Source organism: Stegodyphus dumicola, chromosome 1, assembly GCF_044657685.1.
Source record: "Stegodyphus dumicola isolate Sdum_Otavi_A_Nest chromosome 1, ASM4465768v1".
Taxonomy (NCBI): domain Eukaryota; kingdom Metazoa; phylum Arthropoda; class Arachnida; order Araneae; family Eresidae; genus Stegodyphus; species Stegodyphus dumicola.
Genome location: NC_140768.1, coordinates 152,206,174 through 152,350,352, shown reverse-complemented (window position 1 = coordinate 152,350,352; position 144,179 = coordinate 152,206,174). Strand labels below are relative to the sequence as shown.

At 31.8% G+C, this 144,179-nt stretch overlaps 1 protein-coding gene across 3 annotated transcripts; it reads left to right on the top strand.

Annotated features, from left to right (window-relative positions):
• The first annotated feature begins 23,715 nt into the window (after positions 1–23,715).
• On the top strand, positions 23,716–139,566 carry LOC118203681 (uncharacterized). Of its 3 annotated transcripts, XM_085822169.1 has the most exons (17): positions 23,716–24,124; positions 47,743–47,919; positions 50,060–50,149; positions 51,935–52,013; positions 54,531–54,622; positions 57,365–57,581; positions 61,034–61,413; positions 65,638–65,701; positions 77,087–77,400; positions 80,176–80,242; positions 81,313–81,609; positions 84,323–84,813; positions 88,649–88,951; positions 96,558–96,617; positions 97,941–98,026; positions 100,127–100,278; positions 138,373–139,566. In XM_085822169.1, exons 2-17 carry the CDS (start codon positions 47,806–47,808, stop codon positions 138,465–138,467), a joined length of 2,901 nt encoding a protein of 966 aa, XP_085678295.1. In that variant the 5' UTR covers positions 23,716–24,124; positions 47,743–47,805; the 3' UTR covers positions 138,468–139,566. The 3 variants fall into 3 exon arrangements, with proteins under 3 accessions (XP_085678295.1, XP_085678288.1, XP_085678285.1); XM_085822162.1 differs by lacking the exon at positions 88,649–88,951 and having other exon boundaries at positions 23,790–24,124; positions 138,373–139,558; XM_085822159.1 differs by lacking the exons at positions 23,716–24,124; positions 88,649–88,951 and adding an exon at positions 24,404–24,516 and having other exon boundaries at positions 138,373–139,558.
• Positions 139,567–144,179: the final 4,613 nt, after the last annotated feature.

Here is a 144,179-nt window from a genome sequence, read left to right as displayed (position 1 = left end):
AGCTTGAGGAAAATGCACACGGACTGTAGTTACAAATCTTGCACCTAACACTGCTGCCATAAGCTCGAGTCTTGGTAAAGATAATTTTTTCAGGGGAGCCACTCTGCTCTTGGCTATCACTAAACTTGTTCCACAATATTTTAAGCTACGGAATTTCCCGTACACTGCTGCTCCGTAAGCACTTTGAGATGAATCACAAAAACAATGTAGTTCTAGTGTTTCAGGTGTTTCATCAACATCACGAAAATACCACCGAGGTATTTGGATATTAGGTAGATCACATAGTTGCCTATACCATTTGTTCCACTTGTCTTGCAATTCTGGTGGGATAATTTCATCCCAATCAACACCTTTCAGCCATAAATCCTGAAACAGAACTTTTGCTTGAATAACATATGGAGCAAGAAACCCAATAGGATCGAAGATTTTTGAAGCAGCTTTTAAAACACGTTTTGTTTGGTCATTTGACTGGATGAAATCAATAACGTCTTTAGCATTAAAACAGAAGATATCCTTAATTGTATCCCATTGAAGTCCAAGAATCTTTGAGGGGGAATCACAGTCAGGCAATTTAAAGCTAACGAAGTTGTCACTTGATTTATACTGGTTTTTTACTGTATCCGAATTAGAATTCCATTTGGTCAAAGTCATTGATGCCTTTTTCATTATATCATTGGCTTCATGATATATCTGTATAGCTTCCTCCTCCGTATCTGATCCACAAATAAAATCGTCAACATACATGAAGTTTTCTAACATTTCTACAGTTCTGGGATGGATGTCTTCAAATTTCTTTATATGATGCTTAATGCAAGCGCTCAGCAAAAATGGACTTGATTTTGCTCCAAAAATTACACGACACATCCGATAAACTTGAATTCTCGGATTGCTCAAACTTGAATTCTCATCAATCCACAAAAATCGCATTGAATCCCAATCTTCAGGTGCAACAGAAATTTGTAGAAACGCTTTCTCAATATCTGACGTAAATGCAATTCGATGAAGTCGAAAATTTATTAAAACTTTCAAAAGTTCAGGAAGAAGATTTGGTCCTTGTAGTAAATTATCATTTAGAGATTCATGATTTTTTTCCTTTGAAGATGCATCATAAACAATGCGAAGTTTCGTAGAATTATGATCTTCACGGATGACAGCACGGTGAGGTATGTAGTAAGTTCGTCTCCCAGATGGAGTACCAAGATCGACCTTTTCTATGATTTCTTCCTTAAGCTGATAGTCAATCACTTGTTTATATTGCGCATAAAAGTTCAAGTTTGATTTAAATTGTTCGATCAGCTTTAAAAATCGTCTTTCAGCATTCTTAAAATTGTCTCTTAAAGTCACATTCTGATCTTTCCATGGAAGTCTAACTTCGTATCTATCACCCTTTTGTGTAATCGAGTTGTTAAATATTTGCATGGCCATTTCATTTTGTTCTTCGTCAGAAATATTTTTAATTCCTAGATTTTTAATTCCTTAGATTCAAAATCCCAAAACGATTCGACGCTTTTTAGAAGTTTCTCTTCTACACTTAAGTTCAAACACGCATCATGGATTTCAAAGTCTGATGAAGAAAATCTGCCTTGTATAGACCACCCAAACAAGGTTTTCATCGCTACGGCATTTCTGTTTATCCATTTTATATCTTCGCTTGCTATTTTCCACATAATGTCCGCGCCGATTAAAACGGAAATATGATTCATTCCATCGGCGCCGCCGCAGTCTGTCAAAGTGACGCCGAATGCTTGGAGTTTGGATTTGATTTTTACATCTGGTACTCGTATATCGGCATTTGTTATGACTGGTACTTCAATGACTTCTAGATTTATGAATTTTTCAGGGTCATTAATATTTCGGAGCGTAAGTTCAACTTTCTTTCGACGCCAATATTTCCCGTTCTTTTCACCGAAGGTATGTAGATTTAAAACAGTTTCTCCTTTCACTGGTAACTGTAATTTTCTTGATAAATCTTCGCGAATTGCAGAGATTTGGCTACCGCCGTCAAGAAGACATCTCACAATACAGTTCTTATTTCTGCCCTCAGCCACAGCATACACCGTTTGAAGCATAATATTAGATCCAGTTTTGGCAGAAGAATTTTGAACAATTTCCGCGGATGTTTCGGTTTCCTTATTTTTTTGCACTGGAGACAGCTGATGCGGGATTCACACACACGGCACTTTTTTCAGGAAAACTGTTTGTTCTTACAGTTGATAGCTAAATGTTTACATCCAAAACACATAAAACATTTTCCTGTACGTTTCAAAATGTTGCGTTTCTCATCAGCGTTCACCTCAGTACATTTATATTTCGTATGATCTTTTTTGTCACAAAATATACATTTGTATCCAATTGTTGATAAAGCTGAAGCAATCGGAACTTTCGGTTTATAATTAGGATAAACTTTCGTGCGTTGTTCATTTTGACGAAAGTATGGTTTCTGATTCGTTTTCGCAGAGTTCATTAAACTTGCAGCTTCTCGACAGTTAACTTCCTTTTTTAAGAATTCGATAAGTTCCTTTATATTAAATCCTGCTTCCATATTTCGACTTCGATTAAATCCAAAATTTAATTCCTCTGGAAATTTCTGCAAAATGATAGGACAGAGAATATTTCCATAACTTCCAGAAGTAACGTTTAACGATTCTAAACTTCGAATGTTGACTTCGCATTCATCGTACAGCTTACGCAGTGCTTTAACATTTGAAATGTTTCCCACTGGTTCAAGGGATAATAATTTATTCATATGCGAAGTGATAACAACATCTTGTCTTCCAAAACGTTCTTTCAATATTTCTACTGCGGAATCATAATTCTGGTCACTTAAAGCGAAACCGGAAATGGCAGCTAAAGCATTACCTCCAAGTAAGGATTTTAGGTACGCAAATTTTTCATTTTTTCTCAATCCACTATGATTGTGAATTGTATTTTCGAACTGGTTCCAGAAGTCCAACCATTTACACGAATCTCCGTAATAAGTTCCGATTTGCAGACGTGGCAACTTCACTGTTTTCGCTTCAACTGGAAGTGCAACATTAGCCGTTTCGTTCTGATGAACTGTTCTAGAAGATTCCGAATTCTTCTTCAAAAATCGTTGCATTCTTCCTCTCCATATAACAGTTTTATCCTGGTATTCTTGACTTAAGGTAACTTCATTTTCAATCTCCTCCGAAGTTACTTTCGTTTCTATTTCTGAATCTAAACTTTTCAGTTCATTGATTTTCTCAATTAACTGTTCATATAAATCCTCGATTATCTCAATTTTCTCATTTAGCGGAATATTATTTGCTAAATTTGATTCGACTTTGCTTATCAGTTTCGTAGTTAATTGTCTTACAATCGATCGTTTCTTTTTCAAATTTTCAAGAACGCCCTCCATTTTCGAAATATTCAGTCTGTCGATTTTCTGGTTCGTAATAATCCCGGTTTGCAGGCACCATAAACAAAATATGTGTAAATCTCTAATAAATCAGACTGGATCGCAGTTAAAGTAATAAACAGAGGAGCGTTCTTCCACACAACATTTATTCACGAACACCAAAGACGAACTGATACATATACATAATTGACATCACAGTTTCTTTTTACAAACAAACACTACCGCCATCTATTGGCGATCTATGGATACACAATCCTAAACTTAACAGATAGAAAATATGTTATCGTCATCAACGGCTATGATAAAAGTTTTTTACACTTAAGATTTTGGATTATGATAAAGCACACAGGACCTATTTGTCTAAGGGAAAGGAAGTCTTCAGGGTAGATTTTTTGGCGGGAAACAAACTGTTAATTAACAATTGTACTTATGAAAAACCCCTAAATCTCCCATGCAGCCGCTAGAATTTACCGGTGCTCAGCTATCTTACCGCTTGGAGACTAGTTGGCTTTCTGAAATTAACGCAATATCTATCTGAATTTGAATATTTGCATAAAAAACGAGCAAAATAAAATGACACATTGTAAATAGTACATTTTACTGAAATCAAACTTTCTTTGAAAAAGAAAAATTAATTGTAAGGAATAAGATGGATGCATGGTGGGCAATAACAGCGCTGATCCTATGTTTCGTATAGGAAATCATTTTCTTCGTGTTATCGTATAACGGAAAATATCCACAGATTCAATTTTACAGTTTTTAAGAAGTCATGTGTTATCTGCTTTAAGAGAACACCTTCGTGGGCAATTTTCTAAATAAAATTGGCTTGAATTCACGTTACGCATCGGGAAAATCATAAAGACCACAAGCAGCTAAACTGTTCGGTTGCCAACAACAAACTATTATAAATAGTTTGTTGTTATATATATATAAAGCAATATTATTCACTCAACTATAGTGAACTTAAACTAATGTTTGTATATTATTAGTAGTATTAAAATAACGAAAATATTTATTCTAATAAAAATTTTTGTTATATCCTCCCTAGTAAGGTATTTCCTTTGGTTGGAGATTTGTCAACAATAAATGCTATGTTCAAACAAGATATTTATTTAGAGCATAATGCTTCAAAAATGTATGCTGGGATCCCTAGAAAAAAAATATCCCCGGAAAATATATCTCCGAAAAAGTATTTAATTATTCATATTCTTATGATTAATTATTAAATAATTAATAATTTTTATAATTATTAAATGAAATTCTTATTTATAATTTACCAAATGTACAGCAACACTCTTTCTTTACAAAAATACCATATTGAAAAATTATATTGTAAGCTAATACGTAACAACATTGCTTTGTTTAATTAAGATACAATAACAAGCCGAACAAACATTAAATTGGAAGTCAAACAACAAAAATCAGCGTTATATTTTCAAATTTTCACAATCTAATTTTCATTATATCTTATCTCGTTCATTTGCGCTTTTGCAGCTGAAGATGATGGTTCGGTAAAACCATCGAAACTAGTCCTGTGAAAATTTGAAAATATAACGCTGATTTTTGTTCTTTGACTTCCAAATTAATTGCTTTGTTTGTTATTAATATGTCTCATCTTTCCTATTTCAGATAAAATTTACTAGTGTTTCTTGGACAGGAAAGCAAGAATTTTTAATTTGAATCAATAAATTTATGATACACTGAAAACGGTTTCAAGTTATAATTCCCTTTCTGAATATCTTGAATGTATATGAAAAAGTAAAATGCAAATTGAATATTAATATTATCACCCTTAAAAAACACCCAAATGTTTCGTTTATTACTCTCTTAAAACAACGTAATAATTAAGGAAAAAAGAAATTATTTAAAATAATTATTAGTTGCATGCAGCTGAAGAATATAGGAAAATGCTGAAGGTTTTAAAGATTTTTAATTAATGACAAAAATACAGAAAATCGGAAATAATACGAAATGTTTCAGCAATATCTCAGAAGGAATGAAAGTTGCACCAGATATTTGTCAGAATATAATTATAGTGATAGCAGTTTAATCAGGCTGTATTGAAATTCCGGTGATAATCAGTGACATACAGATTTAGGTTACTTAGGTTAAAAATGCGTAATAATTTAAAATTTAACCGGGTAAATTTTAAAACCAATTTATTTGAAAACTAGCAGCTTCGCTGCGAGCCTTCGTCTGGCTTTTAAATGTACCGGAAAAATGGCTGAAGGGAACTCCAAACGTTAAATTTAAATACTGCGTAAGATTTTACTCTGCAGAACAACTTCATAAAAAAAAGTTATTACGTATAACAAAAATACAATGAAATAAGCAATATCCCTTAATACAAATATTAATTATCCTAATAAATAAATTAACCAAATTCCATTTGCAAAATCTTAAGAACTCAAATGGTATTAAGGAAGTTAAGAACTTTGTTTCCTAAAAAAATCAGTCAAAACTTTTCAATATCTTAAAAACAGTGAAATGAGCAATTAATAAAATAAAGGAATGCAAAAAACAAAAAATTCTGAAAAGCAAAGTATAATTAATGATATTTTATCTTATGTTTTCAAGGGAAAAAATTGCAGTGAAATAAGCTATATCTCTTAATACAAATATTAATTATCCTAATTAAAAAATTAACCAACTTTCCGTAGAAGAACAAAAATCATGCAAAACTTTTCAATATCTTATAAACACTGAAATAAGCAAAAAATAACATGAAAGCAACTCAAAAAACATAAAATTCCGCGTAGAATTTTACTCCACAGAACAACTTTATCAAAAAAAAAACATCAATAAAAATATATTATATTTATATAAAAATGACAATGAAATATGCCAATCTCTTAAAAACAGTGACATAAGAAATACGATGAAAAATTGTTGCCAAACCCATATTTCTAAAAGAATGAAACTATTCAAAATGATGCGATTTCATCAAAAATCTATCAACAACAATAAGACAGGAAAATTGTTGCCAAAATCACATTTCTAAAGATGTGAGATGTGAGAACTGTACTCGGATGCTTCATTTAAAAAAATCTTTTAAAAATACAAAATATTATCATTTTTCCAAAATTCTTTTTGTAAAAGCATTCGCAAGGATAAAAGTTTAACGTGTCCAAAAATCAAAGAAAAATAAACTGTACATTTTTAAAAATAAACTTTTTTAGAAAAAATCCCATTGAAAAAGTGTTAAGTTCCCTTTGTTCAATAAATTCGTATTTAATCGATTTATTGAAACACGAAATTTATTTAAAGTTCGTAAAATAGCTAAGTGCCTACGTTTCATGACGATGTGGAAATGGAGTGTGTAGAGTAAAATCTCGCTTTCCTATAGCCCATTATGTTTCAAAATGACACGATTTCGTCACAAAACATGAAATAAAAAAAATTCGAATTCGAATTTCGAAAAAATCGCTTCGAAGTGCACTGGCTCTTGTGTAGATGTACCTATGTACCAAATTTCGTAGCCGTGGGTCTATTAGCTTACGCGCAGTGCGAACGAAAGGCACACACACAGACAGACTCTTTCTTTTATTATATGTAGAGAAGATATGTAGAGATAAGATTGTTTAAGGGAAGAAAACTTTTACGTTTCGCAGCTGTACCCTGCGGCTTTAAGACGGTCATCACGGAGAGTCTAGCCTTTTGCAATTCTCTTGAGAGCTCACATAGATGCGAACAATATATAGCAATCAATCTCACTTAGCGGAATCATTGAAGTAAAATTCTGGGAGGGATGGGAAATAACAAAAGAACTGCTTGACAATTTTCAGAGGTTTAGGGTTATTTTCGCGACATTTTACGGGAAGTTCGATCCAAAACTAGCGACAGTTTTAAAGGGATTCGCAGAAAATCACTAGACAGGCTAAGGGTTAAATTAATATTTAATTTCTTCAAAATACCTTAAAAATACAGAATATATTTATCTTACTATAAAGAAAAAGCAAAATCATTTATAATTTAGATCATACTATCCAGTTTTTAACATTGGCACCAACTAACAGATTTGGCGACAATACATCATAATCAACACATAGAATGTTACTTTAAATCTACAATCGTACAGTATAATTAAAGAATAATAAAAAAGAATATCACTTTCCTACGTGCTGTTTACAAAAATAACAATTTTACAATCAGTATAAACTATTCGTGATAGTAAATAGAACAATAACATCACAAACAATATTAGCAATATTTTACTGCACAAACACACACATTCCATAATTGATTTTGTGTTTAAAAAATCAGATGATCATCAATAAGTGGCAGTTAAATGAAAACATACATTTTGAAAAATTACGAAGAGTAATTTTTCTAACATTCTATGGAAAAATACCAAGCTGAACTCAAATCACAAATACACGCTCCTGGGCTGGGAATCGATTGAGCTCGACAAGAATTAATTATCCATTTTCTTCGTCTTTCTTTATTTCTTGGAAAACGAAATATCCTTATGCTATTTTTAGAATGACTGGAACAATTTGGTGCAGCACATCCACCCGTGTTTCTCAAAATTAGGTCGGAATCAATCAACAAATATGTCAACATAATAATGTTGATCCAATGGCAGATAGCAACAAGTGTGCTTTGTTGGCTACAAAATGGACTGAGTCAGCTCCCTTTTATAGAAGCCCCTTTATAGTGTTGGACTATACATCAACACTCTGTGATGATGTAGGCATCAAAACCTTGATTTATGTACACCACCGTATCTTTCCACACAGTTCCTTGCTACTGCATGCTTTTAGTTATAATTTTCTTCTATATATGAAGGGGGATTTATATGTATGGTGTCAAAAGCCAAAGTTCCAACTGATAACATTTATCACTTGAAATACTAAAAAATAAATATATGGAAATAAAAATTCCTTGTACAGTTGGAGAAATCTAATATCTGATTTCAAAAAGAAAAACAAAATTGTCACCCATTACATTGCAAAATCATTTTAACTCATTAATCCGAAAGAAAAAATGTATAATTTTTAAGTACAACAATTTGATAAATGGAAGATAGAAGTCTATAAAAGAATTGTCTTTTATCTGCATTTATTGAGAACACACAATTTTTTAACTTGCATGTGTATCTAAATGCATATAAATTAGGTACATTTCATGTTTAATAAAATTTAGTAATCTATTTCTTTCACATTCCACCAATATTTTAATTACTACTTACTGAGAAAAAAAGGGTATGGATAAATACTACTAAAGAACTAAAAATGAAATCATACTTAGTATAATATACTGTATAAAGCACATAAAAAATTATATTTATTTATTATTTCTATAACCAGATATAAATAATCCATCTATAATTTGAAAGAATAATATTATAACAATAATATCAAATACATTCTAAATGCAGACAAAATTAATCAAAACATGCTACAGACTGAAAAATTGGTACTCTGTTATCGGGACTGGATTAAGGAATGTGAATAAACTTATTTCTCTTAAAGGTTATTTTTCATCGACGGACCAGCTTCACTGCTTCGTTTTTAATTATTTTATTTATAAAAACATCATATACAAATATTTACAGTGAAGCAAATACAATTTAATTGTGAGCTTCGGTTACAAGTAATTGCTCACGTCAGACCGGTTAGATTTCTTTTTTCAGTCTGTTGCCTCAATCGTAGGAGGCGATAATTTGGCGAGATTCGTTGGCGTAAAATGCGCCAACATTCCGCCCGGCCTTGCTATGTTCACATGCAAGAACTTAACATAAATTTAATTATGAAATACCAGTATTAATGTTTCAGTTATTCATGTAAACAAGTATAAAATATGTATAAAAATATAAAATAAGTGAACAAAACGTGAATACAAAATTATTGAGAAAAACAATTTTCAATATAATTACTAACAACTGAGTAACATAATTCACAACTTGCTAAACTTCAATAGGCAATACAGCTATTTTATTAATTGTCCTTTTAAAGTCCCCTGTTTTGGTACGAACTTTTACAACACGGACTTTTCCATCAGAACCGTGGTACAATGATGTTATTCGCCCTAAAAGCCAATTGTTAATTGGCAGAAAATCTTCTTTAATCAAAACCATTTGGCCGATTATCAGATCATTTTTTTCAACCATCCATTTTGATCTAGATTGTAAAGTATTCAAGTAATCAGACTTCCATCTTTTCCAAATAAGTTGTATAGTTTTTGTAGTTTTTTGCCAACGACTTAAGCGGTTTTCCTTTAAATCCGTTAAAAACGGCTCAGAAATTGCTGTTATAGGTCGCCCTATCAAGAAATGACCTGGCGTCAGAACTTCGAAACTTTCTGAATCACTAGAAAGAGGAGTAAGCGGTCGCGAATTTAATATTCCTTCTATCTGAATGACAATCGTTTCGAATTCTTGGTAAGTGAAATGAAAATTGCCAATCGTACGTTTAAGATGGTACTTCACCGATTTTATCCCAGCTTCCCAAAGTCCACCGAAGTGAGGCGATTTGGGTGGAATAAAATTCCAATCTATATTTTCTTGAGAAAAATGATTAGCTAATTCTTTGTCTGGGAAATTAATGAGCTTATAAAATTTTTCAATTTTGAATTCGCTCCAACAAAGTTAGTAGCATTGTCAGTATAAATTTTGAAACATTTGGCACGTCTACTTGTAAAGCGTTTAAGTGTTGCAATTAAAGCATAGGAAGTCAAATCTATTAATGTTTCAAGATGGATGGATTTTGTTGCGAAACATATAAAAATACAAATATACAATTTATTCAGAATACCTTTACGTTGATTTTTAAATTTCACTAAATAAGGGCCACATAAATCAATACCTGTAATAGAAAATGGAGCTGAAACATTGTAGGGTTTATATTTATTTTAACTAACATTTATTTTAAGTTTAAACTATCTTTCCTGTCAAGCCTTACTTTCCCCTGGAACTGCCAATGCCAGAATATGTAAATTTGAGTAGAACGCGCAAGCATTCAAATTATCAGCGGAAGTAGTATGATTTAAATAGAAGGAAACAAGTTCGGTGAGAGAGAGTTATTCTTACTTCGCGAGCGCGGAGGTAGAAATCGAGAATTAAAGAACCCCGCGTTGCGGCCTATGTGCTTGGCGGGAAGTAGTTGCAATTGTTCCAGTGAGCTTCAAGTCTGCTGAATTAGCTGCGGTATTTGTAAAACGCGGTGAGTTAGTTATTTTAGAGAGCCTCGTAGTTAGAATCTTGTCTTTATTTTCTTTTCAGGTTATTATTTTATTTTGACTGCCTAGTTGGCAAAGTTTGTAAGCGTCAAGAGGACGCAATTGTAAATTAGTACGTTGAATAAAAAGGGACTTAAACCCTTTATAAGACTCTGTGGTTTATACAAGCTTTCACAGTCACCTCTTGGTTGCGTGCTAGTTAGAGGCGCGCAACGTTATATTGGCGCCCGAACACTTATCGAACTGAAATGGCCGAAAATTGGATGGAAGCCGCTGGACAACACCAAGAAATGACAACGCAGTTAGAAGGATTTGGATACCTGGTCCAGACTTTGAGAGCATCAATCAAGCCAAACGTCTATTTCGACGGAAAAAATTCGGTGTCCGTATTTTTAGAAGGTATAGAAAACCACTTTTAGCTCTATCCTGTGCCTGAAAGACAAAAAGTTGCTATTGCCACATCAGCACTAAGAGGACAGGCCGCGCTATGGTGGAAAAATATAGGCAAATTTCTTCTAGGTGAATTTGGAAGCCCGACGCATACATTTGAAAATTTCAAAAAATCGTTAGTAAAGTCCTTCCCCATAGTGAAAGATCGCGCACGGCTGGAAGCCGAGCTATATAGTTTCTATCAACGGGATACAGCACAATTGACGGACTTTATTTTACGAAAAATCAAGCTAACGGATATGTTGTATGGGAAAAAACCCGATGCGGAGATAATTGAAATAATATTACCAAGATTGTTACCCGCTGTCCAAGACTACTTTGAAATTAGAAACCCAACCACATTGCAGGAACTTTTCGAATTGGCGGTGAAGTTTCAAAATCGCAGAATCGCGGAAAGAGCGAGAGGGGAAACATATTCTCAAAGTACCAGAAGGAAGGAGGAAACAAGAAATGGAAATCGCTCATATGGGGGAAAGAACTATCAAGCTAACGCATCGAAACTTGAAGGGCAAGGCCCAAAAAGAAAATTTGAAAATAAGCATCCGCGTACCCAGAAGACACAGATTGAAAGGAAAGCTTTAAACGACTAGAGGGGCCTGTGAAAGGGAGGGTCCAGACCCCGGAAGTTTTAGAAAAACCCTCAAATAGACATCTAAATACAGTCATCGTAAAAAACTCACAGCTACCAATTATACAAGTCCTGGTTGGCGATGTACCAGTAGAAGCCCTCATCGATACAGGGGCAGAAGGAAATTTCATGAGTGAAAAGTTCTTCAAAAAGAATTTTTATAGGATACGACTCTTTAAAACCAGAAATACGGAAATTATAGCGGCGCAAGGAAAAACATGTCACTGCATCGGGAAAGTATCATTAAACATAGAGGTAAAAGAGGAAAATCTCAAAGTATTAATTTTTGTGGTGAAACACCTCCAACACTCTCTTATTTTAGGTATGGACTTTTTAAGGGCCGCGAGGACCAAATTAAATTTTCAAGATAGTTCCGTGGTGCTGGAGATGGACCAGAGGTGGTGGAACCGGTGGAGACACCTGAATTGGACCTTAGCCATTTGAATGACCAGGAAAGTAAAGCAATACAGCAAGTGGTGAGTAATTTTTCTCATTTGTTTTCAGAAAAACCGGGAAACTGTCAGATCGTGACTCACAAGATTCAATTAAATGCCGAAAAACCTTGTAGGACTAAACCTTACCGCTATGACAAACAAAAAGACGTAATCATCGAAGAACATATTCAGGAGATGTTAAAGAATAAAATAATAACGTCCATAAATAGTGAATACGCGAGTCCAGTCGTACTATGTAGGAAAAAGAACGAGTTTCCTCCTTCGGATAAAAGGGCTTGGAGGTTTGCTATCGATTATAGAAAACTAAATAGCGTAACTAAATTCCCAGTTTACCCTTTGCCGGTTATAGACGAGATCATTAGACAGATCAAATCGACGAGATATATGTCTACTTTGGACTTAACGTCTGGCTACTATCAAATAGCTATGAGACCCGAAGATATACATAAAACCGCGTTTATAACAAAATCGGGCACTTATGCATTTTTACGCATGCCTTTTGGGTTGTGTGGGGCCCCATCAACATTCCAGAGAACTATGGACATTGTTCTAAAGCCTGTTCTAGGAAAATCAACTTTAATTTATCTAGATGATATAATTATAACGAGTAATACGTTGGAACAACACGTTAATGACCTCGAACAAGTTTTTAAATTATTAAAAGAGGCCGGTCTTACAATTAACGCCTCAAAATGCAAGTTCGCAACTAAAGAACTTAAATATCTCGGTTATAAAATTTCGCAAAAGGGTATAGAAACGCAAGATTCAAAAATAAAAGCTATTAAGAATTTCCCACCGCCCAACACCGCCAAGAAACTTTCGTCTTTCCTTGGACTATGTTCTTACTATCGATCTTTCATAAAAGATTTCGCTAATATTGTTGAACCACTCTTAGTAATCAAAAGAAAAAAGAGTAAATTTACGTGGACAGCGGAAGCTAACACGGCTTTTGAAAGATTAAAAGAAGCGCTTATTAATGCCCCTGTTTTAAAATTCCCTGAGGGGGACGAAAACCTGGAAATTGCGGCAGATGCATCAGACTATGCGGTGGGCGCGGTTCTTATGCAAAATAACCATCCGCTGGCATTTTTTAGTAAAACATTGAATCAAACACAAAGGAATTATACAGCTACAGAAAGAGAAACATTAGCCGTATTAATGGCTGTACACAAATTTCGAGTTTATTTCGGCAAATCGCCAGTAACAGTCTTTTCGGATCATGCGGCTGTTGGTAGACTTTACTCGGGAAAAAACCTAACGCCCAGGTTAATAAGATGGGCTTTAAAACTCCAAGAATATAATATCACAATAAAATATAAACCGGGTAAGGAAAACAATGTAGCTGACGCACTTTCTCGTATAAAACTGGACGATGAAGGTAATGAACTTAAATGCGCTGTGTTGACTTCAAAATTTTAGATTCTAGAAATACGGTTATTACTGAACTGAAAGCTGATCCTGAATTTGGAAATATCTATGCTTATTTGAAAGACCCCGAAGGCTTTGAGCATACAGATATCGATGCGATAAGAAATAGAGCAAAAAACTATGAAATAATAGATAATTTATTATTCTATACGAAAACAACGTACGAAAATCTTGAGTATAAGCCAGTCATCCCAGCCTCGCTTCGATTAAGCATTTTGAAGGAGTTGCACGAAAAAAAAAAACAGCGGGCCACCTCGGGGTCAGAAAGACTTTAAAAAGGGTACGCGAGGCGGTATATTTCCCGCAATTATACAAAATAGTAACGGCGTATGTCAGGTCCTGCAATCAATGTCAGTTAATAAATGATATTAATTACAGCCCGGCCGGGTACTTAAATAGCATTCGCGCTACATTTCCGAATGAAATTTTAGGCATAGATCTCCTTGGTCCCTTCCCCCAGAGCGAGTTAAATAAAAATCGTTTTCTTTTAGTAATAGTAGATCATTTTTCAAAATGGATAGAAATTGTTCCACTTAAACGCGCGTCAGCCAAAACAGTCGCAGATGCATTCTTACACAGATACATTTTAAAATACGGTGCACCGATAAAAGTCATTAGCGATAACGGAAAACAATTCATTAGTCAAATATTTGAAAACATATGCAATGGACTTGATATACGCCATATCAAAATGGTTCCGTATAGACCACAGGCTAACATAGCAGAAAGAGTTAATAAAAACATTGTAAAAATAATTCGCAGTTACGTTAGCACACATCACAAGCGCTGGGATGGCTACATAAATAAATTAGCTTATGCTTTAAGAACGGCACATCATGATACTACGGGAAAAACTCCAGCAGAATTATTTTTAGGCAGAAAGTTAATTACGCCTTTAGATAAATTATTCTTTGTGCAACAAAGAGAGCAGGAATTTAGACAAAAGGACGTGCAAAAACTAATTGATCAGGCGCTTAAAACCTCGGATACGGCAAGAAATAGGCAGAAAATTTATTATGATAAAAAACGCCGTGAAGCAGATTTTAAAGTTGGGGATAAAGTATTGAAACGGAAATTTTCTTTATCAAGTGCCCCAGACAATTTTATGGCAAAGCTAGCTCCAAAGTTTGAAGGCCCCTATGTAATTCAGGAAATCAAAGGAGTAGTCTTATATCTTAAAAACGAGAGAGGGGAAATCTGTAAAGCAAGTCCCGACCAGGTGAAAAAATACTATAATCCCAATGATTTTGAAATCCTTAAAAGTTTCTTGCAGGACTCAAGTCTAAACGAAATAGAAAGGCCAGAGACTGCAACAACTATTCCACCACCCAAGAAACGGAGAACTGAAGAGAGACCTAGCACTTCTACAACCCGGACATCGGTATCAAAGAGAAAAAAGGATTTTCAAACTCCGGCGTTTAAGAAAAACAAAAATACGGATGAACCGGGTAAAGAAACCGTGGTAAAGACGAAAACACCACCTACAAAAGATGGCAGGAGAAATTACACATCGAGGAGAACGCGCACACGGCCACAGAGTCAGGTGCCAGCAAGGCCGCCGTTCCGGAAACTGAAACGCCAACAGGAGGCACAAAAATACGACGAACAGAAGAAATTCAAGAAGGACTCCAGACCGGAGGACGTCAAGACCAGCCGTCCCAGGCAGAAACGCAAAGGACAACAACCAGACGATTACTCCGTCAAGAGGCCAGCATGTAGAGGACGCAAAAGAAAGATCAACGGGGACGACACGCGGAGCTCAACAAGGAGAAGATTGACATCCATGACACCTCTAACTTGGGATCAATTTTGTCAAAAACGGATGACGGAGTTTCAAGCATCGAAAACTCAAAGATAAGTTAAAACCTTCTATAAATTTTTTTTCTCTTTTGTTCCGAAATGTTATGCATAAGTACGAAGTTCTATGTTTTGACGAAAGTCAATATGTCTCGGTTGAGACTTAGTTTTGTTTTACTTTATTTAGCTAAGGCAAAAGTATCATTTTCTTTAAGTGTAAAAGCTAAAAATAAGCATTTTCTGTTGGTCGAAAGACTAATTCTGTTATGTTAAAGCCAAAATTTGGCCGAAGATAAAAATAACTTCGTATTCTTGTATTAATAAGAATTTTACTTTCAGTGCCGCCAGCTTGGCGAAGAATGAGTAAAGTAAAAATTTATTTTCTCTTATTCATTTTTATGGTAAATTGTAAAAAGCATATGTATTAAACTTTTGTAAATGTATGTAAATACTTGCATGTTATGTAAAAGTAGAATTTAGTCTAGAAGCATAAAATTGTAGATGCTAAAAGTGAATGCTTAAAAGCAATGAAGTCAAAATTTAAGTATTAAACTGTAAAGTCATGCTTTAGAGCGAAAGCCTGCATGTTTAAAGATGAATGAGGGGGAAGCTAGAATGAATGTGTTTTGTAGGGTTCTCCACCTACATTTGAATTTTTAAGACTGTTAAAGTAGCTCATTGAGTTGTAGAATGTCGAGTAAGGTGTGTCTATTTGGTTGTTGAATTCTAACAAATCATGGTGGTTAGGGGAAGTGTTGTAAGACTAAAACACGAATATTCCCGTTTGACACCACACATGGTGGAGAGCTAGGGTAAAGTTAAATTGATGCTTGAAAAATTGAATGAATGTGAAGTAAGTAATAACTAAGAAAAACGAATCGTTAAAAACAAAAATTTATTGTGTCAAGAAAGTGTAAATTATAATGTATGTAGAAAGATACTGATACTTATTCCTTCCAGATGCTGGAAGGAAAGACCAAGATTGATTGATGAAGTCCAGGAAAAGTTGCTGTAAGAAGAAAGCTTTGCAAAGACTAACAGAATTTTAATTGTTACATAAGATTTTTTTTTGTGTAAACGAGGCTTTCGCCAGTTAGTTCAGAATTAGATAAACTTACAACAGGTCGTTTGTAGGACCTGCTTCCAAGTTTTCCAAATTCTGGCAGCGGCAAATGTAGGGTTTATATTTATTTTAACTAACATTTATTTTAAGTTTAAACTATCTTTCCTGTCAAGCCTTACTTTTCCCTGGAACTGCCAATGCCAGAATATGTAAATTTGAGTAGAACGCGCAAGCATTCAAATTATCAGCGGAAGTAGTATGATTTAAATAGAAGGAAACAAGTTCGGTGAGAGAGAGTTATTCTTACTTCGCGAGCGCGGAGGTAGAAATCGAGAATTAAAGAACCCCGCGTTGCGGCCTATGTGCTTGGCGGGAAGTAGTTGCAATTGTTCCAGTGAGCTTCAAGTCTGCTGAATTAGCTGCGGTATTTGTAAAACGCGGTGAGTTAGTTATTTTAGAGAGCCTCGTAGTTAGAATCTTGTCTTTATTTTCTTTTCAGGTTATTATTTTATTTTGACTGCCTAGTTGGCAAAGTTTGTAAGCGTCAAGAGGACGCAATTGTAAATTAGTACGTTGAATAAAAAGGGACTTAAACCCTTTATAAGACTCTGTGGTTTATACAAGCTTTCACAGTCACCTCTTGGTTGCGTGCTAGTTAGAGGCGCGCAACGTTATAACATTAACTCCTTCATTAGGCAAATTACCCATAATTTGTGAAGAAAGAGTGGGCTTACATTTAAAGCACGTTACACATTGATGTACTGTTTTACGTGCGAGACTACGGCCACCTAAAGGCCAAAATTTCAAGTGCACTGCATTTAGCAGACCTTGTGGTCCAACATGAAATAATTTCCTGTGTAAACTTTCAAAATAAATTTTACTTAATCTTGAACCCTTAGGTAAAATAGGAGGATGTCTTTGAGAATATGGCACTGAAGCATTCTTCAGCCTTCCTCCTACACGTACTATTCCTTTGTCATCAAAAAACGGAAATAAATTCGAAATATTACTTGGCAGTTTCTTTCCTTCAAAGAGAACTCGTTGTTCATGCTTAATCAACACTTCTTCGGCTTCTCTTACCTCCTCCACTGACAGTGGTCCTGTGTTTTTTACCTTATTCCTGCAATTGAAAATAAACCTGAAAATATAAGACAAAGCATGGTTAATTTTATAATAATTGTTTGAAAGTTCTAAGAGGTCGTCCACAATAAAATGTTGAGAGCTGTCATTTAGCAGGGCTGTCTCTTTACAAGTCTCATCTTCAAAAGGAATTTTCCTTTCTCGCCGCAAAGTTTCTTTTTCGACTTGTTCGATGGTTTCAATCTCAGGAATAAATGGTTGCAAGTTCTTGAAACTGTCAGGCTGCATCAAGAATTCTGGACCTGTCCACCATCTAGAATCTGTCACCAAGGAATCAGCATTCATTCCACGTGAGAGAAGATCGGCAGGATTTTCTTTACCTGCACAGTGATGCCAAGAATTGGGATCTGTCAAGCTAGTGATTTCGTTCACTCGGTTTGCCACAAATTGCTTCCATCGGGTTTTTGTACCCTTTATCCAAAAAAGTGCAATCTTGGAATCTGTCCAATGGTATTCAACAGAAGATCTTTTCAGATTCACGATTCTCTTTACCTTAGAACTAAGACGAGTTGCAACTAGAGCACCCAATAGTTCTAATCTTGGTAAGGTTACACCGTTTAATGGAGCCACACGACTTTTTGAAGTTAGGAGTTTCACAGATATTCCACTGAGTGTCTTCACCTTCAAATATATGGCAGCGCCATATGCCTTTTTACTTGCGTCGCAAAAACTGTGTATTTCAACAGTATCTTCCTTTGATGCAGAATCATTAACCAACCTAGGTATTTTCAAATTTTCTAAGTGATGAAGTTCAGCACACCACTTCTTCCATTCCTTTTCAATTTCTTTTGGTAAAGGTTCATCCCACTGCATTTTTCCATTCCAGAGATCTTGGATGAGGCATTTAACTCGAATGGTGAAAGGCGAAATTAATCCTAAAGGATCAAATATCTTCCCTATTGCTTGAAGTAAGAAGCGTTTCGTATTTTTGTCCATAGAAAGAAATTCCAAAAGATTTTTAGTATCCATAGTTAAATAATCTTCGTGCGTCTTCCAAGAAAGTCCCAAGATTTTAGTTTGGTGTGCGCCCAAGCTGAGAGTAGCGTCTGCAGGATAGGTATCGATTTCTTCATTCTTCCATTGCTCATTAATTCAGCATTATTGCTAATCCACTTCCTGAGGACTATTCCAGCCTCTTCCATAATTTTCTTGGCATTTTTAGATACTTCAAGTGCTTCTTCAAAATCCTCGCTTCCAGAAATGAGATCATCTACATAAAAACACTGGTCTAAAATTTCAACTGTTTCGGGAAAATCTTCCTTGTATTTTTTAATATGATGTCTAATAGTAGCTGCTAACAGGAATGGGCTCGAACTGACCCCGAAATTTACTCGATTGAAACGGTAAATCTGTAAATTGGGCCTTTTATCAACACTTGGATCATCACTACTCCAAAGAAAACGAACTGCATCCTTATGTTCATCAGAGAGGCATATCTGCAGAAAAGCGTGTTTAACATCTGAACAAAATGCAATTTTGTTCAATCTGAAATTAATTAGTAAATCCAAAAGATTTGGATTTAAGTTAAGCCCTGGCCACAAGCAGTCATTTAAAGAAAGTTCATTATTTTGATGACTACCCGCATCAAAGACGATCCTAGGTTTCGACGTTAAACTACTTTCTTTCCGCACAGCCTGATGAGGCAAATAATATATAGGCTTGTTTAAAGCATTTTTTTTTGTATCAGGATTTACGATGCTGATTATGCCTTCTTTTAAATAATCACAAATAATTTCACGGTATTGTTGATGTAACTCAGGATCATGACTACATCTTCTCCACAAATTCTGAAAACGCTGCCGCGCCAAGGAATAATTATCAGATAATTCTTCATAATGTTTCCTAAAAGGTAGTTGTACTACATAACGTGCATTTTAAAATTCAACGGTGTCATAAAAAATTTCCATTTTTGCCTGATCCTTTTCATGCAAAACTGGATCATCACGAATACTAAGTCCCTCTAAATCAAAGAAAAGTTTTAAAGTATTTTGAAGAGAGTCATTTTGCACAAGAAAACAATGTCCCTGATAAGAAGGTTGTATTTCGTTAAGCTTCCCGCATGCGATCCATCCGAATTCAGACTCTTTAAAAAATAAATCATCATTTATTTTATACGTATTATTTTTCAAAACCTTAAAAAATAAATCAGCACTTATATGGGCATGTACCTCTGAAGCTTCATAAAATGATTTATCAGCTAAATTTAAAAATTGTGGAATTTCTACTTTCGAAATATCTAACGTAGTACACGGAGTTAGTCCTGTTATCTTATTTACAATCAAGAATTCAACTGGTTCATTAAAGGTACATTCTTCATTTGAAATAAATGTATTCACTTTCCATTTAATATTTTGAATTGATCCATTAAGACCTGTAACAGGCATTTTAATTTTCTCCCTTTTTATTCCTAAGCATTCACTTATTTTATCTGTAAGAACACATATATTAGATGCGCTGTCTAAAATCGCACGGATTTTTATTCTTCGATTATTGGCGTCACGGACATAAATCTCTGCAGTAGACAAAAGTACACTTTTTCTTTTTTGTTTATTCTTGTTACTTAAAACACTCAACGCTTTCAATTCTGAGTCACCTTTTCCAGCGGCTGCATCGAGCTCACTTTTGTTTTGTCTAAGTGGCGTCACCGAGCGACAAGGAGTCTTCGAATGACCTTCATTATCCATGCATATTAATTTATTGTGTTTTTCCCCGCAAGCGCATTTAAATTTCGAGAGACACTGACTTTTCTTATGATTTTGCTTTAGACATAATTCACAGAATTTATGTGAACGAATTAATTTTAATCTTTCATGAACACTTAACTTTAAGAATGTATCGCAAAGGAAAATAGGATGAAAGCTCCTACACACAACACAGTTTTTATTTTTATTTACATTTGTCAAAAGAACCTTCGATTTATGGGAAGGAGTGGAATTCTTGTTTATATTAACCCTACTCAAGGTGTAATATTTCTTTTTATAGATAACAAAACTGATTCACGCTGTTCCAAAAATCTAATAAACTCGTCAAATGTTGGAACTACTTTCGATTTGTGAGATAATTCAAAATTTTTTATAGATTCTTTATCTAGTTTTTGAAGAAGCATATTTATTAGAAAAACATCACATAACTTGTTCTGTTCATATTTTAATACTTTCAAAGCGCGTAAATTCTTTTGTATACAATCAATCATACTTCTGATATCTTTCGCATTTTCGGATTGAATCTTTTCAAAATTTAAAATATTCTGCACATGAATGTCAACAATCAGACGTTCATTATCATAGCGAGATTCTAAAGCATTGTACAAAGATTCAAAATTATCAAAGTTACTACCTAAATGCTTAGCATCATTAGTAAGACAAGATCTTAGATAATACAATTTCTGTGAATGACTCAGCTGAACATTATTTGTAATTAAATCATCAAATTGAGTTTTAAATGAACTAAATTCTTCATATTTTTCTGAAAATTCAGGCAAAACTAACACTGGGATTTTAGTTTTGATTTGAATATTTTCATCTACATTACTTTCAGTAACATTTACTGTTTTTGCAGAATTTATTGTAAGAATTAATGAGAATTTCAATTCTTACCTCCAATTTTTCCAGACGATCATCACATTGGTTTAAGTCGTCATCAATTTTGGTCAGATCATTATCTTTCATTTCACTTTGTGCGTAGCACGCACTTCGTAGTTCATCAACTTTCTTTTGAAGAGCTTGAATGTTTTTTAGTTTAACTTTAAGTTCAACTAAGTCCACATCATTATTTTCAGTTTGCACAAAAGTTTCGAATCTAGTTATTTTCCCCTTTAGGGATGCTTTGCTTTTCATTAATATATCCATACCGCTGAAGTAGGCTCCAGGGTCGACGGAGCCAGAATGTATATATGTATGCATGTATGTATGTGTCTATATGCGTACACATATACATAGGTATGTACATATAATATACATATACACTCATTTCTGAATCCAGTTCCGATTACAGAAGAGTACCGAAAAATCTTATTTCAGGATTACAAGAATTGAGGAAGTATTGATAACTGACGTTCATTTCTTCCCCTATCCCTGAAAAATACTTAATTGCGCTTCATTTAATTTCTCAGAGTACAAATATGTTTGACAAAATGTGCTTATTTCCTTCCTTAAATAATTGTATTATAAAAGTTTGGGCACATATCTATAAGCCAATAGTTTGTCCCTCCCTGCATTGCCAAGAAGTTATGAACTGCACTGTCTCCATATGAACGTGTCATGAACACACGAACATTTTGCATTTATTGCCAAGATCTTCATATTATAATCAGAAACCTGCAAAATATAACTGTCGTACATAAAGATCTTATCTAAAGGCTTAAACAAGAATAAAGGAACTATATGCTATCAATAACAGGAAATATAATGTTTATCAGGATTATAGAAATACATATGTTTGATAACTTTTAAATGCTTTGAAACTTATTAGCTAAATGATAAAAATCTACTTAATATGAAATAATATTCTACAATGTAAAATTATTGAGGAGTGTTAATTAAAATCCTTGGGTTTACTAAGAAAATAAATTACATAAGCATTATACAAATCTATTTCAAATTTATGGATACATGTTTATAACATTATGAAAGCTGAGTTATTATTCAAAACTAATCCTACTTCAGAAAATTCTCAATACACAGTTTTATAGTTTTACATATATGTAACAATTATGAGTACAATCTCATAAAATTAACATAACCTTCTCATTTGTGGTGTCCAAAATCAAGATCCAAAAGAGATTAAAATGACCTACTGACACCCACTAATTGTTTTTATAAACTGTATTAATCTATCACATGAGAAACTTGCAATATTTTCACATGATGCTTCTAAAATAGCATAATAATATACTGGGAAAGTAAAATGGAGAAAAGAATACTCTTTTTTCTAACAATTTCATAACAACACATCCTTCATAAGAAGAAACAGGGTATTTTACATCAATAGATAAAAAATTACAATCCCTTTTCACATGAATTTTTAAGCACTATAATTAGATAAAATATTAACAGATGACTTCAAGAATAATATCAAAATCTAAAATCCCAACAAACACCGTAATTCGTTTTTAAATAATACTGCAAATGAATCCAACTAGTTATCTTTTTTCAGATCCTGATTTTTGACAACAAAACACAAATGAGAATGTTATGCACCAAAGATGTAATTTATTATGAAAACCAGAGGGAAATTTAACTAACATATTCTTCTCTGTTTACTCTTATATAATTCGGAACTTAATTCTAATTGAATTTTTCGAATGTTTCAGATGATACATAAAAATTATTAAGCAGAAAATTATTCGTTAAGTATAGACGAATTCATAAAACATGTTTCTACAACTGAAATTGACCAGAAAAGCAGAAATCACGACACATGTAGAATATATAAACATAAATTATAGAATAATTGATTAAGTTATTTATAATTTTAGACTGAAATTTCAACAATTCAAATAAATAAGTAACTTACTTTTAGCTCAGGCGGCAATCCAGTAAAATGTAAGAGTCTTCGAACAAAAGCTGTTAGTACAGAACGGAATACAACTGTTTATTTTCTCTAAATAACTTTATAAACTGCTTAACAGATAATGCAAACGTATCCAGTATGCTTCGGAACATTATTCTTTGAAATGAATTACGATGATGTATTCAATTTAAAAGATACATCGCTAAACATTCATCGGACGCCATTACTTTTCGATCGCAAGATTTTTAAACGGTTGTATAAAAGCAGCCGAAAACCAGACGATCGCTACGCCCCACGAAATGGTTTCGATCGGTGCTGGAGGATTGCAAATTGTCGCTCCGCACGAAAAACCCGTCATATGTGACGTCACTCTCATATCGAGATCTCGTCGCACGCAACGAGAATACGGCCCCTGTTCTCGTTCAATCGTTAGTAGCAGTCGAACGAGAAGGAGTCGCTTGCTACGTCACTCTCATATCGAGATCTCGTCGCACGGTAGGAGGATACGGCCTACAGTTAAGATCTAGAACAACCTCTAGGTATTCGTTTTCTGTTCTGACCTTGATTCACAGATTTTTGTAGTTTCCACTTCAGATCGTAAGATTTTTTTCCAGTATATGTGTAAGCTCCTAATCGTCTGCAGGTAATGGGCAAACAAGTGTGGCGCACTTTGTTGCATTGATACTATTTATTGAAATATCTATTTTTCAGTGGGTAAATGCTTTTAAATTTGATAACGATGGCATTTTGAGGAAAAAATGGATAATTGCGAGGAAACAAATATGCAACCCATTCTTGCTGAAAATTTCGTCGACACTGAAAGAATAAATTATTAAACGTGTGTTTGACTCATATTTTTGATTATTTTACTTTTAAGCAAAAACTCTTTAACATTTCTTTAAAAATTAATCAAAACAAGTGATGATGCTCTTTTTTCTGACAGAGAAACTAGTTTGGTCGCGCGATCTTCACGCCTACCTGTATGCGTCATACCCGGCACTTTATTGTAGTTGCATTCCAAATATATAATAATAGTCTCGCTTATAACCATAAAATGCAAGTTATTTTTATTAGACGTAGGGGATTCTATGAAAGTAAGTATTTAGTGAATCTTTTTATAATTTCTATGTCTTTTCGCAATGGCATAAAATAACGTTCTCAAATTCGTACCTTGATTAAAGTTATTTGATTTGAATACATCTTTTGTGTTCTTTCTTCTCAGATCATTTTATGAATAAAAATAATGAACGTACCATATTTGGGAATACATTGTCTGGCATATGGTATGTTTATACCCGTTTTAAGAGATACAAATGAGATTTCGTAAATATGTCAGTTTAGTTTCATTATCTGATTGAACAGATATGACTGTAACTGTATTAAAATTCTATACTCGTCCTAAACTGTTAACTAAGAATAATTATATATTATTAATGTTGCGATTTGATTGTTAACATGAATTTAGTATAAGAAACGTTCATCAAATGTAAGTTATATACTGTATGTAACATAATCATTACTTGTTGCGGTGCTTTTGATTTTGACAGTAAATAATTCACATTTTATTTTGATTTGTCATTCGTGTTCTAATAATATGTAATTTTTGATTCCATTCTTAGATTTAAATAAGAATTCAGGCCTTGAACTTAGTGTTATTTTTTTAAAAGAAAAATATTCCAATAGAGATTATTTGCATGGAAATGAAAGACCATTTAAAGTGCATACGAAAAATGCGAATGGAATTTTTCATGAATATGTAGATTTGCTTTGTCATGTGGTTATTGTGCTTATAAAATATGAATCGACTTTTTAGGATTTTTTTATTTTTACATTAGGATGCTAAAAATTTTATATCGGGTAAAAATTACAAATGTCATGAAATTCAGCTGTTGAGAGATTTTATTTAGTAATAAAATTTTGCCGTAAGAAAAGAATAAAACTAAAATTTCATGATTCAGTTTGATGAATTTTAAGCACGTAAGAATTCATGAAGTAGAATAATTAAAACTAGGTGATTTAAGTTTTTTTTATATCCATAACTTGTATCTCATGCTTAATTAACTAAATAAATAGTAATTGGTTCTTTCAAATTTATACCACATATTTTGCAAGATTTTCCGTGTTTTCAAGATCGACTGGATATACGATAAGGTATTTTACTTTTAGATATTTAGTGCATATGAAGATATGTTGACTTTTATGTTTGAAATGCAATTTATTTTATTGAAAGTGCAGAATCACCCACTGCTTGGCGCACTTTTCAGAATTGCACATACTCGGTATCCATGTACACATCGACCTATTTTCACTTAAAAAGTAAAAGAAAATTGACAAAAATCCAATTGTTTTTACCCTTGTAAAAAGCGGCAAACAAATAAGTGGACGATTCTGCACTTCACCGAGAATTTTCATAGAAAAGGCATCATTCATTATAGAAAATTATGTTTGAACAACCAATAAGATGAAATTATGCTTTAGTGATAACTCGGTAGCGAAATAGCGATGCAGGCATCCATTCGGTTATGTTTAGCAATTTTTATATAAATTATAATAATGATCTAAAATAGTTATTTACTCTTATGCTTCCATTCAGTCATGTTTACCCTTTTTTTATATAAATTATAATAATAATAAAATATTATATGAAATTAACTTTTCATCTAAATTAAATCATCAATCTTAGTTATTTACTATTATACTTCCTTTCTTGTGTTAAGGTTGCCATAATTATTTTTGGCAGCACTGGCATCAACAGTAGTTTGGCGATTTTTTACGGCCCTCAAAATCGAATAGTATCGAACGTCTATATATATACTATATCCTATGTGTGTATATACACTATATACATAGTATATATTATGTATAACTATATTGTTTCAAAAGAATAAATTGAATTTAAATAAAAATTTAATTAATTCTTTGCGCCATTGCTGCAAGGAATGAAATTTAAATTTAAACAAATTAAAATTTTAACAAACATGTATATGCGTAAGAAAGCAAATTTAAAGTTAAAATAATTAAAAAATGTGCAAACATATAAAAGATTTAATTTTCGAACTAATCTACAATATCATTTAAATTGAGATAGTATCAGCAAATCAAGTGCATCCATTTACTACTCATCGTATATGTCCCGTTTTTACTGCTCATCATAAAGTCGCGAAATCCCGTGTGCACCGGATACTAGGATTAAATCAAACTTTGTAACTGAACGAGAAATTATGTCTGTTTATAGAATTAAAAGAAAGTATTAGCACAAAAAACAAAGCAACTTAAACAACTTACATTGATAGAAATGTTTACTAAAGTAAAAAAATAAATATTAAGTTTTTTTTTTTGTAAATTTTGATACCCTTTAGATCATAATTGCTCTTTATTTCATAAATTATGGTTTCATATTTTTAATTGTATAATTTCTGCATGCCATCTTACCAGATTTAAATTGATGATGTATAATCTGGAAAAAACCCTAATCCGGAATTGCCAAAGTCCCGACGAGTCCAGATTACGAACTTTGTACTGTATTAATTAGCATTTATTATGAAATGGAAAAGCTGGCATTTCTTATTTCTAAGAAACAGTATAGCTTTGGCAAGATCTTCTTTGTTGGAGGGCATAGATCCGATTTGATAAACTTCAGAGCTGAGAAGAGTCTTTCCACACTAACTTAAGTAGGAGGAAGAGCTGTTACTGTTAGGGCTACTTCTTTTAACTTTTCAGGATAGACTTTTTATAAGTTCTAAAAGAGGTGTCTTTTGCTAGCGCAATCATATCTCTCTATTTCTTCAAAGGCCATGTGGAAATCGTATTTGTATTTTTTCATTTTTATATCTCTTGGTTCTTTATTTTCATTCGCTTTGCCTTAGCCTTTTCAATATTATCCAAAAATATTTCTCAAAAGGAGGATGACAGAGACTCAATTAAAATGTTCGAATTCTCCAATTGTTCTGAGAATAATTTCATTCTTAATGAAATTTCACGGATAGCTTTCTTTGCCTTTTTAATTTGTTTGTCATCCAAAAATGTTCACTGTTTCGGATCTACATGTATTGAACCCAGCAAGATCTCATTGTTTAGCAAACTAGTTTCTATTTTCTTCATTGAAGAAATGATTCCTTCTGTAATAAACCCTCCATTTCAGAAAGAACAAACATCCAATTTTTCCATTCGTGCCGCCTGTCAATTCTTCAGATTGCAGCTTTTTTGTGGCTATATACGGTGTAGAAAGAAGAGTTTCCAATTTTGGAAGATCATTCCACAGTCTTTCCGTTAGTGAAACGTTAGGGTTATCTACATCTTCTAAAAAAGTTCTTAATTCTAACAACCTCTTTATCATCAAATATGTACTTCCTTGTTGCATTGCATGATCAATAATTGCTCCTTTTCCTGCTCACTTCCTAAGAGTGGCATCAATTTTGGGAGTTCTTGCTGCTATTGCTGCTTACGTAAATTTACCAGTGAAATTTGGAACTGAATGAATCAGTTTATGTTTAATTCATTCAGTTCCAAATTCATTCATTCATTCCATTTTATTGGCAAATATCACATCCATTCCATTCATTCATTCCATTTTATTGGCAAATATCACATCCATCTTCCTCCTTTATATTTATTTATTAATATGTCAATAAAATAGAAAATAACTATTTATTAATGTATAAGTCCATAAATAAAAATAATAACTCAGCTTGTCATTAATTTTTTTTTCAATTCATTTTAATTTCATTTCAAATTTAAACTGTCCCAGAAAAATTGGAGTCGGAGTCAACTGGTTTTTAGTGACTCCAGCTCCTACTCCTTTTACCCCAAAATCTGCCCGACTCCGACTCCACAGACCTGATTTTTATTATCATCATATAAGAAATATTGTGTGTGCCTAAAAAAAAAAAAAAAAAAAAAAAAAAAAAAAACTGTTTTAGCTTTAATCCATGATTAATTTTAGCGTGCATTACCATTATTCATAATATAAAATACACAGTACTTACATATTAAAGCAACCACCTTAGAAGAAATAGACACATTTTCAGAATGTATCAAACTCTGTCAACCATTCTTCTGGCATCCATGCTCATAACAGTCCTTCAGTGTCACCTATTGTGTATGTATTCTTTTTTGTTGTATTCCAAATTCCAACGGTTTTTATAAAAGAAAGTGGTATTTTTTTGTTTTAGTTTTAAAATAAGAGCTTGTGGAATTTGTCAGCAAACTGCAATAAAATTTCTGCTAGAATACTGATTTTTTCAAAAAATTTTCTAAAAGAAACAATGAGAAAAGTGTTTCCTCAATAGCCACTGTTACCAAAGGTTACACAGAGCCGACTCTCCATAATTCTATGATTTTATTTAAGTGAAAACAGATTGCTGTGTACTTTAGAAGTATAGCACGAAAAAAAAAATTACACAAAGATTTGAAAAAGAGGGTAAAATGTTTTATTTTTTAATGTACAGGTAACCGTCGTATAATACGGTAGATAGGTTCTGTGTTGTGTGAAACTGTGTTGTACGAGACCCAGAACCAGTATAAAAAGGGCGTTAATGTTTCGAAAACTTAACTAAAAACAAATTTTGTTTTAAAATTGTACGTAAACAACTTAATTTTTATTAAAAATATATATGTAATTACAACACAAAACAAAAAAATATTACATGTTTTAATTTAATGCAACTTTAGTTTAATACATTTCTTCATTGTGTTGTCATTGGTCAATATAATCAACAGAGAACGTTTTTTTCGGTGAAATGAGATCGCTTTTACTTTCAGAATTTCTTTCTTCATTTAAAGTTCTGCCATTTTCTTCCCTCTTTAAAAAATCTGTAATTTTACTTTGTTTCCTAGTTTTTACTGGGTCATTTTAAATTTCTCGATATAGAGCTAGACAGTTTTGCAGCTCCCTTTTAAATTTTCAGCTTATTTCAGCGGAAGGGTCTACACTCAAGAAAATAACATAGGCCTTCTTTTAATTTTTTTAATGTTAAATAGTTAACTTCACAATCTTCATCAGTGGTAGTGAACGTCATCAATAGTCATTTTCATAAAAACCTTCACCTCCAATTGATTTAGCAAGTTCTAATATGCCACCAATTTCATTTTCTGACAATTCACGTGCATTTTCTGTTTTAACTGAAGAGGGCCATATCTTCTGACATGCATTTAATGTTGATGCTTTCAGTTCTTTCAGCAACAAAGATACGATGTCGATTCAGTTCTTGATCGAAAATGTCTTCCAAGCTTCCATTACATTAACTGATTTTGAATCGGTTACTTCTAAAATCTGCTGTAATTCTCTTCTTATGTAATATGTTTTAAAAGTATAAATAATGCCTCGATCCAATGGTTGGAGTAACGAAGCAGTGTTAGGTGGTAGGAACAGCATTTTGACATTGGGATGATTCAAATCTTGTGGGTGACATGGAGCATTATCTAATAGTAATAAGCACCTTGAAGCTCAAATTTTTCTGCCTTAAATAATGTTCCATGTCTGGCACAAAACAATTTAAAGACCAATTTTTAAATATATTCCCAGCTACTCAAGCTGTTGGATTTGCTTTCCAATATGCTGGTAAGGTTGTTTTATTCCTTTAAGCACACGAAGATTTAAAGATCTATAAATTAACAAGGGTTTTGTCATAAAGTCCAAAGTCATACTGCACAAAAGTAGCGGTAGACAGCCCAGTTTTGTTGGCATCGAAAACTTGAACTGCTGTGTATCCTTGTTCTAAATTATTTTGAAATTTTCCAGGAAACGTCCTAGCAGCTTCTTAATCAACCGATGCTGATTCTCCTTGAATTGTTATGCTATGAATTGTAAAACACTTTTTGAAATTTTCGAACCAACCTTTACTTACCAGAAAATCTGGGTTGACAGAGGGTTCTTAATGGTCTTTGAGGTGCTTGAAAATATTGAGTGCTTATTGTTTAATGATATTATATTTTGATTGTCTCAAGCACAACCCTGGTTGGCAGTCTGCCAAAACACATAGACTCGTCCAAAAGGAGTGGTATTACTTCCTGCGACGTGAAAGGTCTTCTCTTCTCCGGAAAGAGCTATGCTGGAGGGAAAGAAAGTCCCCATCCTTCCACCTTATTTTGAGAATAATTCAGTCTGAATGGCACATGCGTGTTTGCACTCATGGTCGTGGATGAGGCGGTTGAACTATACCATCCAATGAAATTCTTTTTTGACAGCTGTCATCAATCCAAATGCTGAGTGCCTTTTCCATCTTCTCAATGACTGGCACCCCCCGGGGACGAACTTCATGTTTTGCGAATGTCGATGATCCTGCAGCAACTGCACTTCTTACTTCTTTTTAATTTTTCTTAATAGTCCGTACTGTTTCTTCATTTCAGTTAAAATTTTTTCCAAATCTGAGAAGCCTTTTTTTCTTTTAAAAGACGTTCCAAGATTTGTATCTGTACTTCTAAAGAAATTAATTTCTTTTAAACGTTGTATTTTTATCTTGATCAGACATGTTCAGGGAGCTGAAACGTAATGTATTAGAGATGAAAAAATTATTCTTTAACACACTATGGCTTGATGCAAACTGCCGACCAGCAGCGTGAGACACTTTTGTTTACAGGCCATGGAGATGAGGATTCGAATTTCTGAAGCCGAACGTGCAAGTTACGCATTTTAGAGCATTTATTGTGACCTAACGTTGTTTTCCTTCTGCAATAGTGAGATTTCTTCATTGTTATCTTGGGACATTTGTTCATACGGGTCATCTGAGGACATTTGTTCTTTTATGGGTACCGAATCTTGGAAGACAACTGGCAGAACTTACGAAACAAAGATTCTTATGTGTTAAATGACTATATGAATGCTTTGCTCAATATGGAAAAACTTCGTGCGGAGTTCGTTAAATTTCTTCTTAGGCAACACCACTAAAAATTCTTTTCATATTTTCATTCATGTAGTGGTTTATTTAAAATGTAAATGTAGTATCAATTAGACTTGCAGCATAGGTATTAGGATCAACATGTGTACTTTTTTATCCATTATGCTGAAATTTGACTGAGGGACATAATTAGTTGGTGATTGGAAATAACTGTTTAAATAGGAAATAGCATGTCATAGCATTCTTTTTATTTCATAAATGCCAGTCATGATGTGAAAGATTGGCAAGCCAAGTAAAATTGAGTGCATGAAAACTAATACTAATTAATGTAAGTTTCATTTTAACAGAAATCGTACTAATCTTGTATTATTATCCACCCAACTCTTTCACAAAGCTGCTAATCGTAAGCAACTAACTTTCACCAACCTAACACAAGAAAAATGACAGCAGGCTGAAAATTACCTAAAACCTCAAACAATTAATAAAATTGAAAATGCAAGAAACATCCATAACTGTAAAAAGTGTAAAACTGTAAAAATTACTTAAAACAAATTTCCATAATGAAACATTCAAAATTTCAGTAACAAATTAACTAAATTAAAATGACCCATAATAAAACACTAACACCCATTATAAAGCACATAACTTTCTGATTTTTGAGTCATCTGTCTGTGCACAGCAATCTGTTTTAACTTAAAAACATCGAAGATCTGCAGAATTCTCGCTTAGTGGGCAAAACACCATATTTCTGAAAAATGCAATACTTTCCCTTTCAACAACAGATGCACTGTGGCATTATGATTGTTACAAGAAAAAAAACTTACTCTGCACACTAATCACAACAAACAGAAACCAAAGACATGACCCTCAAATTTCAAAACTGTGCGACTAACTATTGCCACTGCCAAGATAGATAGTGGTATTATGTGCACACGTAGCCATCAGAGAGTTGCCAGAGGAATATGTGGCAGTCTGCAGAGGAACAGTGATTTATTGCTTGCTATTGTGGGTGCTTTTGATGTTTCAAGCAGGGATTTTGTGTGTGGCAATAACCATAGGTCAGAATCCGAAGTGTGGTATGACAGACTGTGATAGCTTAGGTATAGCTCCTGAAGCCATGACATGGGAATGGACTACTAGTGCAAAAGAGTTTGTGCACTAAATTCAAGAATTCCAATTTTTCTCAAATTTGTGAGTGTTGAGTAGCTGCACAGAAGCTGCATAGCTGAGGTGATGACACTATGCTGTGCTGATATGCCGACTCTATGTAAGGATCGGTTTGAAATTTGTTTTAGGTTGCGTGTTACTCACTGCATATAGAACTAAAAACAAGTTTATTATAAATGAAGAGAAGCTCTATTATTAATACAATAATGGCAATTAATAATTAATATTGAATGCGTGGGTAAGATAAGAATTTTAGGTTATTATTCTCATTTTGTGAGGATCTTGTGAGCAGCAATATCGAGAGTTTAAAAGCATTCTGAATTCTTGCTGTGTCTAAAACAGTTTACAGACTGAATTAATCTCATCCTCTTAATTTTTAGTTGCATTATTTGTTCTCTTATTTGCTATAATTCAAAAGGCATCGGAGGAGAAACCGGATCATTGATTTGTACCCTTCTTGAAACTGAGAGGCTTTGGTGACAGACACATTGCTAAATCCCTCGACCCTGGCCATAAAGTTATGATTCTTGAAATGTCAAAGGGAGCCATTAAATGAATGAATTATTGCTTCTGCAATGCCACAGCCTGTCATCTCGCATCTCGTAACAACTGAAACACTTTGACCTGTGGGAGACTGCACTCGGGAATTTCTTATTTTCGTGTGGAATGCCACAAATATACATTTTTGTAAAATTCTGGGTTGCATGCTTTGGTGACATACTGCTTTGTCAGGTGATTCTTATCAAGGTTGTCAAATAATGGGATAGTACCGTAGTTGTCAATCTCCATCAGTAAACTTTTTTTGGGGGGGGAGGGAATAGAGATTCGTGACTCTCGTCTTGGTGCGAGATCAACTTTTGCATTATCATTCATTCTGTAGTTAGAGGGATTCCATTTAAAAGCTATTTTATTTTGCACTGAAAGCAGATTAACATTTATTTAAAGCTCCTCTGTGGTTTTGATATAATTCCTGTTATTATTGGTGTGTATATAAATTTACATTGTACTGTAACACATTAGATTCAGTCTGAGTTATATTAATAACATTTCTTGAAATGAAAGGAAATGAAAATGCAATTCTGTAAGTTACTATCTAACAGAAATAGGACTAGTTTGGACAGAGGTGGCTGTGATTGAGAGAGCATTCTCAAAATTTTACTAAAGAAAAGTATTTCTTACTTGTGTATCAGTTCCCACATTTCTTGAAAAATATAAGTAATGCTTAATTTAGCTGTTGAAACACTACTGATTATTTGCATCTAAACCATAAATTTTCAATAAAAGATTGATGAGGCAACATGCTGTCTCCCAAAAGTATATATGTGGAAACCCGGCTGTGTGTGGAGTACATGTGTGTTTGAGTATACATGGATTTGTATTTTTGCAATTCAACTGCCATTTTTTCTGATTAATATTTTTTTCATCGAGTGCATTTGTTTTTGTCATAGTGAATTGTAATGGAACTGCAGAGTTTTGGTTGTGTTTTTATATTGTGGCGTGCGTATAGGTTCGTTATGAATTGAATGCACAAGTCTGATAAAAAATAAATAAATTTAATATTGCCACAACAAATAAAACAAAAATTCTTAAATTTCCTCAGATATTCATACAATATCCCAATTCCTCACCACTGGTAGTTCGGTCCGAGGTTCGAATCCCGCGAACGGGCTGGCTGCATGGGCATTTTTGTGGTTTTCGCATGTGTAACGTGTATACGAGCCAGTTTCCCTTAGAAAGTTCTCCATGAAGGCATCCCTCCCCTTAGGCAGATAGCCCTAGTGTGCTTTGCCATAATTAAATAAACCAAACCAAACCCAATTCCTCACAGTAGTTATCTTTTAAACTACTAAAAATGCTCAACAGAACTAATTCAAAATAGAGAAACATATACAAAGTTAATCCGATTTCACCGCATATTTGCTACAATAAACAACAGCAGTTTTCTAAACAAAACTGAGCTGAGGTGTTCTTTTTCTGGCTTTTATAGATTTTTTAAATCGGCCACACGAAATTGTTCTAGCAATTTCTTGAAATGAAAAAGAGATATTTATTTATTAAATGTTCAATGCACATGCTCTTGTATTTTTAATTTTCCAGCTTAGCTTTCTCTTAATATTTGTCATGTGCTGCACTGCACGGGGAATAAAAAAATTTATAATTCTACTAATATTAGCTATTTAAATACCAAATCCATAACAATATTTTCCGTACACATTAAAATTTCAACTGTTATTGAACAATATTGATTAGGATTGTGGCTGGTGCATGATACCAAGTCTGCGCAACTCTCTGATTTTTTTTTTTTTTTAATAACTAAAACAGGTTGCTGTGCTTATGGGAAGAACAATAGCATAAAACCTCAAGAAGTGGATCTATCTTCTGGGATAAAAGAAGAATGTAAAAAAAGTTAATGGCACTGAATGCATTGTTGAAAGTGACATGAAGATACTCAATCAAATGTTTTTCTCCACAGTTGCGAAAGAATTGTGCAACTTTTCATAGGAGATGTGGATAATCGGAAAGTAGCAAAATTACTCTGAGTTCTTTATTTTTGTTTCATGAAGCATGCACAGTGCTTAGTCTTCTTTAAAATCTTAGTCTTCTTTAAAATGCATAACATTTTCCCCCAAAATCAGTATAAATCAAAGACTGAATTTTGTTGAATTTTTTTCCTTCACATGTTTGTTAAGTTTCCATCTTCTCACCTAATATAAATTCTGTAGTTATATTGAAATACTATAATGGCTTACAAAATTATATAAATTTCACAATCGCATTAGATGTATTTTCAAAACTTTGCTAATTGCAAGTGGATCTAATAATAGATATTGGTTGATTTATGAAAGGTTTATGAATAATTATTAAAAAAAGCAAATAAAATTTGGGAAATTCTTTAGTTTCAAAGTGGCAAGGATGGGGTAAGGGTGACATCTATCTCTAGGCACAGCATCCAGGGGCGCCAAATTGATGTTATGAAATTTTAGAATGAAATGTTTTTTCCCATTCTTGGTACACAGAAATGGGTGCAAAATCTTTAGTTGTCTCCGGGCTCTGAACACCCTTGCTACGGCTGTGCTTTCTACAGAACAGTAAGCAATAGATTTATTTTAAGGTTATGTGATCCTACCTTAAAGTAAAGTATGTATTAAAGCACATGATATGGTCAGCTAAAATGTGGCTGACAAAACACTAACAAACTGGAACAATTATCTGCGGCAAGTTTATACTCAGAGTGTTCTAAACAGAGCTTTCAGTAAAAGTGAAGGACCTAACAAAATAGTAGAAATCAATGAAAGTATCTGTACAAAGTGGCTTGAATATTAATTGTTCATTAGATAAAGAGGCGATTGTCTAATCAAATTACCAACTGTTCTTCAGTATGAATTGAAATTGAATTTTTCTTGTTTAATATCTCAAGAAGATGAGGCAATGTCATCGTTGTACTTAGAAGCTTCAAGTCCAATAATATATTTACCACTGTTGGATATCTACCACCTGCTATTATTAGGTGAAATCCTAAGATACAAGATATGGATGTAGGTCTTCTATTGATATTTGTTATGAAATGTTGTTGTTATGAGGGGAAGGTGAAAAGTTCTCAGCCTGACCAAGAAATGGCATTCCAATCAGCAAAAAATTATGTTTCCTGCCTGGGTGCAGGTGTCATTAGTTCGTATGATAAGTTTCAACTTGTTCTCTCAAGTAGTTTGTTCACATGAATTTTCGCAGTAGATGTCTTGCATGTTTTTTGTTAAAATGGATGAACTTTAATATTGTGCAGTCATAAAATTCTTTGTTTTGGATGGATTAAGCCCTAAGGAAATTCATCCGAAGTTGGTAAAAGTTTACGGGGACTCTGCTCCTTCCATGTCAACTGTTAAAAAGTGGGCAGCTGAATTTAAACGTGGTCACACATCCTTCGAAGATGATCCGTGTGAAGACCGGCCAAAAACAGCAACCACAACGAAAGCCATAGAAAAAGTGCATGATATCGAGTTGGACGATAGGCGAGTGAAGGTGTGTGAGATAGCTGAAGCTGTGGTGATACTGGAAGAAAGGGCGATAAACATCTTGAATAAACAATTAACCCTTTAACTGTCAAGTTATTTTGATGATTTGGGTACACAAATTGTCAATTTTTTTTTATTGCAAAAATCAAATGTTTAGTACAAAATAAAATAAACTTAAGTAGTTAAAAATTGATATTTTGAAGTACATGGGTAAAATTTTTAAAGTTTTGTAGCCACTGCATATTTGCTTGAGGTGGCTGCCACTCAACATGGCAGTTGTAAAGTTCGCTTCTAGTGGAGCATTATTTTCTAAAAATGAAAAAAATAAATTATTTTCTAAAAAATAAATAAATGAAAAAAAAAAAAAATAAAAGCACATTATGCACTGTCTTGTAGGCTCATGTTTCGCAGGAGTAGGAGGAATATGGGATATAAAATGTCGTTCAGTAAGACGGGCAGGGTTATCTATTGTAGGTGGTCTGCCAACATTCTTTTGTCCATTTTTGTCCAAGCTGCATCATCATATTTATGTAAAAGCTCTTCTACAACTTGGATTCTAAATTCTAAAAATGTAATACATTTCCCAACTACATTTTTATAGAGCAAATATGAGTTCCAGAGTACCTTGTCTAGTAAATGTAAAAATATCTTTTTATAATATTTTTTCTGACGTTTTCGGATTGTTGGATGAAAGGATATTTCCTGATCACAGCGATCTACACCACCCATAGTTAGACTGTCATAAATAGTCAGAAACAATCTTCGGCTTGAGTATATCTTCAATTTTTTTTATTTTTGAGGCTGACCATGGAAGTATCATGAATACTGCTCATCAAACACACATCCTTCATCTTCGGTTGAAGAATCTAAATCATTTATATAACATTTTGTTATGTATTAATCGTTTTATTTTTTTTAAGCTTAATTTGTTTTGCTTATTTCAGTTTTGATTTGTAATTGAAAGTTTAATTTTTTTTTTTTTTTTTTTTGTTGTTGTTGTTGTTGTTTAAAGTTGGTTGTAAGTTTAAACTGTAACTTTTGGTAAACTTTAATTTTGGTTAGGTTGCTTTAAAAGTTCTGAGTTGAAGTTGTTTAATTTTAATTTGAGTTTAGGGACTTAAGATTTTTGGTTTTTGTATTTTGTTGATTTGACCCTTAAGGTTGTTTAACTTTAATTTTATTTTAAAACCTTGTTGCTGCACTTTTGGTGTGTTATTTTTTTTTTTCTTAACCTTAAGTAACTTAATTGGTATTCCTCTTTCTTTTAAAGTTAAACGAATACATACTTTTTGACTGGCAGTAGAAGAAAAAAAAAAAAAAAAAAAAAAAAAAAAATGATTGTATTTGTATTTCAATTTGGATAATGTGTTTATACTTTAATTGTGGCTGAGGAAACAATTATTACAGTACTGACATTTTTATTATGAATTATAAGGTTGTGTAATTAGTAGCTTCATTTTTTTTAAATTTCCCAAAGTCATTTTATATTAACTTGGTTCAGAGATTTTCACCCCTTGCCCTCGGCTTGGATTTCTTTCTTGGTAACTCTTATCAGCGGTTTGGCTGCACCCCAAAATTCCTTCTCCCAAAGCGATACACCACATATGGGGGGGCAAAGTTGGATGGATTTACCATATGTTCTTTCACGAAAAGTGGACCCTGTTTTGCTGGACAAGCAAGCATGGAGATGTTCTACAGCATACTTATGGTGGGGGAAAATATCTGTTGAGTTAGAAGATCTGCATTATTGACTGGGACCCTGGAGCAAGGCTAGTTTCTTCCCCCCTGTTTCCATCTGCAGTTTTGATGACACATTGGTGTGGCCTTGGAAGTTGAATGATGGAATAGCGAGAAACGGCTCGTTTGGTAGTCGGGAAACCCCTTCCCGTGAAGATTCCTAGCGTTGGGTTGCTGGTTTTGGCTTCCTGCTGATCAACATCTACGCCAAGTTTTCAAAAAACGCACCAGCTATTAAAGCGGCTGCGCAGTGTTTTTCAAGGGGAGACGGAGAAAAGAAATTTCATGAGAACCTTCGAAGCGCAAGAAAAAAAAAAAAAAAAAGTCAACTTTGCCGTGCAGCTTGGAGGGCAGCCGCATCGTAGACGTAGCAAGGTAAATAACCTGCACCGAAGAGAGGCTTCTACATCTATAATTCTTGCGAAATTACGCTTTGATAGATGGGCCTGTGGAGGGAAGACCTGTGTCCTACAGGTTGGAAGCAGCAATAGGAGGGAAGCCTGGCCTCCGAAACAATAGCCTTTGTTAAATTTTATCAACTTTTTTTTCTATTAACAGATAATTTTTCAAGTTTTCCATGACACCAAATTGTTCGCCGTCGCCATTCGCCTGCATCAAGTAATCTAACAAAAAATTGTATGATGGATCCCAAATCCGGAACTGTGAAAAGTATATATTTATATATGTTAAAGAAGGATATGCTATCCTTTTCTGTTGTTTCCTCAGATATTTAAATGACCGGTCACCACCAATTTAAAATGTAACTGTACTTTTACTAGTATATCCTTAAAATAAACGTTAGTTTGATTTTATTTAACCTGTTTGTAATTATTGTAATTAACTCTTTACACTGGACCTTAAACTAAAATTTTTTTTTTTTTTTTTTGCCTATACACAACGCAATTTTGAAATTTAGATTTGTTTGCATATTTTGTTTTTATGTTACACTATGATAACTACTCTTATACAGTTTTGTGATTGATACAATATTGGCTGAAATGTTCTGTTATGTTACATATACGCACAGTTACCTACCTCATAATCAAGTATGAACTTTTACACTAGTTATTTCACAGTAATGATGTTCAGTAGTAATTATTAAGTATGAATTTCTATGCTAAAATTATATAACAATTTCAAAGAACTGGACACCATTTTACAACTAAAAGATCCTGTGCAATTTGAACCAAAGAACTTATAACCTCTAACCTTTGAAATCTTCAGTAAAGTGCTGTCATCTATTGAATTGAGCTCACATTAACTTTTCTCAAGATACAGTCGGATTTGACAAAGAGATGAAACCGAAATAAACGTCTCCCGATATATATTCGGGTATAACAATACAATGCACTCAAAGAAAAAAAAAAAAAAAAATTACCCTGAGTAATACTCGGGCGTGACATTTTCGAACACCAGTGCTGTGCTTGAGATTATCTCGGGCATGACAGTTAAAAGGTTAAGGATACAAAAGTTCTGTCCAAGATGGCTGCCGCATTTGCTGAATCCCGATCAAAAACAGATGCGCAAACAATTTTTGCAGCAATCTGTGGACCAATTCAACAGGGATCAAACCGATTTTGTGCAGTGATTTGTCACATTGGTTGTGACATGGATCCATCACTACACACCAGAAATGAAATAACAGTCCAAGCAGTGGATGGAAGGCAGTGGTTCGGCGCCAAAGGAAGTCAATCGCATCTGCTGGAAAGGTCATGGCCAGTATGTTTTGGTTTGCGAAAGGGATCCTATTAATTGATTACCTTGCAAAAGGGAAAAATTGCAGGTGAATATTACGCTAACCTTCTTGACCAGCTAGATTCCTAAATTTGCGAGAAAAGGCCCGATTTGAAGAAAAAAATAATCTTTCACCAGGACAATGCACCTGTGTACAAGGGTGCATTGCCGCTGGGAAAACTGTGGGATTTGGGGTACGATTAGCTCAGCCATCCTCTTTATTTTGATTGGCACTCTCAAACTTCCATCTGTTCCCAGACTTGAAGAAATTTGTTTCTGGGAAGCACTTCGCATCCAATGAAGAAGTTGAGAGGGTCATAGATGAATATTTTCAAAACCTTCCAGACTCCCACTTCCGAGAAGGGATACTGATGTTGAAGAAATGCTGGACCAAATGTGTTGAAGTCAAGGGAGATTATGTAGAAAAATAAAATCATTTTTTAACTGAAAGTTGCAGTCTTTGGTTGTCAGGCCGAGAACTTTTTACCTTACCCTTATACCAATCTCATTTGTCTGATAGTGGTCAGCACAAGACCACACTCATCGTGGCAAGGACTCAAATGTGCCTGCCATAGGCAAGGGCATTGATCACCATGCTATGAATGATGTATACTACGAAAACACATTTAAAGCCGCTAAACAAATTTTAGTTGAAGAGAATATAAAAATAATTTAGTAATGAGAAATTCATTTAAATTAAATTCTGTATATGACTGCATTAGGTTTATTTAGTTATGAAAAAGTACAATAGTGTTTTCTGCTTGTGGAGAGGACTTTCTTTGTTGAGGTTCTCATTTAAAAATCATAGATGTCCAACATGTACTTTATTATAATAAAACCTTATCATTTATGGCAAATATTTTAAGGGAAATTGACAGTGTTCATGTTATGCATAGAGAAAACATGCAAAAATGAAAACATGCTTATGAAACTATCATGTTCAAACTCCTGGAAACTAAATCCTGGATGAACTGCTGGTGCTTCACCACTTTAATCTCTTGGCTGTTTTCAGCCACATATGTGCAAGCCAGGATTTAAAGTTGTGGTATTTGCTGGTACAACTTGCTGATTATCCACGTTTCCATCCAAAAAGTTGCCAATGAATTTATTCTCAATTTTTTTTGAACTTAATATGTGAAAAGCAAACAGCAATTTTGAAAATTGTAGCACATTAAAGGTTCCATAAAACAGCAATGAATCAATACAATTTGAAAAGTAAGAAACTTCCATAATACAACACTTTTGTAAAGAAACCTTTACACTTTTTTTTTTTTTTTTTTTGTTTTTGTTTTCCCCATATATATAAGTTATCTGTAATGTATCTAGTTTAGATACATTACAGTTAGATCTGTTTTAACTTAAAAAAAAATCAAAGATTTGCATGAATTTGGCATTGTGCTATTATTCTTGCCCTGTACACACTGATCAATTTTCACTTAAAAACAAATCAAAGAATTCCACAAATTAACATTAGCACATAAATTTTATTCCATAAAATTTGGTAATTTACAAATTACAACTTCATGGAATGTGAAATTTTGCATTCTCTACTTTTGGGCAAAATGTTAAATTTCTGAAGAAATGCAACCATTTGTTTCTCATCTGGCAAACTCCATAGTCATTATGTGATTTGTACCAAAAAAAGTACACTCTACAACAAAACGAATATGAATATTCTTAAAATTTGAAGGTGGAAATCTATGCTTGTCTGCTGCATGTGCACACATACTTGGATTGCCAACTAAATGTATTTTCACAATGTCATGTGTTGCTTATTTTGGTGTTATAGCATGTTGGCTCATCAGTACTTTTCAGTGGGCTGCACATTACCAGAGAATATCATTTGATTTATTGAGTTATGATTTATTCAGTTTATTATATTTTACACATATGTATATACAGTGGTGACCAAAATTGTGAACACTTTTGGAAATTTTTGTGTTTTTGAACTTTATATGCTTATAGAAAATGTTACGTTTCGCAAAATGCAAACTTGTATATATCATTTTAAAGCGAATTTATTACTGAATTCAATACAAAACACAAAATTCAATTATTTGCAATACAAAAAAAGTTATATGTACTTTAATATAAATAAAAAACACAGTTATGAAGTGGTTTGTAATGTCTAGCTTTCCTGGCCAATCACTGTTCTTATTTTGAGAACCAATCAAATGTTAGTAACTGCCAGTAGAAGCTGACATTATGTTTACACTTGAAACAATTCATTATTTTACTTTGTTCTGTAGAAGGAGAACCTGTTTCTTATACATTGCAATTACAAGTAGAAATTTTTGTAAAAAATTTTAATATTTAGTCAAGAAGCAATGACATCAAATAAAAGAGTAAATTGGACACCTAGAAAGAGATGTAATATTATTGTGTTACGAGAAAGTGGTCTTTCCTATGCTGAAATTGCGAGACGGGTGGTTCAGTGACTACATCTGGAGTCCGAAAGTTTTGTTTACGATATCAGGAGACAAATTCAATAAAAAAACAAAGAAGGAAAAGACCAAAAAAGGTGCACCACATCTATTGATGTCACAAGAATAAAAAGACTGTCTCCAAGATAGAAAAATGTCATCAGTGGCCATCAGAAGGGATCTGAATGATGCTGGTGTTTCTGTCAGTTCAAGAACAATCAGGAGAAGATTAACAGATGTTGGACTGAGAGGTAGAATTCCACGAAAAAAGCCTTATCTTAATTTTCAGCAACGAAAAAAAAAAAAAAAGACTACAGTAGGCAAAGGAACACATTAATTGGACAGATGATCAGTGGTCACAAGTTATATGGAGTGATGAAACTAAGATATCAGTATTCGGTAGTGATGGGCGAAAATATGTAAGACATAGAATAGGAGAAGAGCTACATCCTGACTGCATTCAAGCAGCTGTGAAGAACCCAGTTAGTGTTATGATTTGGTCATACATGTCAGCAGATGGTATTGGTCGCCTTCATGTCATCGATGGGACACTGAATGCCAGAAAATAAATTGACGCTATTCTAGAACCAAAACTTGTACCTTCCATCAGAGATCTCTTTCCCAACAATGCTTCGTTTATTTTTTGGCAGGATTCTGCTGCTTGCCACACGGCCTGCCCGAATGAGGTGCCCATCAAATAAAAGAGAACTAATTGAGGCTATAATTGTTTCCTGGCATCATGTAATAATGAACGAAGAGCTTAAAACTTTTGTCAGCTCAATGAAATGTCGATGTGAAGCTGTAATCAAAAATAAAGGGTACCCTACTAAGTACTGATAACTCACTGCAATCATCACTATCTAATGTACAGGGTGTCCATAAAAGAATGTCCGAGTTTCAATGGTATATTACAAGAGTTTATTTTATACTAAATATAACAAGTCATACATGAAATTGAAGGATAACTAACATTTTTTTTCCTATAAGTGCTCAATGTATGCGCCTTTAGTGATACGGCACACATCCAAACGAAAATGCAATTCTTCCCATACTGTCTGCAGCTAGTCCGGAGTAATGGAAGCAACAGCCTGTGGAATTCTACCTTTCAAGGTTGGTAAATTGTGGGGTAGGAGTGGAACGTAGACCCGATCTTTTACGAAGCCCTAAAGGAAGAAATCACAAGGCATGATGTCAGGTGAACGAGGCGGCCAGGGTAACAAAACTCTGTTGTCTGGACCGTGACGCCCAATCCAACGGTCAGGGACTTCGAAGTTTAACCAATCTCGCACAAAGAGACTCCAATGAGGAGGGGCTCCATCTTGTTGCCAAATAAAGTTTGCAGGTTCACTTTCTACTAATTAGGGAAAGAGCCATTGTTGTAGCATATCCAGATAAGAAACCCCTATTACTGTAGCTTTAGTGAAAAAAAATGGTCCGTATTCTTGTCGTGAAACAGCACAGAAAACGTTTATTTTTGGAGAATCTCTTTCATGTTGTACAATTTGATGAGGATTTTCTGAACCCCATATACGAACGTTATGGGTATTTACCTTCCCACTTGTATGAAACGTCGACTCATCACTGAACACCACATGATGCAGAAAGTCATTGTGCCGTTGAAGAACTTCACATGCAAAGCGAAATTGTACTGTCCAATCATTTGGCTTTAATTGCTGTACCAACTGTAATTGGTATCGACGCAAGTGTAAATTTTTTAAAAAATCGTCCAGACTGTCGTCTTTGGCAACTGTAGTTCATGACTTGCTTTCCAAACGGATTTCTGCGGACTACGATGGAAAGATTCTTCGACATGTTCCACATTCTCTACAGAAACTTTGAGTCTTCCCGGGCTTTTACCTTTACAAAGACATTCGGTCGTTTTGAATTGTCGATACCATCGGCGGATATTTCTGTCACATGGGGGATCACATTTAAACTTTAATCGGAATGCACGTTGAATGGTAATTACCGAATTACTGTTAGCAAATTGTAGAACACAAAACACTTTACGCTCAGAAGTCGCCATTTTGAACAGATGATGCTGCAACTGTGAAAACGATGTAGCAGTACAAGCGCATGCGCTTATCTGAAACTGTTGGAGTTGTTCTTTATTCATTACCTTCAACCACAACTGTCGAATGATTACAGCTGATACTATTACAATTTGAAACTCGGACATTCTTTTACGGTCACCCTGTATATCGATAACTATCATTGTTTAACTTTTTTTGTATTGCAAATAATTTAATTTTGTGTTTTGTATTGAATTCAGTAATAAATTCTCTTTAAAATGATATATACAAGTTTGCATTTTGTGAAATGTAATGTTTTCTATAAGCATACAAAGTTCAAAAACATAAAAATTTCCTTAATTTTGGCCACCGCTGTATACTTATGTAAAGAATATACAGTCAAAAGTCATTAATCCGGTCTCGTCGGGACTTCGGTGATTCCGGATTATCGATTTTTCTGGATTATAGATCATCAGTTTAAATCTGGTAAGATGGCATGCAGAAATAATAAAATTAAAAATATGAAACCATAATTTATGAAATAACAATTATGATCTAAAGGATATCAAAGTTTACAAAAAGAAAAAGATTAATATTTATTTGTTTACTTTATTAAACATTTCTTTCAATGTAAGTTGTTTAATTTGCTTCGTTTCATGTGATAATACTTTCTCTTTAATTCTATTAAAAAGACATAATTTCTTGTCTAGTTATAAAGTTCCGCTGTTTCAATTCTTATAATTGCTGTGTCGAGAATACCGACTAATTTGTCAATAGAAATTTTTTCGTTTTCAATGACCTTTGAGTCACTTTCTTCACTATTGGAAGCGAATTATAATGACAAGGAACTTGATTTAAATCATATCAAAACCGAGTACATCGAGATGAAATACTACATTTAGTAAAGAATTATAAGCCAAATAAAATAAAAAAGTCTGCCCTGAAGATAAGAATAGTGCTGACAGATCAACTTCCAATTCATTGCGTGCCATGTCGTTTCCCTCCCCCCGCAGAGCAGCGTAAAAGTGATAAACATATTTCGGAGTGATTAGATAATAAAAAGATATGCCTTTATCCATTTTTTGCAGCAATTCCACTTTCTGTTTAATGGACTTCGAAACATACTTTCGCTTTGTAGATCCTTTACATATTAATAAATATATATCAGAAATTCTATTTGACATAATCGGAAGTTCAAGCTTACTTTTATAAAATTGCTCTAACAGTCTGCAAAAAATAATAAGCCGGATCCAATTCGAAGATTAAGTAACAACGCAATCTTCAACATTAACTGAAATAGATAATTAGATAATTTTAGCTTATACCATCTGTTGTACATTAAACGCACATGCATAAACGTATTATGCGCACATGTATATTCGCAGCCGTAAAGGTCTTACGCTCACGCGTAAATGCCTATGTGCATGCGTGGACGCGACGCATGCGCAGAAAGTTTTTAGCTTTAAGGTCCGGATTATAGATCATTCCGGATTATGGGTGTCCGAATTAACGACTTTTGACTGTATAAAATAAAACTTGAATTTTAGTTGGTGCATTCCAGTTATCTGTATTGGTACCAGAGAACTGTTAAAAAGTGTTGATGAGGCAATGCACCGTTTTGCCAAAAAGTATTTATGGGGAAACTCGCAGTGTTGTCAAAAGGTATTGATGTGACAACGTAGGTGTATGTGTTGCGTCCGCTCCCCCAGAGAGCTTTCTGTATCTCCATACATACTCACTAATGTGACTGCAGAGTGTGTCTGCTTACATAGAGCATAATTTAATTTGCTTAAAAACATGATACACCTCTTTTTCCTTTTTCACTTTAGAATTTTGGCATTGAGCTTGTGAAATTCTCTGATTTTTTTAAAGTGAAAACAGATCACCATGGGGAGAAAACAGTGACACACACACACACACAAAAAAAAAAAAAAAAAACAATAAAAGTGTCTTGTATGAAAAAGGAAAAATTCAAAAAAATAAGTAGCGCAGGATGCATCATTGAAATAGAGAAAAGTTATTTAAACACATTTCTCGCCAAGGCTACCAGTGAGTTCTCGACATTTCAGTGCGGTGTGGATGATTCTAAGGTATCCTTTAATCTGTAACAACTCCTTAAGTGTTCTATGTAATTTGGTTATTTCTTCTTTCTGTCCTAAAAATAGTAACATGCGTATAATAAATCTGTTTTAGCTATGCAATTTCAAAATTCTTGTCATATGATTATCATTGAGTAAGATGGCTAGCCCAAAAAACTGTTTTTATTATTTTTTATGTGTTAATTTTATTTATTAAATATCATATTCTTCACACTTATGCCATATAAACTTCAGTTCAGCACCGAAATTACAAAATATTAAAAAACAGCATATCTTTAGAATTTCTAATAGACAATCTTGCATGCTGGAGATAAACATGTTTTATTTTATATAGTGTTGTCACTGCTTTCTTTTATAACACTGAGTTTGTTGATAAAAAATTCTTGAAGTTTTACAAAATGTGAAATACGAAATTCAGAATTCAAATTTGGTCATTTAGGTGCACATGTTCAGTTGGATAGCTCTAGGTATCATTGTTTTCTTGCAGTACAAGGAACATCCATCCATACATGCATGCAAATTCTTTATTATTTAAGTTCTTTAAAAATAATACAGAGCAATAATATGTGATGGGAGCAGTTTGGAAAGGGATTCAACATTTATAGCAAACTGATGCCAAATCCAATTTCAAGACAGCTCCATTTGTGCTAAAAAAATATTAACTCAGCCACAACTGAAACTTTCTGTTCGGTAATTATCTTTCATTGTTAACATCTATGGCATTACTAAAAAAAAAAAAAAAAAAAAAGGAGAAGGATTAAAAGTCAATTGGATGGAACATGTGCTTTGTAAGTCAATTGGATGGATGTGCTTTGTATCTCCATCATTAATATCTAAATTATTACATACATATGTGTCTCTTACAGATAAGTATAGATTATTATTATCCACTAAAGTTAATAGTGATAGTTAATTTCTTATAGTTCAAATTTAAGAAATGCTATAAAATATTTTAAACTAATTTCAGTGCAATGTGAAGAATATTCCAAGATCTGTTTCATGCTTTCTGTAAAAATAGTCTACACCTTCAGAAAGTTTTTTTGTAAACTCTTTGAAGTATTTTTTGAAAGTCTATAATGTTCACTGTCGTTTCTAAAATGCCTTTTAGTGTTTGGATTTTGTTTGTTTTTCCAGTTTTAAAAACAAATATAGTGAAGAAGATTGTTCTTATTTGATGTCATTTTTTGATTATGTATTTGTAACCATTCAATCTCCCCTCCCCCGATTTATTATCATGGAAAAACTGACAGAACAAGTATTAATTTTCCTCTTAAAAGCAGACTTTTTATTTATTTATTTTTTTTCCTCCCTATGTAGCATGAGAAGGATATATCCTTCCCATTTTTTCTAAATAAAGACCTTCAATGAACTTTAACAACAAACACATCATAAAATAATAATAAGGAATACAGACTTATAGTTGGAGTTGAATTATACATTTTTCTGCTGTAGTGTCCTCAGAGTTTCAAATGTTGAGGAGCGGAAAGTTTCTCTGACTAAGTCCAGTGCTAAAATGTGGGGATAAAGGTTATATAATTTTGATTGGTCTGCTGTATAATTATTTTAGTTTAGTGAATTTAATATTAGTTGGCGATTTTATGTTGCAGATTTTTTTTGTCTAATTATATTTTAATTTCAGCACTTGCAATCAAAAGTTTGCTTTAAAATTAAATTAAATTTTCTTTCTTCCCTCAGCTTTAGGATCAATGTCTGTGAAGCTTTTCTGACAGCTGGAAAAAGAAGACTTTGTCCATACTCATGAGTACAAAAGGAAATGACTCATGGGTGCTGGTTGGCAAAGATGGACGCACTCATGATTTATCACATGGTATGATATTTATTGGTAGAGAAGAATGTGACATAGTTCTTCAGGTATATTATTCTTTTTCTTCATATTCTGTTATCTTTCTCTATTATTGTTAATGCTGGAATTAGTTTTTGTTTAAAAGGAAAAAAAATAAAAAATAAAAAAATAATCCATATATTTAATCGGCCTTTTAATTTGCAAAATCATGCTTTAGAAAATCACAATTGAGCTAAAAGTTTTAGTACAAGGTAAATGGTAATGAGTGCATTGAAAAATAGTTTAAAAGTCATACCATGCATTTTTGGTGTCATATGAGCTCATTTTAGCTTCTTTCCTACCTTTAGTTCAAAATAATCAGGAACAGCTGTAAGAAATATTCTTTTATGTAAAGAAAAAATCCTTGAAAAACCTGTTGTATGGGAAGAACATGATCTGCAATGATTTTTTTTTTTCTTTTCATGAATAAGTTTATCAATTTCTACAATTTTGCTGCTTCCAGCAACATTTATGATGAGATAATGAAGAATTGCATATACATCTCTTATGCAGTTATTCATATCCGCCATTGTGTTTAGATTCATTTGAAGTAAGCTTTGATTCACAAAACTCTGTTATACTAACTTCTGAAGTCAAAAGTAAATGAATCGGACAAAAGGAACATGTGATCCAGCAAACTATGCTTTTATTCAAATACCCCCCCCCCAGTATGAATGAAGGTTACATCATTTGAACATAATTTTTCTTTGTGAAGAATATCGCTTTCTTGAAGAAACGTGATAGCTGCTATTTCATCTCTTTACTAATCCAAAGTAGCTGTGAAATCCATTGCTGTTAAAAAAAAAAAAAAATGTAATTATGCAAATGTTAGTGTTTAATTGATCTAAGACAACTGAGTGTGAAAAAGACAGTTATCACCAGTAAAAGTGCCAAAATTTGCAACACCTTATATTTGCACCAACTTATGCTGAATGCATACCCAAAAATAATACCAACAATGGCGGAAAAAAGTGCCCAATAATATAGCTGTAAAGGTACCAGCTTTCCTCAGTATATGGAACTAAAGTCTGTGAAAACTTTCCTGATCCAAAAAGGTATTAAACAAAAAATAATTAACATTTTCATTTATAAAGAAAGCTGCCCAACCAGTATAGTGGTTAGTGTCACTGACTGCCGTGCCAAAGGGCTCGGGCTCGAATCCCGGAAGGCATAAATGTTTGTAAATGTATAGTGTCGGTACTCTAAATATGCAGTGAGCCAAAAGTCCTATTGTGCGGTTTGGTGGAAGGGGAGAGGGATGGGTGAATTTCATCAATAGTAAAAGGAATGAAGCATGAATAGTGTGCACAAATATGTAGAAAGTAAGAAAGGTATTTGTATTTTATTTTATTAACTTCATAATGCTAGAAATGAAAATCTTTGAAAACATTTTATATTTTTATTATTATTGCTACTGTAATTGGTATCTCAAAGAATTCATGAAGGAAATAGTGCTGTTAAATGATTACTTGAATTTCTTGCTGCAGTTTGCTCAGAATTGATTGTTTGGTACTTTCTGATTACCAGAAACTTAATTTTCTGATTTTTCTCTCCCTAGAATATTTTGCCAACTTTATGAAATGGTGAAAAATGTTTTTTAACACCCTTTGTACTTTATCAGTACTGTTTTATTAATGACAATAAAAATATTTTATAAGAAACAAAAAAAAAAAAAAAAAAAAAATTATGATGGGAAAACAAAATTTTGTATAGCCAATATTTACATTTATTTTTGCAGCTTGTAGATACTGTTCAGCTATGAGTTTCAGGCAAATTTTTACAATGTTAAATGTGTAATAATGTATTTAGAAATGCAGTTTTTAACTGTTAATAGCATAAATTCAGTATTAGTACCCTTGATGAATTATGATTGAATTTAAATTTCCAAACAAATAAAACATTTCTTTATAATTGTTCTTACTAAAATTGTTCAAATGATAGTTGTGTAAATTTTTGACAACAGCTTCCAAAAAGACTACAAGAAATCTAATTTTGCAAGGAACAATTTCATACTGAAACTGAGGTTGAGGACAATTCAAAGTACTATTTATTTATTTTAATATATAATCTTGCTACATATTATGTTTTTATTTATTTATTTTAATATATAATCTTGCTACATATTATGTTTTTATGTGGAGAATAATTAAAATGCTCTATATTTTTCAGGCGGCTAGTGCAGACAAACGGCATGCAGTGCTGTGCTACAACAATGGCGAACAGAAATTTCATATTAAAGATTTAAATAGTCTTACAGGGGTAAGTATGCTTTCTCTTTCCTAATTTTCTTAATTTTTTAAATAATGATTCAAAAAAATACACTGCATATTACTGTGCATGTAAGTTACTGTTTACTCTTATTTATTAAATCATTGAAAGTGAGAACACCTTGTTATAACTGGAAAATAGTTTTATTTTTCTTCAAGGTGCATTTGTCAGGTATCAGGCACCTCTACTTTTAAATAACATTTTGTGCCAAATGCGCCAAACCGAATGCTTCCTAGCTCCATTTGTTTGGGCCGCCCACTTTGTTTAAAGTTTGACAGCTTCTTAATAGAGCTCAGTTGGATAGGATTTTTTTTTTTTTTTTTTTTTTTTGAAATGAAATGATGATTACTCAAAAAGTTGCACGTAGAATTTAAGGAAACTGAACCGTAGAATATAACACATAGTATGGTATAATATTACATTAAAAAAAAATTACAAGACAATTATGGTGTTATAGAAATTAACATATGTATAAAATGAACAAATTAAATGTGTCAGGAAGTGTGGTGAAGTTCTAAAGAGGAGGACTGAGAGCAACTATACATCTTCCTTAAAGCATCCCAAACATGTTTGATAGGATTCATGTCTGGTGATCGAGCTGGCCACTCCATGTGCTGAATTGTTTGCTGCTGAAGATAATCATCTACGATGTGAGCCCTGTGCAATCTAGTTGTCCTGTAGCAGGAAGTTGTCACCTATTACCTTGGCATTAAGGGCATACATAAGCATCAAGGATATCATCTCTGTAGGCCTGAGCATTCACGGTTTCATGTGGGAAGATACGAAGGTTTGCACGTTCAGCCAAAGAAACACCACCCCAAGCACAGGCACTGTCTCCTCCATATGCATCTCTTTCATTAATGTTTGATGAATGATAACTGTTCCATGCTCTCTTCAATTCAAGTAACGTCTACCCTTGCTTTGGTGGATAAATCTGAACTTACCCATAAGGAGAACAAACCTCTTCTGATCAGCCGTCCGGTGGATATATTGATGTGCCCACCTCAAACGTTTCCTTCTCTGGTGTGATGTGAGCAGCACACAAATGGCTGGCTGCCTCGAGTCAGACCTCCTTCGTGAAGCCTTCTATGCTCAGTTGATGTGGACACCAACCTTCTGGTGGCTGCATCAAGGGAGGATCTGAGTTGAGTCGGAGATGCAGTTCTGCTCCTTTGTGCACATAAAAACAAATATGTCAGCACTCATCATAGCAATTAATCGTCCTTGGCTGAACCTCTTCGATGCCGAATATGGTTAGAAATTGTTGTCAAAGTATCTGAACTGCAGAAGGACTCGCATTTAGGCATCTGGCAATTCCTGTCTGACTCTGTCTTGCCACTAGTTTCCCAGTAGCTCTTTATTGCAGTTACTTTGGGTAAATGATGCCTGGAGGTCATTTTAACAAATTACCGATCCCAAATTTCTTATCTCGGTATCACAGCAAAATTTATAGGCTTTCTCTCAAACATGCGATGTTATTCTCCTTGTAAGTGACACATTGGAATTGCAACGCCACTAATTTGCATACTGCAGTTTTACTCAACAGCTCTTATTTGACAACATATTCAAATTTTATACGTATTGGCATATTTTTGGAGGAGTTATTGCTGTTTTAGTGATTTTTCTCAATTTTTAGAAACCAGTATATTAAGCATATTTTTAATTTATAAATGTTCATTGTATTGGAAACATTTGCATGCCATGAATATTGCTATCTGTAATAATGTCAAATTTGCATTTCAAATAACTTGTATGTGTTTTATTTATATTTTTCAGACATATGTAAATGGAATTAGGATTCCTGAACAGACATATATGAAGTTAAAGCGTCTAGATTGTATTAGATTTGGTTATGATATCCTTTATAAATATTTTTTCATTAAAATGTTTTCTTCTGAAAGTTTTTATTAAATTATTACAATAAAGTTCTGTTGTATAATTTTTGTGTATGTGGATTTGTGCTTGTATATAAAAAGACTGGAAAAAGTGGGTTATAATTCTTACTTTTAGTTTGAAGTAGTTCTTCCTTAATTCTTTTTATTTTGGTTATTTTCCTTTCCTCTCCTGAAAATAGTAATTCTTTATAATAAATCTCTCTAAATTATATAGTTTCAAAATTAATCCTCGTCATGTGCCAACTGTAATTAACCAAACAAAGTAACACTGAACCAAAACTGAATCAGCTTTATCCAGGCCTTCAAGGTATAATCTGTGCATTTGTTCTCTAGCTCTTTCTTCTGCTGACTTGCTGTTGCCATTTTTCTTATTTAACTACAAATGTGTTGTAAAAATTTGTTAAGGCATGGGTGCATGAGTTGCATAAGTGTAGCTATGGGTGTAAAGAAACATAAACAATTGCCATGGTTACTGATATATTCCAATGCCTCTGCATTCATTTGCAATTGAAAAAGTTATTATATTGTCATTAAAATTTTATATAAATGTATGTAATGGAATACAAAATTTTGAGGATTGTACCCACCATTGGTTTTGCAACCATGTAGCTGAAGTTTCATTGTCTGAAGTATTCCCGTAATCTCTGCTGTCTGTCCATTCAAACTCCATTTATCTTAAAGAGCCTGAGATATGGCAAAATAAAAATAGGTTCTTTGCTATGATGATGCCTCTGGGCAGAGATGCCTGTAAATCAGAAGTTTTTTTGTACAGAAATAATAATAAAACGCTTCCACATCCTATTTTGTCACCTGACTTATCCGTCTGCTATTTTTACTGGTGCTTAAAATATTAATACAACCACTTTGGGACTGTTTGTTGATTTTTTACTGATGGAGATACTGATGGAAAGGTAAAAGTTACTTTGAGTGCAAGTTGGCAGTTTTCGTAAATTTTTTAAAAAGATTCTCAAGCTATTGATATTTACCGCAAGTCGGCAAAACGTTGTCAGCCCGTCAAAAGAAAGTACACTGTAATATTTTAAAATACAAGTTTTAGATATTAAATAAGTATTATATCATACATAAAAAAAAATAATAAAACAAATGCATTGTTTTTTGCAAAATCCTATAATTTTTTTTTGCATTTTTCTTCTTCTTGTGCACTTGATCTGTTTTTGCTGTAAAAAAATAAGTAAGAGCATTGCACAAACTTGGCATCGCTCACAACTTTGCACAAACTTGGCCTTGCATATTAGCTATGTATTAAACTGATCTCATCATTATTCTCTTTAGTGATTTCGCACAAAATACTCTATCCTGCAGAAATTTTACCACATTTTCTTCCATTGCTGGGAAATACCACAGGTTTATATTTTAAATTTGAAGGCGAGAAATATGATTGAACTATAATAAATTGTTAAAACTTGGAATATTACAAAAGGAATGCATTAAAAATAATGATATTGCTTAAGTGAAGGAATGATTTGAGTACTGTTGTCTGAAGAATGATTGTGTGCATGGTGCCAGTTTGGCACATTCAGGAAATTTGGCAACTTTTGTAAGGTTGTTGATAATACATAAATACTTTTTTCCATTGAAACAAAATATTATGCAATTCTGATTTGATGGAGCAAATGAAGTGAAAGCAGCATTTAAAGAGACATTACAGATGGTTGAAAAAGTTGGTAAAGCAATGCTTGCAGAAACTATATGAGTGCTTGCAAAAGGATATCATGTCACAAGGGGATTGCTTTGCAGGTAGACATCAATATTTAAATTATTCCCCATTAGGAATTGAAAGTACCTGAACTTTCAGAGTCCTAGTCTTCCTAGTCTTTTCCACATGTAAATGGATTGGATTATTAAATTATGGCAAAGCACACGAGAGCTATCTGCCTAAAGGGAGCGATGCCTTCGTGAAGGACTTTCTAAGGGAAACTGGCTCATATACACGTTACACATGGGGAAAACCATGAAAACACCCATGCAGCCAGCCCCACATATAAATGAAAGCAATCAAAGCAGCAATATAAGATTTTTAAGTTGCTTTGTAATTTAGATTTTTAAAGTTTATTTTTAACAGCATATCTACTTTCTAACATAATTTTAAGGATAATTTTTCCATTATAATAGTTAACAAGAAATTTCTAATGCTAAGTATATTATATACTTAGGTAAAGAATAATAGTTTGCTTTAATGATTTGCTGTTAAAATTTCCTAGTTTACATGATAAACTATTTATAGAGCAGTTATACCAAAATTACACTTGTCAGACTTTTAGGAATGTATAAAATTGTTGGTTATTGGTAATAAAGAATTTAAAAAATTCTATTTGAGTGAATTAGGGTTTTGAGGTAACTAAGGGAATGTTGTTGTTGTTTATTATTTTAACAGAACATCTGAATATTTTTTATTTAGATTTTTTTTTTTTAAATTTCATTTTATGTGGAGTTTATTTTTTTCCTTTACAAAGTACGACCAGATGTTTTTTATTTAGAAAAGAGCTCAAGTGCCACTTCTCCTTCTAATGAAGAAAAATCAATATCGCCAAAAAATGATATTGAAAAGGTATCAATTTTAATGTTTAATAACTTTTAAAATTGTAAATTACTTTAGTTGAGCTTTAATTTGATTTAATGAATCAGTGTGTCAACAAAACGTCTCATTAAATCTTTGCATTTTTTTTTTTTACATTTCTCCTTGGTCGTTTATATTTGTAATTATGTATGAGTACATTTTCATTATTATTAAAAAATTAGTTAATTCTTCAGTTACATATCATAAACATGTAAGTTAGGTTTTTTTTTTTTTTTTTTATTATTATTAAGAAAGTTAGTGTTTTGCTATACTCGTATTTCTCGCATTGCAAAAATACAAACTCGCATCAGTTTTCTAGTGTTAAATAGTCATCTAATTATGAGGTATACTGTGAATTTTTCCCTTCCTAATTGACATGAAATTTATGTATTCATTGTTCTGCATCATTGCTTGAGGTGTCCAAATATAGAGACAGAAAATAATTTTTATTTTATTTGTAAGAAATTTCTGAGTATCATTAATGTGGTGACAAGAAAATGTTAGTATTATAGTAACTGTTATTCTCAGCAGCTGTAATGTATTGAATCCCATTTTATAATGTTTAGTTTTCATGCAACAACTATTTTTACCATCATTTGCTTGCTTTTTTAAAATCACCTTTGCCATTTTAACACTGTGGTTACTGATTTTTAGATTTTGAAAAAAAAAAAAAAAAAATTGATACCAAAAACTAAAATTGCGTATAAAGTCATTCCATTTTTTACTTACGTGTACAAAGTAAAGGAAGTATTGTAACCGCGAAACATTCCGTGAAACATATTTCAACAAAAATATCCATTTTGGCCGCTATCGAATGCGATTTAATGATGTTTTAGCATGACATGTGTGCATAAGGACAAAATAAAAGACCCAAATGAATTATAAAACTGATTAAAAATGGATTCAGAAGAGATTTTTTCATGGTGTCTGTACATACATACTTATATATGTACGTATCTTACATAACTCTAAAACGAGTTGCCTCAGAATGTTGAAATTTTGTATGTAAGACTGCTATAACATGTAGTAGTGCACCTCCCTTTTTGATTGCAATGAGCCTCAAACAGTACAAAGTCCGTAATCCGGACGTCCATTATCCGGAATGTTCTATAATCCGGACCTCAAAGCCACAAACTTTTTTTTTTTCGTATGCTTGACGCATGCACATTTAATGCATAACGGAAGGTATAAGCTAGGCTAAAATTATCTTTACTGATTCTAAGGCATTTCAGTTCATGTTGCAGATTGCGCTGTTCCTTAATTTTCTAATTGGATCGAGCTTATTGTTTTTTGCAGACTGTTAGAGCAATTTTATAAAAATTAAGCGTGAACTTTCGATTATGTCGAAAAGAGTTTCCAACTCCAGGGCTGCCTAAGGATCTACGAAGCGAAACCATGTTTCGATGTCCATTAAACAAAAAGTGGAATTGCTGCAAAAAATGGATAAAGGCATATCCGTCTCAAAATTATGCGAGGAGATTAGAAAGTCGGCTGTATATGACATAAGAAAAAAGGAACATTTTGAATTTTTTGTGGAAGCATCCTAACCTCTTTGCGCCGACTGTCACGATTCAGATGTATGTAATCCGTATGCACTGACTGAAAGAGCATAAAGCATTTTAGGTATTTATTGCACTTGTACTGCATTAAATTACTACCTAAAATTTGTTGTGCAATATGAAAACAGGATAGTAATGATTCGGGTTTTCTCAAAACATAAATAGTAGAATTTGTAAACTGTGCACATATTTCTGCCACAGCATGTGCAATAGCATATGTTTAAAAAACATGCTACTTGGGTATATTTTGGTTATGTTTTCAGAATATTTGATTGAAATTTAAAAATTAGGCGCCAAAAAAAAGTTATTTTGGTATAGATTATGAATAAAACTCTTAAGTTTTCAAAGCAATCAAGCATAAATTAACTTTTCTTCAAAAGCTACCCCCTCAAAAAAAAAAAAAAAAAAAAAAAAAAAAAGTTTTTATCTTCTGAAGAATAGGTATCTGTTTCTGATCATTCCCAAAATTGATAAAATTTATTTAAAATCATGGCAAAATAAGGTTGTCTTTTTTTCTTCCCACGGCCCAAATTTTAAATTTTGCTTTAGCATTCTTCTCTTTCATTTGATTGTACTGAAATTTTAAAAGTTCTGAACAGAAAAATGAAACTACTTGCAACTTAGAGCAACTTGTAAAAGGACGACTGAATTTCCCAAATGTGTTCTTATTGTCCATTTGCTTTTCTAGTACTTCCTTACTTGTCCCCTGGATTATTAATATCTCCATAGATCTAATTAGTATCCAGCAATAGGCAATAACGTCCATGCTGGGAAACTGTGCTATAAGTGATTAAGCAACAAATAAGAACAAATCTAAAGGCATGTTCACCATTCATTCTATACAATATTTTTTTCTGTGTTTTAAAAAAGTATCTTGCAGATAAATTGTGCTGACTGCTAATTTAACTGCTAGTAAAAGTTCTTGCGTTTAATTTCATTTCTCTATAATTTTAAAATGTATTTATTGAGACATTGAAAAGCTGTTCAGCTTTCTATCTAGAATAAGTATGATATATTTTCTTTAACTGTATTATATTATTTTTCATATTATCAACAACCATTTTTATTTTCTATATTGCATATTGTATGTGGCACCATTATCTGTGAATCATAAATCATTAAATGTTATAGTGCTGATAATCAAACATAACTGTATTTACTTTTTCTTCCATAGAAAACATTAGAAGAAGAGTTGAAAGCTAAAAAATCAAACCTGAAGTTTGAGGAGGCTTCTAACAAAAACAATAAAAACATTCATGGTTGTGAATTACCAGCTTTGACAAGGGAGGATAATCCGCCTGATACTTTATCATTAAACCTTAGTAATATTAGGCAGCAGGACAAAGAATGGGATTGGATTGGTCAAGATGGTGCACTTTCTGATAGTCCTGGTAACTTTTCATTGTATATCAATTAAAATCAGCTCGTCAAAAGCCTTCTTTAAAGTTTATCTTTAACTTGTCAATTACCTTTCAAATTTGGATTGAAATTTAATTTATTTTAAGAGTTTGAACTTAAAAATCAAATTGTAAAAGTTTCTTGAAGGGAAACAGAGAAATGTGTGTTTTATTTAGATAATAACATTTGATTACTTTGAAAGAATACCGGCTTTCCAACTTTTATCTTATGCCTTATGGTGACTATTTGATTGTGGAATATTTTTTGCAGGAGGGAGGATCTTAAAAATGTGTTAGAAAGTTTTTTTATTTCATTTTTTCTAATATTAAAACATCAATCTTTAAGGGAAAATTGTGATTTTTATTTCAGTATAAAGCAGAAGTGTTAAAAATTGTGACAATTTTTAATAAATTATGATAATGTGTGAGTAAATCTAAAGTAAACTTTCTAGATGTACTGTTTAATATCAAATGTACCTATATATATATATATATACACACACACACATATTAGTTCATCTGAAAGTTTTGCAATTTATATATATATGATCAATACAAATCAAACAGTACAATAACATAAAATTTCTTTGAATCACATAGGCACTATTTTGTTCTATGGCTTGCTTTCTCACTGGCAGCCAGAAAATTCATTTTTTTAAAACAAAGTTATTAGGTTTATTCATAAAGTATCAAGGTGCTGTTTCGCAGCCTCCAAAGAAGTTTAACTCCAGGCCATTACAGAACTTTGAAGTGCCCTGAAGAGACAAAAATCCGATGAAACTCGAAGTATAATGAATGTAGAGCATGGCATAAAATATCCCATCCATACTTAATAAATCTTTGACATTCACCAAAATGTGAGCATTGTCATTAATGGAAGACAATATGTCGATGATTGGTCAGTTCTGGACACATTACATCAATTTCTGATTTTAAAACTGCTATTTGGGAATAGTACTTTCCAACATATTATCTGATTTCGTTATATTTCATAATGTATAATTCCTTTGTAGTCTCACTAAGTAGTAGCATTACTTTGTTGTGATGCAGACCTTTAGTGATGTTACTAACGGAAGTTCTTTTGCCATACACTGTGACCCTTTTTTGTAAACCTTATTTTCCAGTATTCACTTGTCATCTCCAGTAATGAAAAATTTCAAAAAAAGGAGCTTCTTTATTGTTTTTTCAACAAAGAATTACATGTCAAAACTCAATCAATCATATTTTGCTGTTAAATTGGAATTTGCTGTATATGGTACAGCTTACATACATATTCTTCTTCAAATTACATCATAATATTCTTCAAATGATTCTACAACATACAGTACATAATCTTCTTCAAATGATTATGTACTGTATGTTGTAGAATATGTAGTCTATCTGACAAGTCATAAACTGCATAAGATGGATTTTCAGTGACAGCTTCTTTTAATAGGTCCTTGTTTATAGAAAATGATCCTTAAACTTCTCAAGCTACTTTTGAATTGTCTCTTCAGAAACAGCACTTTGTCAATATGCAGCACAAATTTTATGAACAGTTTGACTAGTATTTTTTCCATTTTTAAAATAAAAGAGAATAATATGATGAACTTCTGAGTTCCTCCATTCTTATCAGTAAAATAAAAAATAATAATAATAAAAAAAAAAAAATCTGATATTTACACCACATGACTTCTTTGTATGAAATATTAAATTATATGCATTTTTTCTTGCATTTCATTTAAACTTATTGGATTGAATTAAATGTACTTCGCCGACAGCGCATAAACCACAAGAGAATAAATGCATTCTTTAAAATTCACTCTAGTATTTGTTTACCATAGCGACACTCTGGCGCTAGATTCACTTAGTATTATATTTCGTTCATATTATAACTCGTAATGCACAAAATTTATATCATTTAAAGAAAAGAATTATCTAATCGTTGCCACATGTTCTATTCAAATACTATAATAAAGCTAGAATGATGTATAAAAGAAATTAAACAAAAAAGAAACAGTTTTTCACAGACGATTAAGTATTTCTCATGCAATTAATTCAGCTCTCACTTCGCGAGAAGGCAAAAATACATAAAAACTCAAAATATCTATATTAAAAATTACGCAGTAAATCTTAAACACTTATTTCCTCGAAAAAAATTCCAGAAAGGATTAAGCATGATTTAATTGGCAATAATAAATGAAGGCGTTATCTTTGTTGTTGCGAAGCTAAGTTTCTCTAGATTGGCAACAAATCCACTAGTCTGCTGTTTCAAATGTAAACAATCAATGGCCGCCATAAAATAAAAACTTAGTGGCACTTAAACAATTTTAAAATTGTTTATAATTCTAAAAATATTGCATACAGATTTACTAAAGACATAAAAACCTTAACTGGAAGATAAAAACAACATAAGTGAATCATTTTTAAAGCAAAAAATGTACAATTTACAAACATATAAGAGTAAAGAAACTAAGATCACTGAGCCGGGTAACAGAGTGGATATATATATAAATTAATTTTTTTAAAACGTGTTGAACTTTTTGGAGCAGCAGCTCTTGGTAACTTTTAGGCGAGCTTACTACAATTTTTATATTAATATATTTATATATGTTTGGTGCGGCCGATTGCAACCAAAATACGAGGTGCACATCTACATGTTATAGCAGTCCTATATACAAAATTTCAACGTTCTGAGGTTACTCGTTTTTGAGTTATGCGAGATACGTTCGTACGTACATATGTTCGTACAGACGCCACGAAAACTTCTCTTCAGAATTAATTTTAAAGCAGTTTTATAATTTTTTTGGAGGAAACGAGTCTTTTATTCTGTCCTTACGTACAGATATCACGCAAAAACATCGTTAAATTGCATTCGATAGCGGTCAAAATGGATATTTTCGTTGAAATGTGCTGCCTGAAACTTTTCGCGATTACAATACTTCCTTTTTATTTCGTGCAAGGAAGTAATTATGCTGCAGTACTGCTAGAATTTTGCAGTATGAGCAGAAAATATATTTAGACACCTGCTTTGATCAAGGTCTTTCCTTATTTGTAAAAAATAAATAACTAGAAGGAAACATGCATCAATTTGAAAAACCACAGAACTTTCTAGATGACCCCATATATAAAAAGTGAATTTTTTTTTCTTTCATTGAAAACAATCTGAAGAGTGTTTTTCAAAATCAGTAAGAAAAATATCAAATGAAAAAGCATCCTTTTATGTAATCTTGCCAAAAAATTTTATTAATTGTGAAGGTTTTACTGAAGACACAAAAAATTTAGTGTTTCAAGTAATATAATTCTAATTTTCATTTTAAAAGAATTTATTTTTTAATTAATTTATCATCTACCAGTTTATGAAAATTGTAGTGAAAATTATAGTAGTAGTTAAGAAAATTACTTTATTCCTCTTTGTCTAATGTAACTGCTCATTAAAATAAAATCATTCAAATTTTGAAATCTAGATTATAGTCAAAGGAGCGAAACTTCTTCATGTTCTGCTCCTCCTAACTATGGTACTACTACAGGAGAGGATCGTGATACTGGTTCAGCTCATTCATCTCCTGCTGCTACAGCATTTACTATAGCATTTGAAACTGAAGCAAGCACACCCAGGAAGAAGCTTGGGATAAGGGACAGCATTAGTAAATTTGCACCTAATAAAATAGATTCAGAAAGTCGAGTATCTTTTCAAAAAAGTAACAAAACAGAAGCAAGTCCAGCACCCTTCCAGAAGAGTAATAAGGCAGATACTGGCCCTGTGTCTTATCAGAAGAGCAGCAAAACAGATCCCAGTGCAGCACCTTATCAGAAGAGCAGCAAAACTGAGCCTAGCCCAAAAAAGGTAAGTTTTAATTATGCCTTTTACTTGAACAATTAGAAGAATACAGTAAAACCTAAGTTCACAAACTTAATTTGTTTCTTAAGATCATTCATAAACTGAAGCACTAGTCCTCATAAGAATTAATGTAAAATGGAGTAATTTTTTTCATGGGTCACAGATGATTGATTATTTAAACTTTACAATAGTACTTTGTGCACAAGTTCATAACCCAAAATCGATGTAAATTGTTAAATGTAAAAAGAGAGTACAAAGGAGATGGTACAAGTGGATACTAAAGAGGAAGATGTTATTCTTTGGACGGGGAATTTTATTTCCATGGAAGCATAAGATAATTAATTGTCTTTAGAAAATGTCTGTTATCGTTGTCTCTAAGTATCACGTGACTCTGCTGAGACTCACTTGGCCTCTGTTTCACTCAAAATTTCTTCAATATGATTAGTTGTTTTAAAATTTTTCTAAAGTGACACATGGCATTGTCACTGAAAATGCTTATTCTATAAACTTGCTATTACTTTATCTGGGTCATATTATAACGTGAAAACTTTGCATCTTACCCAGTTTTGCAGATTATAGAACTAGATCAGTTTTCTTTCTGTCTTTTCTTCTATAAACATTTCTTCCACAGTTGCCTTCTGTTGTTGCTTCTGAAGCTGTTGTAATTCTTTCTTCTTTAGCTCATTTTTTATGGATCTCTAATAATTTCAAGTCTTTGTTTTTAATTTCCTAGCCTTAGGTTTTGCCTAGAGATACAATTTAATAGATAACAAAAAATGTCATAAGTGTGAAAGTGCTCAAAGTGTGTGCCTGCAATTCATTCTGGCTATAATTTCCTGCAGACCAAAGTTATGCTCTGTAAGTTACTTGCTGCCGAGCTTCATTAATAGGAGTTAAGCAATGAAAAATATTAAAATGGTGTTTCTAGGAGGCTCTGAATTTTAGTTATGTTCTAAGGTTAATCCTAAGTTTTTAACAGTTATCTTTAGTTAAAGCTATTTTCTCATCCCTCCTAATTTCAGTTTACAATTTCCTACCGGAATGTGTGTTTAGAATTGCAGTTAATGCAAATGAGTAAGAGTGGTATTTAAGTCAAAGTTCCACTGACTTTGTTAGAGAACCTCAGAGTTTCTGACTAGTGCGCGTTCGCCTTTTGGCTATGTTTCCCTCTAAGCTATTACTACGCTCGGCCGTATTTCAGACCCTTGATAGCTTGCCAGCTTATTCGATATTACTCATTTGCATTAAACTACTTTTGATAGCTTTGGCTATATCTTTTTAATGCTTAATTAAAAAGATATAGCCAAAGCTTAAAAAGATATAGCCAAAGCTTAAAAAGATATAGCCAAAGCTATCAAAAGTAGGCGGATTAGTTAAGTTTTATTTCTTATTACCTTAAGTTGAGTTCAAACCCAAGGGGAGGCTTTGCTGTACGCTCTGAGAAAGGAGCCGACTATTTAATTCATATTTTGAGAAATAAAGGGTAGTTAACCCTTCTTGAGTTTACGTTTCTGTTCCTGAACAAAAGTGATTATTAACTGTTCATGAGGTTCCTATACATTTAGCTGTTAGCTAAAAGTGTGAAACCCCACAATGTTATATAGGTTACCTTAAATCACCTTTGGAAATCATATGTTGCCAAATTGAGTGTTCATAACTCATTCTTCATCCAAGATGCTTTTGTTATTCAGATAATTTTTTCATGAAGAGAGGAATTTGTGATCTGAGGTTCTACTGTAAATGCATTGCAGAGAAAAGGTTTAAAAAATATATTAAAATAATATTTTTCTATTAGAGAGCCTGCGCAGAGCATGTAAAGGGTAATTATTGCTGTAAATACATGCATGTGTAAAGTTTGATGCAGATCAGGAAGTTCACATGAAGATTTCTTTTGTGTATGAGTAACATGTAAAAGATGCTGAAACAATTTTTGAAGTTCAGAGTTGCCAACTCTCCCGATTTAGGCTGGAGACCCCCGATTTTTGACCGCTCTCCCGCCAACCCGATTTACAATATATTTCTCCCGACTTTTTCTTATTCTTAAAATTTCTCACGATTTTTATGGAACTTGGCTTAATTACTTTGTTATATGAACAAACAAAAAAAAAAAGTGGATTTGGACGTCTGAAAGCAATTGAATTTTCTCTAGATTATATCTAAAACAAAAACTTGCGAATTAGATAACTTCTGCTTTGTGAGTGAGAGCATATACGTATCCAGAAACTTCGTTCTCCAGTTCTCCAATGGGCATCGTGCTCCACCTGCGTGTCATCTGGCATATATTAGCCAATGAGGACAAAGCAAGCTGTTATTTGGATGTTCTTTAGTTACTTCTTCTCATTTTGTCCTGAGTTGTGTGAGTACACGTGAATTCAGGAAAGAGTTTTAGAAATTATAATCTTTTGTTATGTCTGTGAGAAAGGTGAAATACTCATGTACGTTTCAAAAATCATACACAGTTGACTTTCCTTCCATTATTTTCTCAAGGAAATGTGATAAATTTGCGATGTGTACCGCCTGTCGTTGCGATTTTTCGATTTCGCATGGTGCAGGGGCGGATGTTCTAAAAAATGTGCATACACAAAAACACAAGGACAACAGGAGTTGTTTTGAAAAAAACGAAAAATTAAATTTTTCTTCGGAAACAAAGGACCAAAAAGTTATTAATGCAGAATATCTGTTCTCTGCCTTTTTACTGGAGCACAACCTGCCACTGAATGCATCGGATCACGCTGCAGTTTTATTTAGAAAAATGTTTCCGATAGTGAAATCTATAAGAAATTCTCAAGAATCAAAACAGGTGCAATTGTTAAAGAACTGGATTTTAAAAATAAATCTTCAGTTATTGATTGCATTAAAACAGCTCCGTTCTGCCTCTCTACGGAAGCAATAATACCGATTCAAAACTGTATCCAATTGTTGTTTCTTTTTTTAATCCAGAGTCTTTAGAAATTGAGTGCAGTTTACTTTCTGTCCCCACTTTAGAAGGACATTTGACAGGTTTTAATATAGCACAGCTAATTATTAAAACTTTAAAAGAAAATGCAGTTCCTCTGGATAATTGCTTAGCACTTGGTGCCGATAATGCACCAGTATTGGTAGGCTTGAAAACTGGTGTTGCAGGCATCTTGAGAAAGGAAAATTCAGATTTGCAAATTATGAGGTGCACCTGTCACCTCTTAAATTTAGCAGCTGAAAAAGGGGCAGCTTCTTTACCAATAAATGCGGATGAACACATTGTTGATATTTATTATTATCTTGAAAGGAGTTATAAAAGGAAGGAAAAATTGAAACAGTTCCAACAGCTGCATAACAGCAGTTTACAATTAGAAAACTTGGATGAAGTTATAAAATCAGCTAGGACTGACACCCAGTGGAGTTTAATTGGAAAACTGAAAGATGCTGATGGAATTTTAAAATATAGTGAACTGTCTAGAATTATGTTGGCCATCTTGACAGTTCCCCATAGTAATGCAGAGTGTGAGAGGATTTTCAGTGTTGTTGGAAAATGAGGATTAAATTTTGATCTAATATTAGTGATGACAAATCAGAAAAACTTTTATTAACGAAAGCAGGCCTAAGTGGCAATTGCTAGGAACAAAATTATGAAATTTCTTTCTTAAAGAAAGCAAAATCTGCCACTGTTTATAACATTTGTACAAAAACTGATTAAAGTTTTTTTTTTTTTTTTTTTTTTTTTTTTTTACGATGCAAGTAATAAAAATATTTTTTATGTGTATGTGTTGCTTGCATTTAAGAATTAGTTACTATTTAAAGTTAATTCATTATCAAAAACTATATTTTCATCATTTAAAAAGTCTTTTTAACATTGTGAAAAATCTCCTGATTTCTTAAAAAAATCTCCCGATTTTTGAGTGTCATAGGTTGGCAAGTATGGAAGTTATTTTAATGAACTATGTATATGTATATATATAGCAAAGAAATATAATTAAAATATAATAAATTTTGTTTCAAAATTTCAAGGCTTGCGAATCCAAATAATATATTGTTTAATAGTTAATACTGAATATTTATTTTATTGCTTTTGTAGGACAAATTAAATTACATGTAGTGCTTTTGAAATTATGTCTCAAAAATACAAAAATTAATTAACATTGCTATCTTAAAACAATACATTTTAACAGTCTGTGAGTACTTGTTATTATAAGAAACTGATTTTCTTTTGAAGGTTTTTTATATTATTTAACTTTAAATTTTATTACTTTCCAGTTACCACTGCCAGATAAGGGTAAAACAAAATCAAAACCTGAATTTGGATGTGGTGATATCAAAGGTATAAAATATTTGGCCCTCTTTTATTATTATTCTTTAATTTTAATAAAGTTTTGTTTGTACTTCAAGACTTTTCAAGATTTGCTAGTTATTTTAAAATTTGGTCTTTAAATGTTTATATAACACTCCTTTATTTGTGACTAGCAGCTTCGCTGCCAGCCTTTGTCTGGCTTTTAAATGTACCATAAAAATGGCTGAAGGAAACACCAAACGTTAAATTTAAAAACTGCATAGAATTTTACTCTGCAGAAAAACTTCATAAAAAAAAGTTATTACGTATAACAAAATTACACTGAAATAAGCAATATCCCTTAATACAAATATTAATTATCCTAATAAATAAATTAATCAACTTCCCTTTCCAAAATCATAAGAACTCAAATGGTATAAAGGAGGTTAAGAAATTTGTTTCCTAAAAAAATCACTCAAAAGTTTTCAGTATCTTAAAAACAGTGAAATGAGCAATAAATAACATAAAAGAATACAAAAAATAAAAAATTCTGAAAAGCAAAGAATAATTAATGATATTTTATCTTATATTTGCAAGAGAAAAAAATTAGGCGCTACTTTGGTAGACGGTTGCATGGATTTTTGGCGATTTACAATGGCGCGGTTTTTACAGTCATCAGCCATCTTGAAAAATCCTGTTTTTATGTATTTTACGCATATGGTAAAGTATTAGAAACTTTACAAAAATAAATATCGTTAAAAATAATGGATTAATTTTTTGTTGGAAACGTTGTTTTTTAAGATGGCTCGCAAATATAAATAAATACATTTACTAAGAGTATAAAATGCTAAAGTATGGTTAAATTATTACTTTCATATAATAGAATAAAAACATTAAGCCAACATTTAATTGGATTAAAATATTACTTAAATTGAATATCGAATTAAAAACATCATACCAGCGTTTAAAGGAATTAAAATATTACTTAAATACTTTAAAATAAGTTTTATAGGATTTAATTATTTAACATTAAAACGTATGTGGCAATAAATATCTCATGAATTTTTGAAAACATTGTATTAACTTTTTAATAAAAGTTGAAGTATACAATTATAAAGTAAAAGAAAATTATGTACTTACATTTTTTTAAAGTATTTTATCTGTCGTATATTGATAAGTACCACACACACACAAGTTCTTTAAACGATCTTCATCTGTGATCCACATCTCTCGCACTTCATTGAAGAAGCAATTTGCGAGGTTTTCTCCAAAAATTTAAAATAAATTTCCTCTGACGCTATTAACAATTTTTAAATAAATCTTCGTTTAGGAAAGCCAGGTTGGCCAAAAAAAAGGTCTCAAAGGGCAATTTCTTTATTCCAATACCAATAATTCTTGGTAATTACCAATAACAACATTCATCTTCGAAACGGACATATCCATTCTATTTGAAATCTGAGGAATTCGAAGAGATGACTAATAAAATTTTAAAATGGCGTGGTGATGCACAAATATTCAGTAACCAATCAGGGAGCTGATTGCATCACGCATAGAATTAAAATTATTTAAATAATCATTCATAATAAAATCATTTAAAAAAATGCAAAATTAAATTGTATTTTAATATTTAACAGCCATAAATAATGTTTAAAACATTAGATTAAATTTATAGATATTAGTAAAACCAATTACTTTTTAAATAAGGTGACGTCATTGATTACATCATCCACAACATAAAATTATATAAAATATTACAAACAAAAAAATTTTTATTTCAAATAAAAATGCAAAATTAAATTGATTTTTAACATTTAGAAGCCATAAATAATATTTAAAACATGGAATTTATGCATAATAAAATGCATTATTTTTAAAATAAAATGACAACAGAGTATCGGTTACCAGAAATAACTTATCCAGCAATGGGCTTACCATAAGTCCTATTACTTGCCAAAAGAAAAATCGCCAAAATCTGTGCAACCGTCTATCAAAGTAGCCCAAAAATTACAATGAAATAAGCTATATCCCTTAATACAAATATTAATTATTCTAATTAAAAAAATTAACCAACTTTCCGTTGAAGAAAAAAAATCATCCAAAACTTTTCAATATCTTACAAACAGTGAAATAAGCAAAAAATAACATAAAAGAAACTCAAAAAACAAAAAATTCCACGCACAATTTTACTCTGCAGAACAACTTTATAAAAAACGACAATGAAATATGCCAATCTCTTAAAAACAGTGACATAAAAAGTACGATGAAAAATTGTTGCCAAACCCATATTTCTAAAAGAATGAAACTATTCAAAATGATGCGATTTCATCAAAAATTATCAACAACAGTAAGAAAGGAAAATTGTTGCCAAAATCACATTTTTAAAGATGTAAGATGTGCGAAGTGTACTTGGAAGCGTCATTTAAAAAATTTTTTAAAAATACAAAATATTATCATTTTCCCAAAATTCTTTTTGTAAAAGCAATCACAAGGATGAAAGTTTAATGTGTCCAAAAATCAAAGAAAAATAAACTGTACATTTTTAAACGTAAACTTTTTTAGAAAAAATCCTGTTGAAAAGGTGTTTGTTAAATAAATTCGTATTTAATCGATTTATTGAAACACAAAATTTATTTTAAGTTCGTAAAATAGCTAAGTGCCTACATTTCATGCCGATGTGAAAATGGAGTGCAAAGAGTAAAATCTCGCTTTCCTATAGCCCATTATGTCTCAAAATGACGCACTTTCATCACAAAACATAAAATAAAAAAATTCTAATTCGAATTTCGAAAAAATCGCTTCGAGGTGCACTGGCTCTTGTCTATATGCACCTGTGTACCAAATTTCATAGCCGTGAGTCTATTAGCTTACGCGCAGCGCTAATGAAAGACACACACAGACAGACTCTTTGTTTTACTATATGTAGAGGTTAAAAATGCTAGTAAAAATATAGCAGTTTCATGTATATTTAAAAAATTTCCATTTTGGAAACATGGGCAGTAAAATACAATGATAAAATTTTACATATTAGCATTTACATATTGGCATTTGAATTTCTTATTATCTTAATTTCATGACTGAAATTGGTGAAGAGTTAGAATTCTTTAACAGAATTATTTTTAAATCTTGAAGCTATATATTACAAACATTGATAAATTATTTCTGACTATTCAGTACAGTAATTTGTAAATTAATATGTAATCTCAAGATATGGTATATATGTATATACTATACAAGGTGTGGCTATTAATTTCCAGGACTGCTCTAATAACACCAGAACAGATGATGTGAAAAACATAACCTTTTAATATGTTTCGAAGTAATCCCCATCTGCCGTAATACACTTCTGTGCTCGGCTGAATAAGTTGTGGAAACGACTTTTAAAGTTTTCTTTCGGAAAGTTCATCAATGTTGACGTCAAGTTGCATAACAACGCCCGCCCCCACATTGCGTTCCCAGTGAAGAGGTTTTTGGTCAAGCATGAAGTCGTGGACCTGCATCTTCTGCCATACTCTCCTGACTTGGCCCCAGCAGACATATTTTTGTTTCCCAAACTAAAAACTGTGATCAAAGGAACACGCTTTGTGCATGATGAAGACATCAAGAAGAATGTGACGTCGACATTGAAGAGCCTTCTGAAAGAGGACTTTAAAAGTTGTTTCCACAACTTATACAGCCGAGCACAGAAGTGTATTACAGCAGATGGGGATTACTTCGAAACATATTAAAAGGTTATGTTTTTCATACCATCTGTTCTGGTGTTATTAGAGCAGTCCTGGAAATTAATAGCCACACTTTGCATTTTAATTTGAACTGTCTGACAAGCTTTGTAGTTAATTTGTTTTAATTGCATTCAATGGAAGTAATTTGTGATAAATTGGGGAAAATTATTTAAATTGTTGGTAAAAGAAATAATTATCAGCAGATTGAAATTTGTATAGGGCAAAGAAATACTAGTACCTTCCAGTATAAACTTTATTATTATTTCGTACCATACGATGATTTATATTGAGTCTCACATGTTAAAAACTTCTAAATCAAATTGATAATCCATTATGTATGATTTTCAAGATCTTAAACAAACTATCCATTTTACCTCAAAAAGTTTTCTGAAAAATTTTAGTTAAAAATAAGTTTGTGAAAACGTATGAACAATTTGATTTTAAGGACAATTTCTGTATGGTATCAGCACCAAACCTGCTATATCAGAAATTCTTATTCGAAAAGTCAAGTTTTGTAGAGGTGAGTTGCCTAACATCATTCTGAGCTTGTCTAGCTCTTTATTTAGTGAATTAGCTACCCTTTTATTATTTCTTATGTAGTTTTATTATTTAAAAATTTCTTATAATTCTTTTTATCTATGGCAGTTTGGATAAAATAGTATTTAAAATTTAAATAAATGCCAAATTTGAAAATAGTTATACAAACTATTCAAAACTGATTTATTTAGTCGATCACATTCTACAAATTTAGTTACAAGATTACAAGAAAAGTAGTTAGTATCATACTTAAATGTATATAATCTATAGTTATAGATTACACTGTATGCTTTACATATAGGTTTTATCATTGCTACAGTCATATATCATTTAAATAAGTATTAAACATTTTTTTTTGGGGGGGGGGAGGTGGATTGTCTCTTCTTATTTTTAATGAAACTTTGCTTTCAAAAACCATTTGATAAATGATTTGATTAGTTCATAGTGAAGATTATGATCTATTAAATAAGTTGTTGACTCTGATAACTGAAGACCTGTAATAATCATAATAAATAGAGGTCATTGTCATCAATTTATAACTTCTGAAACAACATTTATAACTTGTGTTCAAAAACAATGTTTTTTTAAATTAATTAATTTTTTTAAGGGGGGGGCAAAAAGAAACAGAAGAAAAGTTTTTTCCCCTTTTCAGAAAATATAAAAAATTTATAATATTTTTAAATACTTATGTTATGAATTTTTTATATATGTAAGTAAGTTTAGTGAAATTATATGTGAAAGTGTAGTATTATTTATTGTATAATGAACCTTGAAGTGCTTGAAAGAGATGAAGCTGTTCAGGGAAAATAACATTACAGGGACAAGTGTATTCAATATTGAAGTAAATGGCTGTCTAACTAAATTGGCAAAATATTGCCAGGTTGGTGATGTTTTTACCGACTAATTTTTGTCACCAGATTTGGCTTAAAATAAAAAAAAGTTTGCAAACTTAGTGATCATTTGATGACATTTTGATCCAGTCCCTGTATAATTGTGATTGATCCCTGTATGTAACTGTGACCACATCCAGCCCTTATCTGTAACTTTACCATATCCAGCTCTTATATATAACTTTACCATATCCAGTTCTTATATGTAACTTTACCATATCCAGCTCTTATATGTAACTTTACCATATCCAGCTCTTATATGTAACTTTACCATATCCAGCTCTTATATGTAACTTTACCATATCCAGCTCTTATGTGTAACTTTACTATATCCAGCTCTGATATGTAACTTTACCATATCCAGCTCTTATATGTAACTTTATATGCCTTCCACTAATTTTGAGAAATAGAAGATACTAGAGATTTCTCAGTGGCTAGGGGAAACTATATAAGATCGGAGAGAGCATGAGCTCTCACATTTTCTCAGTTGTTTTAGTTCAGCATGAGTTTTGAGAGATCTCCAAAGAATCTTCCCTTTTTTGAAGAGCTTTAAATTTTATGTAACATTCTTTTTAGTTGGAAGTGTAACTACTGATTGTTCTGTGTGATACTGAGAAGAGCTGTACAAGTATTTTTTTGGAAAGTTAAGAACTGTGAAGTGTTTTTTTTTGGGGGGGGGGAAATAAATTTTATCAAGCTATCATCGGTTCTGTGTACATTCAGTCTATTACAAACTCGCATGCCCACCCAATTCCATAAAATTTATTACATTAAAATTTGATATGAAACTTTTGCGTAGAATATTTCTATTTCAAAATTTATCTGTTTTTGTTTTTCATATACTTGGTATTCTTGGGGCGATGTACTCTGATTCATATAATTTAATGTTGCTTCTTCCCTCTAAATTTATTTATTATTATTAAATAATATTTCCAAGTTTCAGGAAATTTCCTCTGGTATAATCCTGAAATTAATTCTAGCAGTATGATGACATACCATCATGAAATTTAATGCACATATTTTTCCTTATGTATACTGCGAAATAAATATAAAATACCTCAATTTATTAAAAAAATATCATTAAATAGATTTCTTTCTTTCGTTTAGCTGCAGAATGTCTGCAAAAAAAGCCTTATTTTATTCCAGATTGGGAAGATTCTAATCTCAATCTTCAGTGGAGAAAACAACTCCTATTATAATTATATTTGTGTTTTCAAGTGTTAAGGTGCCATTTAAGAAGAGACCTCACACAAATTAAATTTACCTAAAATCTAACCTAACTATTTAGCATTACGTTGTAATTTATAAGGACCGATTAGCCTCGTGTTGAACTGGTGATGATCATGAGTAATAATTAAATAAAACATACATTTGTTATCCAATGTATATATCTTAAATTTTATTAAGTTTCTTAAGTAGGAAAGTAAACAAAATTATCAAACAAAGTATACCAAGAATAATTAAGAATAAATGTCCTCTGGGATTTATTGAATAATTAAGTGAATTTGCTACATAATACAAGTAATACCATAATTAATTTACCTCTTAGCACAGTGAACGTACATTATGCGGATAGACTGGAATTTTCTTGAAGCGCACCTGCAAAACCTGGAAAAGTCAGGGAATTTCATTCTCCTGTTTGAGTGGCAACCCTGATATACTATTATAAGTATCTAGTTGTTATTTAAAAGGTTTTGTGTGTGTGTGTGTGAGAGAGAGAGAGAGAGAGAGAGAAAATATGAAAGTGGCCAATTTCCATATCTGAAAAATTTATCAATAAAATTTTGTTTCAAGAAAAATTGCAAGCTTGACTGATTTTAGTTATAACAAGGTCTCACAATTATTTAGGTGATGTATTAAGCTGCTCATAAGCCTTAGATTGGCCAGTATGAAATGGAGGTCACTCAGTGGTTACAAATGTCACAAACAGTGGTAAAAAATTGATCCCCAATTTTATTCAAATCAAATCTAATCAAAAACCTTCGAGTCGCGTTTCAAGAATTCTGTTAAATTGCAAACTTGCCTTACTTCGGTCCGTGATAAGGGATACACGTCAACAATTGTCCAAAATTGAACATGAACTCTATAAGCTTCATCTGGAACTCGCTAAAACATATCCAAAATTCACTGCCCTTGAACAAAAGTCTTGGTCTAGAACGGAGAATGCAGTTAACCGTCATAAAAACACCCTTGCAGTTAAATTCGAAAAACTTCTTTTACAGTCTTCCAGTTCAAGTAGTTCAAAAAATCTTCCCATTGTAAACATCAAGCCAATAGTTAATATTTCTAATGTTAGTCTTTCAGAAGAACAAGAGAGAATTCTAAAATATAATTTTAACTTCTCACAAACCTGTAAACCCTCGATTCCAAAGATTTTGGCTCCTATCGAAAAAGCTTTCAAGTTCAGTAAAGTTTCAGATTCACAGAAAGAAATGATTAGGCATCTTATCGCTCATAATGTGAAATTCAATAATAAACCTTTGAAACCAAATCTAATTGCGAGAGAAAGAGCTACAATGCGCGAGATTCATTCTAACCCGGATATTGTCATTTCAAAGGCCGACAAAGGTGGCCAGATAGTCGTCATGGATAAGAACACTTACATCGATGGTGTCACTAAACTCTTAAACGAAGGACCATATAATCTGATCCCTAAAGATCCTTCACCTTCGGACTTATCCAAAATAAAAACTGCGATCAAATCTTCGCAAATCATTTCAAGCAACTTAAAACATTCGCTTATCCCATCTGTTGCGAATTGTGCCAGATTATATGCTCTTCCCAAAATTCATAAAAGTGGTATTCCTTTCCGCCCTATTGTATCAAATTTAGGTACTGCCTCGTATCCATTAGCTAAATATTTAGTTTCTAGATTTTCCAATCTATTAGACAATAACATTTACACCATAAAAAATTCAATAGAGTTTGTAAAAAAGGTTAAAAACATTTCTCCTCGTAATTTACTCATGGTTTCTTTTGATGTAAAATCATTATTCACCAATGTCCCAGTGGAGGGTGCATTAAGATGTCTAGAAACCAGACTTCGTGAATTTCATTTCTCTTGCATCGAAATTGATGAGCTAATTTCTCTCACTCAACTCTGTTTGAAACAAACACATTTTGTTTTCCAAAATAAATATTACAAGCAAACTGAGGGATTAGCCATGGGAAGCCCCCTCAGTCCCATCCTGGCTGATATCTACATGCATTATTATGAATCAAAATTGTTTGAAACTTTAAACTTCCCGGCATGGTTCCGCTACGTAGACGATACTTTTACCCTGTTTGAAGGTAATAAAGATGATTTAAATAGATTTCTTTCAACAATGAATTCTATTGATCCTGCTATTCAGTTCACTTTTGAACTTGAGACTTGCAATTCTCTTCCGTTTCTCGACATTCTGGTCACACGTAACACATCCAACTTCAGTACTACAGTTTACCGTAAACCTTCATCGGTTTGCCTTCCACCACACTTTAAATCATGTCATCCGACTAAACAAAAGTTAGCTTCATTTTATTCCTATGTTTTCCGTGCTCTTCAAGTTTGCTCCTCCAAACTAGCCCTTGATGAAGAACTAAATTATTTAAAAGCAATAGCTATTGACAGGGGCTTTTCACCCAACATTATTAATCAAGCAGTTAAAAAATTGTCATCTCAACACACTAAAAGCCACACTCTTATTTTAGGAGATTATAAAAATTCTGTTGTCATTCCCTTCTTTCCATCAATTAGCTATAAAGTTGCACATATTTTGCAGAAATTTAACTTTCGGGTTGTTTACTCTCCCATCAATAAAATTCCAACTTCTATACTCAAGGACCCCATTCCGGATATGAATTCCTGGGGTATTTATAGGATTCCTTGCCAGTGCGGTTTAATTTACATTGGCCAAACTAAGAGAGCCTTAAAATTTCGCGTCAAAGAACATGAGGCATATGTTAGAAAAAAGGAAACACAGAAGTCTTCTGTTGCTCAACATTGTTGGTTCGAAAATCACACTTTCAATTTTTCTGCTGCCAAAATTATTCAAAAAACATCTTCCATTGGAGAACTGGATTTTCTAGAGGCATTTCACATTCATAAAAATCTTTCTGTTCTAGTTAACGATCCTAATTCCAATCCAAATTTGCCTTCGGCTTTTAGAGAAATTATGTTTTAGTTCTGGTTTCGCCAACAGATGGCGCCACTTGCTTATTCTTGTCCAGGCTTTCTTATCTTATCTAAACATTATTTCCTATCTTGTTCATTTGCGGTTTTGCAGCTGAAGATGATGGTTCGGTAAAACCATCGAAACTAGTCCTGTGAAAATTTTGTAAATTAATGCTGATTTTTGTTGTTTGACTTCTGAATTAGTGGTATCCAGTTTATGTAATCAATTTCAAATTATAGTTAGATTAGGAGACCCAGACAAAAGTCATTGACACTCTCAGAGGGTTGATATGTGGGCATTAAGTGCATGATTCAAATAAGAGATGATGGCTAGAAAGCTCTCTCAGGGTCTTTCTGCTTCATCTAGAACAATCCGTTCAGATTGTAAAGAAATACTTAATAGAGCAGCTTGTTTATGTGCAGTGGCCAGTACTACTCTCTCAACATATCACATAAGAAAGCTGGCTTTTTGTAGAGCCAGGCATATCATACTTGGACACAGCAAGATTGGGCTGTACTGATGAGCCGAGATTCAGTATGCAGAGTGATTCTCGGTGAGTCTTCATCCGAAGAGAGCCTGTGACCTGCTGTCCCACATTAAGGAAATTGACCACTTTGGTGGAAGTAGAATCCTTGTATGTGAAGGTATTGTGTTGAATGATCTTGCATCACTGCTTTATTAAGTGGGTGATATGTTTCACATAGTGTTATAGAGATGAGGCTCCTTAATCTTATGAGAGGCATTTCTAGGGAGTTGTTGGAAAGCAGTTTATTTTTCATGGATAATAACAGGAGGCCACACAAAGCTCAAATGATTGATGATTTTCTGCAGAAAGAAGTATTAGCCATATGATGTGGCCATTAAGGTCATTGGATCTAAATCTTGTAGAATATACTTTCAGTGTCCTAGAAAGAAGCATTGCATAAATATCCCAGGACTTTCCAAGCACTGAAATGTTTGCCTTAAAAAGAATGGGATTTATTGATGCAAGCTATGATCAGCAACCTTATTTATAATGTAAGAACCTCTTGTGAGACATATAAAGCTGTCAAGGTGACCACTGGTATTTTTTGGTTTTGCATTCCACAAAGCATTTACTTCCCCTCCTCATGAGTTACTATGTTACTTTGGCTCTCTGGTGGCATCAGTGCATAAAATTTCATTTCAATGAACTAATTTCATTTTGAGATACTGTATGTTTTGTGTTTGCAACTTTAATTTTAGACATGAGTATATTTATTAGATCAAGTGTCATCAATGTTTAACCTAATTTCATTCACTTTTTAAATGTATTATCTTATAATAATTCGCCGAATAAATACTTGAATCAGTATTTATTCGGCGTGTTATTGTGTCTTAATTATTATCTTATATTTTATGTCTAGCATAATATTGTTTTTAAACTAAATTTTGGATTTTGAGTTTGTGTAAATTAAATTTTGAAGGTTACAAATTTGAATTTTACTATTTGAAGAATGTAGAATTTTGAAATTTATGCCAGTATATAATAATGAGAATGTATATTAACTTTGTATGCTTATAAAAGAAATTTTAGGTCAACGTACATAAAGTATTTGTATTCTGCATATAAAATTATTTATTAATTATTCATGTACGAAATTAATGTAAGTAAATAATATATATATCAGATTTGTATTGCATGACTATCTTTTATTTATTTATCCTTTATTCCCTGTTTTTCATTATAGTTTGATTTTCATTTAAAAATTTTTGTATATTTTAAAAATTTATTATTTTTTATTTTTGCAAATCAGTCTGGCCATAGAGGTGAAAAAAGATTTTTTTTAAACCTCTTGGAATCAGCTGACATTAAATAAACTCGTACTTCAGTTAAAACTTACTTAATGAATTGAAATTTCTGCAGTGAAATCTTCGTCTGCTTGTTTTGTCAACTGTAATTTATTGTGATTATTTAAAGGAAAACATTAAAAATGAAAATTTAGATCATTAATAACTATCTGTATGTGTAGAGATGTACTTACAATTCCAAAACATATACCAGACTATTTGTTCAAAAACTATGAATCAGTAACTGAAGTTTGAGTTTATCACAGGCTAATTATTATTTTATGATTTGTTTTTTTCTTTGATTGTGTTTATAATTTCTTTTTCTAGACATCAATCAAGAGATAGGTAAAATTACCGACTCTACATCTTTTTTGATTAAAAAGATGTTAAATGGTGAAATATCACCTTCTGATATTCCAGAAGAAATGCCTTCTAAAGAGAAACTTCCTCAGAACTTACAAAATGATGTTAATGATGACCGTAGTGAGGCAGGAACATATACTGTCGAAACTGAACAAGCTGACTGTGATGTTGAGGAAGCTAGGAAAAAAATTGATGAGGTGTTTGGTGTTATTCAACTTTCCAATTCTGTTCTGTCCTCTTCGTATTCATCAAGCACAACTTCATCATCCAATAAACAGGTAAATTCTTCTGCTATGTAAATTTCATTATATATATGTAAAGATATAGTACATCTAGTGGTGTTTTTTTAATTAAATATTTTTTATTTTTTTATGGATAAATCCTGTTTAAAACAAAGAGCCATACTCTATGGTAAGTACACTTGCCTAAGGCTTTATTTATCATATAATATTAGTGCAACCACCTTGGCACAGTTTGGCAGTTTCTTACAGAAGAAAAATAATGATGATTTATAATTGTAAGCGGTTATTTAGTATGTGCATTTTGCATGTTTTACATCTTGATAAAGTATCTTGAAAATCAACAAGTCTACTTACAAATGCATGTTTCTTTCATTTTGTTGAAAATTTCGTGGGAGTGTTTTAAGATTATGCACTTATGATATTCCCTTTAATGGTATTACGGCAGACTCGCGCAGAAATTTATTGTAATTTCTTCTGCAATCAAATTCCCCTAGTATATGTTTTAAAAGTTTTAAAATTGAGTTTAGGATAAATAATATCATGATTTGTCTATTAAAAACTATTAAAACTCAAAATTTAAATAATAATAATAAAAAAGGTGCATAAAAATTGCAACATTGCTTTTAACAAACAATATTTAAATATTTAATAGGCTGAAAAATTTATATGTACATTGTTGTCAGAGTTTGACACATTCTGAAAATTTAGAAACAAAATGGTTGCAGTAATATATAAATGATAAATGGCCAAGATATATATATATACACACACCTAATTCTATTTACATGAGGCTTTTTTATATGAATTTGATGTAACACGAATTCAAATCAATATACTTCTTTTTCACCTGTTTTCTTATTACACATGTCATTTTGATTAAACTCAAGCTGAGCCAGTTTCTAGAGTTTTTATCTAAGATGGTAGAGAAAGATTTGATGACTCATCGTTTGAAAATATTGAGGAATCGTTAGTTGGCAAAACCCTAAGTGAAGATAAAATATTAGAAGTTTTCCTTGCAGCTAATCCGACAGAGTATAATGATGATGAAGAAACTGATCATTACAAAGGCAGATTTAATATAAAAAAGTCTGGAAACAGCCAGAAAATTGGGTGATCATTTTGCCAAATGTGACCATAACGATTAACATGGTGGGAAGTTTCAGTGTCAACTGAAGCTGTCAACAGTCCCTTACAAAGAATTACATAACAGCCTAACCAAAACATGAAAACAACAATTAATAACTGAAATCATTTGTAAAATCGGTGAAAAGTCAGCAGCGAGAAAACTGATGGTAATTTTGCTCAAAAGATCACAGAAAGAATTTTTTTAATAGAGGAAGATGATAATGTTCACATTTTTAGTTATAGCAGTGATATCCTAATCATTTACAACACAGCACCATTTATTGTCAGAGCATGAAAATTAATAAAATTTTGTTATGTGTAATATTTTTTGTTCATAAATAATTTTTGGTTTAAAACATGAGTTTACTTTAATGCATTTTGTTACAAATTATTGCATGCACATTTTGTTAGAATAAGTAGCTTAAAGTTAATTTTTTAGATGATTTTATAAAATTATATTTGTTGATATTTAAGTCCGGAACTAGATGGATTTTCTCCCATAGATATAGTGTCTTTTTTTTTACTCATGTTCTTCAAGGATGCATATCATATAAAAACAGGATAAGGTGTTTATATGTTGCAAATATGTATTTTTAGCATTTAATATTCTTTTATTGTTCTGCAACTTTAATCGTTTTTTATCACAACAGGTCATAGGTGGAATAAATTTTATTCAGTTTTAATTTCTTTATGGTGTTCACATATAATAAAAAGGAGTGTGTGATTATATGTTCAGAATACTTGTTTTGTGGAGGTGCTATAGAACTTTTATGCTAAGCTGTATATCATGGGCTTTTTGGCATTAGAAACATCTATAATAGAATCTAAATTTGTTGGCCTATTCCATGACATTATTCTATCAGAGTGTTTATTAACCACATGGATGCTAAGTATTGTAGCTTAAGAAATGTGTTTAAGTTTACATCTTTGTGATATGCCAGATTGCCCAATTCATAGTGTATTGGCCACTGTACTTAGCATAAAACTCTTAGTTTATCTTTTAAATTATGACTGACACATAACGTAATGATTTAAAACCAATAAATATATTTCTTAATACTGTCATAAAATCCTCAGATTATCTTTCAAATTATGACTACATAACATCCTGAATGATTTAAAAGCAATAAATGTATTTCATAATAATTTACCTCTTATTTTTAGTTATGTATCTGATAAATGTAATTTCTGATATATCATGTTGAGAAAATTAATAAAGGGTTTCCTATATCTTATATGCCTCAGTGCAGAATAATAATTTGGATTTTCATATTTAACCTTGAATTTATATGTGATTTAGAAGCTTGATTTATTAGCATAATTTTTACTTTCATCCTTGATGTGAACCTGGTAATATTTTCATAAAATATTTTGCTTGAGAATATGTTAACATATTTATGAAACCAAAATTTCATAAATTAATAATTTTAAAAAATCTTAATTCTGGTGTTAGATTTTTTAATCAATATCTATGTCTGTTATATTATTTTATATGTCGAAAGTTAAAATTTTCAAGCATGGTTAGATCCTGCTTTTATTTGATAGTGATCATCTCCAATAATAAAAGCTTTCATTAACAGTGGTAAAATTTTTTTGCTTTAAGAATTTTTTTAAGTGTATCGTATATTTATTATTATTATTATTATTTCAAAAGTGTATTTAATGTTTACAAATTTTCATTTGCAGATTCCACGTCTTAATGGCCGTCTCAAACCTAATATTTTAAAATCTTCCATTACGCCTAAACAAAGAGGTTAGTGTAAGAAATTTCTTTTGAATTCTGTTTCACATCTTTTGTAAATTAGGTTTCCTCTTCAAGTCCGCCCTTTTTTAATCTATAAAGTATTTTAAGTATTGTTAATGTTATTCAACATAAATAAAATGTTATTTTAAAATTATGGTATTAAGAAGATCATTTTAAATTAGATATAATATGCTTTATAATGTAATCCTACTTAAATTTGTTAAGGTTTTGTAAAAACGCACTTAAATGTCGCTTGGTAAATATAACAGCACAAAAGCCTAGAGACCAGAAGTGTAGCAGGCAATAATCTTTACTTCCTTATCCACTATTTCAACAAACAAAAATTGTTACCAAACAGCATGATTTAGTGCCAATAACGGATAAGTGTAACTTCATAGGCCATTCATAAATCTTCACTTAAGTTCTCTTTAACCCTTATTAAACTTCAGCTAGTTTAGTTTTAATAATAAAGGATATAAATGAACTGCTGTTTTATGTTTTTTTCTCTCACATTTTGAAAAAAGATTAAAATTTGAGACCTCTCGTTTACAGTACATTATGCATTGAAGTACTTTCAAAGATACAGTGGCCAAACAGTAAAATCACTGAACAGTGATAATTTGATTGAGCTTCAAATCCTTGTGAATGGGCATATTGTAGGGTTTCCCTGTGTGTTGTGTGAATACGAGTCTGGTGATCCATAAAAAAATTATTCGCAAAGGCTTCTGTTCCCTCATACAGATAGCACACAAGTGCTTCATAATCTAATTTAATTATAATCTAGTTCTTTTAAACTTCATTTCAATAGTTGACTCGAGGTTGGTGGATTCTTTATCAGCTTTCAAGATCAACAAGGGAGTGCATAAAGTACCCTATAACATCAAGAGCAAACTACATGTTATATTTTCATTAAACAAAATGAGGTATGTTGAATACTGTAAAAGGAATATAGAAAAATTGTCTACAAATGGTTTCCCAGCTTTTCTTAATACACCTGATATCTTTTATTTTTATCAAATGCATTTGCTTTTTGCCCCCCCCCCATTTCAAAATCATATTAATAAATTATATAATTCCAGAACCTAATATTCAGTGGAATTCTGGAACCAAAACCTATGGAAGGAATAGAGGTCAAGGACCAACACCAGCGGCATCAACAGAAAGTCTGAATCATTCAGACACCTTGCCACGATCTTTGCAACGTACAAGAAAAATGTCTGATCCTCCTTCAACTCCAGATCGAACCAGACGTGCAAAATTAGCTACATCTCCGAAATCTCCTGGAAAAACTAAAACACCTTCAACTCTGAAATCTCCTGGTTCATTATCAAATAATCTTTCAGCTGCTCCATCAAGTAGGGAATCATCTTCCAAAGGTATAATTTATTATTATGTATTTTTTTTTTATTCAGTGTCATATTCTGTTAGTGATCTATGGGTGTTGAGTTTAAATAATATTTTTTATAGTTAAAAATGATTGAACCTTTATGTGATGAAGAATAAAAATTGAAATATTCTGTAGAAGATTGCACCTGTACTTGGTCAAATACATTCAAAAGAAAGAAAGGAAAAACCGGAAATTCTTTGGTATCTGAAATCCAGGCAGAATCTCAGAAGTGAACAATGAAATGTAGATAGCTTTAGTGATTTTTGGTTGCAAGTTACTATTGATAATTGTGATAACTTCCCCGCCCCAAATAAATATTTTGCCAGTAGTGGCTAAACTTATACCTATAATTTGCTGTTTCCGTCAAGCAAGATTGCAATATTTGGAATTGTTTAACTCTTCCATTAATGGAGGAGCAAGCAGAATGTGGTTAAGAATGCCAAAAATAACAGCCTTACCCTGTAAACCATGTCAAATTTTGTAATTCAACATATTTTGATCCATATATATAATTATTTTGCGAGATTTGGACAAAATAACCAAGATTGAACTTTCTTTAAACGGGCTATTGCCAAATAATGAAGAGTGTGTGTTTCAACTCTTTCAGGGAAAGAAATTAATTATCTGTAGTTAAAGATTTTACTTAAGTAGTTCTTTATCAAGTAGCTATGCATCTTGAATGTATTGTTAGGGTTGCCATTACTCTTTTTATGCCAAAATTTATATTTGGTGGTGCATGTGGTTCGAATATCAAAAATATATTTTTAATTTTTGTTACAACTAGAATTAAAAATTAATACTTTATCATTGCTTCAGAAAGACATGTTTTAAATAAGTTTAAAAAAAACTTTCACTTCTTGTTCCTTCTTTCATGCTGAAACTGACAGCATGTTCAGCCAGGATTCAGAAAGCAGAGATGATGATTTCACATTTTCTCAATTAAGAAACCTAATAGTCTCAAAACTAGCTTCCAAACTAAAATTTGGTGGCTGATAATTCATCACCTTGGTTGGCTAGAACTCATCTAGTTCTCATTTGTCCCTTTAAGTGAACTAAAATTGTAGTAAATTATTGTTAAAAATTCTCCATGTATGCTCTTATGGTTAACTAGTAGCACATCCAGCTAACAGTTGGAAAATCTATAGTTTTATCTTAACGAAATGTGTAGTTGATTTTTTTGTTTCTCACCCCCCTCCAACTGAAAAAAACCTTAATTCTCTACAAATTCATAATTTTCTTGTGAGTGTTGGCAAAAAAAGCAGTTTAAAATAAAGAAATTTTATGACTCATCAGGAAGCAGTAACTGTTCCATTTTAGGAAAATGGGGCTCAGAAATTTTGAAAGAAATCAAGTTTTAAAGCAAACGTGTCAACAGATATTTGAAAAATGTAACAAGCACCTTTTTATCCCCATTTAATCCTTATTTTCTTTTTGTATAAGATATATTTAATAAATATTTTTTTGTAATGTCAGAAAGAAATAATTATCGTTTCATGCTTTTTTGAATATATTTACATTTTCTTTAAAAACCTTAATCTAATTTTTCTTTTTTACTCCAAATCTGCAAAGTTATAAAATCCATGCAGCCCTAGATTAAAGGTGTGCAGATTGTTGTTTTGCTGCTGCATATGTACTATACATTATATAGAAGTACTAATCAAGAAACTGGGTTCGATTGCAACAAATTTTACTTTTGTGGAATTATAAGTAGAGAAAGATATAATTCTGTAATCACTTTATGATTAAGAGTAGTGAAAGATGTAAATCAGAAGAATCTGTATATTTGATTAAATTTTAAAAAATATCCGCGATCGTTTCTTTACAAAATGTTTTATAAAGATTATATATTCTTCTTATCAGAATGTTAGGAACTTGCATTATTCTGGCTTGCATTTTCTTGGTGATTAAACATCTTCAGTTACATTTGAGTAATTCATTACTGTTTCTCATCTATAGCATTTTTTAATCTATAAAAAGGACATCTCTAGTAACAATCATTTGCATACATCATTTGTCCAAGCATTTGCATTTTTTATTCTGATCTTTCCGCAGCTCAATTTCATGTACTACATCACTTGAACAGCTAAGCATTTATATAATATTGACAATCAAATTAAATTAAACAGTTAAACATTTAATTAATGTTACAGAAATTGCATAAGAGTGAGAAGCTGTTGTTAGGAATAAACACATAAGAATTACAATGTGTCAATGGGGATGGTTTGTTGCCATAAAAATTCTTGACGTCAAAATAATATTGCCAAGATGAAGAAGCACTGAAAAATCTCATTATATACTCATAATGCAAAGATCATGTTGATCATATGTACTAGAAGTTAAATATTTTTGTATCCTCCTCTGTGTGATGTTCGCTATAGCTAAAATTGGTACATTGTTAGCAGATTTAAAATTTGGCATATTGTTGCTACAGCCAGAAGTCTAAAATGAAAATGTTATGTGAACAGCTAAACTTTATGCATAAATAGGTGATAAATTATTAAAAAATACTCATTAAAATGTATCATTTTTATGGAATATATTAAATAAAAATTGTAAATTATGAATTTGTATTCAGTGAAATAATTTCCTTTCCTGTGCATTATTTAATAAGCTGTATTTTGAGAATCTGTCTACTGTAATATATGTTTTAGCAAATTTAATATATGCTGTGCATTTTAATAATTTTTTTTCTTTCTATCCAGCCGAAGATGTAACACGAAGACGATCTACTGATACTCGATCGGAAGGATCAAAATCACCTCATGCAAGTGCTCAATGGCAAAAAGTCCCTTGGAATCTCTCTGGCTCTGATCTGGACCTCGATCGCAGCAAATCAGAAAATAATAGCATTCTTTCCGACACTAGCACTGAGCCTAGCTCACACAGTTCTCACTCTGGTCAGAGTAGACCTGATCAGGCTCCCCAAATGCGACTCAATCGGGCATTTGCGTTACGTAGGGCAAGGTTAGAAGCAGAGAGCGGAAAGCGAGGCAAAGAGAATCGAGCATCCACTGGTAGTAGTCAGCAAAAACCTATCAAGAAATCTGCAAAATTATCATCGAGTACCTCCACACTACGAGATGAGAGCAGTAGTGGAGGTAGTAGCAAAATGAACTTTAGATTAGCTCCTACTGTTTCAAAACCATTTACTGGCAGGCAAATGGTTCAGTGTTCTGATCCTCTGAAGAGGAAGGTATGTCACATGAATATTTTTTAATTAATGGTATATTCATAATTTTAACTTTAAAAAAATATTCTTTCTTAATAAATTGCCGTCAAGTTTAATCATCAGAATTGGCAAACTTAATTGCCCACTCCGTAATATGCAGATTTAAAATGTTTACAAGTACTGATGTGCTGGCCATGCTAACTTGAAATTACTGAAATATTTTATTCCGTATGTAATACTTGTGCTGATGTAGTGATGGCTAGTGATTTATGTAAACAGTTTTTTTTTTTTTTTTTTTTCTTGTGTATGCAATTAAAAGCATGTTATAGTTTCTTTCCTTCATATCTTCGGTCTTTTAAAATACCAATTCACAACCAGCAAGTGCACTAATAATTAAAATACCAGTTCACAACCAGCAAGTGCACTAATAATTAAAATATTGATCTCGGTGGTACATTTAATGAAAATTTTACATAAAGGCCAAACAAACTATTCTGTAACAAAACTATGCAGTTTCTGTTACAGAATTTTTAATGATACATTAAATAATAAGTCTGTGATAGTTTCTGCCTAAATATATAATATGTTTTAAAAAAAGAAAATATAAGTGGTTGAAAATCTTAAAATTTCCATTTATTTTACAATTCAGAAAAACCAGTTTAATTTGATAGTTTTGTTGTTGCTGCACTGATCTGTAGTAAAAGCCATATTTGCTACATTTTTATGAATAACTGTTTCTATAATTTTCAGCAGTTTTAAGTACCTGAATTCTTTCATTATGAGCATGTAATTCTCAATTTACTGTTGTAAGTAATGGCAGTCAACTTAGTGAAATTAAATTTTTGGTACTTTTCCGTTTTGCCGGCGCAAACGATAAAGTCGCCAATAATGGTAGAACTGATGCCAAATGGAATATCTTCACTGGTAACCTTTTACCTTTCATTTTCAAAACAAGTCACAGCCATCTCTTATCAGATTGATTGTTTCTTTCAATACTGGCATACAATTATCTAAAATTTTTACTAGTTAAATTTTATGCCCTAAGACCATTCACGGTAATTAGGATGAAATCCCACCATTTACTCGAAGCCGAAAATATAGAAAAGGCAAAATGAAGGGTTAAATTCATCAAATCTAATGAGAATGCACTAGCAAAGTAAAGCACTGCGGTTTTACATAATTTCTGAGTTAGCTATTCGTACGATTTGAAATAATTCTTGTATTTAAACTTGTATTTCATAAGATTTAACTTGAAATTAATGTAGATAATTACTGAGAGAATTAGTTTTTGTAGTTTGGACATGAGATAAGATCACTTGTGGTCACGTGATACAAACCGGCGAATCAGGATGTTGAACCATGAAAGCATAGTAAATTCTTAAATTAATGTCTTTTTACAAATTTATTGCTTTATTTATTGGCTTTTTACAAAATTTCAAACCATATTAAAATGTTTATGCCTTCCAAATAAAAAATTCTTAGAACTATCATTTGTTAACATTTTTTATGTGTATACTGTATGCTTTCGCCAGCAAAGTCTGCTTGGCGAGATTTGCGCTGGCGAAACGGAAAAGTACCAAATTTTTTAGTGAACTGTAATTTACATAAATTCTACATGATTTAGCTCTTGTTATCATTAAATTGAACTATTTTTATTGATTTTCTATAAATTTGTACTTTTTACCTATTTTTGTACTCCAGAGGAGGATAAAAACTATGTAATTTTATACTTGTTAATCCATTTTAAAATTAACTTAGATGTGAATTCTTGTGATGCAAGGCATATGTTGAAGACATTTGGCATGTTATTTTATTATTAGTATTTGGTCTAAGTTATAATCACTTATATTTCTTTCACATTTTATTTTATTTAAGGTGAACTGCATGTTTACATATTGATTTTGAAGACTAAGAAAATTTTTACTTCTGATAGTTTTATATTAATAAAATGCATAAGAAAGTAAAATTTTTTTTTTTGCAAAATTCAGTTAAAGATTACCTTTCAGGATTGTGATATTTAGATATGTGACCACTGTATCTTCTAAGCATGCTTTTTTGACTGTACTCAAGTATTATTTCAGTGTGTACATTATAGCAGGGCTCCCAGACATTTTATCTATCACCTTATTTTTCATTTCTCCTTCCTTTACCCTGCTGACTTGTACTTCAGCTAACCACTTCTTCTACAGTTATAATTGCTATTTTGGAGCATTATTTACACAGTTAGTGTATGTAAAATTTTACTCTGCATGTTGCTTGTTTGAATCATAGCATTTTTTTTTTTTTTCCAAATTGTTTTATACAAAAATAATTTTTATTCGCTAAATCCCTGTGGCCAATAGTACGTGAAATAATTAAATGTTTGAGCAATTTTTTGGTAATTTTTTTTATTAATTAAATTTTTTCTGTAATATAATGCATTATGTGGAAGGAAAAGTTAGGTATAAAAGGTAGTTATAAGCAGTTTTTTTTTAAAGCTATGTAATTCACATTAGATGAAATAATATTTTTTGCTGAAGCTAATATTATCCTTAGCTTGTGCAGAAATTTGATCAAGGTATTTGCTAAAATAAATATGATAAGAAAAAAAAAGCATTTATATAAATTTTTTTTCCGCAGTGTGCTCTGAAAATAATGAGCAAAAAAATTGTTATAGATGTTTATTTAATTTCAAAATGAAAATAAAATATTTAATCACAATAACTTGTAGATAAAGCATCGTGTTAAAATTAAAACTTTTTTCTTCCATTAGATGAACAAGTAATGCCCATGTTAGGCCAGTTTGAATTTCACAGAAAATAGTTGTAATGCGGTAGCTTATAAAAAAGATATTTTTATATTATTATGTTTTATAGTTTAAAGCAATTGATAAATAAAAAATTGTCTCGTGTAAAGTTACGATAGCAAAAATATTGTATTCTTTTAATAGAAGATAGTATTGTGTTCTAGTTTTTTAATAACTTATTTAATCTATATTTGAGATGGACATTGTTGTAGAGGAGATTGAAATATTAGTTCTAAAGCAAGTTTGAAGTGTACCATGGTTTTCAATTCTTACATATGTTTGAAACAACTTTTGAGCTACTAGGGTATCAAAATCGTAAAAACAACCTTGTATTTAGCGTAAGTATATTGAAACAATCGATTTCGAGTGCAACTAAATGTCCCTCCTCATCAGGAGAAAGAAATACCTAGAAAGAAGAAAACTAAAGGGGAAGGAGTCTCAGAAACACGTAGTCCTTATCAGCATTGCACGTGGTTATAACCAGATTTTTAATCAGAGTTATACTGGCCGCCTACTTTTACTGAGCCAGGCTATCTGATCAAACATGTAACACAAAGGACAAAGAATTAGCGAAGTTAAAAATAGAATGAATTCGAAATTCAGATTTTGAGCGTGAAGGTGCAGTTGCCCCTCGCTCTCTATTTTTAACTTCGCTAATTCTTTGTCCTTTGTGCTACATGTTTGATTAGATAGCCTGGCTCAGTAAAAGTAGGCGGCCAGTGTAACTCTGATTAAAAATCTGGTTATAACCACGTGCAGTGCTGATAAGGACCATGTGTGTCTGAGACTCCTTCCCCTTTAGTTTTCTTCTTTCTCCTGATGAGGAGGGACCTTTAGCTGCCCTCGAAATCGATTGAGTGTTTTAATATACTTACGCTAAATACAAGGTTGTTTTTACGATTTTGATTGTCACATTAGCGTGTTTCTCTTCTAGTCTACTAGGATATATCCTTAATTATTTCCCTGGAATACTAGAAGTACTTATCCCATGACTGCCATAAACTCTTTTTTCTAATATTTCTTCTTTCTAATTGCATTTTCCTCCCTAACTCTCCTGGGTGCCCTGTCTTACAGAATGAGTTAAAAGGTGGACACAGACGTATCGAAAGTGATCCCGGAAAAGGTATTCCGGTGTGGAAGACTGACTTACGTCCTGCTGCATCTGACTATGATGAAAAAGGTGCAGGAAAGCCTGTACCAATGGATATATCATTGGATGAAAGCAGGCTGCAAACATTTCACAGATCAGTGTCTTGTAGCATTGTGAATGAAACTGATGTGCCAAAATCTAAAGGTTACCATCGTGGTACACCTCTTCATCGAGATTTCCCTGCCTCTCTTATTAAAAACTTAGATTCTATTCTTTCTGGTTCTCAGGTATATTATCTTTCCCTTAATGAGTATATTAAAAATTCTATGTAAATAATAGTAATAATAAATATGACAACTGCAATTGACATTGGTGTAGTCGTAGAAGTCATAGAATATTATTGTCTATATTTTATCAGCAGTCTGAAAAGCAGGCATTCTATAGAATAGCTAGACAGTTTATAGAATGCATGGCATGTGTGAATATCTGAATTATTTTAATGTTATATGTAGTTTCCCGAGACATTATATCTAATGATAAATGCTGTTTAGGCAAGGAAATTGGAAGAAAGGAAAAGCGTATATTGAAAAGACATGTTGAAAGAAACACAAAGTATAGGACTTTCTTTTTGTGGAAAACAAAATGATAGTCCCATACTACTTCTTAGAAGTTAGCTTAGTTCATATTGTTGATTAACTTCCAATAAATAGTTTCAGTTAGAAAAATACTGTTTTTGGCATTGTTTTCCTTATATCTTAGACAGTTCATCTACGTCTTAAGATTCTTTGTTAACGTGCTATGATTCATGATATAACGTGATTCAACGTGCTATGATTCTTTGTTAGACACTATACCTTAGTTTTCCATTTTTATGCAGTAGGGGCTAGACTCTTTGTTGAACAAAGTAGCATATTTCATCACATTTGAACAAAGATTGAAATGTAAATGAGAAATTCTCCATCTCTGAGATGAGTGTTGAAAATCCAGTGCCAGTAGAAACATTATTAGCGGGTATGTTTTCTACTGTACCAGTTTGTATTTTGGTATGAATGTGTCAAATATTAATAATTACAAATTTTTACGTCTAATTTTCAATATCCTATATATTTCATAGGTATTCTGTACAGTGCCTGCTTTTGTAAAGTTCTGGTAACATATATAATAAGCATAATCTGTTTGGAAGTTGCATTTCCAATGTTAAAAATATAAATATATAAAGAATGCTGTTCTAAAATCTGTCATTAAATGAGATTGGATTCAATTGCAAATTTGCATTTTAAGATAGTGTATGAAGATGGTTTCTTAGTGTTTGACATAAATCTGTAAAATTGGGAACAACAATGCCTTAACCTGTTTGGTGCAAAGGTGTTTTTCACATTTTCATGATATAGAATTTCAAATTTCAAATTAAAGTCAAATTCTATCATTCTAGTGCATAACAATGTTAATTATTTTTTGAATGATGACTGAGTTCACTGGCATTCCTCTTTCAACTAAGCTTTCAAAATTATTCCTAATTGTTACTAAAGTTCAGATTTTAGATGAATTAAAATGCAACAGTTCAGTTTATGACTAATATCTCATTTATTCACAAATTTTCAAAAGTTTTGTCAAACAGTTAATTAATTGGAAATTAGAATGTTTGGAATTAGTCATTCTTTTACCAATGTTTTTAAGAATTTCTCAGAGTATTAGATGTTATTTAAGTTTAATTATTATTTACTTCTAAGCATGCTTTTTTGACTGCACTCAAGTATTATTTCAGTGTGTACATTATAGCAGGGCTCCCAGACATTGGTGTCTGGTTTGTTTGGTGGTTTGCTTTTTTGTTCAAAGCCAAGTAGCATAACTCAAAAGGCTTCCTGAATAGCTCATAGATAGAATTGCATATGGTATGGCATTAGAAACATTAGTTTATTGATTACTGTAATTTTCTAATGTTCATAATTATCAGTTCAAGACATGCGACACATAAATGGCATTTGACACATCTTTTAATTACAAATTGAATTATTCTTCATGAAATTGATTACTATGCTAAACTAAGTGGTACAACAGCCCTAGTGGGCACGGCCTGCAGGTCGCTAAGTGCATCAGCATATGCCCTGGACAAGTGGTGAGCTTGTCGCAGGCCCTCCCCAGTGTTTCGTCCCCAAGCAAACTTGGTACTCATTTTATTGACTTATTCATTGATGAAAGGCTGACTCAACCTTTCCCAGCCCGGAGATTGAACCTCGGACCTGTGGTGCAGCTGCACGGTGCACTAGCCACTATTGACTACTATATGACATTAAAAATATTAGTTTATTGATTACTATAATTTTACAAATGTTCATAATTATCAGTGCAGTATATTTGACTCATAAATTAAATGCATATTAAAATTATATCAGGTATGTAGCATTTAAAAAATAAGCAATATGTGTCAAATAGCAACATTTCAGAAAGTTGTTGTTTGTCAGCTTATGAGAAGATAAATTCAGTCTTATGACACATAAACTGGCAGCATATAATAAATGGCATCATAATGAATGTAACATATCAGTGAACTAAAATGTGGAAAGTCTCTGCTGAAAACATTTCTATTATCAAACACTTTCAGCATAGCTGATTGAATTAATAAAGCATTGATTGTGATGAGCTGCTATTCTTCCAGCAATCTTTTTTGAAGGTAGTACTTTTTTGAAGGTAATCTTTTTTGAAGTAAGTGTACTTAAATAGCTATGTTAGCACGAATTGTGTGGCTACTGTTAGTGTGAATGATGATACTTTAGGATCTAACCATGAATCTCCAGGAATGCTTCAGTTGCAGTGCAAGTAAAACGCCCATAGTCACATTTGCAGTGATGTTTTGATCTTTTTTAATTCAAACAAGGTAGATTTTTCATTATAAATTGACATGCTGCAAAGTCCATCTTGGTTTCATTGTGTCAATAGCTTAAAAGTGGAAAACCAGAGCTGAATTTAAATAGCATCAAACTCTCATGCAGTAGATGCTAATATTAAAATTGTACATATGCTTATTTTTTAATTGTTACAAACCTTCTGCAGAACTTCTAACATCTTAGATTTCAGATCTTATTGCTTAATAGTAATTTGTTGCTAAAGCTATTTGTTTTTCTTTGCAAGATAATTTTTTGTAGATGCAAAGAATCAAGCTGGGTTTGGTCAAATTTGAATTAAGGGAAGTATGTCTTGTTATTAAGATATGCTAAGAGGTTTTTTCCAGGTCGATTCTGTATTATCATCTGTTTCCCTTACCAAATTTCAGATTCTAGAAGCAGGCATTTTTTTTTTTTCCCATCATTTCGCTGGACATTCATTGAGATTATTGGTTGATCAAATGGTCAGTCATTTTCTTGAGATATCAGTATAAGTGTACTATGAAAATACTGCAAAACAAGATTAACAGTTTTATTTTCCATACTTGATAGCTGAAATATGGCCTCTGGTTCTTTGCAGGGGAAGAACTATGACTTATTTTAATATTTATCAAATAACAAAAGTATTTTGGAGATATCAGTTATTATTTTATACTTTTAATGGGTAAGCATTTTTAAGAAAACTAGCAATAAACATGTTTTCTGCTCTGATTTATTTGTTATTTTATGGATATTTTCATCCACGAGCCATAAAGTTAATGAGCATAGAATTTGGCTTGAATTTGCATCAGTGGTAAAGTCACTGAACACTGGTAGTTTGATCTGGTTTCAGTTCCAGAAAACATGCTGGCTTCTCTTTGTGTGGTTTTCTACATGTGTAACTTGGATATGAAGCAGTTTCCCTTAGAAAGTTCTCCTTGAAAGCATTCCTTCCCTTAGGCAAATAGCCCTCATATATTTTGTCAAATCATATAAACCAAACCAAACTGAATTGTTCTTGATATACGGATTTCATCAAGTCAACTATTTCGTTTATACCAGGAAGGGAATGTGGTCAGCCTTTCATTTAGCTGTTATAGTTTTAGTTTATGAATGTAAAAATGCATTATATATATATATATATTCAGTTTTGGTATTTACCGACATTTTTTAATACTTTTTGCTGTTTGATTTGTAAAACATGTTTGAAAATAATCTAAATAAATGTATGTGTGTATTTTTCAAGTTTGGGAGGAAGGGAATGGTCTACAAATAGTGAAAGAGGTGCATGGTACAAAAAGGGTTGTAGATACATTAGGTTATTTCGAAGCAGGAGACATGAAAAGTGTACACTGCCCTCACCAGGACTCGAAACTCGGGCCTCTCGAATATGTGGTGAGTCTGCTCACCATGAGGGCATGCTAAGAAGGTGTTAGAAATACCTTATATACTCTCCCTTTTAATGGGCAACTGGGGATTTGGGGCCCTAGTCGCCAAATCTTGGTGGTGGAAAACCATCATCCACCACCTTGTTTTAGTTCGGGCGCTACTATAGATTTATTAGGTTATTTCAAAGCAGGAGACACGAAAAATTTGCAATGCCCTTGTCGAGACTTTCATCTCGGACCTCTAGAATACGCGCCGAGTGTACTGGCCATTACACCACGAAGGCATGCTAAGAAGGCGGGAGGAATGTCTTATAATTTTTAGAACCACCGTTTTCATACATACCAAAATTTTCAAATGTAAAAAATGTAAATAGTCTTAACATTAATAAGTTGGCAAATACATAAAAACTCTTTTCATGCTGTTTTATAATTTTATGTGAATCATTACAGTTTACACTGTTAATTGTGTTATATATGAAAACTATTAAATGACTTTTCAAATGGTTTATAATTATTTATTTGTGATTGTAATTGCATATTGATGCGACCACATTGGTATAATTTGGTGATTTCTTGCAGATGAAAAGGTAAAAGTTTATTTTGTGCAAGTTGGTGGTTTTCAACCCCTTTTTTACTTCCTTGTATGAAGTAAAAAAGGAAGTACTGTAATTGCAAAAAGTTTCAGGCAGCATATTTCAAGGAAAATATCCATTTTGACCGCTATCAAATGCAATTTAACAATATTTTTGCGTGATATCTGTACATAAGGAGGACTCTTTCCTCCCCAAAAAATTATAAAACTGATTTAAAATGAATTTTTAAGAGAATTTTTCGTGGCGTCTGTGCGTACATAAGTATGTATGTACGTACGTATCTCGCATAACTCCAAAACAAGTAGCATCAGAACGTTGAAATTTTGAATGTAGGACTGCTATAACATGTAGATGTGCACCTCATATTTTGGTTGCAATCAGCTACATCAAAAGTATACAAATATATGTATATATATATATATATATATCCACTCTGTTACTTGGCTCAGTGAGCTCAGTTTCTTTATTCTTATATGTTTGCAAGTTGTGAATGTTTTTCTTTAAAAATTATTGAATTATGTTGTTCTTATCTTCCAGTTAAGGTTTTTATGCCTTTACTAAATCTGCATGAAATATGTGTGGAGTTATCAACAATTTAAAACTTGTTTAAGTGCAGCTAAGCCTAATGAATTTTGCAATGGCGGACATGTTTGTTTACATTTCGAACTTGGCAAAATAGCGGATTTGTTGCCAATCTAGAGAAACGTAGCTTCGCAACAACAAAGATAACGCCTTCTTTTATTATCGTGAATTAAGTCATGCTTAATGCATTCTGGAATTTATTCGAGGAAATAAATGTTTCAGATTTACTTCGTAATTTTTAATGTAGATATTTTGAGTTTTATGTATTTTTGCTTTGTTGGGAAGTGAGAACTGAATTATTTGAATGAGAAATACTGAATCGTCTGTGAAAAACTGTTTCTTTTTTGTTTTGTTTGCTTAATTTCTTTTATACATCGTTTTAGATTTATTATAGTATTTGAATAGAACATGTGGCAATGATTAGATAATTCTTCAAATGATATAAATTTATATGCGTTCTGAGTTATGATATGGACGAAATGTAACGCTGTTAAGTTAACCTAGCACCAGAGTGTAGCTATGGTAAATTAATATAGAGAATTTTAAAGAGTGCATTTATTCTATTGTGGTTTATGCACTATCGACAAAGTAGATTTAATTGAATCCAATAAGTGTAAATGAAATGAAAGAAAAAATGTATATAATTGAATATTCTGTGCAAGGAAGTCATGTGGTGTACACATCAGATTTTTTTTAACAAGATTTCCAAACTATTGATTTTTATTGTAAGATGGCTAAACATTATCAACATATGAGAGAAAACATACTTTAGCAATTTAAAATACAAATTTGAATTATTACTGCAATTTGGATTACTAATTAATGTCATCTGAATTATTATGCAATTTAATTTTAGGCAATTACTAATGCAAGAATTACATAATTAAAACACTTACATTCTCGTTCAGGTCTTTCATTAATTTTTTTTCCCACTATTCTTTTCCCAAAATGGACACCAACCTGTTTTCGCTTAAAAAACATTAAAATATTGCTGAGACTCGGCATCAGGCAACCATCGGCAACAGCAGCTAGTGAGGAAATGCGTTTCCTCGATATTCCTCTAGAAAATTTTCAAAAAATTTCTGTATTTTTGCAGAAATTTTCTGGCAATTTCTTCCATTGTATATTTTAAAACTATGTTTAAGGCAAAAATATCACGATTTGTTTATAAAAACTATTGAAATACAGAATGCATAAAAAAGTGGTGGCATTTCTTCACAGAAGGATTGTTATTAGCATGGTTGTCCGAGTTTGGCACATTCTGAAAATTTAGTGACTTCTTTTAAGGTGGTTGCATTAATATAAGTACTTTATTGATTATATGATTTAATGTTTTACAGAATGAATTTTGTAATCTAGCACTTGAATTGATGTGAAATCTGCAATTTACATGAATTCAAATAATGTAGTGTTTTAATAGAATGTATTAAAAATACATAACACAAAACATAAAATCTACAAAGAAAAGAGTGTGAGATATTTTTCTCCCTTACCATGTGCCTTTGTGTTATAAATGGAAGCATATCTAGCTTGTTATCAGAAGGTTCTCGATTCATTTTCCAGTGAGAGCTTTTAACATGTTTCATACTTCAACAAGCATAATGAATCTACAGATGTAAATATTCAACTAATTATGATGTCATAAACATCATGATGTTATGATAATAAATCCTATGCTATAATAAAATGTTATGTTATCCTATAACATAATTTTGATGCTATTCGCTAAGAGGCAAAGGCATTAATCATTTTCCACGTCTTCTGAAGTAAAATGCTTAATGGTTTCTACAAGATAAAATATTAATATTTATTTTTTTAACTGAATCTCTGTAAATGTTTGTTTTAGTATTATAGAAACAATCACACACACACACACACACGAGAAAAAAAAAAAAAAAAAAAAAAAAAGAAAGAAAGAAAATTTATTACCTTAACATTCTCTTGTACTTTTTGTTTTCTTTTATGGTCATGTGTATGATTCAACTGTTGTGCTTTTTTCTTGTATATTGTGTTTCATAGTGATTTTTCTGTTATACAAATAGAAGTATTAATTTTGGAATTTTTGTAGAATTAAGTTTTTATATATATTTGAATCTTATGATTAATACTAAATTCTAGCCATTAAATATGAACAAAAATAAAAGGTATTTTGACGTTATATACTGCACTATAATCTAATATGAAAAGAAAAATAAAATAATAATTGTATTATATTTCTTGTTTCTGAATTTATTTAGAAGCAAGAAAAATAATACAATTATTATTTTATTTGCTTTTGCCTTGCTAAATGTGTTAACATTTTATTATAACCATGTTCATAAAAGTATCTCTGTGTGTTTCTTATATTTTTGTATTTTTTCTTGAAACCTGTTATCAAATTTAAGTATTATGTTGTTTGACTTCTATGAAAGATAATATAATATCCACTTCTTATTTTATATTTCTTATTTTTATCACATATATTTTCAGATTGTGTCTAGTCACAATATGGATGAATATCAATGTAGAAGTTCAAATAAAGAAATCACTGTAAGTTTTTATTTGAAAAATTACTGCATAATTTGCTTGTATATTTTAATTATATTAAAACTGCTGTTCTTGCTCAGTGTTAGATTAAACCCTATCTTCAGTATTATTAAAACTTGTAATAATAATAGAGTATTGTTTCCTTAAGAAAAGTAAAAATGTATGTTAGTGTTAAAATAGTTATTAATTTTCATTGCTTCTGCTAACCTTCTTTAAAGTGCAAAATAGTTAATTTAAGAAAAAGTATGAAATTTTTTAAGTTTTCTTCACCTCGCGAGAGACGAAAGTGTCATAATTCTGTTAAAACAAAGCTTAGTTTATCAGGTATTAAAACATTCTTAAAATAAGAATTTTCATAAAACAAATAGTTATTTCGTAGAAAAAAGTAAATCTGAGCATAAGGGTACATACACATAGACAATCAGAATTTATCCATCAAAGAAAAAGGGAGTTGTGTTTTTTTCCATTGAAGAACATCATTAATTCTTCAGTGTTTTAGAATGAAATTGAAATTCCTATAAACTGTGCCGAGAAAAGTGTTATTTAATATAATATTTTTGTGTGTATGTATATTTTATAAGTATTAAATAAGTTGTCAAAAAATCAATAAGCTTCAATATGCTGCTTAAAACATGACTAAAAGGTGGAAGTATTTTTGTGTATTTTGTCTTTTGAATATATTTAAAACAGTAAATAAATTTTGCAGATAAAATTAATATAATTCATAATAAGTTTAGAAATTAAGGAAGTTATTTTTGGAATGACTAAGTATTTCAGTATATTAAGAACTATTTGCTGTTGTGTTGTTGAAAATATCAGAGTAAATTTTTTATTAGGTAATTGATCATGTGTTTGCTTAACGATAAGGTAGTTTCTCATGTAATTCTTCAGTGAAAATCTGGCTTTCAAACCAGAAATAACACTTGCACATTTCATCATAAGTAATTATGTATTATAATAAAGAAGGATTCTGAAACTTGTACTATCAAAATTTTTTTTAAATATGTATTGTCTATGGTATTGAGATTTTAAAAGTTACTGCAAGTATAGATGTTGATATAGGTCAGAATTTGATGTAGAAAATCATTAGTGGTTAGAATGCCAAGAAGTTCAATAAGCTGCTTTCATTTAACAGCAAATTCTTGTTCTGTTGTACTGAAGGTAGCTGCATAAATAAGAAATGAGGTCTTTTTTCATCCGTAATTTTAACAATTCAGATTATTTTCAAGATAAGTATTTTTTATATCCTTTTTTCTACATTAATATGGTTACTTTAAAATTTTTACAAAAATATAAAGCATTTTATTAATTTTTATTATTTGTTAGGCATTAGATTCTCTAGTCATATCTGCCATTCATCAGCTGGCCTCAAAACTGTGGGCAAATTCTAAAGAATTATTAGAAAGAGAAAGGTTTGTATATTCGTAAATATTTCAGTCGGTTATTTTTTAATAATGTCTGAAAGCTAAATTGTTTATTTATTGTAACAGTATACATTTTCAGTGATTCGTAATATAGTACACTTAAAAAAATACCTTATGTATGTATAAAAAAAGCTGTATGTTTTGGTAATGTTTGACTTTTGTCATAGTATAATAAAACAAAACCGGAATAATTTTCAGCCCAAAAAAGGGGGGCATTAAATATTAAGCTTTATATATATATATATATAGTTTCTATGATTGAATTATTTCCTTACAACTTTGTATATAAATTATGTGACTTGTTTTGCTTGATATCTTTTTCTAAATAGCAGATTTCAAATAGCAGCTGTGCTTTCAAATAAAATTATGCAAAATATTTTAAATAAGTATTATTTAATGCAGAAGTTTTAAATAAACAGCTAGTTTTGCTTCGGCTTTATTCATATAAATTAAATATGGGAAAACATCTGAGTTGAGAGAGAAGAAGTGTATATTTTCAGAATTAAGTTAGAATTCTTTAATCCTTTTCCAGTGTTGCCATTATTGAAAATTGTAAAATCTGACTATAAATTTGTTATGCGTCTATGTGGATAACATATTAACATTTTTTTTTTTTATGAAAAATTTGAAGTAATTTTAAAGTAATGTTTTTTATGGAGAGAAGAGATGTATAAAGTTAAATAAAAACCATAAAATATTCTTATTTATCACATATTGGAACCTGTGAATTTTTCTTGCATTGATTAATTCTTTATTTGTTAGCTTTGTGAAAATTTCATTAGTTATCTATTCTGTATACACAAAAATAGAACTGGCAAGCTTTTTTAATTGTTTGGTTGTCTAATTCATTTACAAAAGATTAAAAATTAAAATCTTAGGGTGCATTTAGAATTTACTTTTATAGATTTAAGTTTTTTAATAAATATTTTAATTGCATATAAGGTATGAAATTTACTAAATGGTATCCAAAAGTGAGCAGTGCAAACTTTGTATCAATATGATGATTTCTAAAGTGACATTCTGGCATATTTGATCTGTTTTTATTGTTTGAATAAAAGATATAAATGCTGTGATAGTTAACAGCCATTTTCAGCATGGCTTTTATTTTCATTTTGAAAGTTAAAGTAAATTCATCTATTTGGATTTCTTTCTGATTTGCAATTAAAAGGAAATATGACATTTTAATTCAATATATGCTTTATATATTTTGCATAAGTTAATCAAAGCAAAATGAGCCGATAAATATTTTTTGTGTAAATTCATAAACAAAAATTTTTTTCTGCTTATCCACACCCCCACCTAAAAATCATGAACTGGTTAGTCACTTTCAAAAGCATTCACCAATTCGTTAGTGGTAGAGGAGTGAAATGTTTTATAGCTATTTCCCGAAAGCATTCAGTGCCACACCTACTTCTACACATTCTTCTTTTTCCATACAAGATATGCATACTTCTCAGTTTTTGTGCTCTTATTCCGCTTGTATAGACAGCAATTTATTCATCCTTCAAAAGAAAGTGTAAGAATTGCTCAAAGTTATAATTGTGGATGATCTTTGCACCAAAGTCCTACAGTGAGAAGAAGCACATGAGATCTTTATCTGAGCCATATTATACCGTATACATGCAAAAAGCTAGTTTGAGATTTGTTGTAGACAGCAGAAACTGCAGTATGTGGTCTAGCACTATGCTAAAATGCTGAAATTTCCATAAAAAGAATCATGATCTATAGTTACACTAGTGAAAATATCTAGAGAATTTGAAAACTACTTGGGGGAATGCTACCTGGATTGCCATATAAAAACTTTTTGGCAGCATCATAGGTTTGCTACATAAATACTTGTTAGTGACATGATGCATTGCCTCACGAATACTTACTTTTTGCAGCTTTTCTATGGAGGTGCAGGTTGGTTAAAGAAACAAATTTCATACATAGTGATTTTACATGTAGTGGGTATATAATTTGCAAATCACACCTTTTTAGTGCTAGCAGAAATATTTCTATAATTATTGTTATTTGAGTTTTTTTTTAAATTCTGTGTTCCAGATTTATATGTTGTTCACTACTGTAGTGTGTTGATATTTTATGCAGAAAAAAATGTCCAAAAGGAAGTGATACATGGTTGATGATAGATGAAGTCCTGCCACAAGGCCCTGTTACCGGAACTCCAGAGGACGGGGACTTTACTAAAGATCTGTCCAGTATATTGAAAAACCTTAAGCGGGTTGAACAAGGCCTAGATGGTATGCAAAAATAAAAAAATATATTATTTTTCTTTAAACTTGGAGCATTTATGTTGATGATTGTAGAAATAAATGAAATTCTTCTTATGATTTTGTTTAAATATTATAATTAGGCAGTATGTGATCATCAGTTAGTGAATTTAGTGATCATAAAATTTCATACCATGGTATAAACCATTTGAGCAATTTAATTCAATGCCATTACACAACAGTTTACTTTTAGTTTGCTGGGAAAGGATTAAGGAGTACTTTTAAAATAATAATAATAATAATAAAAACACAGGGGACTGGAAAAATTACTATTGCAAATCATCCAATAGACAATCTCGTGCACTGGAGATAAAAATGTTCTGTTCCATATAGTGTTGGCACTGCTCACTTCAAAATCGTAGAAATTTTTAATAAAAAAAATGTTAAAGTTTTACAAAATATGAAATAGATTAACAAGCAAATTTGAAATTCAAAATCCGGGCTTCCATGTGCCCATATTTGGGTGGAGAACTACATTATTCAAAATTTGATTACTCTAAGTACTGTTGTTTTTCCATAACGTGAGAAACATGTATGAATTCATGAAGGTTCTTCATTATGTAATTTTTTTAAATATAATACAGGGCAATAATATTTGGTGTCGACAATTTGAAAAGTGATTTAACGCTTTAGTGACTTGGTGCAAAATGCTGTTTTGAGACTAACAGCCCTTTTGGATTTAAAACTGTTTAGCAAATGCAGAAGGGAGAAAAAAAGTACATGATATTCCAGCAGTGATAACAGATGATTTCGTCTTGAGTTATTTTTATGCACAGCAAATATATAGTACATAATTGTGTATAATCCAGAATGTATGAACTTAATTTTTTATATAAACAAAAACGAATAGCAAATGGTTGCCATGAAACATATAGATAGAGCAATGGTGCTAATTATTTATTGATTTAATTTACATAATGAATTTAATTCTCCAAATTAAAATTTTGAAAAATGCATGTAGATTGTTTATAATATTTTTCTGTTAATTATAGTAGGATTTATTACTTTTTCCTACATTTCTTTTCAACTGCTATCAGATAAATTATGCTTTTGAGTTTATTATAGATGTTGTCCCTATATTAATTGTAAATTGTGAGTTAACTACATTTATATTCCACATTAAAAAGTCTGTATATAGTGCAAACTATAGAGTAAATACTTAAATTAACTTGCAGCTTAAACATTTGGCAGTAGCTTATTTCACATATATTCCTATATAATTAAACGAAAAGCTGTTTGATGATAATTCAACCAAAGGGTTGCCTGGTCTGCCTATATGCATGTCCTAGATCAAAGTCCAATAGAATAGGGGATTTGGTCTGACGTGATGCCGCTCTGAGTTTTACATAGAAATATCTGGTAGACACTTGTCCTGCATTTGATAAAAGACTTGCTCTAACTGTGAGATGTGTAACTGTGTATGTCTCAATATCATATTTTCACAAGTTTCTTTTGTAAAAATTACTTCATATTTTTGCAAAATTATATTAGTGAATTTGCATATGTTCTGTACCAAAGCATGAAAATTTCCTTCTGAGTTTTAATCCATTGAAGAATTAAAAAATAATCAATTTTCAGGGGTGAGGATAAACAATACTGCAATGATAAAAGCAAAAGAATTTAAGAATTAACTGTATAATGAAGTTCATGTGCGGGTAAAAAAGAGGGGCTATTTATATGATTTATGATTACTCACTTTTACAACTAGTATGAAACTTTTCACGTCATTTCTTGTTTTTTAAGAACTAATTATTTTATATATTTTTCTTTGCATAAAAAGGGAGATTCCATCTTTAACTTGAAATAAATTATTCTATGTAATAATTAAGATTAGCAAGCTGCCCAGACGGTATAATGGTTAGGGAAGCCTGACTGCGATACCGGAGGGCCTGGATCCGAATTCTGAAAAAAGCATGGTTGTAACTGTCCATCCCTTCATAGGATGCGATGGTGGCTCATCTATTAGCTGCCTCCGTAATAAAGAGACCACCACATCTGGCTTTGTATAGATTAATGGATTGTGTTACATTGTAACTGTTCTCAATCTGCCATTGTGGGAAAAAAAATAAGATTAGCAAAACAGTAGGAGTATTGTATTACTTAAAGTTTATATAATTGTTTCTTAGCTGTTGTTCATACTGTTCTGAGAAATGAATTTCTGAATCTGAAGATTCTATAGTTTTTATTTTCAAATACTTGTTAGAGATTTTTTTTTTTTTTTCCCCATTATATGCAGCACTGAATTTCCACAACTTTACAATACATTTTTTTAAATGATACATTTTTTACTCTATAGTAGTTTAAATTGTTACACTTCAAAAGTATACTGTTACTGTCTGCTGCATTTCTTAAAAATTGCTGCTCCTTAAATTGAACCAGAAGTAATTATTGTGATCATGCCAAAAAACACATATTATGCAGTGCTATAAAGCCTTGTCAAATGTGGGAGTTGCATCATTAATATTTTGTGCAGACAGCAAAATCACATTCCACAAAATTAAAGAACTTTCTTTCGAAAAAATGGGTTAGGTATAGTTCAGATTAAGAATATATGTATAATTGATACAAAGTTAAATTTATTGTAATTAGAAGGGAAAATGTAACAAATGGCAATTGAAAGGATTTCTATTACTGCTTAATAAGTATGTATATGGTCCCCCCCCCAAATATCTGATGATTTTTGCATGTGACAAAGTCTGATGCAACTTATTAATCATTTCGTGGTAAGGAGTGAAAAATTTCTTAGTATGTTTTATAAAGTGTCTTTTCTTCATCTAGGTTAATCTCTATTAGGAAATGTGTGTTTTTTTAACAATTGGTTTAATTCCTTCTATATTAAAGACACTTTATATTCTTCACTATTGCTACTTTCTGTGCCTGATAGTTTTATAAGATCATCCAGTTCTTCATTTGTCATTTCGTGATAATCATTTTTCACTAATTCTTTGATTTCTTCTTCTTCTTCTTCTACATCGGAAAATCCGTTGCTGCCTGTTGGTTTTGCAATTTGTACAATTTCCTTAGCTTTATTTTCAGTCAACTGAAATGCTTTAAAATTGTTGACAACTTGTGGCTTGAGCTGATGCTAGCAAGTGTTAATTTTTCGTAAATTCACTAGTTCCCACATGAGTTTAATCATTTCTTTGTGGTATTTTATGATGAATTGCTTTCAAAATACCACTAGTATGTTGCGTTTTCCCTTGTTTAGTGTTTTATTTGAAGAGATGTAAGCATGCCTGACATAATGGGCTTTGAGTGTTTTTATGAGTGCTTGATCCTTTGATTAGATTAGGAAAATATGTTCAGTGGAAGAAATAAGACCTCTACATTTGGAAGCAATGCTGTAAGGGTCTTAACTCCATGTCCTGAAGCAATATCAAAAATTAGAAGAAGTTTAAAGCTTCAGATTTGCTGTTCTAAGTGTAATATTTGATTTATTTAATGAATGTATTTTCAAACCAATCCTTAAAAACAACTATTGGAATGTGACTGATGCTCTGCAGCGTACCATGTATAATTGAAATTATCATATTTGACAAATTAAATGGAGGCAATTAAGATAACTTGTATACACAAAATTGAGTTCTTCAAGAGTTTACTGTAGCATATCTTGCTGTATTGCGACTTTGCTCTTTTACAGTAGTGAAGAGCAGTTTTTTAAGTCTCACCAAGTCACACATAGCATATTTGGCTTCATCCATGCAGGTCCATATCTTAAATTGTGTACTAGACTTGCTTAGTCTCAACCCATTTGATTTGCAGTAAAAAACTGTTGCTTCTCTTTGATAAAGTGGTGCAAAAGTATAATTTTGAGCAAAAGATCAGCTGAAGACAATTCCTTAAAAAGCACATCCTTGTATTCGAAAAGGTCCTTTGATATGTCTTTGTCAGGTCGATGCTGAAGCACATTGCTAGTGTGTATGTGCCAAAGGATCTGCTGAATAAAAATATGGGAGAGTTGTGAGATATAAATTCATTGCTTCCAATGTTTGAGAGACATAATGCTTTCAGATATATTTCAGAATACATCTTAAGTATGTATGTGGCAATTTTTCTTGTAAAGTATGATGCCTTCTTCATTAACCCTTTTGGGACGAAATGTGCAACGCATGTATACTGCTTGTCCCAGCTGTTTCTTTTGTGAATGTCTGTCTAGAACAGAAGGGAATTTCAAAACTAAGCCTAAATATGCAAAATCATGGAAAGATAAATGCATTCTTTAATAATGTTCTGTACAGTATGTATGGAGTGTATGCTTTATATGTATTTTTTATTTATGTTCTTTGTATACTTAAGTTTTGTTTTTGGTTTAAATGTCTTTATTTTGCACAGTGTTTTTTCCTTCAATTTTAATGATTTTTGACATTATATAATTGACAATAAATATTTTACTGAACATTTATTTTTAGTGTAATAAATTTAAAAGCAGGAATCTATGCACAGTCCTATTTTACATTCTTGTCATTCATAATAAGTTATTTGCTTTTTTGGAAGATTTTTGCCAGAATCTTCCAAAAATTTTGCCATAAATGAAACAGCACCATCACACTTTTTTTTTTTTTTTTTTTTTTTTTTTTTTTTTTAACTTTCATTTGAACAAAGTGCTCCCCATTTATCATTAAATCAGTTAAATTGAGGTTTCTTTTCTTCAAAATCAACATCTCACCAATTTACATTATGGGTGGTGGAAAATATTCAGTCACTCTTTTCCTTCTCCTCATTACAATCCCACAAGTATTTATTTCAAGTCTAAGTTCATCTGCCAGTGATGGAGACATGAAAGAATTATCACTATATAAATGGTACCCTTGACTGGAAAGTTCTTCAAGTAGAGATTTAACAAATATTTTCCCATATAATTCTGAAGTTTCTTTTTAACTAACATTTTCTTTTGTCGCAAAAGCGATAAAGATATGGGTAAAACCTGATTTAGATTCACATAACTTGTTTAAGATTTTCAATGCTTTGATATTGTAATTGTCAAAACAGGTACATTTTGCATAACAGGATCTGGAAAATCATCTTTCTTGGGAGGAGGAGGTTTAATTCTCAATTTGAAACTGGACTGCAAGCCTAAACACCAAATGCTTTATGGAAAAAAAATAACAATATTTATATATAAATACTTTATTCTTATTTAAAGAGGCATCCAGTATTCTAACACACACACACGCACATTATGGTTGGGCTATGGTGGAAAACGAGACATATGCTGCTACACCACCAAACCGAGAACCCTGTGAAGGAATTGGAATTTTGGACATCTTTTTGCACCAAAATTCTTCAATTAGCTTCAGAATGATGATACAACTCGTAAAATTTTAAAATTTCTTTTATTTAAAAAGTCCACAATTTGCAAGGAGGGTGAGGACGCTAATATGCACACATCCTCTTTTGGTTGCATAAATAAACACAGCTGTGTGATTGTCCTCTTTTGATTGTATGAATAAAAACGAATGTGTGTATTCTTATGTCCCCTTTTGATTGTATGAATAAAGACGAATGTGTGTATTCTTATGTCCTCTTTTGACTGTATATATAAACACAACTATCATTAACAGTTCTTTTTTATTGGAAGAATAAATACAAAATATAACATGTTTAAAATCTTTATATCGCATTCCTTTAAATCATTTTGAGATGCATGATTTTCTGATTAATGTAATGAAAGGAGTAATTTATAATAGCGATTTTGAGAATCATCGGTCATTTAATTCTTCGAAATTCATCAGTTAATAAATAAAGACTAGCCCTTAGTGATAAATGTGAGTAGTACTAAAATATATTAAAAGGCTTAATCATTAGTTACAGTTATAGTTTCATATGACGTTAAAAAATCATATTAAACCGCAAAGAAGTAATAAGATTTTAGAGAAGATTTCACAATAATTAGAATATATTTTGCACTTTTAGAAAGTAATTTGAGGACTTAAACTTTTTTCTCATACTAATATCTCCTATTAATAAATACCTACCGGGAGAATAGTTTTCCAATCATTCAGAGTTACAAAGAGAAAAGTATAACACGAACAGAGTAAAGTGACAAGACTTTCTTCAGTTTTAGGAACAATTCCTGCATTGCAGAGCTCCGATTTCAGATGCCTCAGAAAATGTATTTATAATATATTCAGGCATTTTGCGAATATTTTGGATTTTCAAATGTAATTGACACAAATTTTGTATGCTCCTCCAAACGGTCATCCTGATGTTTTTGTGAGATTTTGAAATATCTACTAAAAATCAAGTAATCATGGTTTCTACACATAACGTGTTCAGAACTTAAATAATTTGATTGAATTCTATGCTATAGTCTATTTTACTTCTCGTTCTTAACTTCAATGGAGACAGCTTCCACGCATAAAGAGAAATGTAACCTTATCATACTTTTATAAACATTTCCCTTCATAGACATTCATTTACGCGTATGCACAGAACGAAAAATTATTTGATTATTGAATTTATTTCTATTGTGATTTCAGAAAATAGTTACATCATTATACGAAAGCGAATTCATGTCTACATTTTCCCAAATCCAGAAAAATATGCAGCAATTTTTGGATGCAATCCTAAATGGAAACATTGTATTAAGAGTTCCAAGGTTATTCTTTGTGTTATAATTTTTTTCGTGTACGAAGTAAAGGGAGTATTGTAAGGGAGAATAATTTTGGGTATCTTATTTCGACGAAAATATCAATTTTGACCTCTTTTGAACCCATATGAATGAATTTTTTTGTATGACATTGGTACATATCGACAGAATAAAGCACTAATTTTTCCGATATGGGTTATAAAATAGATTCTAAATGAATCCAGAAGGAATTTTGTCATAACGTCACTACGTATATATGTAGGTACCTCTCTTGCCCAACTCAAAAACAATTAGCCGTAGAACGTTGAAATTTTGTATACGGGACTGCTGTAACATCCAGTTATGCACCTCATTTTTTGTTGTAATCGGCCGCACTAAGCGTGTTACGCGGCTCGGATGAGCTCAATTTTTTATTCCATATGTTGGTAAATTTGCGCATTTTTTGTTTGAAAGAGATTGAATTAGGTTGTTCTAATATTCCGGTTAAGGTTTTTATGCTTTTAATTAATCCGCATGCGATAGTTGTAGAATTATTAAAAAACTAAAAGAGTAAGTGGCGGGTAGGTCTAATGTGTCGCCTATTTGTTTACATTTGAAACTCTTAGTAGTATAGTGAATTCAGTCGGCTGGTGCTACAACTTCAATGGCTTTTGGGACCAAAAGTTTACTTTAAATTTTTGTGCATTGAAAATGTTGTCCTTCTGCATGCTAGATGAATTGATTAATTTTGTGTAGAAACTTTAATTTTAATTGCAAAAATTATTTTTAAAACGGTTTTTAACTGTATTTTGGATTTTTGGTTTTTCTGTATTTTACTGTTTTTAATGACGATGTTTTGAATTTATTTATTTTTGCTTTGCCGCGAAGTGAGAACTTTATCGATTGAATGCGAAATATTATCTCTAATGAAATTCTAGGAAATAATAAGTTTAAATAAAGAGCAGCAAAAAATGTCTATAATTTACTAGGCCGTACAAGGAAGTTATGTGGTGTCCACATGAGATTTTTATTTTTAAAATTAATTTTCCACTAGATAATAAAAATATCAATCTACTTAAAAATGATACATATAGTAATAATCAACTATCAAAGAAATCTGAGAAGTTATATTTATGATCTCCAGTTTTCTAGCATTTGATGATTTGGAACAGAACACGAAATCATTCTTTATCCAAATCTCCACTTCTAGAATGAAGAGTCAACCACATATAACATCGCTTTCAGACTTTACGAGTGTTAGACTTTCAGTCTGACACTCGTAAAGAGCATAAATGTAACAAATCCCGCTGCCTAAGCCATTAAACTGCTTTCCTAAGCACATTTTCAATTAAAATAGCTCACGTTTTTTTCTGGAATAAATTTTGCTTCGACGATTCATGTAGTAAAAGTCGAGATAACAAACGTTTCACGCTGAGAGAGTCCCTGCATTAGTATCTTTGCCATCCGAATCTCAAGAGAAAGAGTATTTAGAGCTAATGTAACAAAATTTACATCTTTTACCCTAAAATGCAATTACGTTATTATTGGTTATGAAGCGTATGTTGTTTATTAATATTCATTATAATGTCTGTTAGTCTAAATTAAATTAAATACAATATAATAATAATGCGCTAATATTTGCAGATCTTACTAATTTGTAATGATGTTTTAAACATTTAGATGTTAATGTTACTAAGTTTACAATTGATTCAGATTTGCTCTGTCTCTACAAAATTCTGGAAAACATTGATATCGTAATCGCATTTCGATGTTTTGGAAATAGAATATTGTCAGTTTATTTATTTCTTCATTTATTTGATAATTCAGATATTTCTCAATTATTTCAGGAAAGATACTTCTAATTATATAAAAGCACTTACGAAAACTACTTTCATCGTTAAAAATGCTTTAGCAGACAGCATAAGGGCTTCGGTTTTACTTTATTATGGCAAAGCAGACTAGGACTATCTGCCTGAGGAAATGACGCCTTCGTGGAGCGTATCTAAGGGAAACAGTCTCGTATACATGTTATATGCTTGCAAAATCACGAAAATGCCCGTGCAGCCCGTTCGTCGGAATTCGAAACTGGGACCGAACTATCAGTGTTCAGCGATTTTTACCACTCGATTTCAAGAATATTTCAAGTGATGCTTCGTAAAATGTGTTACACAGAAGGAAAGTAAAATCATTGCTTTTCATAATTTTGTTCCGTAAAAACACTAAATGAATCGCTTTTGTTCTAATTTTAGTAGAGAATTCAATTAATAATCAAATGAGATTTATTAAAAAGAAACTGATATTATATTATGGAGCAGATTTAGTAGAAAATTGCATACATAATAAAGATGAGAACAAAAGTTTTACCCGTTTTAAATAGAAAAGTTAGAATACTATGCATTAATGTAATTGTCGTAATGTAGTAGCTCTAGGCATTTGTTTTGCAGTAAATCAATCCATCGCTGATGAAATTCTTCTGATTTATAGTTAAAAAATTTGTAATGAAGTTTTCAAATAAAGAACCAAGTAACTCTGTAATAATCGAAAAAATGACAGTCCGTATTAACAAGGTCTGATGAGATGTGTATGGTAAAACGTCCAAATCAGTGTCAGCAGTATGGTAAAGCATTTCCATACTGCTGACACTTCAGTATGATAAAGCAGCATTTACCAACTGATACCATTTACATTTCAGTATGGTAAATCAGCATAAGGTGTGGCGTGATGTTGAAAAATGAAGGCTTTGTGATTGGAAAGTGTTGGCCACTTACGTAACACGAGTACCATATTCTATCCAGCCTGTCAACCAGCATTAATCTACCCAGTTTAAAAAAATCTTTCTGGGATGCAATCTTTTTGGGGAGAAAGATGGAGCAAATTCTACGACATGACATGCAGTCCCAACCAGCTTGATAGCACTTTATGTAAATAGCTTTTCCACTGATTCCTCAACAGCTGGACGTTAGGCATTTGATCTGGATTTTTCCTGAATCTACTGAGAAACGATCGATAGACATGAATCAAACTATCGATAGACAGTTTGTGGCTGGCATCCGAAATGTGGCTGGATTTTATAGCTTCTATCTCTGTCCCTATATTTTCAAAATTAGTGACGGCATCTGTTATCGTAAACTACCGGCATACTTGATGAAAATTTTGGTTTGCTAGGGCTGTAGAACTGCTTCTATCAAACCAGCACAGTCTGTCTAATATTTATTATTTAATTGCTAAATATCAGAGAGGCTTGTCTTATTTTTATTTTTTGGTTACACACACGTTTATTAGCCAGCCATTCCACTCATCATAATGTCATGTACATCTTTAAATCCACTTGTAATCTGCATTTTCAAAAATGGGTAGAATTGTTTAGCTCACGTAATTTATCTGTCTAGAATCCAATATTCTAGAACAGAGACGATAATTACAGAAAGTGATGTTCACGATAATTACAGAAAATTACGTGCCTCACAGCAATTCATAGATTCGAGGCATTGTAAATTTCTAAACTGGGCATCTTAGCACCTTTTTAAATAATTTCATATACGTTTCAAATTAGAATACAGTGTCTATAGATTAAAACGCGGTCTATAGAATATTGAATATGGTCAATAGATTGAAATCAGTACATTTAATCCTTTATATTATAAGGGCTTAGTTCAAGCAAAGCTTGCTTCTCTTCTTCGGATATGTTTTATTTTGTTTGTACCAAAAGCATTTTACAGAATATCGTGCCACCAGATCATAAAATCTGACTATACATAAGAGTTTCTTTTGAGAATTATTTAGATAAGTTTAAAGGATGCATTTGTTTTTCTCGCTCATATAAACTGTAGCTCCGGTTTCACTGCATATGTTTGCAATAATCTGCCACAATTAATCTCAGAATCTTTTACTTTTCTGTGACTGTCTGTTTACTTTGCATGGCAGTCTTTAACTTTTCTTTAATTTACACCATGCATTACACTATGTAACTCATAAACCTGATGCAAAGTGAATATGATTTAAGGCTGAAACTCTTTGGCTCTACATAATTATCCAAGTATATTTCCGTCATTACGTCAAATTATATAAGTGAATAAATGGATTCCTAATATCACAATGCTCTCCTTTAACGTAAGTCAATAAATTATTCTTTTCTCCTAGGATAATTAATTAATTACTTATCCTGCTTGCCAACAACCAAATGAATGAGATTGCCGAATACTGTTACTTCAACACAAACCCAATTTTAAAAATACTTATCTGCGAAAGGGCTTGTGTATGGGTGTTTTCGTAGATGTCTTTATGAGAAAGGGAATTTTGTTTAGGAAGTCCTACATAAAAGGTTCCTTAGAAGAACTTCCTTAGAAAGTTCTTCACGAAATCATTCTTCTCAAATAGATAGTACTTATATACTTTTAAACATTAAAATAAACTTTCTGGAGATATTTCAATTTTGAACACTTTTTCTAACAACTAAACAAAGCCTTTCTCTATTATTGTATTCATATTCTTCTGTAGCCAAGTGAGTAACACTGTTGAATACTGGTAGCTAGCCCTACATTTGGTTCTCTCTGAACGGGCTAATTTCAGGTGATTTTACTTATGGATAAAATGATCAGACATCTTCAGATTGCATAAGACTGCCGTGCATTTCAATGCAATATCTCATTTCGAAATATGTCCTAGTAAATATCCATAGTGTGTAAACATTACCAGATTTTGTAAATAGAGTTGATATGATTTTGCTGTTGCTGCTGTATATATTCGATGTATTTGTAGGATAAGAAATATAGTCAATGATCAAATAATTGTACTTTTTCGATGTTAGAAAACTCGATGCTAAAAAAAGTAAATGAATTTTTTATGAAAACAAATTGTGATTTTCTATTTAAACTGTGTTTTATACTTCGAAAATGAACAATTAAATTAAATAATTGAAGTAGTTTCAGTTGAATACTCACTGTAAATACTGGAAAATATAAAAACTTGGAAGAGTCTGGAGTTCTAATAACTTTTGGAAGTTAAATATTCGACGAAACGTATTCATCTAATGACACATTCTTTTTTTTCAAAACATTCAAAATGTTAAATAATTCCTCAGAAATAAAACAAGAGAAAGTTTTCTTATAGTCAAAACACTCTTCAAATTTGTAACCGAACTCCGCTGATACAAAAAATTTGCAAAAGCATAGCGTGTATTTCAGTAATGAGTATTGTAGTGAAACACACCGAAATCTCTAACGACAAATATCAACATTATTTCTCGTCTTTTAACATCTTCAACTGACATATTGTCTAAGGTGATGACCTACACAGAAGGCAGAAATAATTTGAAGCTATGAAGTCTCTGTGGTTCCACTATCATGTGTGACCAACTAAAGGAAACCAAACTCCGAAAGTTAATAGCCAGTTTCCACAAGAGATTTCTCAAACTAATATTATGTAGTTTTTGTTACGAGTAATGCTCTAAAATATCTTGTAAATTAATTATTTGTGATCGAGCTCAATGCCCATTACATGAAATGTGTCCTCAAATTCAAAAAGTTGTGAGAACTGATATTTTAATGCATCTAATAGAGAACTCATTTGGAAAACGGTCGTTATACACGTTTACTTTTGAGTATATTTTCCTGGCATTGAGTTGAATGACAGTTTAATGTATTATGTACAATTTCTTTCATATTCATACTAAAACTAAAATTAAACTCGACGGCACAAACAGCCCTTAGAGAACCATGGCCGGCAGTTCCCTGTTATCTGCTTTCTAGAACGAGGGCCCCGAGCTGGTTGAGCATTTTGCCTGGATAAGTGGTCAGTTTGTAGCAGGCCCCTCAGTGTTTATTCCCTAAGCGAACTTGGTACTCATTTTATCGACCGTCTCAAAGTCTGAGTCAACCTTGCTCAGCCCGGGGATCGAACCCCGGACTTAATTTCTCTGCTTCTCATAAGCATTATTAACATTATGATCTTTGCAACTAAATCTCATATTTGTAAAAAAAATTAAATCATTATGTAGTTTTGAAAATAAAATAACTTTTAAGTTGAAAACTTTCTTTTAATTGAAGATTCTCTTGATATTAAATTAAAACAACTAGAGTACAAATTCTAAATTACATCAGATAGTGACAGCTAATAACCATTAAAAGCATTGTGACACATGCAAAAAATACGTATTTCTAGAGCACTTGTATACATTTAACAATGTCGTTGACACTTTTATTTCAATAACACTTTTATTTTCAAGGCTATATAAAGTATTTCTCCCGCCTTCTTACGGGCCTTCGTAGGATAGTGGTCTGCACGCTCGGGAGCACAATTCAAGAGGTCCATGGTTCGATTCCCGGCGAAGGCGTTGCTCATTTTTTACGGTCTAATGCTTCCAGAAAAGTCCAAATGTCTTTACAGTGGCGGCTGAACTAAAGGGATGATGATTTTCTACACCCAGGATTTGGCGATTGGGTCCCCTAAAACTCCAGTCTTCTGTTAAAAGGGGGAGTATGTAAGGTATTGCTCCCGCCTTCTTTGCATGTCTCCGTAGCACGTTCGACGCTATTCGAGAGATCCGTGGTTCGATTCCCAGCGAGGGCATTGCTCATTTTTCATCTATTCTGCTTCGAAAAAAACCTAATGTCTCTACAACTAACCTAGTTAAGAGAAGTAAAAGTTTTTTTGAAGAAAGATTGCTGTTTCTATGACTATTAAATTATCTCTGTAGATGATACTTGCAAGAAGTTAAGGAAGATGATGAATTTGTTTCACATACTCAAAAGAAAAAATTCTTAACTTACGTATTTCTTATATCCTTTTTTTGCATCGAAAATCAAATGATTCTCGTCTTCTTGCGTTATGTCTAGTTTAAAAAATTTTTTCGTATTTTTGTTTAAATATTGATTATAGACTAGTTTGTACATTTTTGGTTAGTAGTAGTCTTATACTTTATATACAGTACATTATTCGAGTTAGGTGAAACTATTAGTCTAAGTGCATTTGGTAAACTGGAACGTGTAAGATGGAAGAAAATATAAAAAATTCGAAAAATGCTAACACTGTAAATGTTATACGGCAGTCATCAAGAATCTGTGTAATTATTAGCGTTTACAAAATATTGCTTGAATTTATAGAATCTGCATTGGGTTCTGATATCATATGAACTATTCTTTTTACCATCATATACATTATTTTTGGAGTACAGTTCTCTACTATTCATTATCTGTGCAACGAAATTTAAAAAATAGTACGTTTAGAGCGTTAGTCTTTGAATTGTTTACTAAATAATAACAATTATTTTTATGAAACACTTTATCTTTAATACTTAAGGTAATTATGGAGAGTGATAATATGTCCATATTGTATTTAATGTTTAAATATTCAGATCTCTTTTTTTCGTTTTTGTATGAAAGTATACAAAGTAGTTTTAAGCATTTTTCCAAATTAATAATTCATTTTAGATCAAACTTGATTAACCAATTATTTAACACAAATGATAATCAATATAATTCATGAAATATATATATACGAAAATTAATTTCTATGTGATTAATATTTGTTCTAAAAATAGAGTATGCTGAAAATATTAGTCAGTTAAAATTTTAAAAAAATCTATGTGACAAATATAAAAATTTGGAACGTCCGTTTGACTGCAGTAAAAATTACTGTTTTTAAAATAATATATATGTATTCAAAGTTCGCAGCTTCAAATACAAAAGTACCAGTATGTTTTAATTTTTATTCTTAAAATTTTAGTTCCATTTAAACAAAAATAGTAGTAATGAATGCTCCAAATTACACTGCCCTTCAAAAGTTAAGGAACAGCATGTTTTTAAGTCTAATTTGAGAATTAAGCAACAAAAAAAGAAATTTACAGGACAGGATCACTAAACAGTTCTTCAATGAATGCGACATAAAATGTTAAAAGGTATTTCTCCTACTTCCCTAGCGTGCCTTCCTGGTGTAACGGTAGCACGCTAGGCCGGTATTCCAGAGGTCCGTGGTTCGATTACCAGCGAAGGCGGTTGTTAATTTTTCATCCCTACGGCTTCCAAAAATCCTAATGACTCTACAATGTGTCCAAAGTTCAACACAAACATGAATTACAACAAACAATTGTACTCTTTGCAGAGAAATAAAGTCTTGGAGAAACAGTCCATCACAGAGTTTTGAGGAAAAATGGGGTGGCAACATTGCAAAAATGGGTTCTAATAAGGAATGTATCCACCCCTAACTGCGAAACATTGGTGGCTGCGACGTTCCATGCTGTCAATTAAGCTGTCAGACAGTGAAATGGTAAGCAACGATCAGACGCTGAGTAATCCATGTTCAAGCTCATCTAATGATCTTGGAGGAGGACTTAAAGCAGCAACTTGTCTCCCTAGGTAGTCCCAAAGATGCTCTATCGGACTGAGATGGCCATTCCATCCACTCCATACCACCCTCAAGATAATGTTCAGCAACCCAAGCTTGGTGCGGTCGCACACTGTCATTAATCAAAAGAAATCCAGGACCAATAGCAGCGTCATATGGTAGGCCATATTGATCAAGGATCTCGTCTCGATATCTCACACCGGTCAACGTTTCTCCATGGAACACATGCAAGTCAGTGTGACCACCGAGAGAGATCCCAGCCCAAACCATTATTCCATCATCTGTGTAACTAGGTCTTTCTACAATGTGTGATTAGTTGTATCTGGTGCGTTGTTTGCTCCAGATTAGCTGACGACCTGAATAAATGTTCTATGTGAACCTGGACTCGTCTGTGAAGAGTCGACCATTGTTGACTGGAGACATGTTCTCTTGACCAACATAAAAGGGCACCTCTGTGTCCTCGGGTCAAGGAGGGAAAACAAACAACTGGTCGTCTTGCATACAGACCTGTATTGTGCAAGCATCTGTGCACTGTAGTAGCTGCGATTCTTGTTCCTGGTGCTACCAAATGATCTACCATTAGCTCAGGCACAGTAACGTTGCTCTTCGTTTGGGACAAATGAACTAAATAACGGTCTCCCGCAGGAGCTATAGCTCTAGGTCTGCCTGGAACATGTCTTCTAGAGACACTCCTAGGATTCAAACTGATTCCATAGTTGGTGGACCATACTACGAGAGACATTGAGACGTCTAGCAGCATTAGCTTGTGACATCCCCATTTCCATCCGTCCGATCGACCACCACATCATAGACTCTCCTGGATATTGTCCACGAAACTGTAACAACTGAAGATCAACACTCGTGAACAAAAATTACAATCTTCGCATTTTTCTGCTATATAAATTCATTTCTATAAAATAAAAGTTGTAGCTATATTAGTTTTGCATATATTTTCTTAAACTTCATTACTGTCATGCATATGAATTGTGAATTTTAAAATTACTGACATTTCTGTAGTGGTGAGCTTTGAAAAACATACTGTTCCTTAACGTTTGGAGGGCAGTGTATTATTAATTGTCAGACTATAGGCAGTACTGGTTCCAGAGAGTGTAAATGGAGGTCTAACTTCATACGCAAGATTGCATCTTATTGTAACATGTAACTTACTGTTTTCAAGTAGCAATTTTATGTAGATAAAAAGATTTTCTACTGATGCCAGATTACAGATATAATGTACTTTCTGATGACCTTGAACATGTTAATCGTGAACTAAATGCAGTTGAAGTGATATACATATTTTCCGAACGGCATTTTTCAGAAAAGAATTCGAGTTGTATCATGAATAAAATTATTTTTCGTAATTATTAAATTAATCCGTACCATTTCAAAATGCATGGTTATTCTCAGGACTCAAACAAAGATTTATCTGTTAACTGAATATTTCATTTAAACTCTACTTAATTTAAAAAGTATGGCACTGAATTTAGGGAACAAGTGCTGCTTTTGAATATATTACTGAATTTTGTGCTACATTTTAAAGTCGTACTAACTTAAAAAAGGGCAAAGCAGTTTAAACTAATGCTTTTTTGGGTGCCGTTGTTTCCGAAGATTTATTTGAGGATTTTTAATTTCTTTAAAAATACTACAGGGCCATAACATTTCGCGACCATTTATTCTGCAAAGTGATACAGGCGTTTGTAGTGGGTGACGTAAAATCCCGTTTCGAGAATAATATCCCATTTGGCTAACACCCTTTGGACTAAAAAGAATTATCTGATAACAGATTGTACAGTTAAATTATGCATTTGGGAAACAACGTAATTCAAATAGCAGTCAAACTATCCTGAAGTGAAACCTGAGACAAAATAAATGGGAATGTTTTCTTTGTTTCTTTTTAATAATCACATTCTAGAGACATTAGTTTATTTCAGAGCAGGAGAGATGAAAAGTGAGCAATGCCTTCACCGGGACTCGAACAAAGGACCTCTCGAATATGCGCCGAGCGTACACCACGAAAGCATGCTAAGAAGACGGGAGAAATACAGTATATACTGGGGATTAGGTGACCGAATCGCCATATCTTGGTGGTGGAGAATCATTATCCACCACCTACGTTTTTAGTTCTGGCACCACTGTTGAGACATTAGGTTATTTCGAAACAGGAGAAATTAAAAATGAGCAATGCCCTAACCGGAACTCGAATTACGGACCTCTCGAATACTTGCCGAGCGTGCTGAGTATTACACCACGAAGACTTGCTAAGAAGGCGGGAGAAATACCTTATATAACATTTCTTTGAAATATGCATCATTAATAAAGGAACTATCTTTAAATACAGAAAGAAAATGTGTATTTCGATAACAAAGGATACGCAGGAAACTGCAAGACCCAACTAAAGTTCGAATTTCTAAATTTTGCATAACAGTCAAGAAATTTAATACTGCTGAAATATGTAAAGTGTTCAGACTATTGATAACAAAAGAAAGAAAAATTTTGAAAAAAGTGTCGCAGTGGTTAAATTTTAAATGAAACCTTTAAATGTACAATGATGTTTTTATACCATGCTATTTCTTATTTCTTTATAATGGAATTTGAGGGCATAAGAATTTTTGGTTATTGTTAAAAATTATAGTATTATGCTTCAAACACCTTTGTTTTTTCTTTAAAGTCACCAAAACTCTTTGTTTCCGAATCGCTTCGAAATCGTCTAATCATTTTGCCATAAAATAAAGTTCAATGAAACAGCCAAGTATCTACTCGACTTTTTTAGAAGCATATTTTTGCAACAAATATTAAAGTAAGCAAAAAAACAGATTGAACAAATTGGCATTCAGTGTCATAGAATATCTAATATGCATCCCTGACAACGTAAACATTATATGATATGGTAATAAAACGCCTCTTAACGTATGTTATTGTACAGTTTCCTGTCTGAGAGCTAGCCAAAGCTGGTTCATCTTGAAATTAAAAACAAACAACAACAAAAACAAAAAATTATATGGCAACAAAATGTGGCATCAGGTACTTATCTGTGCACTGTGATCTTAATAGTTCTGCATACTGATTTTGCCAACTAAGTATCATAAAATGAACCTGAGATTGAAGAAATCCCGAACCACTCAGCAACTGTGAGGCTATAATGTTTGTTTATAATCCTTTTTCCTAATGAAGCTTGCATTTTTATAAATCGTTATTGGTAGAAGCTAGGCTCTGTAGTACCACATGTGATTGTGATATTGCTGAATCTAGCTAACCACCCTGCATCCTCCCCAGTTTTGAGAGAGAACAACACGGGGAAGGTCTGAGGATCTCCCACACATCTTTCCACACTAGCTTCTCGCGAGGACTTCCAGCTCGCAGTATATTTTCAGTGCCCCTAAACGCACAGACCCTATACGCTTACAAACATTCATGTCTTCTCCGGGATTTGAACCCGGGCCCATCGGTACGGCAGCCAGCGTCAGTAACCAATATTATAAGGCCTGGGAAGCTGTTATTATAGACATTATTACATCGGGTGCAGTACCACAAAACTGTAACGGAATTCCTGAGAAATAATGTCACTTACCAAACAGGGTTTGTTCACAGCTGACTAAGTAAGACATCAAACTTTGTATGATTTCGCCACCTTTGTTTATCATATAATAATATATCCGTAATGCATAAGGCTAATATTTTTTCGTTGATATATCTGAGTACTTTGGGGAAGAATATATAGCAGTATTAGGTTTCTGACAATTCTTAATTAATTATTTAATATAATGAAGTTTAAATATATATTTTATGTTATGAATGAGCACTGCAACGGTATGTACACATACACAATATCCTGTATCCGTATTTTTCAGAATGTAAATTTGGATAAAAATGGATACAGGTTTTTTTAAAATTTAACTGTTAAACATAAACTTCAAATTAATTTTTTTAAACATAAGGCATAAAATTTTCTGAAAAAAAATTCAGCTTTAATCATAAAACAATAATATATTATATTTACAAAGTATTTTATTTAAAATTCAACTTTGTGTCTCCGTAAACAAAATTTCTCGTTGGTGGAAAGTTCATTTTCTTGAGTTAAACTCTTTTTCTTTCCTATCTTCTTCATGAAGAAATTCGGGCAAGAAGTTGTTTCAGAGTCTATAATTCTAAATGCATTTCATTTCAGATTTAGGGAGAAATTGGAGTATGTTCTCGTACTGAAGTTTTTGGGTTCAATATTGGGTAAACAGGACTGGTTATGGTTAGTAAATAATGCTTAAAATTAATATTAGGATGTAGAAATGAAATGCGCACCCACCTCCATATCCATGATCTTGCGGAACATTGATTACAACTACATGCATTTTCCTTTTCGAGCTGTTTTTAGTAAGCAGTGGAATGTCCATTACGACTACATTTGTTTTGAAGTAAAGATTATTTAAAACAAAGTGTCTGTTAAAATAGCTCGCTTATTTTCGCCGATCCATTTAGTGGGAAATGAGAGGAAAAGGTTTTGCCATGACATGGATGTAACTCAGCATATTCAAAGATTCACAGAAAGCCGCTTCTGTCAAAGATTTCCTTAACGTTTACATAGTAAAACATATTACGCATTATTATTATTAATAATATGCGTACTGTACATCTTAATTACGTAAAAAACATATTAATAAGTTATTATTATCAATAAGTACGTGTACTGCGCATTTTCATTATCTATACATTTTTAATATCTATTAAGTGTGTACTTAATATCAATAGTAATTACATAATAATGTATACAATATGTATTATTTGCTATGTTATCTGCGATATTTAGATATTAATGCTAAGTTATGGAACTCTGAATAATCATTCACATTTTATGCGTATTTGTTTAAACTCTAAAAAAGAATTCAAATAATGAAACCATTTATCGTATAATCTTCTTAAGATAATTCGTCAAAAGTGTTTTCTCAACCATAGAACGAATCTCATTTACTGACAGTTCGGAATATTTTTAGTTTTTTCAGAAAGGCTATTTCTTAATGTTAAAAAACACAGTAAAATCTATTATAACGAGAACCAATTATCAGAAATATTAAAATAAAATAATGGCACTTTTAAAGGTTTAAATGTAAATCCTCAATTTAGGCCTAGGAAATAAAAAATATATATAGCCCTCCTTCTTGGCGTGCCTTCGTGGTTTGGTGGTCTGCACGCTCAACGCGTAATTGAGCGGTCCGTGGTTTGATTCCCGGTGAAGGCATTATTATTTTTTATCTCTCCTTCTTCCGAAAAAATACCTAATATCTCAACAGACTATCAATAAAATTATGTAATGGCTTAATAATCTCAAGATTTAAATCTATACACATTAATTTTATATTTTTACTGTCCAATGTAACAAGTCCTATCTAACCAATTAATTATCCACATTATAAAGATGAGTAACTGCTCCCTTTTTATGCATCGATGTGTGAACTTTGAAGGAAATGCCCATAAGTTTTAGAACTAATTCAGCTGAAAAACACCATATTCCCTTTGGTTCTTGCTTTAAAAAATGTAAAAGACGTTGCTTTACATAGCTGTTATATCATTAAATAACTATAAATGCTTTCTAAATCATTTTTTGCATATATTCGCAAAATTCCTAATTGATATAAGTTTTCGTTATCGGATGTAATTTGGAATTTAAACTTAAATTTAAAATTCGGTGGCATGAACATCCTTTTAAATTTGAAAGTCGATGTTTATGCCTTTTTTAGATTATATGATAAACTTATTCTTCAAGTATTACATATATCTGAAGAAAGTATACTGGTAATACCTTGTGGGGCAGTGAAACGGAGATAAATACGGGATATTTAAATGTATGTGATGAGACCATGCCATAAGATTTGCGTAGTTTTGAACTCATCATCAATGAGTTAAAAATTGTATCACATTTCCATATAAATATGCTTCTAACAAACATAGTTTTTAGGTTTTTAGTCGAATTACAGTTACACTTAAATAATTTATTTTAATCACTGAATAAGTTGTATGCAATGCTACGAATGACTTTAGTGGTACAAAAAAGCCCAAGAATGAAAAAATGATCATTTCCGTTCCAAGCGCCCGTCAATCTCATCTGATGAAATGCGTTTCGTTCCCAAAATCAGACCTCAAAGTCGGCGACTGGTTGTACTGGAAGGTTTCGATAATTGAAATATTTTAGCTGGATAGTATCATAACATTGTAACTGCAAAATTAAAAATGAATTGAAATATTGCAAAATTTATCTCACATATGCTGAATGATTAGAAGAAATTTGCTTTGTAGTTTGCCAGAAATGATTCATCGTCTAAATGGGGATAAAAATTTCATAAAAAGATGGTTATGAGATGCAAGTTTATGGCTTTTCTAATGGAATAAGAATGCAATCTTCTCAATGACCATATGAAAAGCTTTCCCAGCGCGGAAAAAAATCGTTCAAATAAGTATCAAAACGAAAACCAATCAATGTAAATATAGGTGTAAACTACATCTATCTAGACATTATTAAAAATGACATTATTTTAGCTTTGCTTCCGAATGAAATGTTCGCTTTAATACTGAGAATATGAAAGTTTATGTATGTCTTTTAACTGCACATTGCTAAACAAGAGATATTTTTAAATTCAATATACGAACTGATTATTGCTATATAGATTAACACTAATTAGACGCAACGAGTTTCTCTAAGCTCTAAAAAGACCAAATATGGGATGAATCATTCTAGCTTGTTACATCGTCATATAATATCCCGCTCGCCGTAAAGCGTACTGCGCCATGAAGGTAGGCACCTAGTAAAATCATGTTTATTTTATAAATTCAATGTTAAAGAAAGTTGGAACGATCACGATTTACGGTAATTTTGAGGTACAAAACATGTAGAATTCCCAATGATCTTCTCTGGCAATAATAGCAGTTTTTATATATTGCTGGGCATGGAGATGAATCCAATTAATGCGGCTTCAGTTCGATCAAAATTGAAACTGCATTAATTAATTAAGCCTTTACTTTTTACATGCAACTCTAAGCATAAGGAAGATTCATGCAGCTATTGATGCGTCTATGTGCGTTATTGATCAAAGAGCCACTGTAGACTCTGATACATGTGCTAAAAAGTTAAGAAAAGTTGAAGCAAAGAATCCGCGACGTTTGAGATGCTGTAGTACCACACACGGAGATATTTGATGCTGTGCAGCACAAACAGTTTTCTAAGCCTCAGCACTTTCGTTGTGCAGTTTCTAATAGCTATGCGGACAAGACATCTAACGTTTCCGGCCTAGGAAAGTAGGAAGAGTTCTGATTTCATACGTCGGTCTACTATGTGGCCCTTATGAATCTATTAACTGCTAATACTCATAACAGTCATTTATTCTGGACCAGCAAGTGCGCAGTACGATAATCAGCAATCCCAACTGGTTGCAATTCCAGGTTAACAAATTTATTGTGAGCTTCCGTCGGTGTACAGCAATTTTAATAGCTAATAGAATATTAACTACAATATGCAGCTCCTTGGTATACTATATTTGTCGATGTAATAGGCCTTTAGCACACAGTTTTAGCGGGACCGAGGCAGCTTGACGTGTAGAAACTTCTAAAGGTTTGACATTCTTATTTTAAACTGCATTCACAGGACAAAGATTATAAACATTTTAAAATTTTTTTTAATTTATTTTAAAATTATTTTCAGTGTGATAAGATTACCTGTATAAAATACATTCAACTTATAATACTATTTTTTCATGCATTTACCGTATTTCCCCGCGTACTTTTCCTCCAACTTCTTAAGTGCCAGGTTCTGAAAATTAAAAAAATATTCGCATCATTTTTGCCTTACTCAAGCTTCCCTAAATTTTTAAATGAGTTCATCCATTTAGTGACAGTCTTCGTCTTACTAACAAAGACAAATCCTCGCAAAATAACTGCGAAGGTCATGCCCAAAATTTCCTTTCTAACTGTTTAAACTTATGCTAGGCTAATACAAGAACCGTCTAGTTAGAGCGAAGCAAACACTAACAGACATTCAATCTACTACTTCGCTCAATCAGCCGCATATTCACCTTCTCTAATCCTTTATGAACGTTCTGAGGCATAACGAGTAGCAGAGACAACAATAAGAATGGATGAGATTAATGTTACAAAAAAGTAGAAATGAAGATATCCTATTAAATAATCTAATGTTAATATTACTATGCATTCTTGATGAAATGGAGATTTCTTTTAAAATATAATATTGTGATTGTTACCTGTTGTTTATCCAATAACTACTTTTATTTATTATGTTTTTTCTGTAACCGCGTCCTTCGGAAATTAAAATATTCACATTATTTTCCGCTCTCGATTTCAGGACGAAAAATTTAATAAAAGTGGGGAAGTGCGAGAAGTAACATGGTATGCCTTTCAACGGCCAACACCTCTCAGTTCCAAATCGTCTTCTAAACTGGAGTTTAATTTGCCATTCAAAATGGCTTTGACTCAATGAACACTAAGCTTAAATTCTGAATTTTTAAGCTTTACTCAAAGCAGCTGTCATTCCATTTGACTACGTCGTAATTTTATTCAGACTCTAGGAATAGATTGATCAAGTTGTATTGGATGCAAAATTATTAAATTGCATGAAAAATTAATCAAAATGATTTCATGTATAAAATTATATATATTATAATAAAGAATAGAATTATCTAATCATTGCCACATGTTCTATTCAAGTACTATAATAAAGCTAGAATGATGCATAAAAGAAATTAAGCAAACAAAACAAAAAAGAAACAATTTTTCACAGACGATTGAGTATTTCTCATTTAATTAATTCAGTTCTCTCTTCGCGAGAAGGCAAAAATACATAAAAACTCTAAATATCTATATTAAAAATTACGAAGTAAATCTTAAATGCTTATTTCCTCGAAAAAATTCCAGAAAGGATTAGCAGCATGATTTAAATAATAAATGAAGGCGTTATCTTTGTTGTTGCGAAGCTAAGTTTCTCTAGATTGGCAACTAGTCTCCTGTTTCAAATGTAAACATCAATGGCCACCATTAAAAAAGGCTTAGCCGCAATTAAACAACTTTAAAATTGCTGATAATTCTAAAAATATTGCACACAGATTTACTAAAGGCATAAAATCCTTAACCGGAAGATAAAAACAACATAATTCAATCATTTTTAAAGCAAAAAATGTACAATTTACCAACATATAAGAGTAAAGAAACTGAGATCACTGAGCCGGGTAACAGAGTGGATATATATATAAATATATTTATATACGTTTGGTGCAGCCGATTGCAACCAAAATACGAGGTGCACATCTACATGTTATAGAAGTCCTATATACAAAATTTTAATGTTCTGAGGCTACTCGTTTTTGAGTTATGCGAGATACGTACGTACTCACGTACGTACATACGTTCGTACAGATGCCACGAAAAATTCTCTTCAGAATTAATTTTAATACAGTTTTATAATTTTTTTGAAGGAAAAGAGTATTTTATTCTGTCCTTATGTACAGATATCACGCAAAAACATCGTTAAATTGCATTCGATAGCGGTCAAAATGGATATTTTCGTTGAAATATGCTGCCTGAAACGTTTCGTGATTACAATACTTCCTTTTTACTTCGCACAAGGAGGTAAAAACTGTATTTGTATGTTATTATTTTTTAATAACTGTTATGAAAAATCATAAAGATTATACCTTTCAAGCTTTTTAGATGATAAATGCTTAAGATTAATTAATTAAGATTACTAATTCATAATAATACAGAACTCTCCTTCAGATAATTCCCTCATTAGTATGATATGAGAGAAACATAGTAAATCAAATCGCATTTGCGATGTATAGAAAAGTAGACTTTTAATGCCCTGGAAATGGTTGTCAGTTATTTGAAATGAGAGTTTGCATCAGACATAAGATGTGAATTAATTTCTGCTAACTGTGCGTTTATGACGTTACAATAAACAGCGGGAAATAGAAGCGTGGGTGAGAACGTTCTACAAGGTCATTGGTACGAATAAAGTTGCGATCTCTGTTCGTTATACTTTTTTTTAAACGTAGTACTTTCGAGTAGTGTGCTTACGACATGAAACCTCTTGCCGAGCTTAGCAATCCCCCCCTCCTGTCAAAAATTTTGTTCAATAATATCTTCGTAATCTAGCCCTTGAAGAATATCGTATTCTGTAACAAGTATTCCGAAAGGCAACAAGCAAGCATTAAGAAGCTTCAAATAATTTTTTGCGCATTTTAAAACAGAGTAACGTAAAATGATGATTAGATATTAAAAATGAACGCATAACGAATTCCCCCCCCCCTCCGTATTGTATTGTGTACTGTGAAATTGGTAAGCATGTTCAGCTGAGTTGGATAATTCGTTTCGAATTCCGACAAGGTTATAGCTGATTATCCACGCTTCTTGCTCTGAAAAACATTATATCTGTGCAGTGACACCAGACAAAATGTGTTAATGGTAATAATTTTTCACCATGTGGATTTCGAAGATCGGGACTTTTCCATTCCCCAGTCGCTATTTAAGTGGAGAAGTGTATAAGAATTTCCGTCTTCCCCACTGCATGATCTCGTGGTATAGCTAGTAGTCTCATCATTTGGAAATCGAATTTCCGGGGTTGGAATCTCAGAGTAACAAATACCGAAATACAAGAAAGCATAGTTGGTTTTTGTTTTTCCTGATCAAAATAAATATCTAATAGCTCTACAAACTTCGCCTTCTGTGTCCAGAATCATAAGACATATGTCTCCAATTAACGGACATCAGAATTCTCAACGCACCATCATAATTATGCTTTACAGTGCGCTCTTTCTGCTAGCAAATTTAGAAGGCGAAATTAAGTTGTACATGTAAAATTGTTGGATAATTGTTGAGAATTCTCAATGCACCATCATAATTACGCTTTACAGTGTGCTCTTTCTGCTAGCAAATTTAGAAGGCGAAATTAAGTCATACATGTAAAATTGTTGGATAATTGTTGAGAATTCTGATGTCTGTTAATGGGAGACATATGTCTTATGATTCTGGACACAGAAGGCAAAGTTTGTAGAGCTATTAGATATTTATTTTGATCAGGAAAAACAAAAACCAGCTATGCTTTCTTGTATTTCGGTATTTGTTACTCTGAGATTCCAACCCCGGAAATTCGATTTCCAAACGAAGTTATCCATATGGTCTACGCATTTATCATATCACTATTTATTTTGTTAATACTTTATAATAATGTATTAATTGGAAACATTTCATGGATAATTTGAAAAGCTGGGAAACATGAAATAAATTTTCATATAAATTAAGATAGCTTCATTGTCTTCCACTTTTGCGGCAGAAATCCTTTTGTAAATTAGGAGGGAGGTATAAAACTTAAAACACTATATCCTAAAATAATGTAACCAATATTACAATATTAAATTATGTATTAAAAGTTATTCTGAAATCATTAATGAAAAGCTAATTGGTTGGTAATTCATAGATACAAATAAATTTATTTTTATTAAATCATTGTATTCTTCACAAGTTTTAAATAATGCGACAGAAAAGCTAGCCTTTCGAGTAGTTGAAGTGAATGTACAGCGTTTGAAAAGAGCAGCCTGAAATTAATTGCTAGGCTGTAAACGTTTCTGCATATTTATTCATGAGCTTTGCTTTCTACTCTTTTATCAGATATACAGAATAATAATTTACCTATGAACTATGACAATATAAGACTTATGGCTATCCAGCACTGAATTAAAATTTTGAATTGTTTGTGGTTTCGATTAGGCTAAATACGATTTTAAGGAAAGCTGTTAAGATTGTTCTAGCGCAGGGGTCGGCAACCTTTTCAGTCGGAAGAGTCAAAAATTACAATTTACAAAATTAAAACGTTTTTAAAGAGCCACAAAATTTTTTATTGCCAAAAATAAAATTTTTTGATAGAAAAACCTAATCTATTTATTCATAAGAACAAAATATATATTTATTCATAAAAATATATATTTATTCATATATAAATAGTGTTTTTCGCAACAAATTGCATAATATATATAGGGCATTATTAGATAATTATTATTTAAGTAAAAAATTAAAACAATTAAACATTTACTTACAACACAAACTTGTATTTCAATAACAAACAATTGAGCAAACAAATTCAATGGCAGCGATGGCTTTGCATGATTATTCAAGTAGAAAATTTAAACTTTACTAAACAATGTAACTTGTACTTAAAATTAAAAAAAAACAATAACATACATTTGAGCAAACAAATTTAATGGGAGCGTTAAGCTTTGCATGGTTTTAGAAAGTTTGGATAAATTTGGCTCATAACTCGTTTTAAGTTTCAAACACGGCTCTAAAGTTTTATTTGTTAGTTGTCTTCTTACTGTACTTTTAATTATATTCATGCAAGAAAATGCTTGCTCGCAGGAATATGTTGATCCGAATATAGTCAGCACTCCAAATGCCAACTTCATCACCTCACTGTAGCAATCTGGAAGACTATTCCATGCGTCGAATGTAAGTACCACAATTCGAGGCATTTCTTTTAAAGCTGTCCGCTTTTGTTGCGTTACGTACATATATTTCTGGACCTCCAACTCTTCCAGCTCGCTTTTCATCTCTGTAAGTTTTCCACTCCGCAAAGCTTTATTTTTAAATCAATCAGTTGCATTTCTAGAGATTCAGTATCAATTCCAAATGGCTCAATGTGGATTTCGTTACTATTTGTGTTGAGAGGATTTACTATGAGTGCTAGAGTGATTTTGTTGGTTTTGAATTGCTCAAATCTGTCAGCAAATTCATCTTTAATTTTTTTATAACTGGGCTGATGTAATTCATGTCAACAGTTGCACTGGTTTTATCGCGATATTGCTTTAGAAACTGAAAATGAAGTAATTTACCCTTCTGAATATCTTCTGCAAAAAGAATTAATTTTCCTTCAAAACAAACCAATTCTTCTACCAAAACATGGGCTGGGTTTCCGTTTCCTTGCAGTTTTAGATTCAGCTCATTTAATCCACCATAAAGTAAAATTTTTGCAATCATTTGTCGTTCTCTAATTCAGGGTGATTAATGCCCTTTTTCTTTTAGGAATGTATTTATTTCATTCAAGCACAAAGCAGAACGTTTCAACACCTTTTCTTTGGAAAGTCATCACACTTTATTGTGAAGAAGGAGGTCGGAATACTGAGTCTCTATTTCGTTTAAGAATTCTTTAAACTCATGAAGGTAGAGTGCTTTTGACAAGATGCTGTTAACAATCTTGATTACTAAATTCATGACCTCAACTATTTCGGCCGGAAATGTATTGGCACAAAGCGCTTCTTGGTGTATTATGCTGTGAAACGTAAGAATTTCGTGGTTTATTTTGCTCTGAAGAATCGTTCCCCTTTTATTTTTTCAGTTGCTATTGAAACGATTTAATTTAAATCGATCTTATTATCTTCAAGGCATTTTCCACGGCATTCGCTATATCTTCCCCTCTATTTTGTCTCGAGAGCGGTAGCAATCCTATAAGTTCTTCTTTTGTGTCTTGGGAAGACATATACCCGACAAAAAGGGCAACTTGTGCGATGTCGCAAGACTCATCTATAGCAAGTGATAAGGCAGAAGAAAGTTGAATGTCTTCCACCTGCAAATATGTTACGTTTGAATACATTTTAGCTATTCTCTCTTGTACTGTTTTAGCAGATAGTGGCAAATCTTTGATTTTTTTCAAGATTTCTGGTTTGTTTTTGAAATCACAGAACAGTTCTTCAGATGCACGTATGAAGCAATCTTTGACGTACTCACCATCTGTGAATGGTTTGCCTTTTTTTGCAATTTCTAATGATACCGCAAAGCTTGCCAGATTAACATTACTTGTGGATTGCATCCAGTTACTTAACGTGGAACTTGATTGCTGGTTTTGCTTTTGGAGCTCATCGTCAGCTTTTTTTTCCGGCTGGATATTTACTAGCAAATTGAGTATGTTTTTTAGTGAAGTGTCTCTCTAAATTTGATTTCTTATTGTGTGCGAGTTTTTCGTGGCAAATGAGACAAGTCGGAAGGCTATCTGAGTTGCATATGAAAGCGAACGACTGCGTCCAATCCCGATTGAATTCTCGATGCTCTTCTTCAGTTCTTCTTTTTTTGGGGGGGATAAAATAAAAATTAGTTGCGTATGGAACTAAAGAGCCGCATGTGGCTCGCGAGCCACAGGTTGCCGACCCCTGTTCTAGTGCAAAGGAGACTAATGCAGAAGGACTGAGATATGAAATTTCAATGATATCAGAATTATTTTTTATGTATCCCCGATAAAGAAATTGATTTTGAGAAACAAAGCCCATTTCATCGCGACATATTTATGTATTGCAAGAAACGTTGTTAAAGTTTGTCATCATATCAAATTCGATTTTGCTCACTTTTTATTCTCAAAAGAAATTGCAAAAATGACAGTATCTCCTTCATATTGAAAGTGGAATTAATGGTGAATTAGCACAAATTACAGTATCCTTCGGTTACCTCTTTTAAATAGGAATTTTCAAATTCATCATTTCTTATAATAAGTTAATCGTTTTGAAATTAGCATTATTTAATTGACTAGGAATTAGTAAATAATCGAGACTAGGAATTAGTAAGTAATAATAAAATACATTTTTCTTCTATTGTTCGGAATTGGATTTATTTTGTTCACTTCACTAAGAATGAAGCACCTTGAAAAATCGAGCACCTTGAAAAATAATCCAAAGCTTTTGTTAGATATTTCCGTAATTGTTATGTTCAAAGTGTAAAGGAGTCGTGCAAACGTTAAATGTTGACCCAGAAAGAACTTAATTCGTTATGATTTGAAATAAATTTTATTTATGGTAATTCTTGTTTCTTGCTGGTCGAAAAGAAACTTTTTTTTTAGTGTTTTGGAAATGAAATTTATTTTTGAATATACACTGCATTTCAAAAGTGACATCGATTTTTTCCGTATCAGCTTTATTTTTCGAAATAGACCTAACTACTTAAGATATTATTAATATGAAATTTAATGTTTATAAAGGCTAACTACATTGCCTTAAGGTATAGCATGGATAAAAAATTGCAGTGATATCTAGAATTATTTATCGAAGCATTAGGGCATACAATTGAACTCAAAATATAATTATTTCTTGTTTTTATTTTTTTACACTAGCAATGCACTTAACTAGGTTTTATGCAAAATAGTTGGAGCTATCATTTGTTTATGGCCCTATAAGTAAATATTAAATAGTGTTTTGAGAGAAACACATTTTACATCTAACATATGATATCAGAAAGGCTTGTACATTATGAAGTAGAGAAAAGTAGTGAGAAGAGAAATAAGTGATTCACACAGATCTGGACATAATACATTATTCATACTTCTATCTTGATGTATAGAACATAACGTTTCCTATAAAAGCGAAATTACGCTTAAAAATAGCTCAATCATTATTCATAATTTTATAATTACTAACCACTGACAATCCTACAATATATTTTGCTAAAATTATTTATAAGTTTGTAGAGACATTAGGTTTTTTTTTTTTTTTTTTTTTTTTTTTTTTTTAAAGCAAGCAAGACGTAGCATCTTGATCGGGAATAGAACCATGGATCTCTCAATTACGCGCTGAACTTGCAGACCACCACACCACTAAAACATGCCAAGAATGCGGGAGAAATACCTTATATACTCCCCCTTTTAAAGGGCGACTGGGGTTTTTAGGGGACCCAATCGCCGAATCCTAGGTGGGGAGGTTCATCATCTACTACCCTTTTTAATTCTGGCGCCACTGTGGAGATATTAGGTATTTTTTGGAAGCAGATTAAGCTGAAAAATATGCAACGCCTTCACCGGGAATCGAACCACGTACCTCTTAATTAGGAGCTGAGTGTGCAGACCACACCACGAAGGCATTCCAAGAAAACGGGAGAAATACCTTAGAAGGTAAAACAATCTAATCCTGCCAGGCTTGAAAAATATTCAAGATTCGTTAACTCGAAATTTCTCACTTTTTTTCGTCATTCGACTCTTCTGAATCTCAGTAGTCGAAATTGCATTGCAACTATTAGTGAAATGAATTATTGTTCCCTTTCTAGAAACAAAGTAATTTTTTCACAAATTATTTCAAGACTGTTTATTGGTTATTGTGAATTTATAATGTATTTGTTAAACAATCTTCTTCTGAAGTAATTGCTATAAAACGCTATTTTAGGTTCTTAAATAGTCAATTTAGACAATTTTCTGTAAGCATTATCCCATAGAGATATAACTGATAAATATTATTTTTTAAAAAATAAATCTCAAAATCATTTTGCTGGAATGTTGCTTCAGGTATACCTCTGAGAGATCATTTTGCCCTCTAACTTAGTACATTTAAATAAGAGCACAATTAAAAAAAAAAAAAAGATAGCTATTGAATAAATTAATACCTCAGATTTAATTTGAAATTTTCGATTAGACACCACCTTTTCTTAAATGGCTGCGTGGGAGTTTTTATGGTTTTCCCCATATGAAACGTGTATACGAGTCATTTCCATTCGAAAGTCCTCCACGAAATCATCTCTTTTGTTTGGTATATAGTTCTAGTGGACGTTTTCATAATCAGCTTAACCGAAACCATTTTACGAAGTATGAGCAAGCACGTTTATTGACGCCTTCAAAGTTTGTCAGAAGTCTTAACGATATAGATCAGTAAATAACACCTTCATTATTCCAATGAGACAATTAAAATAATAAAATTATTCATGTTAAATATGCATGCAGTTAGCGATTTATATCTTGCGTTTTTAGTCGCTTTGAATCAAATCTGAGTTTGGACTTTTTGAGAGTTTTGCCTTTCAACAGAGGAAAATTAAAGAGGGAATTTGCTTAGGAAACCAGAATTGTAACTAATTTAATATTTTAATAAAATCTGTTGCTTAGAAATTACCAATTAAAATTATTTCATGAAATATCTATATTTAAGACAAATAAAAGAGAATTGAATTAGTCCTTACAGAATATAATTGTTGAAAAGGATCATAAAAGTGATTTTGATCGCTTTTAACGTTAAATATCCAGCTCTATCAACAACCATATTCTATCTGCACACTTATTCAGAAATAAAATTTGAAATAAAGGAAACTAATATGAATTAATCCCTACTTTTGAGTAGATAAAACATACTGTGTGATATTAGACGCATATCGTATGCCGAAGAGGAAAATATTTTTCTCCTTAAGAAATAACCTTGTAGAGACATTAGGTATTTTTGGAAGTAGGCAAGATCAAAACTTAGCAATGCCTTCGCCGGGAATCGAACCACGAACCTCTGGAATACCGGCCCAGCGTGCAGAACCACTACACTACGAAGGGACGCTAGGAAAGTGTGAGAAATACCTTATATACTCCCCTTTTTAAAGGGCGACTGGTTTTTTTCAGGGGACCCATTCGCCAAATCCTGGGTGTGGAGAAACCTAAGTTTGGGCGCCACTGTAGAGTCATTAGTTTTTTTTTTTTTTTTTTTTTTTTTTTTTTTTTTTTTTTTTAAGTAGGCAAGATGAAAAATTAGCAACGCATTCACCAGGATTCGAACTAAGGACCTCTGAAATACCGGCCCAGCGTGCAGAACCACTACACCACGAAGGCACGCTAGGAAAGTGGGAAACATACCTTATAACCTTATAAGCTAAACTTGAAAACTCATGTCAAACTCAAAACGAGGGACAATTTTCTTGTCTCGCATCATTTTTTGGAGCTTCACAATTTCACAATCCATATTAGTTTCTCTCAGATCCCGACAATTGAATAACGCAAACACTACCAGTTATTTCGATAAAAAAGTCGCTTAAATAAGCAGTTTTTAAAGCAGTAGCATGTAGTGTATGTGTAATTAATACTTCGCTTTTAATATAAACAGTTCGACACGAAATGCTTTCATTCAAAGTTCAAAAGTTGCAGCATTCACATATATGCGAATGAAAATATCGTCTGATTCTTAATATGGAAGCTTAGTTCATATTCTAGAGATAAATAAAATAAGAGACATTGCACCGCTCGAAACGCAGTCAGAAATTTGAACTCAAACAGCGGGAAAGGGAACGTGGGTGCTAAAGTTCTCCAAGATCATTCGCGAAGGCGCTTTCAATTCGTTATTCAATATAAATTCTATATTCTATAAAAATGCGTCAAGTATTTTGCTGTATTGCTTAAAATGAAATTAGGAATATTAATTTTCGAAAAAATTCAATACCGATGGTTAAAAAATAGTCATATAATTTGCACTACTTTAATCAAGCAAATTTTTGATATAATATAAAGCTGTAGATTAATAATGAAAAATAAAAATTGATAATAGGGGAATATTTTGGAACCAAAGCTTTAGATATAATGACCTAAGGGATAAAAATAACGTAGGGTATTAAAAAATTGAACTTGCAATTTATTATCGACTTCCTCACTTTGTGACCTTGTATAACAGATAGTACGTTCAGCTAACATATAAGTAAGCTTGTGTTTCAAATCCTGGTGAAGCATAGCTAGATTTTCACGTTTCTCGATCCGATTGCTAGATTAAGTTAATAACTTCTATTGTAGTGAAAGATACTCACTATTGCTGCTTGTTTCTGTCATAGGCCGCAGCCACTCCTAGGCCATTTGCTTTTCAATGACGATAAGGGACTTCATCACGACTATTTGAAGAACACAACAAAGTGTTTTGTTTAAGAGAAATGTAATAGTATAAGACAGAACGCTTATATGCTAACATTATTGTGGAGACAAAAGCTTTATTTGCAACCAAGCAGGAGTGAACTTTTAATTTATGACTTTGGCCCGCATGCTTATTGTAACCACGGCGATAACTCAGAGACAGCAGAAATACTGTTAGAGAAGCATAGCTTGAAAAATACTTGAACAGCAGATTTAATAAATAGCTAATAAATAATATAAAAATTTCAAAAGACATACATATTTAAAAATTTAAGAAAATATTTTTTCTGCCGGGAACAATTCAAATGAAAATACATCCCCGATCAAAATTTAATATTCATTTACGCAAATACTAGTGTATGTTATCTTTTCACCTATTAAAATTTTATTGAAATATAGCTTTTGCCCACAAATATAAGAAATGAAAAAAATGTACTGAATAGAACGTTATAAACAAAATGTACCTACTAATAATGTAAATATTAATATTTAGTCTTTTGTATTCCAGGGAAACAAAGCACGGCATGAAGAATGACTCTGTTTATATAATAATAGTATGCATTATTAAAAAATACCAAAGAAAGTAAAAAATGCTTCGCTTTTTTATATCAAATTATAAAATTAACATTGATAGTTGATAGTTGACGGGGGACGTGTGCACCATCCCTTTACCGTAATGGTTAAAATTAACATTGAAAAAATGTAACAGATGTTAAAATATTATAAGGCATTTCTCATGCCTTCTTAGCATGCCTTCCTAGTTTAGTGGTCAGCACGCTCGGCGCGTATTCAAGAGGCCCGTGGTCAGAGTCCCGGCGAATGCGTCGACCATTTTTCATCTCTCCTTGCTTCAAAAATACCAAATGTCTCTACTGTGTGATGAAAGTAAGTTGTCTCAATATGGATTAGGAATAAGGAAGTTAAGTAAAGAAAATAACCTGTTTCTGTATAATGTATTTCTCCCGCCTTTCAACATGCCTTCGTGCTGTAATGGTCATCACGCTCGGCACGTATTGAAGAAGTCAGAGTTTCCGAACCCAGCGAAAGTCCCAGCGAAAGCATTGCTCATTTCTTCGATTTCTTTGCTTTCCTTTAAAAGGGAGGATATCTAAGGTATTTCTTTCGCCTTCTTACCATGCCTTCGTGGTGTAATGGTCAGCACATTCGGTGCGTATTCGAGAGGTCCGAGGTTCGAGTCCCGGTGAGGGCATTACTCATGCTTCCCGTCTCCTGCTTCCAAATATCCTAATGTCTCTACACTATGAGGTATATTCAGCTTAATGAGTTAAAAAATAGCAAATTAAATAATACTTGTAAATTAGATTACAATAGCAATTAGTGGCACAGTAGAAGTTAGTTTATAACTATAACACAAAGCATGGCTAGAATTTTGTCCTGTTAGGGAAATAAAAATTTTAGATTACCTTTTTGTGCAGAATTTCATAACATAACTGTCATTCAGTAAAGTGATGGTCGAGAGTTTAATTTTGAATCTCGCTGCTAGAAAACTGAGATACATAGAATAATTTGATGATGAAACATTCTATCGCATTTAGTATAAAGTAATTATTAAAGAAGAAGGGTAAATTTACTGAGCAAAATACGGTAGTTCTTTATAAAATTATCTAAACGGCGATCTGCATCCCGCTTATTGACCATTTTATTGCTAGAGGCTTGGACGTTCTCAGCTGGTACCAAATTCATCTTATAATTGCACCATATTATTTTTTCCATTCTTGAAGTTATATAAACAACGTCGTTTTTGTACCACTTCTACTTGAAATATGTTAGTGTTACGACAGCATGTTCGGATAACAATTGAAATTTTACTCGATTTGAAATTAGGCAAAGCAACAACCATAGTTTGGAATAGATTTCCAACAGAACTCTATCAGTCTCAGGTCCCTTTTTGTGAGGAGAAAAAAAAAATGCGTTTCCTGAAGAAGACAGCCCTGTTTCTGATCCTTCTCCAAATCGATAGGGTTTTATTGAAAACACACGCCAGACTAATGCTGCTGTTTTACCGAATTTTAAATTTTACATTGGTATTTTATCTTCCACCCTTATCTTTATTACTTTGGTATTTTTATCTTCCAGTTTGTCTAGATCTGTATTTTAGTGAGGAAAAACTCTCCAGTTTAGAGAATGCGATTAACCTCGTTTAGAAAAATCACCCATGGTTCCAGATGATTTTTAAATTCTGCAGAATTAGTTTTCTTAAAGAAATGATGTTTGATTATTAATATTGATTCATTATTATCAATCAATCATCCAACAATTATAATGTGCTTTTAAAAATATTGGTGACTCTCAAATGGAATTATTGCTATTTCTTCAATACTTTCAATACTGTGAAACATTTTCACAGTATTCTTATCTTTGATGTAAATTCACATTATTTGATATATATCTGACAGAAAAGGAAACATTATTAGTACTTTAACGTTATTTTTATCCTCATTTAAGTAAAAATAGAAGTTTAAAGGTAAGTTATCACAATTTCCATTCCTGCAAACTGAAAATCAAATCTACGAAAACGATTCTTCACACGTTTTGGATACAGTGTGTTGTAAATTTCCTAAAAAATGAAGATCCACCAGATAAGTCTTTATTCCTTTTCTGTAACCATGAAAGTTATAATAATTATCATTTAAATTTCTTTTAGCAGTCCTCGGTGTTATCGTAAATAAAACTCACAGAAAGCGCGTGTGTAATACATTGTATTATAACCATATATGGAGGAAATGGAAACACATAAACCTTGCCTCGATACCGCAGAACCGAGGACTATAGTGACATGACCAAATAAGGTTAGTTAAAAACACACTCGTCCTTAATCCGACACCGTATTAACGAGGACTAGATAGTATTCTGACCATATTTGGAATGCACATGTTCACTTCGAATAGCAGTAAGGGAAACTAGCTGTTTCTGGCATGGAAGCGTCTCCCCAAATTTTGCACAAAGATGCACAGCCCATACACAGTTTTACACAGAAATAAACTACTTATATTCATACCGAGGACATAGCTCAGATTTGGCTCATAATTTGTTTCTACATGGATCCGAGGTCCCTGATTGCAATTCTGGCATTCTTGTCAACCGAGGATGTCCTCGGTTCTTCGAAAGTCCTCGGTCAGAAGGTGTGTATACATATTTCCGTCCTCGATTTACATCCTAGGCGAATACACACACACACACAAAAAACAAAAAACAAAAACAAAAAAAACTCCTCTGATATTCATTAATATGCTTTTTTGCATTTAAAGAGCTCTCGTGTAGCCTGCGAGTCGAGAACATGCCTTTCCTCTTATGTTTATATGATTCGAATCCACGTGCATGTGAGTCGTCTTTGTCTCATTTCGAGTAGAAGATACACGTAGAAGGTCAATTCTGCATTTGTCTTAAATTCTATGGATATACAACAACATTGTGTGCCAAAAAAAATTAGTTTCTAAAATATTCCAAAACTGATATGAATGTGGGATAGGCAGGGGTGAATGAAAAGATGTTCTGTCACGCAGAACCATATTTTGAGTCAGTAGGAAGTGAGTATGCTTCATGCTGGCATGTCTGCGTGATAGTCTCTGCAAAAGGGTTAACAGATTTTTTTTTATTAACATAAGCAAGTCCTCTTTTATTACCATTATAACTACACCTGATACGTGTATATCTTTATTTTTAACTGGAAGATATATAGACTTCAATGTAATTTTTATTTATTATAACAACATATTGAATACTTGATGTATACTTCTATTTTGTTTCCGTTAAAGAAAAATTTTGTATTTGGAAAATGTTGAATTATTTATGGCTAGGATGTATTAATCCTCCGAGCGTTACGGGATTAGCCCTGAAATTTCAAAGTTCCTCAAATTATCATGAATAAGCGATATTTTCTTGATTTTAATTAAAAAATTACTATCTCATTTTGTGCCTTGATTCCTTTTTCTTCCAATATACATCCAAACCAGTCAGATACATTTAAAAGATAGCAGAAATTTTCATGTATAATGAATATAGAAGACAGCCTTCTGTATGGAATTTTCCGACCGTAACGCTGAGAGGGTTAAAGAATTATTATCATATTTGATTTTTTGCTGAGTTTCAAATTCTTTCAATAAGATTTTAATAAATATATAAGAAATCAACTATCAATCAAAGAGTATTAATCACTAAAATATAATTTATTTTATGATTAAAAGTACTTAATTTAAAAAGCATTTATTTTAATTGTAATACAGTGTTTAAGTGTCTGTTCTGCTCTTAAAATATTTTTTAATAATTTTTAATAACATCAGAAAGTTATATATTTGTAAATGTGTATCTAATTTTTAAAGTTGGGGGAAAAAAAAGGTTCTGTACCTTCTTCTAGTTTGGTTATGTTTGATTTACATAGTTTTCTTTCATACTGAGTAACAATCATGCTTATGAGTTAAATACCTTAAAATTCTGCATATTTTTAGTTACAACTATTTTTTCAAATTTTATCATTATTTTTTAGTGTTGTCATCCATCCTTGAAAATGGTCGTGATCCAGAACCAGGTGTTGAAGAGAAAACACCTTTGCCACAGAACTTCTTTGTTGTGAATATGTAATGAAAATTGCTTCTATCTGCTTAATATAATTGTTTTATGTACATACTCTGAGAACAAAACACAATGAATTAGCAGAGGTGTAAATTTGCATAAAATTTCTTTTTTTAATAATGTAACCATTTTAGTATTACGTATGTGAAGAGTAGCCAATGCTTTTAAACTTTCTTTTCAGCTGAGTCAAGCAAAATTTAAGGAACTTTAACTGATATAAAATTTATCTGAAAGCTTGAGAAAAATTAATTTTGTTTCTTTTAAAACCATTTTTGTCATTTTAGTGAAGAAAAGTGCAGGTGTCTCTTGCTTTGAAGAAAAGTGCAGGTGTCTCTTGCTTTTGTTGTTGTTATATTTATTTTATTGAATACACAAAATTATGAAGAAGCCAATCAATAGAGTATGGAATTTTCCGGCCATAAATCAAAGTATAAGAAGTTATGTTTATGATTCCTTTTTTAAAAAATACATAAGTTTTGCCAAATAAATAAGTTAAGCCTTTCAAAGCAAATTATCAAATTTTGAAAATAATTGACTAATAGAAATATTTTAAATAGTGTACTAAAATTTTGGTGAAAATTTTAGTTTTTAGACTAATAATAGATTAAATTTTAGTCAGCAATATGTCAAACCCAATCACTTGAAAGCCAGATGAATTTATTATTGTGAAGAATGCACTGCCATGTTGATAACAATATAAAAGTTTGGTATGTTTGTTCATCATATATTAATTAAATAATGAGTACTATGAGAATAATAATTAATAATAAATAAACTAGAGTTTAAAAATTGCATAAGTGTTTTATTTATTTATTTGGTTAATTTATAAATTAGCCGTATTCAATGCATGGAATGCAACTTTGTGTAATTTTTAGAAAAAGTTAACCAAATTAAGATTTATATAATAGAAATTGATTAACTGGCAAAATTAGCTGTTTCCATATATTAAATTTGTTCATGTGTAAACATAATATTTTGATTTTAGTTGAAAAAACTTAAACATTTTGTTTTACTCAGATAAAAAATGTCTCCCCCCTTTTTTTTTCCCCTTCTGTAGTATAGAAGAAATAAAAGCAATATTTTATGTTTAATTTTAGGACTTGCATAGACTTTTTATTTTAATTGAAAAGAAGTGGGTTATATGTTAAATGAATTTTTTTTTTTTTTTTATTTTTTTTTATTTTTTTTTTATTTATTTTTGAAAAACAAAATATGCATTTTTAGTAGATTGTGTAATTAATTTTTTTAACTGCATGATCTTTATTAAAGTAAAATATGATGAACTAAAAAATAAAAATCCTCTTACTGACATTATAATAAATAATGATTGTTTGACCTACAGAAACTAGATAACTCAATTATTTAGAGTTTTCCAGCATCCAAATGGGTTACAATCTCAGTCAGTTCAGAGATTTGGAGTTTTTCTGTTTAGTTTATATAGTTCAGTATTTGGATCATGTATTTAAATATGCTTTTAGTCATTGTTTTAAAGCTGTCTGAAACTTTTAATCATTGAAACTTTTAATCATTGAGCTGAAGCTTTTAGTCTTTGTTTTAAAGCTGTCTGATTAAGCTGAGCTTAATGAATTGTAGTATTTCTAAAACTTATGCGCATAATTATTTACATGATATTTTCTGAATTTGTCATCCCTTCTTACTTTAAAAATTATCTATGACTTAATTCATTAATAAAAATATGTTAAATTTGTCTTCTGTATATACTACAGTACAAAGTCCGTAATCTGGACTCGTCGGGACTTTGGCGATTCTGGATTATTGTTTTTCTGGATTTTAGATCATCAGTATAATCAGTTTAAATAAGAATAAAAAATATCCTCCGTAGTATCGGACAAAGCCATCTGAACTAGCTTTACCATATGCATTTCCTTCCTACAAAACAGGACACTTATAATGATTACTGAGTAAACCATTTATACGCCAGTCAATTACACCAGTCAAGGCGTTTTTCTGGATTATAGATCATCAGTTTAAATCTGGTAAGATGGCATGCAGAAATTATACAATTAAAAATATGAAACCATAATTTATGAAATAAGGAGCATTTGGGATCTAAAGGGTATCAAAATTTACAAAAAAAAAAGCTTAATATATATTTGTTTACTTTAGTAAACATTTCTATCAATGTAAGTTGTTTAAGTTGCTTCGTTTTTAGTGTTAATACTTTCACTTTAATTCTATAAACAGACATAATTTCTTGTTCAGTTACAAAGTTCCACTGTTCACATCCTGTAATTGCTGTGTCAAGAATACCGACTAACTTGTCAATCGAAATTTTTTCGTTTTCGTTTCACTTCTGTCACTTTCTTCACTATCTGAAGCACGCATGGGTAAACGCTTTATGCGGATGCGTAGCGGAAGCGCACATTAAACACGCATGCATAAGTTTGTGGCTTGGAGGTCCGGATTATAGATCATTCTGGATAATGGGCATCCGGATTACAGACTTTGTACTGTATCAATATTTAGTTCAGGAAAATCATTTTATCACTTAAAGTCATTACTTAATTACTTAATCTTCAGTTTTAATTAAGTGACACAAAGTGTGTAAATTTAGAAACTGTAATCTCCATTAACAATAACTTATTTATTTTTGGCTTTTATACTGATTATTTTTGAGGAAAAATGTTTTAATAAAGACATTATTCCTACTGTTGATACTGTTGAAAATTAATATTTTGATGAATTATAAAATTATTATCTTGAAGTAAAAGACACCTGCAACTTCTAAAACTAAAAGCAGCAATGCTTGAGCTTTTTTGCGCACGTTTCTTTTTTTCCCTCCCCCCCTTTTTTTTCTTTTTAAATGTGTGAGGTTTTTTTTTTTAAATGGGCTATTGGCTTATGAAAAAATATAAAATCATTAAAAAATGCATAATTTATGATCATATTTAAAAAATGCACTGATCTGCCAGTAATTTATGATTAATAGATTTGCTAACCTCTCCCTAAAGCATTGGAAAATATTATTAAAAAATACTGCTTTGATTATCATACTGTGTTTTTAGTTTTTTAATAAATCCAAGAGCAACATTTTTTTAAAAGTTATTATTATTATTATGGAAGAACAGGGCCAGCAACAGAGCTCGTATGTTCAGTATAGCCTTACCAGATGGCAGAAGAATCCCAGCTACTCCCTTTTTATACTGACAAAAATGTAATAAATAAAAAATTTAAAAAAATGGTTTATATTAAATTTCATTTGAAATTATTTAAAATTATCTATTTATTATCTCAAATGAATTTTATCTTTATTTAAAACTTGTTATGCACTCTAAAGTAATACTGTATGATTCATCTAATTCAGAGTAGTCCTCAGTATTTTTATAGGCAACTGAAACAACAATCATAAAATAGCATAATAGTTCTAATAACTAAAGCTTATCTTTAGAAAAGAATATTATCTGTATGTAAATTAATTACTTTTGTCAGCAGCAAATCTGGACTAGTATTAATTTTAGATCAAATAGTTTAGAAATAGTATTTTAACCCTTGTGGGATGGCTGGCATGTAGAAACCATGTCAAATATATAAAAAAAAAAAAAAAAAAAAAAAAAAAAAAATTCTTTGTCAGTGTTCTTAAAGGGTTAAACAGCCATACCGTGCAGTTTCATACAATCTTATTGATTATATCAATAGCCTCTTTCTCATTGTTAATTAATTTTTTTTTAATTAGAAACTTAACATTTGCTTTTCTCAGCTGCACTATGTGCTTATTGTCAATTTACTTAAAAGATATTATACTTTTTATTGAAAACCTGTGTAAATTGTGAGCATGTAAAAATGTTGTGCAAAAGTAATGACTGATGTTAAGAAATGAAAAGAAAAGATTCTCAAATTAGAAATACTATTTTGCTTTTTGACTTTCATTTTAGCCTGATTTGGCTAGAAACTCTTAAGTGTCCTAATCTGTACATTTGTATTCTAAGCAAGGGTTGGAAATCTGAATTAACATTTAAGATTTATATAAAAGAAAAGTAGGGAGAAAGGAACTAAAATGTCACATAGAATTATAATCAGCAGTATTTTCTGCATTTCCCTTAAATTTGATCTAACAATTTTTTACAATTTATAATGCTCAAAAACTACTTACAAGTAAAATTTTAATTTGCTATAAATTTTTCCTACCAATTTCTCACTTAAAGAAAGTGGTAGCATTTATAATTCTTTCATGCTGATAAAGAATATTAAAAAGAAGCCACCATAGAATGCTATTATCTTCTCCTGCTGTTGCTCTTCTGAATCGGATAATAGTTCTTCAGTAGGTTTTGCTTTGAGGCTATGGAATCCAGTATTTTTAAGTTGTATATAAGTATACATAACTTGTTTCCAATCCTATATGGAATATAAAGTATATCTGTTAAAATGTATTATAAAATAGAATAATGAACATATATATTTTCTACCTCTGTTAAAATACTGTGATATTTTTTGTTCTTTTGGACTGTTCTTTTTATGTTCGGCATCAGGTTTAATGTGCTGTTTTGAAATGACAGATTTGATATCTCAGTTTCAGTCAATAACTGTTCTCATTGAGTGGAGAAAAAATTAATACAAATTTAAATCCTAAATACAGAAAGCTTTTGAATGATATAATGCCTAAAAACATGCATTTGTTTTGTATATTCTGCTTTTTTTTACTGTTCAAAATTGTGAATATTTGATCTTTAAAAGATTTGTAAAGGGTCACATTTATAAAGTAAAATTTAATCTGTAACTGAAAAAAAAAATGTTCCTTCCCCTCGTCCTGAAGGAATAATGATTTAAAATGTTCTTTCCATATTCAAGATATACTTGATTCCCAATTTACAAGCTGTATTTTCCTAAACTGTCTTTAAATAATAATTTTCTAAATAATATGCAGTTTCAGCAAGGATTTGTGCTTGGTTTGTAAAATGTGCATTTTTATCTACTTTAAGTTTAAATTCGAAATTTTGTCACATTTATGATGTTCCTGCACTTTTTATAACAAAAAGGTTTGTAATATGTTTATGATAAGAACTGAACAAACATTATAATGAATTCATTTTACGAAACAGTTTTCCTTTTTTTATTCATATTTTAATATCTTTTGATAAGCACAGTTTTATGAAGTTCATTGCACTTATTAATTTTCAAAATTTCTTTACATATTACTGAATGAATGAATTTGACTCATATATTTTATCATACAAAAAGACTGTTTTCATATATAATTATTCTGTCTGAGGCATAAATCTTAAATTATTTCATACCTTAATAAATGGAAAACTTAGTTTAGCCAGTAGTATTGATGCCTGTAATGTAGATTTTATAGGATCTTTTTCATGTATCTAAAATCCAGTCTTTCTCATATTAGCATGTTGCATTTATATTAAGATGATGGTAAAATACAATAAAAGCAAAAATTTTCTTGTTGAGATTATAAACAAGCATTTTGTTTTAGGATGACAACCATTCTGAATTCCATATTAGAATTAGGCCTTGTTCTTTAAATTAAAATAATAAAATTAAGTAACCAATTTGAAGTACAAACTTAGTTTTGAAGAAGTTTTGTTTGCATTATGAAATAATTCCATATATAGCAAAATGTTGCTTCTAAAAGTGTTTTATGAAATTTGTTATCTGTAAATACTGTTAAGGCATATTTGGTAACTGCAGTTTTTTGCTATTAATTTGTTTATGAACTTTATTGAACTTTGCTTTTTTTTTTTTTTATGTTAA

Bases quoted from the DNA above. Each gene is read 5' to 3' on its own strand.
- LOC118203681 (XM_085822169.1), top strand. From the start codon at position 47,806: ATGAGTACAAAAGGAAATGACTCATGGGTGCTGGTTGGCAAAGATGGA. The intron at 54,623-57,364 runs GTATCAATTTTA...TTTCTTCCATAG, and splicing joins CAAAAAATGATATTGAAAAG to AAAACATTAGAAGAAGAGTT. The intron at 65,702-77,086 runs GTATAAAATATT...TTCTTTTTCTAG, and splicing joins TGGATGTGGTGATATCAAAG to ACATCAATCAAGAGATAGGT.